Raw genomic sequence first — 144179 nt, forward strand, 5'->3', positions numbered from 1 at the left:
TAAACGGTGGTTATGCTTAAATTAACTCCATGGTGGTGATTGTTGCAATATTTGGAATTCCCCCCTATTTTAGTTGCTCAACGAATGATCAGTCGTTAACTTATAATGATTCCCCCAACTGTAGCGGAGTCAGCGAAGAGAACAACTTTAACTATAGATGTGCGTGCTCTGTCAAACCGTTTTAGTTCAGCCTCATATTGTATGTATGTATGTAAGGAGTATGTGGAAGCACTTCATGCTCACAAATTTAAAATGCATGTGGTGATAGTTTGGTTTTTCGTTTGGCCAGCCAGGTAATTTGGTTCCGAGCATTTAAACAAAAGGTGGTCGAGCAGGTTGGTATGAAATGTGACTCACGGGTAAACTGACCAAAGAGTAATAAATCCCCAGTTTAATGCATGACTGTTTCCTTTTGTGCATAGAGTGGTGGGGGATGGAATGGTGTTAGGGCAGAGGGGGGTCGATCTATGTTACCATATGTAAACAATTGAAACGCTGCCCACCACCTCTTATGCATACTTTGCTTGCTATCTAATTCGTTGCATGGCGCACTGACCAGTATCTTAAGCATCGCATTGAAGATGGCTGTGTAGCTGGGGTACAGTGAATACCGAGAGCTTTAAGGTAAATTTAGCTACAGATTTAGTTTTACGAATACATGTTATGTATATGGTAACTGGTATATGGTAAAAATATAGCATTTAGTAGTAACGTAACTGTAATGGTTAGCTGGCTAATTTACTTCGACGGCGCTAGCTCTGCAATGTAATACGTCTCCACTGCGTGCGGTAGTAGTGGAGTCTGGGTTTGTGTTCGAACGCGCCCTCGAGTGGTGAAACATGTCAGTGCATTGTTTTACTAGTACCCGGGCACCAGCGAATTCCCATGTACGTTCATGTATGGATATGCCAATATATCGATATTTTAGCAGTAGTTCTTCTGCTTCGCTTTCATTTAGCAGCACATTTAAATGTTAAAATATTTTTCTGGTAGTTTTCAACTTCTCCACCAACATTGAGTAATTCCTCCTCCTACGAAATGTGCTTCATTTTGCATTAGCTCCTCTGTTTTGACTGTGAACAGGTTCAAAATACGTAGCAATTTGCAAGGTTTTCACCCGGTTCTGGTTGCCTGGTGAGCCATTAACAAGTCCAACGGTTTGTAGGAAGAATGCAGACAGGTGGTCTGCCACCCACCCACCCCCACTTCATAAGACTGCATTAGCATTTGACAATAGGACTCTCAAATGGCCACTTATAATCTGTTGCAGACAAATTAAATTTCAATGCCATACATTCACCTCTCAATCTAGCCTGCCACAAAAGAGGGTTCTTTCAGATTGGTGTTGCTAATCAAATCTATTTTTGAATTGGTTGGGTTGACTTCACCCCCAAAGTATTTGTCAGCTTTTACTGAAGTGTTATTTGAATGCTAATGTAAGGTATAGCCCACACATTCAGTTGCTCGTGGACCTCAAAAGCACACATCCTGTTAGACCTGTGCATGTATGCAGAGCAGTATACATTGCTGTGTGCAGGGATTAATTTTTGCAAAGTGGTTAGGTTTTCTGCATTATAATTGCGCTGATCAAATATGGCTTTGATATCTTTACATGTACCCTCAAGGTGCAGCAAATTATTCTAAATTCCTGCCATTTTGTGGCCATTAATGTTGGAACATTAAGGATTTGGGATTATTGATGCTTCCCACTGCACTAAAACATGTTAATTAATCTAAAAAGTACTTTATGGAGTGGTGAACTGTTAGCATTGTGGGGCTTGAGCAGACATGGCAAGTACAGGTGGAAGTTGCTTTTTTCCTTTTGATTTGTTGGTAAAGTGCAGTCAAGTCAATCACTGGGCCAAGACTGGTGCTGGTGCTTTGAAAATGTGTTGTAGAGAAACAGATGATGACAGTAGGAATATTTTTCCCTCACTCTTTAATGTATTCACATTTCAGAGTGATTTTTGAAGGGGACTTTTGTGCTTTTCTATATTGTGACTGTGCAGTTGTGTGGTAGCTCCCCCTGGTGGTCATTTCATCACTGATCTCTAATGCAGATTGTTGGGTAATACTGAAAGCAGTAGCTTTGCAATGGATTGTAGCCTCTTAACATCCCATTGACAAAAACATGCTGGTATTTTTGCCAAGGGTGCATGAAACAGACTGTGGGATGCATACAACTGAACAAAATCAAGCATATTCAAATATACTTTTTAAAAGTAATGCGCATAATGAACATACAGTATAAAATAGATGGGCTTGTCTCTGGTGTAAATCTTCTGTTGAAGCCTTTCATTTATTGGATCTTTTACTTTTTGGAGGGGTTTTGCAGGTTCTCTACATGCTTTCATGTATTGCCACTGTTTGTAGGAACTTGGTGAAATGATTCAAAAGCATTGAATTAAAGCATCACTTTAATTTACTGCATACACAGAAATGATAAAAGCAGACTGCTGAAGTAGCAGACTTTTCCTTTTTTGACCGAAGAATACATTAAAGAAAATTCATAGGTCATTAGCAGTTCTCAAGAGGGTTCAATAATTTGTTGTTCTGAGAGTGCTCCTGAGCCATAAAAGGTGGTATAAATCACTCTTGGGCAGATTCCAAAACTTAACGTTCCTTATTATTTTTAGGCTTGAGTGCTTGGTCCCTTTGCTGTCAAGTACAAGTCATGTTTCCTTGTAATTTGATGTTTCTTACTCAATTTTTTTTCAACACTCTCCCTACGTAAACAATGGCTGAAATGTCCATACTGTAGCACTCCCCTGAAACAAAGCTGGAGAGATGTTATGCCAGAAACAAGTCTGACTTTGAATAAGCCCAGTCTGCTTGAAGACTAACTATTATACCCATGAAACGTATGTTAATACCAAGTCAAAGGGAATGCTCCTTAGTGAGTCCTTTTGCCTACAAAACAATTCCTGTAATGTTTAACGCATACTTTCTCATAACCGCTTCATCCTTTAGATAATGTTATAGAACAAGAAAAAAAAACTGGCCAATTGTAGTACTTTTGCCATGTCCTTTAGATTGTTTCCCGACATTTCACATCCTTATCTCATTTATGGAACTAAGACAACCAGGATCACCCTTGCCCATTTTATCAGATCTTTTTTCTGTACATGCCCAAAAGGCAGTTTTAGATGTATTAAAATGCTAAATGCCAGTAATGTAAAATTGTGGGAAATTCAAAGTCAAATGAATTCAATAGCTGTATCCTTTTTTTTTAACAACTGGGGTTTTATAGATTGACAGAGCTTTAATAGATATTCATTATCCTGAAATGTTCTGTTCTGATATTATTGTACAAAAGCCTGGAAAACTAAAGGTTCGTATACAGTGGCTAAAGGGCAAAATGATTTGGGTATATTGGAACTGGATACAAGTATGATATTTGTGGCCATCATCCACCTGGAGCTACCGATTCAGATGGGTCGTAATTCTTTTTTCATATTGTTGAATTGCGGTTTGACATGCCTTTGAAATGTTAGTGCTAACTTGGTTGTGTTTTAAATGGAAGCGCTAAGACTGACTTGCCCTGTCTGTGCTCCTCATCACAGGTGCTCTGCAGGATGGCCCGACGGAAGAGGACGGGATCAAGGTGAAGAGGAGCCGAATGGAGGAGACTCAGGTGTGCGACAAGTGCTGCGCCGAGTTCTTCGACCCCGCGGAGTTCCTCGAACACCAGCGAAACTGCACTAAAAGCCAGCAGGTGCTCATTATGAAAGACTGCGACGGAGCGATGGTGCCTTGCGAGTCTGCGCAGGGCTCCCCCGATGGTTTCCCGAGTTCCCACAGCAACGGCCAGTCCGGTGGCGACCCGCAGTCCAAGGGCAGCCCCGGCCTGACGGACAGGATGGAGGAGGAGCCGCAACTGAACAATGAAGAACCCCCAAAGCCGGCGGATGCCGAGATGTCCACTGGGCTTGAGTCAAACTATCTGCCAGCGCCCAAAATGCAAGACACTAATGTGACATTGGAGTCCATGCCTGCCACCAAAGTGGCCGTCACCCAGCATTCGTCCAGCCACAAGTCCCCGCCTTCACAGGCTAACCTGCATGCCATCCCCATGATCCTGGAGCAGCTGGTTAGCTTGCAGCAGCAGCAGCTTCAGCAGATCCAGCTGACGGAGCAGATTCGGATTCAGGTTGCCATGATGGCGCCCCAGAGCCTGCACTCTGCCGTGGGTGCTGCTGTTGACCCGCTGAAGGCCCTGGGAGCCCATCTGTCCCAGCAGCTCTCGGCTGCTGCAGCCTTAATCGGAAAAAGGACTGGCACTCAGAGCTTGTCACTAGAGACTCTCAAACAAGCAGGCCACCTACCTCACTCCAGCAGTGGTCCCATGTCACTCGCAGGTGCCATGCCCTCCAAATCAGATTTGTCAAAAGGGCTCCCAGATCTGGCCAATCGGCTTCCAGCGCTGCTTCCTCAGTCTCCAGGGGCACTGGCTTTCCAAAGCCCGTTTGCAGCCATGTCGGCCGGACTGGAAGCCTCCAAAAAAGGGAAGGGCAAACTCCCTAACATGGTCATGGAACCCAAGGCTGGCTCTGAGCATCAGTTCAAGCACAAGTGTAAGTTCTGTGGGAAGACCTTTGGAAATGACAGCGCCCTCCAGATCCACTTGCGCTCTCACACAGGCGAAAGACCCTACAAGTGCAACATATGCGGGAACCGCTTCACCACCAAAGGAAACCTCAAGGTGCATTTCCAGAGGCACAAGGAGAAGTACCCTTATATTCGGATGAACCCACACCCTGTGCCAGAGCACCTGGACAACATTCCCACCAGCAGCGGCATTCCTTATGGCATGTCCATGCCTATAGAGGAATCCAACCTCGTGGATGGCAAGTCCACTCTGGGGCTTCCCTCAGCCGGCTTTCACCCTTCGGTGCTGCAGGGTCTCAAGCCCTCCTTTGATGTTCAGCTTGGCGGTGACATGTACTCCCAGAGGCCTTCCTCTTCTGGGAGCGACGGAGCCTCCATTTCCTCCAGCATGTTCAATCAGGAGATGGGAGGCGATCAGTCCCAGGAGCCCCCAGAAGGCCTGGCCAGTTTGCACCATCTCAATGGCAACGGCATGTCAGGGGAGCACGGCTCGGGCACTGCCAAGCTGCAGCAGATGGTAGACGGCCTGGAGAAGAAGACCAATGACCCCAACGAGTGCGTGATTTGCCATCGGGTGCTGAGCTGCCAGAGCTCCCTCAAGATGCATTACCGCACGCACACCGGGGAAAGGCCGTACAAGTGCAAGATCTGCGGCCGGGCCTTCTCCACCAAGGGCAACCTGAAGGCCCACTACGGTGTCCACAGGGCCAACACGCCCCTGAAGATGCAGCATTCCTGCCCTATCTGCCAGAAGAAGTTCACCAACGCCGTGGTTCTCCAACAGCATATCCGCATGCACATGGGTGGCCAGATTCCCAACACCCCCCTGCCAGAGAGCCAGTTTGATGGCCCAGAGATGATGGATCCGGCCCTGCCTGAGGATAAGGCTGTGGATATGAGTGGCTTCAATGATGAGAGTCTGGAAGAGCCAGAAATGGAGGCGGAGTCTAAGGAGAAGCCCAGCAACTTCTCAGAACCCCTGCCACCCCCCTCCACTCAGCAGGAAGAGCAGTCCCCCCAGCCCCCTTCTGTGTTCTCCAGCATTGCCGCCCTGGAGAACCACATGAAGAACCTCACCTCCGCCCTGAATCTCCAGCGGCAGACGAGCACCAACTCCGAGAGCGACGGCGCAGCCAAAGATTCGCCCTCCATGGCGGGAGATCAGGAGTACCAGAATGGCAGGAGCCCCACCGTCTCTGACTCGGTCTCTTTCCAGTCATCCTCTCCTGTGGACAGTCAGCTGGGGAGCAACCAGTCAAAGTCCCCGGATTCGGGCAACCCAGAAGACTGCAGCAGGGCGGTCTCCAGACCAGATTCAGACAGCGGCACCGCTGATGCAGAATCCAACGGCGCTCTGGACTTAACATCATCGAGTTTTACCTCCAAGCCAATCAAGGAGGAGCCTGGCCTGTCCTTCCCAAATGGTGAATATGGTAAGTTCCCCCTTCATCTGGAGTCTGTTTTGTTGCTATTTTCCCACAATGATTTTTTTTTTTTTAATGCTGGAGATTATTCATAAAATCTGAGACATGCAGGAAGTGTGTGTGAGGATGGTTGAGATGATATGTCATTGCATTGAATACAGATGCATTGATTTGGTTACGCTGGACTGACTGGCTTTCTTTATATTTTAAATAGGTGCAAGCCATATGCCTTACATGCGAGTCCCCCCGAGTCTGGTAAAGCTGGAGATGCAGACTCCTCCAGAGAACCCTATGGGTGCCCACAACCTGTTCGGCCATCAGATGCCCCTGGGGACAGGCGTGCAGCCAACCACCACCTCCGCTCCCCGCCGCTCCGCGAAGCAGCATCTGTGCAATGCCTGCGGCAAGAACTTCTCCTCCGCCAGCGCCCTGCAGATCCACGAGCGCACGCATACGGGAGAGAAGCCCTTCGCCTGCACCATCTGTGGCAGAGCCTTCACCACCAAGGGCAACCTCAAGGTGGGCTGGTTTATCAAACTCGGCCCAAATTGTGGGACATGGCTTATCACACAGGGTGTAACTACAGCCAGCATTTTTGTATCATTTGTATCATCTTGAGTTCTGCTTAAGATGGGGATTATTATTTTTTTTAAATTTATTTATTCTCCCTCCTCCCTTTGCCTTTAGGTGCACGTTGGGACTCACATGTGGAATAACTCGACGAGGCGGGGCCAGAGGCTGTCTTTGGACAACCCGATGGCTCTGATGGGCCTGGGCCCAGAGGCCAAGATGGTGCCTGAGATGATGCCGCCTCCCAAGGACATGGCTCCTCCCCCGATGAACTTTGACCCCACTGTGTGGAACCAGTACGCTGCCGCGTTCACGAACGGGCTCACCATGAAGACCAATGAAATCTCAGTCATCCAGAACGGGGGCATCCCCATGCCGGGGGGCCTTGCTGGGGGTGCCCTAGTGGGCTCCACGGGTGGCCTGATGAAGATGGATGGCTCTCAGGCTGGCCTCCCCGCCTCCGTCGCCGAAATGGAGAAGAACGGGACGGAAGGTGTGGCAAAGCCCCAGTTCCCGCATTTCATGGAAGAGAGCAAAATTGCGGTGAATTGATTTGACAACGCATACGAGACTTCATCATTCTTTTGTTTCTTGGTTCTTTATACAGACATGACAAACCTCACATTTTTCCTACTGAAATGTATAGATTATGGCTTTTATGGTAGCTGTGTTTTCTATTTAACACTTGCTCACAAATGAGTACAATCACTTTTTTGCGCTTTGCAACAATTTAGAAAGGCAGGTGGGATCTCCTTGTTGAACAAATTTGTGGGCCATGCAAAGCCCTCTTTACCTTTCCCAATAACTTGAAGTGTGCAGCTCCCTCCTTCCCTTTTCCCCCCTCACCATTTGAACAGTTTACCTCATTAAATGCTAGAATTTCTTTTAGTAGAACTCAAATTTAACTACTGTAGAGGTCTCTGTTGTATTAACTGTTGTATGTTTGAATAAGATATGCGGGTAACCTTTTTGTAAGGCTGTCATCTTTTTTAGTCTCTCCTCCCTCCAGAAGTTGAATGTATTCGTCTTACTTGAAATGGCTTTAATCCAAATGGGTCTCTCTAACGTCAAGAGTAGATACTTTGACAACAGTGATGTGATGTTTATTTCCTGACTTGTTCCATCTTACTACGGTTTGCTTCGTCTTGGAATGTCACCACATGAACACTTGAGCACCAGTTGCTTGCCATCAGTTTTATGGTCGATCTTTTCCCATGCTTTGGGCATGTGCTTCAGGTGTATTTGGTGCATTGATACAAAACCTGTGTTCAGACTATATTTGGCTTTAGGAGACTCCTTTTGTGGAATTTATCTTCCACCAATGTGGACAATTGCTGGAAACCCTTTTGAAATTAAATTATTTTTAAAGTTGTTGACAATTAGAGTAGTGTATTTTGTTTTTTTTTTTTTTTTTTCTCTTCAGCTTTCAAAACCAAAAACACTTTTTGCCAAGTGCCTGGCTGAAACTGATCAAACTTATGTACTTTCTTTTAAAGCACCACAAGATTGTAATGGTCTGTATACCACATGTCTCTTATGTGTTTGACAAATATACTCCATTATGTTTCTGTTGCATTAGATTTCTGTGGAAATGTTTTGCCCTCTGTAATTTCCTGGGATCAGATTGATCTAACAATGTTTTCGCTCCAGTTTACACCATGTTTACTTTTTTAAATGCTGGTATACCTTCTGAAGCCTTTGAGTCTTGTCCTGAAGGCTATTATAACACTGAATACCGTCAACCAGGGCTGCACTTTACTTCATCTCCCTTTTCAAATGCACCAGGTTTATTTCCCCCCTATTTTGGTTCCACTCAGTGAATTGGATTAAAGGACTTGTACCAGCTGTTGTAAAGCTGTACAGCCCCTTTCCAGCCCTTTTTGTATATTAAATCATCCAGTTTTCTTGACTTGTATCAAGGAGCATAATTTCTTAGATCGGGGGTAGGGGGAGTCTGAACATACAGTATTTATAGAGGGCTTTTCCTCCTCATCATGTGTCCTTTATAATCTCAATTCAGTCCTGAAAATGTCAACCAAATTTATCAAATCAAAATTGTTCAGTACTATTACTTTATAGTTCTGTTCCATGTATGTTCCTAGAAATACCGCGGGTACATATCCGCCAGGTCGCGAGCTGCAGGACAACTCGATCTGTTATCCCGGGGGTATTATTATTATTTTTGGTCTCCTTTTTGAGGGGTGGGGGTGGGGCAAACCTTTCTACCTCATTTTCAGGTGCATTAACTGGAGTAGCTCATTTTAGTTCAAAAATAGCTGTTCAGATGAACTTTTTGGCTCTGTCTGCAATTAGTTTGCTATGATGTGTGTTCGGAGTAATCATTTTCTACCATAACCTGCTGAATTTTTTTTTGTTATTGAATGTATTGCCAGACACTTTGCACGTCTTTTGCTCAGAACAGATTTTGACTGTGTTCTCAAATCTTGTCTCCTGATATATGCATTTACCAAGTTGTGCCTTTTTAAGAATCTGCATCCAGACTGGGTTGGAGGGGTTTTGGTCAACAATTCACAAAATATGGAGCCTTTGTTACTTTGTTGCCAGTTTTTGGCATGTTTACAGTGTAGACTTTGTAAATCTGATCTTGTTGTTTGCAACTCTTTTCTCCTTATTCAAGCATCTCGATGCATAATGTTATTTTCTGGTCTTTTGAAAATAAAATCAGGGTGACTTTTCCAAATGGTTTCCTCCACTTTACTTTAACAATTTTTCCCTGATTTACTGCACACAAACTCCAACTATGCACTCGGTGATTAGATAGGTCCAGTGAAAAGATTCATGCATGTGTGGTCTTGGTTTGAACACGTACACATTCTCTGAGTGTCTCTTTTGAAAAGTTGTAATTGGAGATGTTGGATGGTAATTGCATAAGACTGATTCTTAACAACCCAGGCTGCCTTTAAAGCAGCTGTCTCTCTTTTTTGTTTTTTTACCACATTTAGCTTTTTCAAAAGCTCTCCAAAGCCGCGCTCATAGAACTTAAGCTATAGTTTGCATGTCACATGGGTTCCCCTTAACCTTCAGCCCTGAGTTTGGGTCAAAGGTTTTGTACCGTACATTCTGTGACACCCCAATAATTAGGCTACTTAAGATGCTGGCAACCCCTGAAATTTGATGATGCCAATTTGTTTTCATCACAACAAACCTGGTGTGGCATGAGGTCTTGTGATACTAGCCCACAGCCATGCATAGGCATATCTGCCAGAATCAGTTCTATGAAACTGTTTCATACATACAACAGTTATTGCAGAGTCTTTATTTCAGAAAAATTGACTGCATTTTTTCAATTCCTCACAAATCTCTTCTGGACTGGATTTGCATGAAGAAACAATTGTTCTGTTTTCTGGAATGATCTATTAACAGTAAGATAAGAAGACTCCCACTATAGCTTTGATTAAATCCAGGGCAAAGCTGCCCTTCCCACCCACTGAAATGTTATCTGGCTTTAGTCTGTCACTTGTCCTCAGGTCATTGCATACTTTGTATGTGGATAACCATGCTGGTTTTACATGGCTCAGGTCCAGCTGAGTTGGCTGGATTTGCATAGTGCTTTACATCCAGGTACATATCAGATCTTTATTTCCATCTCGGTGTGTCCGATTGGATTTTTACCCTTCAGCTGACCTCTGTGGCTCAATTTGTGTATAGAGCGTTTTTGCATACAGAATTACTGTAGCTCTGGTAAACTAGTTGTACGTCAAGTCATAAAATAATACTGCTATTGCTCATCTGTACACACCAAATTCAGTTTTTCTTCACAGGTCTGCATATAATAATTTTAAACTGCATAAATACATTTTTAATATCTATATATTTTTCTCTTTTAGATCTAGACATTTTAGGATTTGTCAGAAATGACATACAACCGTTACAAGTGACTAATTATCCATTTCAGATTGTTTAAAGTCTAAACATAATTATACATTACATGATGAGAGGGTATGATCATGAGATTTCTTAATGCTCACATTAATTGGCCGCCATATTGTCTTCAACTTAAAAAGACATTTTTGTAACAATTTCATAGAATATTTGTAAACTGTAATGTGATTGTTTGTGTGGTTTCCTTGTGACGTGAGCTTGTAGCATTTTATTGTTAGTTGTAAAGTCTGGGATTTGAACATGCTGTCCTTGCTGGATTCCAAGGCATGTCAAAGGCTGAAAGTGGTTTAATCTTGCAAGCCCCATTAATTTGGTTGGTAAGAATGTGCCTTATGCAGGGGCTATTAGCCATACCAGGGCTAATCCAATAGCCTACAGATCAAACTTGGCCAGGGTCACAAGGGGGAATTAGCGTTCCAGTGGCCCAAGAGTGGACACTGCTCTGAATGACAAAGAGCGCCGCATAATTGGACAGAGGGCATCCAATCAGCTGTCTCCTCTGCAATCGGGGACTCTGGGAATAAATAGCAGGGGGTTGTGTAGGTCAAGCCCTCAGGTCAGGTGGTGCATCTCTGCGATGGGAAAACTTTTCCTGCACCTGCCTGCCCTTCGTACACAACAGTGGCCATATTTCATGAATAATAATTCATCTTATTCAGATGCAGCTGGGGCTAAGAGCCATTTTGCTTCACAGATGGCACTGGCTAGCCAATGACCCTGCCCCTCCAAGAGAGGATTTACCCAGACCCACCTTGAACAATGGTTAGTGAGAGTAAAGAATATCATCCTGTGGTAACAAAGTCTCATACATGTATGTCTTTTATGGTGCGATTTGAGCTGAGACTCCCATTATTGCCATTATATTATTTGATGAAATCTAGATCAATAGTTACGACTACAGGAAACTGTATATATCTTAGGTTTAAGAATAATATTTTACAGTCACACTTCTTGATTCAACCCATACTTATCATCCTCCTTATTCATTACATTAACTAAGTGAGCTAGAGAGGTTAGAGAATGTGTTCCCAGTAGAAGGCTTCTTTATGTTCTCAATAGAAAAAAAAAAAAAAAAAAAAAAAGATTTTTAAAATAGCCCAAAGTCTAGTAACCAGGTTCAACTTTGTGTTGGGAAAAGCTAACTGAGAATATCTGAATTTTAGTTTTGTTGTTGTTGTTGTTACTTTCATTTGAATATTCTTCACTGAGCCATGTTGACCAAATCTTACAATAAATGGCCAGATTGGATTTGTGAAGTGAAGTATTTTTCCCCCAGCTACATTCCTCTACATTCGCAATATTGGGAAGTTTTAAAGTAAGAGGATTCAACAATGTATGGCCTTGGAGGTCTCCAAGTTTAAACCACTTACCCTATCTAAATCACTAAAAAATCCCAGAACTGGGGAGAAAAGCTAAACTGGATCACTCCAGATGATGACTGATTGAATCAGGTGATTAAGGCCTACCTAAAATACAGGCCTGCAGTTTGTTGCCCACCAGTAGCTGTGCCTCAAAGAGAAGGTTACAACATGAGCAAAACAAAAAAGTCAAACCATATCATGACTAACTTTACAGTGCTTACATTAATCCTGAACAGAGCAAGCTATCTCCCTCTGCTCTTACCAAATATAGTCAGTTTGGTGTGACATATACCTTTCAATACAGCACATAGCACTGCATGTTTTAGCTGTAGCAGGATAACAATCCTCAGCCTTTTGCTTAGTGCTGTATACATGTCAAGACATGGAATTCTACACACATTTTCATATGATTTGATTTCTGGGATGTAACAATTGCCTTAATCTATTTATTAAAATAAAATAAAATAAAATCTATTTATTATTATATTTATTTATTATTATTACTTTAAGAACATAGACTGTACCAATGAAGCATTGTCTTTTGCTCCTTTTAAACTTTTTTTATTAGTGAACAGAAGAAATTTTGGAAAACACCCAACAAACATTTTCCCCATTTTGTGTTTTTCCAAACATGGAGTTAATTTTTTTTTTTTTTGAAAGGCACAGTATAATGTTAACATACACAAAATTGCTGTATGTAATGCATCTTGCCATCAAAGTCCATGATTGCTGCATTTAAATCTGTTGCACTGTTCAGTCAAATGTTGATATTTCTGGGTTTTGTACTTGTCTGTTTTTATATGTGTGACCTTCATCCTTCATTCCTTAATTAATGCATGCATGAAGTTATCACTGAGCTCAGCATCTTCCACTCTTACTGTGCCTTCCTCTCAGCCCAAAAGACTCACACATGGGAAAAAAATGATAGGTCAAACTGTCACCCACAGGATGCTCCTCTGCAAAGCACTAGGGTCGACCGCATTGTCCATGACTGACTGTTATGGATTTTGACTACAAAATGAATTGTAAATTGTAGGTGTCTATTCTGCAATTGTATTTTACATTGAATGTCGTGCATAAAGTGTTTCTTCCATCTCCTTTCCCCTCAGCAAAACACTACTTGAAATCAGTCACACCCTCTCTGCTAATTGTCTGCTGTTATTGTTATTCTCTTCACCTAAACTGAACTAGTTCCCCTTTTTAATAGCTCATATGCCATGTACCAAATGACACCACCATGTTTTTAACCTTATTGTAATATTACTAATGGTGACAGAAATATTGTACTTGATAGTTATAATAATAATAATAATAATAATTATTATTATTATTATTATTATTTGTTACGGTAGGCAATACAAAACCTCATCTAATCTGTCAATAAGTGACTACATATAACAATAATACTATATATTTTTCTCACTCCCTCTCTCTTTTTCTTCGGCTTCCTTTCAACCTGTTACTGTTATTCCCACATTTCTGTCGTTCCGGATCTGACTGGACGAACGTGGGCTGATTGAGTCAAGCGAGAGTCGCCGAGCCAAGCCTGTCCCTTTTAGACCAACAAACAGAGCCTCCGCCCAGCACCGAGAACAGGCGAGAGGAATTTCACCCGCATAAACGGGGGCTGCAGGAATGACGGATAATATTCCACTCCAGCCCGTGAGACACAAAAAAAGACACGACAATAAAAACAAAAACGGGTAAGAACGCGGACAGGGTTTTTGTGATCCCCTGTTGTGTGTCATGTTCATCACAGCTTAATTTGTACGGTTGATATGTAGCTAGCTGGCGCGCTAGCTAGCTAGCCAGTGTAGCTTGCTAGCTGTATGTCAACAAGAATGAATGCATGAGTGTGGAGACGATGTCTTCATTTTGTCATTCCCTTGTACCACTGATGTAACTTGTCACCAGTGTATACCAACCTTATATATTCGTATTTTGAATGTAGACAGTTGGTTAGGTGGATAGCGACCAACATTTACGCATTATCAAGATTTTTTTACAATCGCCTACTCCCTAGCTTGCTAGCCACTTTTTACGGATGGTGCTTGGCAGACTTCAGTTTTCAGCGGGCTAGCTAGGTAGCTAGCGTGCTAGCAAAGCTAAGGATATCCTTGTTCCGGGTCCAGGCAATGCAGGTTAGAAATACCATTATCCATTATGCACTATCAAACGTTTTTAGCTAGTTCAACATTAATAGGCTGGGAAAGGGACGATCTGTCCTATTCAGAATGTGCCCACCCAGCTAGCTTGCTCAGTATTCTTTGTTTTAACAGGACAGAACCAAATAGGCCCTTGGCTTATTCAGCGAAAGCATCAATTTGTATAACAAATTAGATAATTTATTCGCCTCTGTGGCCAGGATTCAGTATTCGTTTTAGCCGTCGGCATCATATTTAATATCGCCCAATTTTAATGTAGTTAGCCTGTGCTATTTTAAGCAATCTTTAAAAAAAAATAAAGATACCAAAACAGCTTGCTTTTTGCCCCTTTCACCTGTACAATGACGCAGTACAGGTTCTGAAACGTGGAATCAAATGATGACAGGGCTGTCCATGTCGAACAGGGCTGGCTCCAGAGCTACTACTGAAGGAGAAACAGGGTGGGGGCAAGTTGATCACGATGGTGCTGGACCTGTCGCTGTTAGGATCCCTCTTTACCTTTGTTGGCTATTGTTTTGCAGAATAATATGGCGAGTTGTCATTATTTTCTCAAAAAAAAATAAAATAAATAAATAACAATCACGTTCAGCACAGGTATGCATTAGGTGCCTGCGTAATTAGCCTCAACACATGTCAACGGTATGTGTTGAGGCTAATTGATAAAACTGATAACCTTACACAGAGGTAGGTGTCTATTCTGCATAAACATCTCCATTTTCAGGTCGAGCTCGCAACTGCGCTAGGAAGGCCCACAGCTTGAATTCTTCATTTTATTAATTGCGTGCAGTAGAGTCAATTTTGTCTGCACTATTCAATCACATTTAAGAACACATCATTTCAAATAACGTCATGATTTATGTTTGGAAGTGATTGTAAAATCATAGGAAAGCGCCAAGTAATAAGAAGTTCACTGCTGACACCTGCTTAAACGTTTATGTAATGTATTAAATGCATTGTGTTTTATAATATTTTTGACGTTTTATAATATTTTTGATATTTGTGAATATTTATACAGGCCATGTGGCTGGAACATTGATAAATTTGTTGTTGTTTTTAACGACCACATGTCATTTATAACACAGTCTTTTTTCACTGTGTTAAGATCTCCATTTGTAAACTAGTTGTTGCTTCCCTGACAACAAACCCATGTCTGTATAGTGAATTATTAAACAAAATCAATCCGTGTGTGGTAGGGGATACATTCTTTGGCTCCTAATTGGACCATGTCTGATAACACATTTCCATTGATAAGAAGTGCATTATGTTTGATTGATGCTTTGGCATTTGACAAGAAATGAAACCCTGAATAGTTTCACAGCCATTTTGATTGGCCAAGACCACTGACAGCTGCAGTCGATTAAAGACACCGGCTTTTTTTTTATAAAATAACACTTTCTAAAATTTTATTTTGCAACTACGTGCAACTATGTGTACATGTGAACTGTATTAACCGCAGCACATCTAACCGTGGAAAATGTTAACATGTATGCCTTGGAAAAATCTTCTGGTGTTCAATATAAATGAGACCCTTGTGTGGTGGTGGTATCTGCTATTTGCAAGGATAATTCCATATCTGTTATGGGTTAGGCCCATGGTCTTGAAGATCAAGGGCTTTCTGTATGAAATTCATTCTGTATGAAACCAGCAATTTCAGCTGGCAGGGGGACCACAATGGAAACATGTCTATCTTGTTGGAATTTTAAGGGAAGGGCTGACCTATCTTGGTCACCATGCTGATAATATTATTTTTGCTTATTGATTTGTTTGTTTGGCAAACACTGTGGTCCAGACAAGCTTGCAAAGCTGCTGTGGTGTGATACAGGCTAATTACATGCATGTCACAGCAAAAACAGCAACAACACATGCAGCCATGAGTAGCCAGAATCACACAGAAAAGGGTACAAACAGATAAAGTGGAAAACATAATAAAAAAATGAAACATCACCTAAAATCAAAATGTTATACAACATGGACCGTTTGTCTGACTTTTTTTCAGATTGCTTATTCATGACAGTTCGGTCTGAATGACAGTCATCCAGGGCACTAGTTAAATGGAGGCCTGTCAGTCTAAACTGCCACAAGTTTTCTTTTTGATAGATAGACAGATAGATAGACAACAGGCAATGAAATAATAACTGTCTGTCATAGAAATGTGTTCTGTGTCGTGCAACTTTCCATTCCAAAATGACAAAGATAAAAAGTTTTAACCAATAAGCATGTAAGAATATTAAAAATTTGTGGTTGGTTGCATTATGGATTAAGCATATTTAAACTCTTCAATAGACAAGAGTGATCTAAGACTAATTTTAAAACATTGGTACAAACTGAATAAATGAATGTCTTAAATGTTCACAGTTGCATTGAAGTTAACAAGTATTCTGCATTCAGTAAAATAGAATTTGGAGAATGTTTACTGTTACTAAAGCCACTTTTTTATTATGTTTCATTGGCGTTTGAGCTCATTTGGTGTTAGAAACAAAAATGTAAAATTTGTTTGAATTTGTTATTCAAAGAACATGGGGAAATGTGGCCAACTAAAATTACATCCAGAGTTTTCTTGCTCCCCTGACACAGTTGTTTATCACGTAAACTGGAAGAAAAATAAAACCAACATTTTCATTCTCACACGTTTATTGCAAAGGGCATTTTTTACACATATTAATAAATGGTAAAATATTAAAAATTATTTCAGAAGTTCAGTTTGGGAGTCCAGCATTGTGAACACAAAATGATGCCTGTGACTTCATAAAAGTATAATTTAATTTGCAGCTTTAGCACACCACGCCTGGTTACTTGGCCTAGTTGTGCAAATGACAAACGTGTTTGTTTGAGCAAGGTGTGCAAAGGTTGCAGTCAGTGGATAAGTGAATATTTACAGGGAGGTAAATTCAAAAATAAACACACACACGCACCTGCACACATATTTATACATGCAAAAATACTAGCCATTGACTATTTATCAGTGGATTTTTGTTTCTTCCCATGGTAAGAGTTTGCTGAATGAAATATAATAGTTTGCTGTGCCAGCCTCCAGTAGCCCCCAATGCAGGGTCAGTCCTTAGCGTTCTCCTCCTAGAAGTGGCTGGGTGTGATGTTTGAACTGTACCAGAGCCACAGAGGAAGGGGGAGCAGGCCGAGTGCTGGTGACGTGGGGTCTCATCCTGCTGTTTTGGGGTTTGCAGATGCTGCCCGTGGTCGAGATGCTGCGGCATGGGCGACTTCCGCCCGCGCACCGTGTGGCTGGGCCACCCGGAGAAGCGCGAGCAGCGCTACCCGAGGAATGTCATCAACAACCAGAAGTACAACTTCTTCACCTTCCTCCCCGGGGTGAGTCTCCCACAGGGTGCGCCTCCGCATGCCCGAACGCTCCACCTCGCCCGCCCCTCTCGCCCACATCACCCAGCGCTGCCTTGCGTAGTGTGGCATGGCAATCAGGGAACCTGATTTGGAACCTGAATTTACCAGTATGGTGTAGTAATGCTAACGAGCAGGGCCTGTAAAACAGAGATTGCCAGTTCAGTTCCCAGGTGGGTTGCTGTTATTGTATCCCTGGGCAAGGTGCTTACCCTGAATTGCAGTAAATATCCAGCTGTATAACTGAGTAACAGCTAAAAATTGTAAGTAGTATCTAAAATCACAAATATATTGGCTGCCTGTCTAATGAGTTTGATAATGTGGTCAGCATTTATTCTTAAATGGAAACAGAACTGAAGTCCTACACCTCAACCCCCCACCCAAGCATGACCTTTTGTCACTCGTATGCACAATTATATATGTGGAAGTTTATTTCAGGGTTGTATGTAATTGGGTATGTGGATGTTTACTTGCGCTGTCTATCGTGTCAATCTAGGCACGCACTTATGGTCTTAGTGCTATATTTGGTACTGATGCTTGTTCATGTGTGGTTAGGGGTGTCCAACTTTTCGTGTCACTTTATTAGATGCACTGTGTAAGTCACTCTGGATACGAGCATCTGTTAAACGACAATGATGTAATGTGTAATAATGTAATTAGGGCTGCCCCCGACCAAAAATTTTCCTAGTCGACTAGTAGTCGTTAGTTGAAATTCAATAATTGTTATTGTAGAGGGGCGAAAGAAACAACTGTTACAATCGTCCCGACAATGACTCCTGACAGTTAAACCTGACTTGCTTCTAAACTGAGAAACTCTGACATGGCAAACTTCAGGATGTGTTCAAGTACTAATTAATCTGTCAAATGATCATGGCTATGACACATGAAACAACAGACACAACTTGTCATTCAAAAAAAAATTACCGCTTGAGTGAATTTACTTTCCGTGATCGAAAACAGCTTCTCGGGTATAATTCTGCAAAACTATGATGTATCCACACAATTTTTCAGGGGTTTTGGTAAGTGTTGCATGCTGTACATGCTGACGCAGTCAGGCATATCAGACTTGTATGGGCTCGGAGAAAATCGCCGTGTTACTTTCACCCCGTGTTAGTTTTGTATCGGCTCTCCCCTACGTGTTTCAGATGATAAGTCATGTTTGAGGTCGACGAATGATAGGTGAATCTTTGCATGCAGAGTTTGCATGTCACCTTGGGTTCATCCTTTACACACTCAAAATGATCCCACACTTTGGGTGATTTCCTGTCCGACATAGTCTAATAACTTTTTAACGACAAGGTGCAGCTCCTGAATGGAGTTTGAAGGTTTTTTTTCTGCGACTAACCGACTACTGAAAACTTGGTAGACTAAGACTCTTCTCATCGACTAACGTTTAGTCGACTATTAGGGCGCAGCCCTGAATGTAATCTAATATATAATATACAATACAGTAATACGATGCAATAATAATATCATACCATTAATGTAGTACGCAATAATGTAATAATGTAAAAAATTTAATGACGAGAACAGGCCACTCAGTCAAAACAGACTTATCAGTCTGCCTGTTCTCTACAGTGTTCCTACCCACGCAGAAATGAAATATATTGTAATATACTGAAAAATATGTTGTTCAGCGCAAGAATACAGGTCTTGTTTGCTCTAAGGGTCTCCTCTATGAGCACTAGTAAGCTATTCGATGCCTTCATCAACTCTCAGAGTGAAAAAATACTTTGTAGTGTCAGTGTGAAATTTACCTTTAACTAATTTCCATCTTGTTTCACAGAAAAAAAAAACATCTTGAACATGAACACCCATCTTGATCTGGATACATATCCCAGCTTTTATCTGTTCCCCTGTGAACTCGCATGTCTGATATAGCCTGCATTTCTGTTTACAAAACAAACAAACGGGGCCTCTGGGTTTATGCCATTCACAGACATCGCCTCGGGGAGTTGGTGCTTGAGTAGCTTATGTAGACTGTGGGTGTGTCATGTGGATGAGAGGACGCAAACTCAGCACTGGGTGACGTGTCTTAAAATGACAGCACCAGGAGTGCTGCTCGTCTCCCTTTCAATGGGGAACAGCTCACTTAAAAGATCTCCGCGCTGGCTTTCCTTCTTGCAAGTCATTACCTGTTTCAGTGTAGAGAATGCAGTTCCCAGTGATCTGTTTTCATACATTTTTCAAAGCAGCTACTCATATTCTTTGTATGCTTCCAAATATTGAAATAAAGGGTCTTGTTTGTATATTAGCTTGCTTGCTAGAATCCAGATGGGTTTGCTTTGAAAAGCAAAACTTGGAGATTTAAGCAAATGCAGATGTATTTATTCAGTTAACCAAAGTGTTGTTTTGTTATCAGCTTTTGTGGCAGTGTGTTTTTTTTATTGCATTTTCAGATTGACTATTTTCATCTCCATGAATGCTTGCACCACTTTGGCCAAATGGCGGCAAACACTATATGCAGCAATATTAGAGAACTGGAAAAATGCATCCGCTCCATCTGTTGCCGTCTCATAGCATGGTGCTAATGAAATTCAGTAGGAGGATAGCAGAGAGCAGCGTGACTGTGAAGTCAGTCTGTTTACCCCTCTTTTGTGGGTGGCTTAGTACAACCCTAAGAACGAGCATCACTGACGTCTGTGTGAACACACAGACACATCTAAAGATAGTAAAAGTTGGTAGCAGCTGGGCTGCAACAGAAAAAACCAACGGCTTAGAATGTGTATGGAAAAAAAAAAAAAGAAAAATAACAGTTATTCCGCTCCTCTAGGTTCAGAAAGCTGGTGTTTGATTGGCTTGTGGTAGCTGTCCTGGCTTAAACCTTTGTTTTAGAAGTGACTACACACATTCCAGAAGAAGAGACCTGAAGATGAAGGCAGGGATTTAGGCTGTGACAAATGTCCAGATCTCTTCACCAAAGTCTTTCATACTTTAAAGGTGGTGCTTAAAAGCTTTCAGATTGTTTTTGATGAAGGGCACTATTCACAGTTCATGTGTAGAGTGCCATAAATACACACTCATTTGAGGAGACTGGCTATTTAATGGATTGGAATTTTAGATGTTTGTTCTGGTGTTGTACTCAGCTGTACCTACTTGAACCTAAACGCATGTCTTCATTGAGAACTCTTCATACTCTGATTTTTAAGTACTGAATTTAATTCACTCCTGAATGAGTGTATATATGTTTTCCATATCGCCAAGCTGCTCAAAGCCTTCTTGGCATTATTTCTGCTAATTCACATCCATTTTCCAATGCCTCAGAACAAGTAATGACAAACTATTGCCATGGCGGTGTGTACGTGCGGTGGGCGGCTGTACCAGGAACAGTCATGAGCAGTAACACTGGTGTAAGACTCGCTGTTTTGACTCATGGTTCATTGCCTTTGTGGGTGTTTTGCTTTTGAATGTTAACCCATCCTCTGTTTTGTGTTGCCAGGTGCTGTTTAATCAGTTCAAGTACTTCTTCAACCTGTACTTTCTGCTCCTGGCCTGCTCCCAGTTTGTGCCAGAGCTCAGGCTTGGAGCCCTCTACACCTATTGGGTTCCCTTGGTAAGTCACCTGGCCTGACTTAACACCTCACCTACAAATGCACACGTTAGGTGTTAACCTCTGGGTTTTTCCCTCTAGCAGGCCTCGCTGACCTTGCGCTGTCTTTGCAACCAGTAATGCCAATAGTGTCTGTCCTACACTGGATTGCATATGATACACTTTCCTGCTGATTTACACCCTCACGCTGTATCCTAACCTCTGTGAATCCTCTGTCCAACATCAAAGCACTTGCAGATGAAGACGAATGTGAAAAGGTTCAAATGACTGCATGAATTAAGATGACATTTGTCAGGTGTGAAACAGCAGTGGGAAAGTCTGATGCAGGGGAAACTCCCAAAATAAAAACTACATCCTTGCTGGGGAAAGGGAACATTTATAACTGATTGTGTGTGATAGTCAACTAAAAGTGGAACAATGCATAATGCATTCAATAAATTAAACTTCTGTTTATTTGGATTCAGTTTGTAGAGTCGACTCACTTGTCTCAGTAGACCAGTATTACTTAATTGATCTGGATGGTGTTGGAGAACATCAGTGAACCCCCTTTACTTCTCGTGAACCAACCAGTAGTCCGGCACTTCATTTTTAATAAATTTTTCTTTGCCACAGACTAGGGCTGTGACGATAACCTCATTACTGCAATACCGCGGTCACGTGATGTCTACCTCGGGGTTGAGCTCATCACCGCAAAATCTTTTTTTTTTTTTTTTGTATTTCTTTTTTTTTGCTGGTGAAAGTTACAGGATTGCGTGGTGTGTGATATGAAATATAAACACAATAATCATTGTTTAGTTATCATCATTGACTGTCTTCCACCCTATGTTCAAGGGCTTCTGGAGAAACAAAAGTTTTCGCTTGCTGGTTACTTCAGCTTCGCGCGCGAGGGGGAGGGACAGCCCATTAAACATATGGGGGGTTTCTTTTGTGTGTGTCCGATTATTATTAATTATTTCTAGGCTTAAGTACTTGTGATACCTACAGATAACGTTCAGTTGAATATATACACATAATACACTGACATAAAAGGCAGAAGCATAACATAACCCGGAAGTGCTTATAGCGGTAATGCCCATACAGTTGACGCTAGCTGGTTGACATTATTCGATGGCCACGAAGATAGTTCCTAAGCCAAATGTTATGACACCAATTTAGGCACATTTTGGCTTTGAGCCAGACGACAAGGGGCAGCTGGCAAATTTGGACGAGGCAATATGCCACATTTGTAGGAAAAAAGTATCCGTCTCACGAGGAAATATGTCTAATCTAAGATCACATTTTAGAGTTAACCATCCTGCAGCATTTGCAATACTGTCACTCCATTGAGATCCTTATTTAAACTGGACAAAGTGAACAGGTTGGTTTTCCTGGCAAGAAACATGAAGACCAAAAAAATAAACCAGCAGGATATGCCAATTCACTTTAGCGGCCCAGTGAGTAGTTGTACAACGAACACTTATTGACTCATAAGCTAGCCTACTTACCGACAGTTACTTATATATATGTTCCCTTTTTATGTTGCACTTTGAAAAAGCCAAATGAGGCTATAGCCTAATTATTATTATTATTATTATTATTATTATTATTATTATTATTATAGCTGTAATTTTGACTAAAGCATATCTTTTTCTGTTTGAAGACTGTTTTATTACTTATCCATGTTCATTTACAAGCTGCATGTGTTCTTGACCTTTAGTTTAGTTTTTGAAGAGACCATTTTTTTGGGGGGGGGGGGGGGGGGGGGCATTGGCGCTAAACCGCCAAACTGCAGGGATACGTTGCTTTATCACCACAGTTAGAAAAAATCCATACCATCACAGCCCTACCACAGACCATCAGAAAGGAATTTAAAGGGATAGACTGGCTGCCTTTCACAAATGGATTGCGGCTCTTGTACTGTAAAGACCGTAATAAAGAGACATGGCTTTGGAATGTCAGATTCCTTTTCCCATGGCTGTGAAGTCTTTGCAGATCATTCACTCTCTCTCTCTGCTTGACGTCCAGGGTTTTGTTCTGATCATCACTATCATGCGGGAGGCGGTTGAAGAGATGCGATGTTTTCTTCGGGACAAGGAGGTGAACTCGCAGATCTACAGCAAGCTTTCAACCAGAGGTGAGAGTTCATTTTTAAAGAGGAGAAGTCTTGAGTGCTTTACTATACTATGGCAACTGGAAAAAGTTGTATAGTTGTATAGTGCCATATAGTTATTTCTTTCTGTGTTTCTTTTTTACCCTTAACTTTTGGAATCGCTCTGTGTATCAGGCATTTTCTCTCCATGACATCTGCAACATCTTCACACAGCAGCACTGAGGTGTAGTGAATGCAGTTCTTCAATATACACACAGACCAACCATACCATCGCCTGTCTTTCACACTACAAATTGTACAATGCACCAGAAGAGCAAACCCCAGACGGAGGATAGGTCCATCTGCCTGATATCATCTTAGTGACTCATAGGCACCTGACAAACTGCAGGGTGCTGACACAGGTGCGAGAAAGGAACCCTGGCTGATGAAACCCACCCTTTCTGGGCAGAACAAAGCCAGTGTTATTGCTCCTGACTCATTTTATTATGCAATTGTATCTGTATAGCTTTATATAGTTAGGTCCTGATCCTGAAAGTGTCATAATGTGTGGTGCAATCAGTCTGTTCACAGAGCAGAAAGCTCTTAAAAATTAGTAATGTAGTGTCACGTTTTCCTCCTTTTTCCTACTTTATCCTAGTGAACACGACATACTATATTTCTATGTGAAGCAGAAAGTATGTTAGGCATTACAAATCTACCTCTGGTCCATTATTGATTTGTAAGGACCTTGGCCTCAATTGAATTGGCACTGTACATCAAATCAACTCATTACAGACAAAACATGACTGTTCTGCAGTTTGAAATGAACGATTTGCAGTCTTTTTCCTGTAATCATTTGAAAAAGTGGGGCTTTCTCATAATGAGTAAACAGGGAAGGGGTTTCAGGTCATGGTAGGGGGTCCTGGGAGCTGAAGGAGGTGGGGAGGTGGGGCGCTTGGTGGGTATTTTGGTTAATTTGAAGCAGGAACGTAAAAGTGTATCATTTGAGTGCTGGAAATGTTGTGCTGCCAGCAATAAAAAAGGAAAAAAGTTGCTGACCTTTTGTGGTTGCCATCAATTTTCTCCCTTTGAACTGGCAGCTTGCTTTGCACATAAACGCAGATCCCGGGAGCCCTCGTCCATGCAGATCCTGGGCCTGGAGCTTGGCCTATCCAAAATGCCACCATATCCAAGTCAAAGGGACAATGCTGTGCAACAGTGGCGTTTAATCTAACTACTCGCAGTGTGCTTTGACCTTAACATTTAGTTAGGAACCTAAGTGAATGTTACACTTCTTTCTTTTTCCACACACATTTCGTATTGCGCTCACCCACCAGGAAAGTCAACACATTGTGGTAACATTCAAAAGAAAAGTGATGTTCGCTTCAGGTTTTTTTTTGCGCAATGCTAAGAACAAAAATCCTTTGTGGTTAGATTGAACAAAGCCCTGTTTTCTATCCGGCAGCGTTCCAAGGCATGGTGTGTGAAGAGTAGGCAGCAAAATAGCAAGATAGGCTTTCCTTATATCTTTATGTGTTATGTCTTGTGAAAGTTTGAGAGTGATTTTTCATGTCTGTATGTTTTTCATTAATTGAAGTGTATAATGTGAATACCCTGAGTTTGTGGTATTCATTTTTGTTGTGTTGGCAGTATTCATTTTTATTTTGAAATTTTAGTCTTGTTTATGTTTTGTGTAGTTAGGATATATATTTCAGGAAAAGTTCACCAGATTATCCACAAACAGAACCTCATGGTTTTGGACACTGGTTTTGGAATCAAAATGTATCCCCATTAGCATAATGATTTGTGCTGTGGTCAAAAAGAAAGCAAGTCTAGAGTTAAGTACCCTTCTAAGTAAATAAGCAGCAAAACTGAGTGTAAAAAGAGCAAAATTTACTCCAGTAAACGATCTGTTTACACTAGCTTCGATGCATGGAATTTGACCTCAGAAGTCATGGCCCGGGGAAAATGTAGGAAATCAGTACTGAGGCTGACGAAAGCCGGGTTACTCTCAGACATTGTTGAACTCCTCCAATCAGAATGTGAGTTTAAACATTACAGTAAACTCCTAAATGTTTTTTCTAAGGAGCACTGCTTGCTTTATGTATAAAGGCTACAGTCTGCAAAGCAGATTCTCCATTGTACTGTTTTATTGGAAAGGTACCAGTGAACTCAGTGCCCCGTGATATTAACGTGCCTTAATTCTTTACATATGCAAAAAGCCAGAGGTCACAGCAGAGGTCAAAGGTCAGCACTCTGCTCCACACAAGGTCTCCTGTTCTTTCTGAATGGGCTTCAAGGAATGTCTCTGAGCCCTATCCCTGCAAGAAACCACTGCTCAGAACTGAGCAAGAAGTGAAAACGGGTAGAGCTGCAAATGGCACGGGTCTTCGGAGGGCAGCCTGGGCCAGTGTGGTGAAAGGTTACCCATTGGCTGTTTCTGTAAGAACAGGGGAGCCTGAAAAGCAAGTTTTTTGGCAGGGGTCTGGGGGTTCAAGAACTGGTGCCAGGCAGTTTCTTGGCTGTAAATCCCTCTAATCCATCCTCCGTCTGGGCCTTCACAAAGCATACATGCATAGCTCAGGTTTGGGAAAGGTTTTGCTTTGCTTTACTGGCATTTTATGCTTTCACGTTAAAAAAATATATAGGAGGGTCAAATTGAATAAATAAGGCAACAAATTGAGGGTCTCTTGCCTCACAGGTCACATGGGGGTTTGATGTCATAAAATGTTATTTTAATGTTATTATAACGTTACCCTATGATTATATAGTAGAAGTATGACACAAGTTTTCTGAAAATATATCCCAAGGTTTAGTGTAATTGGATGCATCAGTTACACATCAAGGTAGTGACTCCTGTAAGGCAGATTTCAGAATGTTTGGTGGGTACTGCTAAACACTTCGCTCCCTGGGATTTACCCTTGTATCTAGGTAGTGTTTACTGACTGAATGCTGAAATATGCTCTCAGTGTGCCAGCCGCCTCCAGTGACTGCACTGCAATTCTCACTTCCTGTCTGAGCGCTCCCAATAAATACAATGGAATTCAGTTGAAAGAGATTGATCTCTCTCGCTCTGTGTGAACGAGAGCTGTGGAAGCTTTATGATTTCCACAGCTGAAAACAAGTATGTCACATACCCACAGATTTGCCTTTGTAAGATGTGTTTCTTTTTCAGTTAGTGTTTTCATCTAACACTGAATTACTTGCCTTTTTTCTCACATCATCAAATAGTGAGTCTTACTCTCTCCCCTTTTTCATCTATGCCACAAGTGTCAGGGGCATAGAAGTCTCAGTGAATGGGTACACATTTCATTCTCTTGTGGTCAGTTAAAAAGTTTTACGTGTTTCTTTCTTTTTATTCCTTCTGAATGCCAGCTTTTCGTTTTTCATGTAACCTTGGCACAATCGGTTTCTTTTCTCCTTCTCCGCAGGGACAGTGAAAGTGAAAAGCAGCGGAATTCAAGTGGGGGACCTTATCATCGTTGAAAAGGTTTGCACTTTTATTCTGTAAGTGGGTGTGAGAGCGCCTCAGATGTGCTTCCTGACCAATCGTCTCACGTGTAGCATCAGACAGTACGCGCTCACGCTGAAAGGCGGTGTTGTGCAGTGCTGCCTCGTAGGGCCTCTTTAGCTGTGTGCCTGGACGCACCAACTTTTGGACTAGTGAAAGATGGGTTGGGCCGAGCTCAGACCTCAGCTTTTACAAGTGGAACAATACTTTTAAAAAGTCCTTTTAAATATAGTTTTCCTTCTGGCTTGGCCTTTGTAGTTCACTATACCTGTGGTTCTGTTGTCTTCCTCCATGGTGGAGACAGGCCACAGTGGAAGTAATGGGCCATTCATCATTTTGCGTCTCAAAGTTAATACTGTTCATACTTTTGTAGAATTTCATTTAATTTCCCTTATTTTTTGGTCCTTCTAGGGAAGGTTGTTTTTTCCAGCCATAGCTTTTTGTGGGGAAATAAATTTGCATGTCTGTTGGAATTATATGCTTTGCTGTGTGGGCTTTTATGACACACTTTGTCAGACTTTTAAAGGTGTATTTAAAGGTGTACCTTTGGTTCAGGAAAATGACTAAGCTTTCCAAAAGAATCGCAGTTTACATGTACATAATTACATATACAATGTTTATGTAATTTCTGCTGGTCACGTCCTGACTTACAAAACAAAATAGATTTTGTAAAGGTGTAACTACTGAGGACTCTTACACCAATGCTGCATCTACTGGAAGCAATGTTGAGCACGTGTTTAAGTTTGGTCATGTTTAGCTTCAGTACCAGCACTTCTGAATTGAAATGTGGGAGGGGGGAGGTTAACCTTTGTTGACAGTGGCACAGAGATGTTTAGAAATACCTGTCAGTCAATGGGAAATACCTTAAGCCTTCATGTGGCCCTCAGGTCTTTATCTGTTGTTTGGCAATTGGTAATCCTGCATAATTCCTCTCTGGCATTTCTCGCTTTTGTTCAGCTGTTGCTGTCTCACTGCCTGGTTGAGGTGGGAGGTGGGGGGTGGAGGTGAGGGGGGGCGGGGTACCCCATGTAAAGTCTTGGCCCGTGAAATGCGAGAAGGGACGCAGCGGTCATCTTATCCAAACCCACCCCTCCTTCCCCCCTGCCTTTTTAGTGAAGCAGTCGGGTTAAGAAAGCGCGGAGGAGCTGACATAACTCTCACAGGAACACTGAAACTGATGCCAGTGAAATGTCACTGTGACTCAGTGAAAAAGCGAAAGGTTTCTGGATGTCACCCTCCCACCTCCAGAGAGAAATGAAACGACCGTGCTGCCTCCATAGCACCGCAGTGCATACTGTATTTAGGGCCTCATTTTTGAAATTTGAATACCTAGACTTATGCACAGAAAATCATTATGCAGAATAGTGGTGGCCAATTTCCCAGCTTTATTTTTGGCATGATGTATAGCTTTCCAGTGAGATTGTTGCAGATTCATTTGGCAGTGCAATGGGGCTGATAAAGGATGAGTTTTGAACCCTTTTAGCAAATTACTTTTAGAGGCCGAGTGCTCCATATTTGCAGCTAGCAAGATTGTCTGTGGCAGTGAATTAACTGGCTTGTGCTATATCGTGTCTGTCCTGGCTTTGTGACTGAAATCTATCTGGACATTATTATGGCATTTAAGATTAAGAACCTTAGTACTAAAGAGCATGACCGAGGTCGTGGATAGTTTTGGATTCTTAAATCCACGGACAGCCCAGCAAAAGCAAACCAGGTTGAAAACATCTGCCAGCTAGACTTTCTTTTGGACCCCGTCTGACAATAACTACAGAGGGGTTAATTCTGTATCATGGGTCAAACAGCGGGTACAGCCAGGCGCGGGTCCCATTAGGAGCAAGGCAGGCTGATATACAGGAAATCTTATTATTTTGACTGGCCCAGTGCAGGTAATGGGGCAAGATTAAGGCAAGGTCTGTTATACAGTTAACCTGAGGAAGGGGGGCGGAGGGCGGGAGACCAAGGGGGCCGAAAGCAGCCTATCTGGAGTCATGTTTTTCTTTCTTCTTCGTAGAACCAGCGTGTCCCAGCCGACATGATCTTCCTGCGCACCTCTGAAAGAAACGGTAAACATCTGCAATTCATTTTCCCCTCAACCCCCAAAACAGGATTGCAGGGGGGTGGGGTTGTGGTTGCATATTTAAAATCTGATGGGGTGAAGGGATTAGCCTAGAGGTGGGTCAGGACGTGTAACAGCGTCCAAACAGTAATTGAGTGCAGTAAGCTGTTAGAGAATTTGTCCCTTGTTCTCGCTTTGCCCCTTCGAGTGAACGTTAACTGAGGATAGAGGTTGGAAAGGGGTCCTGTAAATACAGCTTCAGGGAATGGGAAAGCCATAGTGTAGATTTATCACTCCCCATCTTCAGTCTGTGTGTAACTCTTCACTAAACGTTGAGAGAAGAGCTTTTTCTGCGCTCAAACATAAACAAGAAAACAGACATGCAAAACAGACCAAGAATCTAAACAGAAAGAATAACCAAATTCTAACCAAATTAAAGGTGAGTCCGGGACACAAAGATGCTCAATCTGAATAAGCAAATAAAGAATTGAGCAAGGTGGGGGCAAGATAGGAAAACGCATTGACTATGCTTGCCTACAAATTGCCGCCAGGCAAATGATCGTTTCTGGAGACTGACGTTATAAGTTTGTAGAAATGTGGTTAACCAGGCAAAATCTGGGAACACCAGAAACATGATCCAATATATGTTAAATTTCCCGTAAAAGGAAAAAAAAAAGAACAGTTGATATTACGGGAAGGGGTACTTACTTTTGCACACAGACGGAGTCCATTAGTCATTTTGAGAGGTGTGGGCTGTGGAGGGCAACTTCTCCCCGACTTCACAAGCTTCCAGCAATATGACTGTGCAAATCGGGACTTGGTTCATCAGCATTACCTGATGATTACTTGATAGGACCCCTGTTCAGTAATAGTCTAGGTACCTTTTTAGTAAAATCACCTAAAGAGTTGCACTGGGACCAGGGTATTCATTACCAAGGAACAGGCTAGTTGTTTTACAGCATTTACTCCTCGAAAGCCCATGTGATGCCCACACTTTGGGCTCAAAAGATAACTCAGGAAGTTGGGTGTGACCCTGTAAGATCTATCAGCAGGCAGTAGGAAGGTCCCACAGGAAGAGGAAGCTTGTTGCTGCGTGTTTGGAGACTTTACACCCAGTTCCTGGGTTTTTAAGATAAGACGTTTAGGGTGTGGCCTTGATTCGCGGTTTTGGTTTGCACTGGCTGCCATTTCCACGCAAAAAACAAGGTGGTCATCATGAGGTAGCTGGATATGCAGCTACCAATGTCTGATAATGAAAGACCAGCCTCCCTTAGACAGGCAGAATACATACCTTTTCCACATTAAAAGTATCATGTGTGCAGTTTAGTTAAAGTGCCATCTTTATTTTCACATGCTGTGGATAGAGATGCTGTCTGCTTTTACAAAGATCTCCTTGTTCAATTTTGGATGTTGCATGCATAGTCCTCCACTCTGAATGAAGATGAGAACCAGGAACCAAATACAGTCACCCTGGGTAACAGTGCCCCCTGGAGGTCACTCTGAATTCCTATGTAATAACTGGTCATTCTAGTGCCTTGAAGAGCCTGTGGAGCCTTGCAGATTTTACTGTTGCGTTTCAGTTAGCCACTGATTTGCTCGTGAATCACCAGCGAGTTTGACTTCCTACTCAAATTATGACTTCATTCCCATCCTGGCCCTGGACACCGCATGACGCTCTTTGACTAAACTGGACACTGAGGGCCAGCCTGTCACCAGTGTGAAAGGTTTACCCTGCGGTCGCTGTCCTGTCTCGCTGCCCCGGCGTGTGACGTGACCTCGGTCGGCCTTCTCCCCTGGCAGGGTCCTGCTTCCTCCGGACCGACCAGCTGGACGGCGAGACGGACTGGAAACTGCGTCTGCCTGTGGCCTGCACCCAGAGGCTGCCCACTGCTGCGGTCAGCCTCCCTGACGTCCGCCTTCACTCCGGACACCGCACTCACAGAGGGAGAGGGCCAGCGGAGCACCAGGGTTTCGCGCAGGGACAAAGTCACTGTGTGTTGTCTGCGCACTGATTAGGCCAAGACAGTCCTGCGCAAGCCAGTCACAGTCAGGCATTTGGTTTCCTGTGTCTGTGTCAGTGCTTCTGTGTAAACAATCAACGTAATTGTTCAGCACACAAGTGCTTCAGTACAGAAACATGTACGCCCACTTTAATTCTGTTAATTCCATTTTAATTTAAAATTTATGTGAGAAATACATTTTTATTTAAAATGTGTACACTATTGGCATTGCAGTATTGGTATATTGCTGTATATTTCAGGCTTACATTAAGATGTTTTATTAGTACTTGCAATATATTCTTGGGCTGGACATATATCTCAATTGATTTCAATATATTTCATTTCCATATGGGTTAGCATGACACGCAGGGCTGGAAATACATGTAAATGTGTAAATATCATCACTCCACACAAACAGTGTTTCAAAAGTCGTTCTCCTTTTTCCCATCTTAATCAAAGCAGTCATGTAGAGAATGTCACTGGTCAGGGCCCTCTGACCCTATGCTTGTCCCTTGCCCCCCCTGCAGGACCTTCTCCAGATCCGCTCGTATGTGTACGCGGAGGAGCCGAACATCGACATCCACAACTTCATCGGGACTTTCACCCGGGTGAGTGCGGCGGGCAGGCTAGCAGGCGGCTTGGGGCTGCGGTATCCGGCGAACCTGCCCTGACTTTCAGAGACGTGCTGTGGTCGCACGCGTCGAAAAAGCTGAGCTTTGTGAAACGTTTTTTTCTTACAACATTAATGCTGTTAAGCAAGAGCAACAAAAAAAACACAATGTGGATCAGTAAACTGCTTGAATGGCGCTATAAGTTATAAGGCTGCCAGGGCTCTCTGTAGTCTTATCGTTATTATTCTCTCAGAAAGAGCAAGAGGTGCTTTTAAAAACATGGCAACAGCATTTCTTTTGGGAAATTCTATTTGGTTGTTGTTTACTAAAATGTCTGAAAGTCCAGCTATTTGCCTGATTTTTTTGGTCATGCTGTTCTTTCCATTCTTTGCTGTTAATTTATTGTAACAGGGTGTGGTCTTACATCTCAGGGAGCCAGGAACCAGTTTACCCATCACCTTGCTTAAATGTGTCACTTTGTCAACTGAGGGACACAGTGTACCGCAGTCAAACTGAATCAGGGCCCGTTTCCTGTTTCTTTAAGGCCACGATTTTTATTTCCCCACAGTCTGTACAACGTGTCCTTTGGTTTTATACTGCTCGTATTTTAGAACGGGGATGCTCCTGAACAGGAATAACAAACTCCAGAAGCACAGTGCCAAAAGAATTTCCATTTCACCCACAAGTGACATTTCACTGATAAATTTACTTAAGAAAATCTAGTCCCCCCATGCATTCTGCATGGAAAGACGTTTGTTGTCAACCGTGCAAGTGTCCACAAGATGTCCATATATGACAGAAGATTTTGGGGTACCCCATGTCACAGTTTTGTTTATGAAACAAAATATGATCAAAAATTGTAACACCTGATTAAAATTTGTTATTGTAAGGACAAATTGCATTGTGATTAAATTGAATAGAGGCCACAGTGGATGACAAAGGCAGTCTGTAATCAGGATGAAAGTCGCGTTTTTTTACCTTTCCTACTCTGAAGTAATGTGCTTGGGCTTGTAAAGATGTAAAACTGATTATAAATAAAGTCACGTGTCTTCTTTTTGGGGGGAAGTGTCTTGACAGAGGCATGTTTTATCCCCATTTCCAGGAGGATGGGGATCCTCCAGTCAATGAAAGCCTGAGTATTGAGAACACCCTGTGGGCCAGCACCGTCATCGCTTCAGGTGAGAGACGCCGAGCCCCCCCTCACTCAGTAATGAAACCTGCTGTGTGCCCACCCGTGGCTTTCTCAGGACTCAGCTTCCTTACAGCGTGAATGTCATGGAAGGGTGGCTGGCTGGCTCCTGTTCCCCTCCCACCCTCCCCACAAGACTAGAACCATACATTCACTCAGCTGTAAATGGATCACATACCGTTTACCTCAGAGTGGCAAAGAGCTAAATTGTAGGTAAAGTGGCAAAGACTTAGCAACAGTTTCCATAAAGATGTAAAGATAACAACCTTCAAAGACTTAATTTCCTACAAAAAGGGGTTTTTTTTGTTTGTTTTTTACCGTTAATTTCACAACGACCAGGCAGGCAGATCTGTGAGAGATCCTAATACAAGGCTCAGCATTTTCCCCTCCTACACATCAGTCAGTACTTAAATTACGATAATTACGATGATTTTTTTTTCCCAGTTTTTCCATCTTTCCCTGAAATGCTGTTACGAGGACAGTGATTATAGGTTGGGCTCTTAAAAGGGGACTGTGGGTAGCGCACGCCTGGCTCAAGGCCCAGTGCCCTCTTTCGGAGAGCGTTCAGGTACGGTTGCCACGTGAAACGCGTCGACTCACAGAGCTCTTTTTCCGTTGTCTTGCCCCAGGTACTGTGATAGGGGTGGTGATTTACACTGGCAAGGAGCTACGCAGTGTCATGAACACCTCCAACCCGAAGCACAAGGCACGTTTCCGAGGGAGTCCCTCCACTCCCCCTCTGAAAAGGGTTTGACCTCGTGGCACAGGATACCAGTATTTTAGCACTGATGTGCTTTTATCTACCAAGTGACTCCCTTCACACGTATAATAAAATGGTCATGATGATATTCTGTATGGATTGTACTTACTTTATTGGATATGGTGTTATTGGGATTCAAACAGCAGACATGTAACAGATATTCAAAAAAATTGATGAGAAAAGTGCTTATATAGCGCAGGAATAAGTGTGTTCCTGGAGTCCTGGGCATCAGTTGGATCAATTATGAGCTGTAATTAAGGCAGATGGCCCTTTCCCCATTTAGCCTATGTGACTATACACAAGCTTTATGCCTTGATTTGCAGAATTGTTTATTTAAATGTTTAACTTTACATTTAAAAAATGTTCAAGATTGTACTCACTCTTTGATTTGCTGGGGCAGGTGGGCCTGTTTGACCTGGAAGTGAACTGCCTGACTAAGATCCTGTTCGGGGCGCTGGTGGTGGTGTCCCTCGTCATGGTGGCACTGCAGCACTTTGCGGGGCGCTGGTACCTCCAGATATTCCGCTTCCTGCTTCTCTTCTCCAACATCGTTCCCATCAGGTGAGAGCTGAAACCCCGGCCCCTCTGTCCCGCAGAGTCTGCCACATCCGAGACACCCCACTCTGCATGGGCCTTCCTCAGTAACTGTGAACGGGCAAGATTTATGAGCCTAGCCATTGACCCCAGCCGCCCAAGTGGGTGGTCGGCCCCAGGGCTGGTTGCAGCACGGCACCATGGGTCGTGTATCTGCATGGGCCACTGTTGTTTGCTGACGAGCCCCCCCCCCCCCCCCCCCAATAAACCGCCAAGACATTTATGAACTTCACCTTGGAGTATTTTTGAGTCACATTAAATATTTAGAGGTGAGGTGACATCTTCTGTCAGTCTCAGGACTCAGGATTTTTCCCACAAGTCTCCTTCTCCAGCCAGTGTTATTAGCACACCTAGCCACTGTGAATTTGTGACATCATCCTGCCCTCTGTGGTCCAGCCTGCGTGTGAACCTGGACATGGGCAAGATGGTTTTCAGCTGGATGATCCGGAAGGACTCCAAGATCCCTGGGACCGTGGTCCGGGCCAGCACCATCCCTGAGCAGCTGGGTCGGATCTCCTACCTTCTGACAGACAAGACAGGTGAGTGCAGCTCGTGACCTAGCAGTGGAGCTGCTGGGGAAAATGAGAAAGGAGGTGAACCCAGTGCCTGTTAGTAACAATATCAGCAATATTCAATATTCTAAGATGTAGCCCCTCCTTCCCTCTCTTTTCCCGAAAGTCCATTGGCACCTTTGAAGAAAGTTAAAGGCTATGAATTACGCTGGTAGCGTTGTAAGTAGTAGCTGGTTGAGTATGGAAACTTGTGGTTGGTAAAAGGATTTTCAGTGAACTCATCGATGAACTTTGATTAGCAGACAATATGTTTGTATGTATGTCAGTGTGTGTAATAATGTGTGTTGTAACTGGAATAGAAGCTGAAGGTAATATAAGCAATGATCAGAAATAAGGAGTCCGCCTTGCCTCACGGCAAGATAACTGGAACAAACAACTAAGTAAGCTTTTCCTTTGAATTGGAGAGTGTGGGAAGCAGAGCTTCAGACCTCCATGACGGTGCAAAAAGTCAACCTCTGCAAAAAAATGTCACCTTTGTATGCTTCGCCTCATGTCTCTCGCCTTCGGTGTCCCTGAGTTAAACCCCCAGGGGTGTTGCGGTCAGTGCACCACACAGACACTCTGAAAGCTCAATATCGGCTTGTGAGACCTTCAGAAAGTGGAGCTCGGAGATGAGCAGTGGTGTGTTTGATCAGACAAAGTTTTTCCCACAATCCCTTCAAAGCCGTACGACTGTCAGTGTATCCGCTGTCGATTTGAATTATGATATTGTCCATTATGTGCTGAGACTATGTGTGAATTGCCCCTAAAGAACCTAAAAGAGGGTTTGTGATGAGTTCAGCAAGTGGTGGTGATGCTTGAAATACCATCAAAGGCAGAGCCGCTTAATTTCATTCTCAAGGTGCACAGGTTCGGTTCTTTGATTCATTTGCTTCCATTATTGTTAGCTTACAGATTTGCAGTACGCAGAAAGTCTAGGACAGAGTTAAGCAACCATGGTCCTGGAGAGCCAGAGATGTGTCTGATTTTAGTTTCATCTGAGCTCTTAATCCCATAATTGGGTCAACTGTTGGTGACAGAGTGCTGGAGGTGTTTCACATTTCACTGAACATGGCACACAGTCACATACATTAATTTAGTGTAATGGTTGACGTAGTTTTGCAATCCAGAGCTCGGGTGGAATAAAAGCCAGAAACATCTCTGGCGCTGCAGGACCAGGCTTGCCTACCTCTGCTCCAGGAGCAGGTCACATGCTTTTCTGACTTCGGCGCTCCGGCACTGACTTCCACTTTGGCAGCCTGATTGATTGAAATGAGAATCTCACAAAAGGCGGAGAGACATGGACTCTCAGAAAGGTCACATGTAGCAGCTGGAGTGAAATTGTAGTTGTTTTTGTCTTCTGTTTTTTTTTTTCAGTAAAATACTATCTAGTGTCACTGGCTATTTGATTTAGGCTGCTGAGGATGTGTCCAGTAATTGAGTGCGGGGCGAAGAAGAGAGGAGAGCAGTAATATGGCCTTGGGTGCTCAAATATAAGAAACCAAATCTGTCTGCTCCCCTCGGCCTGCGGTGATTTGTGTCGGCGTGATGGGGCGGTGGGGCGCACTCTATCACCGATTTTTCCCGCGGTGCTCCTCCAACGGACGGAGGAAGGGGCCGGGACCCGTCTTTCAGACAGCCGGCGGGAAACGATAGCGTTGAAGATTCGTCAAGGTTACGGGCGGTCGCACCCCGCTGGGCGCGCCGCTCCCCGGGGGGGATTTCGGGCTCTGTGTCCCATTCAGGGACAAGCTCCGTAATGGACCTTTAAATCAAAAAGTGAAGGGTGCAGGCCCTTGTCGAGCTGCTTTCTCCTGTTTTCATACAGAAAAACACCTTTCGTGGACACATCACTGGAAATCACGTCGGGTAAAGTTTATAATCCTTGTCCCCCTGTAAAATTATGGATATTTCTTTCCCACAACCCGTGGATTAGAAGTGTCACCATCTTGTGCCTGCACGTGATAAAGGCAGGTTCTCCCAGTTTGTTCTGAAAGCACCCAAATATATGAGCGGAGAGCTTCTGAAGAGAGTGGGATACAGGGGACCGGATAGCGGAGTGGAGAAGGCGCCACTGAACTTTGAGTGTCCCCGTCATTAAAACACCATTGGTCACGACGCCTGCCGAATATCTGCGGCCCCTCCGCCCGGGGGCTCTAACCTCCCTTTGCCATGGCCCCTGTCCTGTAAAAGCTGGACTATCTCTCCTCGCAATTCACCACCCGTTTCTTCAATTAAAGCCTCCCATAAAAACCAGTTTACGAGACGCAGCTACCGTTAAGTAGGAGGTGTTTTTCGGAACGACCATCATTCTTACAGCTTTATGGGATATTTATGTCAGGTTGTGAGTGGACATTACTGAATCTAGTTAGACCCGGACTGTGTGCTTAAGCTCATAAGCCTCCAGTGCTCGGCCGTCTGCTGATCACAGAACAGTGGTGTTCTCTGAATGAGGGCTGTATTCTAAACGGCAAGGTCTCCTTAGTCGTGAGAAGCACAGACAGTCTCACTTATGCTCCTGACAGAATCTGTGGACATGAGCATGTCTCGTAAGGCATTTCCCATTCAGAGAGCCTGAACTCCAAAGTGAGGGTCCTGCAGTCATAACCAGTCATTACATTCTGAGATCCCCACATGCATCCAGTGAAGACCGTTATTTATTTATGTAGCGAAGGGCGAGAGCAGTCACCCCACCCGGCCTTGAACCCGGGTCTACGGGGTACCAAACATGCGACTTTGACCGCGACGCCAAAGAGCCAGGCTCGTTGGTATGGCAGTCAGAGCGCATACTCAACCGTAGTGACGGCACTCCGTCACAATTTACTTGCCCTGCTGAGCTTGCATAGTAACATCAACTGGACATTTCACTTCAGCCATTTTGCTCAGCAGTCTAACAAGCACAATGGTAATGCCCCACCAGGGATTTGAATCTATAGCTTCTTGTTAGAAGCCCAGTGTTGTAATATTGTTTTAGGGGAAAGGGGCCTCGGTAAGCCTGTAGTGGTATCACATCTGTACATGTGTTTGATGCTCCTTAGGCACTCTCACGCAGAACGAGATGGTCTTCAGACGTCTCCACCTGGGCACTGTGGCCTACGGCATGGACTCCATGGACGAGGTGCAAAGCCATGTCTTCAGCGCCTACACTCAGGTAGGAGCCTGCCCTCCTCCCCTGTCTGGGTTGCCTTCTCCACACAGAATCCTGATTTAATGTTGATGATTGACAGCCTCCCAGTGGTCTGCATAGGGTGCAAATCCGCAGAGTGGGTGAATTTTCTCAGTTGCAATCACCTCACACCCATGCATTTCCGTCATTGCCCACGAGGTGTGCTGTCCTCCAGACCCCCTTCCCATCCAGCAGCCTTCTCCTAAACCAGGGGAGAAAACAGGAATGGAGAGCTCAGTTAGACAGGAGTGATGTGAAAGGCAGAAGTCAAAAAGCGCTGTAGGCATTGTTGTACAAACCAATTGGCCCATAATCATTCTTCAGGCGGATGCCCTCTGACTCACACTGACAACTTTTGTCCCCCTGACACCAGAGGTCAGCGGAGCAGGAAACAGGATTACCCAGCAGCCCTGGGCTGACTGAACGGCTTTAATAATGGCACAATTATCCCAGGAAGCACGGGCCTAAAAATAGCCAGGCCTAAATGCTAATGCTAATTGTTCATATTTTTCACACATCTGTTTGTGTTTACAGGCCACTGACAGTGTAAGAGTCGGGAGAGGGCAAAATTAGCTCAGAGTTTATCAGAGCATTTTTGTTTCTGAAACATGTCCAAACAAGCTCTGTTGCTGAAGTACGAGGAATCAGCTCTGAGGAAGCAGTGGGTGTTGATCATGTTCAGAATCAAACCGCGTCAGCCTTGAGCTGGGTGTATATGGCTGATGGGAAGTGACAGTGCAGAGCCAGAAGTTATTGTTTTGCAGCGGGAGGATGACGGCTCATTGATCCGGTGTGACAGGAAATCGAAACTGGGAGGGCAGGACTGAACTCCTGCCGAAGTTAAATTCCTTTCAACTTTCACCACTGGCCGCTGTCGCGTCCATTACCCGATACCACAACAGCTGTTATTTCAGAACGAACAAGTGTTTGGTTACCTACAAACCCGGCAAAGCCCACCCACGTTCTTCCACTGTTCGCTCCCACCCAAAAGAAGTTCTGGGCCAGCACTGTGCTGTCCTTTGGGAGGGGGTTTTTTGTCCTTGAAAACTGTAGGAACTCTGCTCCCATCATGGGGTGACCCAGGTGACCCCAAAGAGCTGCATTCAGCAAACAGAGGGAGAATACAGGCCAAGACCAGGGTGAAGGCACACACTGAAGACTGCTCTGTGAAACAGCGGAGATGCGGTTTGCCTGCGAGAGCTTTTGCGCTCGCGTGTTGAGGAGCAAAGTGGCCAGTCTCCTCCAGCCCTGTGGCCGCGCTGCTGTGCAGCAGTCTGCCACAAAGCTTACAGTGGGTTGCGCAGTCTTTGAATTCGCCTGACTCTGAGTCAAATCCCCTATTACTTTCTCTGCGGCAGACCAATCAAGCCATGGTTTTTAAGCATCACGCCAACCACAGGGAGGCGATCGAATAAAATTTTCCCCAATACCACAAGCCAGAGATGTCTAGTGAAATTACATTAAGAAGCATTATATTGCAGAGCCTAAAACCTGCATGCTAGGATTTATTATGATACCTTAAATCTCTCTGTAAATCAGCTGGCAATTCTGAAAAGTAGGACATGCATGCTTACTATTGATATCAGAACATTTAAAATCTGACGTTTTGTAGTTACAGTTCATTCTCTGATATTTGCCTGTATATATTTCAGCTGTTGGGAAAGTTGGGAAGACTCATAGCTGTTGCTGAGGTCTGCATGATCACCCCCGCCCTTCTCTCTCTCACCTCCGCAGCCCTCCCACGACCTCCCAGCCTCCAGAGCTCCGCCCACCACCAAGGTGCGCAAGACCATCAGCAGCCGTGTGCACGAGGCGGTCAAGGCCATCGCGCTGGTGCACAATGTGACGCCCGTCTACGAGTCCAACGGCGTAACCGACCAGGCTGAGGCGGAGCAGCACTACGAGGATGCCTGCCGTGTCTACCAGGCGTCGAGCCCGGATGAGGTACCGCCCCGCCCCGGTTTAGCTTCCCAATCAGAGTACACACAGGCCTCGCTGACGTGGCAGCATTCTCCGGCCGGCTCAGCACACCATTGGATCTGAGGTCTGATTGTTGCACACTGTACACTGTACACTGGCTCGCTCTGTTAGTGGACATGTCAGGAGGTGCTTTGAAATATTTTATGTGATCTGGAACAATGTACTGAGTATTAGAATGTAAAGCTTTGGGAAAGCATTTAGCTGGATCTAGTAAACACTGAGTTTAAGTAAATGCCCTTTATAAGTCTGATCTGTAAACGTTTGGTACAGCCATCAAAATATTCCAAGAGAAGTACCTTGTTGTCTCACATTTGTATTGTTTGCATTTTGTATTGTGCATACAGTGTGTTTATGCAAGCATACATGTTCTCTACAGCTCCCAGAGCAGTATTAGTAGCTCATACTAATATTTAAACAGGACAGAATAGCAGAATCTAAACAGTGAATTTTGAGCACTTCACTTGGACATGTCTTTTGTGTTGGCCTCTCTTGCAGGGTTAAAGGTCATGGGATCGGGGTTTGTGTTTGATGATTTAAAGTCGAGAGCTAAGCATTTACAGGGGAAAAAAAAACAACTGGGCACATGACATTATTGTTATATATGAAGAACAGCTGGCGGTCGTGTGCATTAACTTGAATCCCGATGATAATTTGGAGGGTGAAGCCCATAGCACCACCCCATGTAGGATCAAGTTTCAAAAGAAACATCTTAGATATACAATTCCTAAGTTTTCTGCTCTGCGTATTAATGTGAAGCAGGCAGGGCTGTAATGTGTGTGTTTTTGAAATATAACAAATACATTTGCAAGTGTTCATAGAGGCATACCCTTCCTGTCTGGAACACACCGCACAGCCATTATAGTTTTGACGTGTACTTCAATGAAGCTGATGGCACTCTGTGATTTAAATGTATTATGGTAGCATTACCCTGTAAGTCCTTTTAATTTATGTATGTGGTTGAGGAACCTTCATTTTAAATAAGGACACAACAATTTATTTTTATTTGACATCACTGTGCCTTGAAATGTTACCACAGCCTCTTTGGTGAAAGCTGGACTTAAAAGAGCATTTATGCTAAAGACATTTCACCGTTAAGTTGCCAAGAAGGACAAGGTGCAGCCCTCCAAGTACTCCTTTGAGAAAAAAACCCCTAATGACAGCAAGCCTGTGATCCAGGGAGGATGAGTTGTGTTAGCAGGTTGTAGTTGGGAGTGCTCCAGTGACCGGAGCAGAGGAAGGTGTTTCGTGTCAGCGTTTGTTTGAAGTCTGTATCTCCAGCACCCTTCGGAGACCCCTGGAGGAAACGGCGAAAAAGCCCTCTCGTAAACTACAGGCCGCGTGCTCGCCCTTGATCAGACGCAGGCCTTTCAACTGCAGGAAGGAGGCCGGGGCACGAAGCTCCATTCACTTCCCCCGGCTAAATCACGGATTTCCTTAATGTGCTCTGTGTCCACTGCAGCCCGCAATCCCACAATTATTAACAAGTATTTATTATCGCCAGGATCTCCAGGATCGCTGAAGCGCGTTTTTTCCGGCTTAACTGGCTCATTATAACAGGATGGGATGCGGGCTTCTTGCAGAGGGTGTCCCCTAAGTCTCTGAGTGGGACTTAAATTTGTTAGGGGTTTGAGGAAGCCAGGCTATGTGATGATTTCACAGAAAAACAAGCCATGAGCAGGTGCTGTTCAGTGGTTGTGACTAACTCGCTACTTAGCTTACCTTAGTGGTAAACCCTCAGTCATTGACTCAGTCATTCAGCGAGTCAGTCAAACAGTGATTCAGTCAGTTAGTTGAACAGTGACTCAGACAATCAGACAATGAATAACTGTTTCTGGGACTGCTTTCTCCATTTGCAGGCATAATAATGTCTTCTGATGTATGGGGGTTGTGTGAACAGAAGCCATGAGATTCTTTAGTTCTGTTTTGCAATAAATGTTTTGTAGTAAGTTTGTTGGAACCAAAGTTCTGCAAAGACTGCAAGATTGTGGCACTACAGGAACAATAGCTTGTTCATGCTCAGTAGCTTGTGCCAATCCTCTCCCATGAAGGGGCAACCTAGCACTTAAACACAGCAGTTCCTGAAACCAGCATTTATATAAATGAATACAGGCCTCAGTTTACCCTGTGTGTTAATAGTGTTTTTCAAGCTATATGTTTGGTCCAGTTTCAGTACCCAGATATGGTCTGTGCCCTTGCTCTGTTCTTTTGAACTGCTACACAGGAATTCTTATTATAACTGCAGCACAGTCTGCCAGCGTGAGCGGTCACGGTGACAGAAACAGTTGGCTCAATGGTTTCTGTGAGAAGCCAGTGTTTAAGAGATGGCAATCTGATCGTTCCGGTCGCCGCTGCAGCGTGTGAAGCCAGGTTGCCCGGCACAAACAGCCGCCCGGCAATCACGCACAGAAACACAGCGCTTTTGTTTGCCCCAGCATCCACTGAGGGCACAGGATGTCGCTGAGGCACGCTTCTGTGTTTACAAACTCCGCCACTCTCTCAAATTGCGGAGTGCGGGTTGCCAGGAGACCGGCCATGTTCTCTGGCAGGCCAATTTAAGCATCCTGATTTTTTAAATTACAAGGAAGGTCCCCTCAGAGAAACTTCAATGTATTTATTTTTTTTTTTCCAACTCCAAAACACTGTCAGCCTTTAAGCGTCAGTGAGAGAAAGATTAAAGTCCCGCTCGGAGACAGAATGTCAACTGTTAAATGGTGAAGAAAGCGGTCGGCAGGCTGAGGAGGAATGGCTGTTTTCCTTTGGCTGGGAGCATGGTGCTGGTTGTAAAACAGTGATATGGAGAGTGTCGTGTTTCTGCCGGGTTGGCGCTGATGAGACGACACATTGCACGGATGAGCTCAGAGCCCCCTGGCTGCTGCCCTGTTAATCATTCCAGCCTGTGGGAGAATCCAGGGGTGGTGGGGGGGTGGTGGTGGGGTCTTTTGTGATGTGACGCAATTCGCGAAGAATGGGGTCAAGCGCGGCCCGCGGGGGCGCGACCGGACAGGGGGCTCCTCTCTCGGCCTGTGCCAGCGCCCGCTGACGACTTTGCGGGATGCCCCACGTCAGCGAACGCCCCCTGACTGAGCGCACTCAGACACTGAGCGTGACTCAGCTTCCAGTGGCCCCTCCGGGCCTCATTGCTGAGACAGACCTGAGTGTACCTAGATTCCAGCCGGCCGCTTTACGCCTGACGCGTCCTCACCGGGTCCCGGGACCGCCCGGGGGTCCGTCCAAAAGAGGGGCAAAGGTCAAAAGAGTAAGCAAAAATGGAGCGACGCTGTTAACTGAAGCAGCCAAGGCCTCAGACTGAAACTTTACTGGTGGATGCTGCTGTAGTGTAGCCCAGGCAGAGGGGGGCTTCAAATTCTGCACCCCCTCTTTCCCCACAATCCAGCTGCATATTCTAGGAAATGTCATTAAAAGGCAGGCCAAGGAAGCATAAGGGAATCGTGTTTTTGATCTCCAGCTAACCTCTGGTCTGGAAGTTATTGGGCAATAATTCGCCTCCCACAAATGCCCTCCCCCCCGAACATTATATTAATGGACGTCATCTGCTTCGCTTTATCTTCAAAAAAGGCTATTTGTATTTTGTACTCCACACATTCAAAACATGCGGGTTACTTTTTATAAATCTATACTCTGTGTTTAAGTAACTACTCTCTACTTAAACTTTTAAGTGATGTCTTTGGGGTTAAGTCATGTTGCCCCAGTGTTAACTGTCTTACCTTATTATGTTATATGACTTAATTTAAACTACATATTCTCACTGCAATGGTGTATTTAGTGTAAGTTCAATCAATGCACTCACAGTAATCTTCTATATTTGTACATCTGTGGCAATTTCATGTTTCAGAATAGGTTTAAAGAGGGTCATTTCTCATATTCCCGTCAGTGAAGACCATTTATTGTAAAAATAAATCTCCTGTTTTGCTTTGATCTTACCTCCTGTTTACAATAGATAAAAGTGTAGAACTCACATTTTAGTGTTAAATTCAGTAAATTATGTAACACCTCTCTGTTGAGCAGCTAAGCAGCACTTATTGCAGCAGCTTTGTAACCCAAACCTTCTCTTTTTGAATTATGAACACAATTTATATTTTCAAATGATCTGAGGCGCAGCAAAAAAGTGTGACAAAAACTGACCCCACGGCTTGATTTACAACCCCACCTCCAAACCCCTGGACGCTCACAATTGGTTGGCTCATTCCTCCTCCCGCTCCCAGCTGTTCATTCTTCCATTTGATGTAATTACAGTGTCAGCTTCCTGTGAGGTACCAGCTTTGTATTGAGACCCATGGGTCTGGACCTCTCATTGGAAGTGGCCACGTTCATTAGGAGGAAAATGATTGGCTCACTGCTAATTCTTACTATTCATTATGTCACCACTGACCTTTCCCAAAACTGCATTTTTTCTTTAAAAAATTGTTAATTGAGGATATTTGCTCTGTAGTGTTGTTGCTCTTCAGTACAGAAATGTCAGATTTTACTCATGATGTAAGTGTGAGGCATCATAAACAACTGATTGTGTGGAGCCCTTGTGACTCAGTGATTTGGACCAATCAAAGTATTTTGCCATGGAAAACAAAGCATTGCGATTAGGTCCAATCAGTTATTGATTGAGAGCATATGTTGGCTCAACCCATCAAATGGACCATGAAACCTGACTTGCTCATCAGTACATACCAACATTACATACGTTAGAATGATTAAAAAATAGACAAAATGTTTGGTTTTTTACTTCAAAATTGCATGAAGAATGTTTTTTTCATACCAGTTTAAATATTCTATGTGTGGTAATTTCATAAACCAGTAAAGGCCTGGTTTCCTCTGATATGTTCAAGGTATAAAACTTTACAACCCCTGGAACTCATTGCAGGATGACTTGATTGTCTAAACAGCTCCTCTGTCCGCAGTGAACCAGTGTCAGTTCCCTTTACGCCTCAGGGCCTGCAGTGGTGATGCCCTGTCTAACTTGTGTCTGTAGGTGTCGCTGGTGCAGTGGACTGAGAGTGTGGGGCTGACACTAGTCGGCAGGGACCAGTCCTCCATGCAGCTGAGGACCCCTAGTGGACAGATTCTGAACTTCACCATCTTGCAGATTTTCCCTTTCACCTATGAGAGCAAACGCATGGGGATCATTGTCCGGGTAAGTGCTGTCTGACAGGAAGTAGTTGTGTGTGTGCGTGTGTGCGTGTGTGAGTGTGTGTGTGTGTGTGCGTACGTGCGTTACATTAATATTGTTATGCCTTGATAGGCAATTGTTTTGTTAAAGATCAAGTAGTTTCTTGAAGTTCTCATTTATTCACATAAATAATGAACTGAAAATCAGCTTCTGTAGTATTTTAAAGCTGCAAGTTATGTGATTGCTTTGCTAATCAAATAGGCCGACACATGAAAGTTTATTTTTGCTGGAGTCTTCTAGTAAATTATTTTTTAGGTAAATACTGTTGTACAAAAAAAGGCAATACGACACGTAAAAGAAAGTATGTGTGAAACAAATTTTTACAAGCTCTCTACAGCAATTTAATTTAAAGTGTGAGGGTTTGGTTGTTATGAAAACCCTCAGCCTGAAACCATAGTAATGCCCTCCTTCACCCAGCTGCTTCAGTGCGGATGTTGTCCCATGCATTAAATATACGCATCATATTGAAATAATTTGGTTGTCATGAGCAAGATTTGCAAAGCTTGCGTCTCATTAAAAACCACCAGCTGCAATGTGTCATCGCAGGCAGTGCAAGCATTCAGGCAAACCCTCCATCCCAGCGACAGAGGGGAGTAAAGCGGATGTCTACCACGATAGTCACCTTCCCTTCCCAATACTGCCCGGCCCATTGGGTGCAGAAGGTGAAGTTTTTCACAGAGTCATGCAGTTCAGCCCCTGTTCAGTCAGAGTGAGCTCTTCTGGAGAGTTTACAGACAGCTTCTCACTGAAGAAGTGATGTTGTCTCCCTCATATAGATGCAGTGACATTGTCTAAGACTACAGTGGGATGCTTTCACTGTAGATTATGACAAGTTACTTTCCTTATGGGGTGCTCGGCTGTTCTGTGCTTGATTTTAATGCAACTAAAAATATGTAAACCTTAGAAAAATTACCCTTAGAAAGCTGTCCCCTGGCTTAGGTTAAAATGTCTGTCCCTGGCCATCTTTGACTTAAGTGCTTTATCACTTACTAGTTCTAGCCAGCATGTAGCTTCTTCTCTAGCAGTCCAGTAGAAGTGATTTTTGCAGGCCTCATCTTATGTAAGTAATCTCCAGACAAGACTATAATTTACCAGTTTTTGCCATTGTTGTTAGGTTTCTTCATGACAGCTGACATTTTGATGATTTGACTAGACAATGGATTTTGCTTTGAAATGTTACCTCATGCCACTCTGGTTTTTTATGTACAGGAAATTGCTTGCAGTTAGACATTTCCACTTTTATTGGTAAAACATGTGTGCTGACTCTTGCATTTCTGTTTAATTTGGCTAGTCACATTTCAGCAATCAGATGTCCTCCATTGATATTCAGCATGGCTATGTGCTTTATTTCAACTAGGGGACTGTAGAACTATTGTAATGGATGTGTTTGACTGTGAAGCAAACATATTGAGTAAAATAAACAGTGATGAATAAATGAATAAATGTGGTGAAGCAATGTGTAAAATGTTTTTCTTGTAAAATGTACTTCATTTAGTGGTCATATTTATATAAAGGTTATGTGTATATTGTTATTGTTGTTTTACTTTGAGCACAGTTTTGTTTTACCCTAGAGTACCCCAGTACTATTCATGCTTAAAATCACCATCCATGCCATTTCCCTCCCCTGAGAGCACATCTCTTTCAGATCACATAATTGTCCACTGTGTCCAGCTAATCGAAGCATTGCGGGTGATATCTGAGAAAGAGCTAGCCCCACTCTGAACTCCACGCGGAGGAAATGACTAACTCCGAGGCCCCAGATGACAAACTGTTATCATTGGCCATGCTGGAGCTGGTATCGCTCAGCCTCAGGAAGCTGAAGTTTGCACTTGGCTTCCCCGAGAAAACCCTTTCAAACACCTTCTGAGGTCCCCTGTGTATTCCGCAAGCAAGCCAGCATTTCTGTGCACACACCAAAAAAAAAAAAAAACAAAAAAAAACAAAAGAAAATCAAGTGCGTGTTTCCCACAGGTGCCTGAAAATAGATTATCCTTGAATGCGCACAGCTCAGAGTGCGCCGAGTTCAGGTCAGCCTGTTACATGCAGCGGGCCAGCAATTAACCCTGAGTGGTTACTAATGAAAGTGATTTTTTTTTTTTTTCTTTCCTTGTTGAAACTGTGGACGTCTAACAAACGATTACTCGGAGCAGCCCTTCCCAGACATTTCCGGCAATTGACTCAGTTTCAACACCGAAAACATTTGATCTGCGTGAATGCATCCTGATGAGTAAAGCCCAAATCATGCACAGAACTCTGAAAAACATGGTGGAATGCACCAGCCATTTATCAGTGACTGTGCCCTGGCAAGGGCCATCCAACTGCTATGTGCTCTGCATCCCCACCCCACCCACACTTTCCCTGAATTTGATATATTTATACGCTGTATTGAAAGCTGTATATGTTTCCTTTTTATGTTTTTGAATATGTTGAACTAGCCACACCCAAAATAAGGGAGAAAAGGAGGAGTAAATTATTAAATGCCTTAAATTTATTGGATTTATGTGTATATCCATACAACCCAGGTGTTTGGTTAAAAAAAGACTAAGAAGTAATGTTTCTCTGACCCCATTGTACAAAGGCTACTGGTGCTTATAATCCTTAAAAGGTTTAGTCTACTCCACGATGTCCTATGGTAATGACTTCCTTTTTTTCAGGTTTCCGGACATCTTTGGTTTCTGTGTTTCTAACACAATCCTGATGTTTTTTTAGGATGAATCCACTGGAGAAATCACTTTCTACATGAAGGGTGCTGATGTGGTCATGGCAGGCATAGTCCAGTACAATGATTGGCTGGAAGAGGAGGTAACTCCCCTTACATTCACCAACAACGAAAACTTATAGCTGTACTTATACTAGAATAAATTACAAAGTAGGTTAGTAGGTTGCTGTTGATGTTTTACACAACAAATGACAATGCCATTACCTTTTATGGTACACAAACTGGATGAGTCATTGTTGCTAATACTACTGTATTAATAAAAAATAAAATATGACTTTATATTAGTGCTGTAATTGTTGGTTGTAGTTGAGGATGTAGATGTTTTTCTTTGCTTCTCCAGGTCAAGTTACACAGCTAGCACATTTACACAGCTGGATATTTGTTAAATGACAAGTAGTAGCTAAGTAGTGACTTGCTCACAGGAGCAATGGCATCTTTCCATCCCACAGCACGTTAAGGGTTTGGATCATTTCAAACAGTCAGTTCCTTAATAAGAGCTTTTATATGATTGTCCCATGAACAGATAGACCTATTTCTTACTGAAGTATAGATACTTTGAATGACTCTAAGAAGCAGATGTTGCTCATAACATTGTTTCGAACAGCATCATTTTAAAACAGAATTATGTCATACTGTTTTTTACTCCTTGATGTTGCTATTTGCTTTTGGAAGTGGAACTTGAATGTATTCAAGTTTTTATCACCGTATTGAAATCAGAGGCTTTATGAAAACACCATGTAGAGGTCTGGACTCAGCCGTCAAACACTCTCTGATAATTATTACCATATAACAGCACGCTCATGCCTTTGTGCTGAAGATGTGTTGGTCTTGAGTGTTTTTTTGGTTTTTTTGATGTTGTGTCTTCATTGGTGTTGCTCTTTCAGTGTGGAAATATGGCCAGGGAAGGTCTAAGAGTCCTTGTGGTCTCTAAGAAGTCCTTAACGGAAGAACAGTACCAGGATTTTGAGGTGAGATGGCAACCTTGGGGTGGAAAAAGATGTTCACCCAACGCCCATTGTCGAGTGTGTCATGCGGTCGACTCACTGCTTTGTCCATGAGGCAAATCATTTAAAAAAAGGGGTAAATGTGAAGAGGGGCACGGAAACTGTAAATGATTTGTCCGTCAGGAACAAAATGGATCCAAAGAACGGACACACAGAAGAAGAATGACACTGACAGAGCAGGTCAGAGTCCGGTTCGGGAGCGGGGTACTCGGCCTGTTTCCGTTTAGAAGCTGGCATCCCGCCGGCCTGGACCCGAAGGCAGGGTCCTGTCCCAAACGGGACGCCATCAACGGAAGAGCACGGCCCGGGCGGGGAGTCAGGGCGGGAGGTGTTTGTGTTGAGTCAGTAATAAAAACATTCCAAATGGCTGGGTTAATCAGCAGAGCTTGAGGCGGCTCCAGGTGACTGTGTCATAGAGTGTCACCTGGGGGTTCTGCCAGGCCCCTTTCCGCACCCAGCCCTGGGCATCTTGCTCGGTGTGTGCACAGACTCTGAGAGAGCGTGTCCTGAAGTGACACGACCCTAAAAAATGCCTCCCAGAATTAACTCTGCCACCCAGCATACAAGGTCAGATTCACCAAACAGCCTTGTGCTTTGGTCCGCCTTGAGGGGGACGCAAATGACGAGGAGGTCTAGACTGATTGCTCTAAAAGATAAACAAAAGTCGATACTTCACGCCCTCAACGTTGCTGGAATTACCCTGCATCACCTGCCAACAGTCACAGCAGCAGCCACCAACACATCGACAAATAACCAGCGTGACAACCAGCAAACCACAGGATTTGAGAAGTAAAAGTCACAACAAGCGACAACACAACCAGCGAGCAAAACAACAAACAAGTGAAACGTTCAATAACTAACACTTGACACAACAAATAGAAACTAGTACAGCAATCAACAGCTCCAACTTTCAGCAAAGTACAGTCATAACAGCCAACAGCAACAACAACTAGCAAGTAAGGACAGCAACCAGCACAACTGAGAGCACATCAAAACAATCTGTCAATTTGTTGTTAAATGCCACAGTGCTCAGCTTTCCCACAGTCTGTCCATGCTGGGCTGGGCTGCATGTCCCTGTGCAGCCCCCAGACAATCGATAAAGTGCATAATTGTGTGAGAGGGTGGGCGTTGGGTGAGTCACAGCATGAGTCACGGCGTGTGTGCCTGAGTGACTCACTCAAATTGTTTTGGTTTAATCTCACTTTTTATTTTTGGGCCGCGCACTCCAGAAGCAGGCTCGAGCATTAACCAGCTGACTGCTGCAATCCTTCCCTTAACTAGGCCCTGTTGAGATCATTTCGTTTTGCTGCAGTTATAGTTCATGTTAAATAATGTGTGTCCTTAGTATATCAATTATGTCAGTGCGACAGCCTCCCCCCCTTTTGATGCTGAGCGTATCTCTGTACCAGCTGTTCCAAAAGGAAAGCCTTTAGATTTAGGAGTCTGTCCAGTATAAGTGATATTACAGAGGGAGAGTTTGTAGTTCTAGGGTTGCAGGCCAATATCCACAACTTTGACAAGATCAGACAGCCAGTTCCTCAGTTCTGGCTTGAATGGTGTTGTTTCTTTTTTTATATTACGAAATGCGATACAACTACGGTTACTATTAGCACGAAATAGCTGCCATTTCCCTGTTTATGTTCTTTTTATACTATTCAGCAGTATAAAAAGTACAAGAAAGTACAAAAATAAATGAGTGATGCATCTTGTGTGTCTGCTTTGTCGTGATAGGCCCGATACGTCCAGGCCAAACTGAGCGTCCACGACCGCTCGCTGAAGGTTGCCACGGTGATTGAGAGTTTGGAGATGGAGATGGAGCTGTTGTGTCTGACCGGGGTGGAGGACCAGCTGCAGGCCGACGTGAGACCGACTCTGGAAATCCTCCGCAACGCGGGCATCAAGGTCAGGAGAGGGCCCCCCTCTCTCCCCCCTCTCTCTCTCTCTCTCTCTCTCTCTCTCTGTCTGTCTTTCTCTGTATGATCTTTGACCCCTCCGTGGACCTCCGCCCTGTCCTCACTGGCACTGTCCTCTTCCCAAGGTGTGGATGCTGACGGGGGACAAGCTGGAAACGGCCACATGCACGGCCAAGAACGCGCACCTGGTGACTCGCAGTCAGGACATCCACGTCTTCAGACCTGTGAGTGCACGCAAGGCCACGTCCTTCCTGGTTCTGTTCCGCTGCAAAACTGCAGAGCAGAAAACTGAATAGAACAGAAACTTCCCTTTGCTGTGGATGATATATGCCAGTGAGTGTCTACAGGAACGCACTGAAAGCTAATGCAGTGGAGTTGGGCCAAATTACAGGTGGTTTAAAGAAGGTTATGCATTTTTCCCCTATGTAAATCATTTCATTGTTTAATGGAGAAAACAAATACTCTGCAATTGGATGAGTTGGAATAGCTTCAGCTGGAAGTGGGGGCGGTGGTGAGGGTCATTCTCTGTAGCAGCCTTCTGCTAAAATTCAGTGACAATCCCTCTGAACATCCTCTGTGGTGGAAATGCAAAAGCTGTGTCACTCATCGGGGTCTGGTTCTGCTGAACTGCAAATACTGCTCGCTGGCCGATAACTCACCTTCTGCAAGAATGGGCGCAAGAGCTTCCAAGTTGCTAAACATAGCGGTGGGCGATTTCAAACAGCGACTGGATTGGACCCGAAGGGGGAGGGGGCGGGGGGTTAAAGAGTGTAGCTTCCTAATCTTTTTTGCAGGTTCCTACCTGCACAATTGCTTTGATAGCTGCCCCAACTTCCTTTCTGGCTGTTTTCCATAGCCAAGGGAGAGTCCGCCGCAGAAGGTTACGGCTTGCGTAGGACAGCTCCATAGTTCCTGGAAAAGAGCAACAATGGCTGGCACGGCGTTAAAACAGTGACCTTCTCCCAGAGGGCAAGGGCGGTGCCGGCCCCGCTGGACGAGAGTGTCATCTGGACCGCTCTCCCCGGTCGGGAAACTTTGTGCTGGTTGGACGCTGCCCTGCTACTCCCCCGCGAGCCAGCATCCACGGAATGTTCTGTAGCCTCCTCTGAAGGAGGAAGTCAGCGCAGTCGAACACGTCACTTATTAGGCAATAGTGTGGTGTGGTAGTTAAGGAGTTGGGCTTGTAACCCAGAGATCCCCTGGCTTCAGTTCGCTTCATTAGATATCCAGCTGTTCAAGTGGGTAACATGTAAGTAGCCCTAGATAAGGCACATCTGCTTAGCAATATGTAATCGAGTCAGACTGAGATTATGATTGATTGACATTTACGCCCAATCTAAGGATGCACCCTCAAGATGCGTTAGTTGACCTGCAGTTGTACTTTCCCATGAGAGGACGAGTTTTCCAGCTCATTGCTGAAGTACTGTCACAGCCATGGCTTGACCGCACCCCCAGAGTATACAGTTATCCCTATGTGCAGCCATAGAGCAGGAGAGACAGTTGAAGTGTGGTGCAGTGGTTTTTGGTTTTAATCAGGGCCCCTGACAGCTCCCCAGCCTTACAGGTGATTACCATCCCCGCACAGGTGACCACGCGAGGAGAGGCCCACCTGGAGCTGAACGCCTTCAGGAGAAAGCACGACTGTGCGCTGGTGATATCGGGGGACTCGTTGGAGGTAAGCGCGCGCCCCCCCGCCCTACCACCCCCCACCCCCCACCCCCCAGGAACAGACAGCTTTCGGTGGCAGCTGCCGAGCAGAGCGAGCGGGGTTTGTTAGTGAAGGAGCGCAGAGCGGCGGCTGTGAAGTGGTTAGCCTCCACCGCTGTGTTTTCCCTGCTCTGTTTAATTTGATTCAAATGCGGGGTGGCACGGTAGAGTAGCGGTTAGCGGCTGAGCGCTCGTGATGCAAATCGCGCTTGCCAGGGCTTCAGAGTGAGGTTTTCTACCCAGAGTTCCATGTGAGAGCGCAGGGCTTTCTAATCCATCGAGGCCCGTATCACCCCATCAATAGGTAATGTCTTGAGTTTGTTTTGAAACTTTTGTGCAGTAATGATTAACGTTGATTGCTTACAGTCTACACATGCCGTTGGGCTACTGTAGTGATATGGTGTGAAGCTGTCCTGTGAGAATAATTCAAATCAATTATATTAGATGCATTTTAATTCAACACAGTGTAATATATCAAGATTTTTTCATTGCAATTATTCCCGATCATTGTTATTACTGTTCTTATTACTGGAACTGAAGTGAATCAAATGAATGTGAATTGGTTAGTGGATGGGTAGATTGGATGAGTTGTTACATCCCGGTCCCTCATCTCTCCCTCTCTCGCGGGCCTGCTTTCAGGTGTGCCTGAAGTTCTACGAGTATGAGTTCATGGAGCTGGCCTGCCAGTGCCCTGCAGTGGTGTGCTGCCGCTGCGCTCCCACGCAGAAGGCCCAGATCGTCCGGCTGCTGCAGGAGCGCACGGGCAAGCTCACCTGCGCTGTCGGTGAGTGCCCGCCACATCCACCCGCCGCTCCCCACCCCGGGAGCACCTGCCACACCCACATGCAGAGAGCAGGACACACCAGGGTTCCGCTTAGTTTACCCTCAGGCAGTCCGACAGCTCTCAGCGTTAGAAGGTCTCAGTGTAGGGATATTACAGCAGGGGGACCTGAGGTGGCTCTGCTAGAACAGAAAACCCAGAGAAAGTGCTTTGTTGAATCTGCTTTTCCAGGACCTTTTATGTGCCTTGTTGATGTATCCCATTGAACACTTTCGCTGGAGTATACTTTCAAATGCTTTGCACTGACATTTTAATTAAAAATACATGATACGCGTTAGCTACGTGGTCAGCTTTAGGTATTTTTAGAGTCCTTGGAGCCCCTTGCATGATATTGAGTGGTAGCTTGTGTTGTGTGCATTTGATTTTATTCCCAGCTCTTGATTATATCATAGTATGCATCAGGGTTGCATATACGGTTTGTGAGTGATGTTTGTTTTGAGGCTTTTGGTGTGACTTTTTCCACTTTTCCTCAGAAGTCTTTGGCATTCTGACTGCAGCCCAGCGGAAGCGTCCAGTGCGGCCTGGTCAGGTTTATCCAATGCCATAAAAATGTTCAGAGCTCTTACCAGCTGTGGTGTTCTCACAGGGGACGGAGGAAATGATGTCAGCATGATCCAGGAAGCGGACTGTGGCGTGGGAGTGGAGGGAAAAGTAAGAGCTGCCTTATCTCTCAGCCGTTTGTCTGTTTCCTGAGAATCAGGGCCATCTGCAAGAAGTGCCTCTGCCTTGTAGAGGGGCAACCGGCCACATGGACCTCTAAAATCTGAATTTTTTTTGCTTTTCCTTTGTTAAGAATTTACTGTCCTACTTACTGTCTTATGGGAAACAAAATATTTTCTGGTTGACTTGTGGCCCAGTGTCATGAACATTCTAACAGCCAGACAGGGACTCATGTACCCATTTCCGGTTAGCCATCAACATTAATGGCCATAGTATTAACAGCAGTCAGTGACAGGGTGAATGTGTTTTGATTGTGATATTCTTTGAAGGGGCAGGTAGTATATATATTGGCTTGTATCATAATAATAAATTGCATTTATATTTGGTTTTTAAAGCATCTCATCTCTTAAAGCATGCCAATGTGTAGCCTCTACTTAGAGGTTGCATGGCAGCCATTTTGCACCAGAACATTCACCCCACATCATCTGAGGCATAGAGGGAGGGACTTATTTAGCCAGTTGAAGTAAGGGGTTATTAGATGGCCAGATTTAATGATCCTGGTTGTGAATTTGCCTTTTGAGTATTGTGGAGGGTTTCAATACTCAGCAGTGCATTTGAACTGTGTATTATGGCCCCATTCATGAAGCTCAGTAAAACGGTAGTAGTGATGTGGGAATGCACTGTGTTTTTGGAACGTGGTAGCTGGGGCTTTGAGTGTTCCGGCAGAGCCGTTCAGCTGTGGCGGCTTTGCCTTCAAACTACTGACCTTCTCTTTACAGGCTTCCCCCTTTCATTAAAAAAAATTGCTTCTCTTTATCCCCCTCAAAGAAAATAGGTTCCCAACCAGACCAAAATATTTTGATACCCTTGTTTTCTTTCCCATTTCGTCTAGGAAGGGAAGCAGGCCTCTCTGGCCGCCGATTTCTCCGTGACTCAGTTCAAGCACTTGGGCCGGCTGCTGATGGTCCACGGGCGGAACAGCTACAAGCGGTCGGCCGCCCTCAGCCAGTTCGTCATCCACAGGAGCCTGTGCATCAGCACCATGCAGGTACGCGGGGTGGGGAGGGGCAGGGTCAGAGGCAGGGGGTGGGGTCAGAGGCGGGGGGGGGGGGGGCTGGGGAGGCGTGAATCAGTTCGGCGGGTCTTTGGTGAGCTGGCAGTGGTAGCCAGGCGTTGACTCACCAGGCCGGCGCTTTGCCGAACACTCGCGGCGTCTGCAACCCCCCCCCCCGCCCCCCCCTCCACGCAGTGGATCAGAACCAGTCTTCTGCCTCTCTCTTGCCATACAGCGCCGCTGCCGGAGCGAGAGGTTTGCCAGACCGCAGTGATTCACACACACTGCGTAACATTATGAATACACTGGTGACAGCGCTGGTGATTTGCCTGTAACCAAAACAGCAGGCCTTAGTTAACCCTTTCCACACCCTTTTGGCATAGGTCACTGCAGTGTTCAACAGTCCTGGGGCTGGAGTAACCTTATTTGTGTTAACGGTAGTCATCTCTCAAACATATCAGATTTAATATAATTCAGTTACAGTCAGAATCAATTGGTTGTTGTAGGTGTAACTAGTAACTAGTAACCATTGTGATGTTCAGCACTAATTTAGCTGTCTTATAGTATGACAGTGTTACATATTAGCAAAAGCACATCAATGAAAAGCTTAGACTCTTATCTTAAGGCATCTGTAAGACATCTTCATCACTACAGTCTTTAATTCGGGGGCTTAAAGCAGATACTCTAGAGACCGACTCACAACAGCTTGATCAAACCTGATTCATTACTGTTGGAAGCAGAACAAGCACACAGAGTACTACAGAAACAGGATTGTGAAACACTGTTCTGCTGTATTTTTTATTGCCTTGGAGTGCTAGCATTTCAGAGATTCAGACTCAGACTTCAGTCAGAGGTTAATTTGGTTACCCAGGGTATCTTGTAATACCTTGTTGTTGCTACTAACTAGTATTTGGGGATACATTAGTTTACTGGTGTGTTTATAGTAAACTAATGACTTTGCAAGACACCTGAGCTGGTCACATTGGGGGAAAAATCTTGTTTTGGTTTGGGTTTGGTTTGGTTTGGTGTAGTTAGGTTTGTACATGCTAAGCCTTTCTAATTTAAGTCTAATCAGTCCCATTAATAAGGGTGAATTTAACACCATATGAATGAAATCATTCAGTACCCTACTGAACACCTAACACTTAACACCCTTCTGAAAAGAATGCATTGGTGTCAAGCTCCAGTTAGAGCTCTTATGTTAAGTGATAAATGACAGTGATGTCCATTAATCTGGCTGTGTGAGCAGGTTTGGCCTCCCCCTCGCGCGAGAGAGAGGCAGATTTCGCGCAGGTGCTGGGTGTGCTCTCCTCACGCGTCGCTTCCTCTCTCCCCCAGGCCGTCTTCTCCTCGGTGTTCTACTTCGCCTCCGTGCCACTCTATCAAGGATTCCTCATTATCGGGTGAGCAGCGCTTTGGCCGGGCCGCCCGTGACTCATCCTGATGGCTTTCAGACCGCACTCGAGCGCACTCTGTCCCCCGGCGTTCAGCCCGTGCAGCGGTGCTGCTAGCACACAGTCACGTGCCAACCGCAGTGCTGAAAGCTGAAAGTGGCACTCGAGCGCAGAAAAACCGGACTTTTTCTTGAAACTGAAGGAATGTAAGAGGGTCATAAACCCTTTTAGGGCCTGCAAGTGCTCCAGCACTGCTGAACCTTGAGGGCTGCTTCATTCTACTGTGTAGCAGAAATAGAAGCGAGACAATAAGGTTACGAAAACTGATTTCACATTTCCCCTCTGGAAACATGGTCGTTTGCGCATGTTGGCTGTTTTCATTTGCATAATCCCGTTCAGAATACCATTTTGTAGTTCAGCAGTCTGAAATGGGTCTCTTCAGAAATGCTTTCCTGCTAGCTATTGTTAGTCATTATGTTCATGGACGCATGTGCAATATTTGTCAGGGAGGAAATATGCCTGCGTAAATGTTTTTTCTTTTTCCTATCTCCCCCCGTTGGAGTCGGGGCAGTCATGGCTCTTAGTCAGATTTTTAACACACTTTTTTTTTGTTTCAGAAAAGCTCTGTTCCTTTATTTTCAGCTGCTGTGGTGTGGAGACACATGCGAAGCGATAGATATCTGTCCTCTACATGTGCTGTTGATTTGGGGGGAAAAAAGCTCAAATTTCCAGCCTTTTACCAGCTCTCACAGAAAAAAAGCCTTTAATTCAAACCTTTTGAATTATGCTCATATTACTTGATGAGGACAAAAGCAGGGACTGAAATAAAAATGCAAAACACACATTTCACAATGTCGGAAAACAAGCCTGCAGAAAACAAGGCTGTCTCACACTTACAGTAATGCTGTACTGTTGCACTGTACTGCACTATAGTACTATAGATTACAGTACATTTGTGACTGTTTTGTTCGTTTTGCTTGGTGTTTTGGCTGCATTTACTGCGTCCTGTCTTCTGTCAGCACTGAATGCCTTGAGTTACTCAAACGTGAAACAATGGGGTCTTGGTGCTAAACTTGCAACGGTGTTTCATTTCAGTTACTCCACCCTCTACACAATGTTCCCCGTCTTCTCCCTGGTCCTGGACAAGGATGTCAAGTCGGAAGTGGCCATGCTGTATCCTGAGCTTTACAAGGATCTCCTGAAGGTGTGTGCCTGTGTGTGCATTTTCCTGTTCGCTTAGCATTCTAATGGCCACTGATTTTGGATCTGAAGAGTCCAGTATTGTTATATTTGATTAAAGAGCAATTACCTGTTCTAAATTTATCATTCACCACACAAGATAAAGAGGTAAGAGTAAATAGCATGTACACTTAAAAAATGTGTGCATTGTTTATGCACATATACATGCTACTTATAGGTTTTTGTAAATAGGAAGTGGGAAATGTTTGGCCTGCTTCCACTGTTTGTTTTTCTTTGGACTGAATGAAAAAGTGTGCATGCATTATCCTGTGCTTACCAAGTACTTCCCTGTTATCCTGGAGGTGAAGGTTCAAGCTCCCTCAATGCCACTTTATAAATGATTTTAAAACATTATTTCACGATCCTTTAGCTTAAGCTCGAAAGTCCCTATGATTTTTTTTTTTCCCCCTCTCAGGGTCGGCCTTTGTCCTTCAAGACATTTCTGATATGGGTGCTGATAAGTATTTACCAAGGTAAGTTATTTGGAAATTAGTTATTAATTCTAAACCTGTTTTTCCCACAATTCGACAGCACATTCACGCGAAACGTACCAACTCTGGAGCGTGCAAAATGGAACAGCAAGGTCATGGGGGTTGTGAATACGGAGGCAGGGTTGTTGTCAAAAAATCACCCGCTCGTCAGTGAATGGTGCCACGTATTAGGCCGTGATGCACAAAGAAGACTGAGCCATCTTGTGTCACCCCACCCCATATCTCAAACAGAATGCAAATCCAGACAGCGGGCACTCCCACTCCCGCTCCTGCAGAAGCATCCACATGCCAGGCCTTTTCGCTGCGTAAACTTTCCAAACCACTTTCACAAACGCTGTTTATGTCCTCTTAGAAAGGAACCCAACAGCCATGCCTGTGTATGTAGGTGAAAATAGCTCCAAGACAAAGAATGCACTTTGCCACACCCACCCACACATACACACACACACACACAGTCACACACACAGTTACACGTACAACGCTGGTGCATGGTGAGAACTATTCTCCCACACACTTTTTTTTCTTTTAATTATGGGAGTAGATTTTTTTTTTTTGTGTGTGTGTGGCAGAAAATGTTGAAAAACCTGAGGTGGTTTTCCACGCTTGGGTTTTGGTATTATTTCAAGGCGTTGCCAGAGGAGTCCCAAATTACGCCCAGGGCCTTTGTGTATCGCTTGCTTTCCACCTCACTCCTCCTCAGTGCTGTTTATTTGTCAGTAGATCCAGTTCGCTCTTGATTTCTGTCCCACTTGGATTTGAGTGGGCATTCTATGACTAAATGCCTCAGGGACTCCCCGATGGCTTGTTTTATATACACATGCACCCACGCGCCCGCACACACATGCACAGGCAGACACACACATTTACACGCATACACTTGTTGAATATAATAATTATATTGTGTATTCTACACTTTTCACAGGTGTGTGTGTTAATTTGTTATCTAATTGGGTATCCATTTGCTACCTTTGGAGTTATTTGAGGAAAATAAGTGAGTCATAATTGTGTAACGTATTGCATTCGTTTTGCAAGACCGAAGTTAATGTAAATATCTTCTACAGCTCTCAGCTTTCAGCTCTCTGTATTAAGCTCTGTTTTTCAATTGCAGGAAGTGTTTTTTTGTTACGTCCAGTCTCTGAGGTCACAATAACACCATGGGAGGAAGTTATGGAAAAGTGTGAAATGATGGAAAAATAGGGCTCTCTTCCACTTTCCATCGGCGATGTTTTGAAAAACTTTGACTTATCTCAAACACGTAGGCCTCTCTTTTTGAAATGAACAATACCCAGTTATCTCAGACCTGTCACCGTTTCAGGGTAACCTGATAGTCTGCCAGCATCATTGGGGTAATAACATAACCCCTCAGACCTTATACAAGGCAGGGAGTCAGAGGCTGTCCTTCACAGCAGTGTCCTGAACCACAGGCTGGTGTGTCCTGTGTCCTAGGTGTGTCCCATATGAAATTCGAAAGGGGTGTGTGAATGGTGATGTTCACATGGTGGCGTTTGTGGTCCACAGGCAGTATCATCATGTACGGGGCCCTGCTGCTGTTCGAGTCGGAGTTCGTGCACATCGTGGCCATCTCGTTCACATCGCTCATCCTGACCGAGCTGCTGATGGTGGCCCTGACCGTGCAGACCTGGCACTGGCTGATGATAGTGGCCGGGCTGCTCAGCCTGGCCTGCTACATCGCCTCGCTTGTCTTCCTGCACGAGTTCATTGGTGAGTAACCCCCCCCCCCCCCCCCCCTCACTGATCCAGGATTGGCGATCACAGAGGGAGCCCGTCAAATGACAAGCTCAGCGCTGATCAGAGATCAGCAATGGACGGGAAGTGAGGAAACTGGTTTCTTTTTCCACTTAGGTGAGATTCAGTTGTCGGTGCAGCAAAAGGGAATCCAGACACATATGTTCTTATTAATGTGAACTTCCTGGCACATAGATTTTCTTGGCATTCTCTACATTGAATTCTGCTTGCCTTGCATTTTTGCTCTGAGAAATTCCACGTCAGCACTGAAGGCTGTCCATCTGTTCCACCGATTCCAAGCCTTTGAGAGTCCAGTTGCCACCGCTTCCCCAACCTCGCCTGGAATGTAGAGCCATTAGGAAGTTTGGAGGTGAATGTGTGACGGACGGCGTGGAGGGGGGAAACACAACACCAGCGTTCCTAAAGTATCGAAGAGGAAATTCCTCAGCCTTGCGTTAATTTCCTGCTCTGGCAACCGCTGACTGCCAAGGCCTTTGTGTTTATCAAAGAGGCAAGCACTGCTTCCGGAAAATACCATTCATTCAGAATCACTCCATTGACATTTTGCACTCGTTGCCTTATGGTTTGAAATGTAGACCTTTTTTCATGCCCGCGTCCTTTGAGTCGAATGGCCCGCTCTCGACGACTACAGTGAGTCTTTCTTCGCGTTCCCATGAGCTAAAAACGTCTGCTTTGGCTGCCAAGGCCCCTAAATAAGAAGACTGCTGGGTCCCTGTTCTGCCCCGGTTTGCATCAGGCATTTTATTCAGCACGTTAATGTAATCAAGGTCTTCAGTGCTGCACGGTGGAGCTAATCAGAGTCCTCCACGCACGCCCAAGTGAGTCAGCTGCAGCCCGCTTCACTGAAGCGGGAGACCACACCAATCATATTCACAAAGATCAAATTGTTTTTTACTCTGCAGAGGCTGTTCCCCATTAAAAAGTTCAGTGCACACGGAAATAGACCTGAATGGCTGTTTTGTTGATGTGAACAAGATGTAGATTTATTCCGGATGGCCGGGCTCGAGGAAAGGCTGAAGTTTTGCTTTGGAGGCGAGAGCGTCGCTTCGGTGCCGCCGAGTTTGACCTAAAATCACCGGTCTGTGATTTCCGGTGGGTTTTCCCCTCGGTTCGTAGTACACAGCGATTAAACGCTGTTGAACGCAAAACATGGCAGGCATCCATTTTCTTCAGTCTCTGCCTGTTGCTGAATATATGCATTAAGAACTCTGCCGGCGTTTGGGACTTGTGTGGTTCGCATCCTTGCAGAACCATCCGGAAGGCTACAAAAGTTGGCGTGATGATGTTTCCATCGTATCGTTCAGCTCTTAACAGGGAGCTTTCACCTGTACCCCTTTGTTGAGGTCCCAAGCTCAGCATTTCTTGTTAGTTCAGTTTATTTGGTCACGTGGCCCTTCCTTTGGGATTGGCTGTTCATGAGCACGGCCCATGGATCACTCCCATCTCACAGTGTCACTCTACCAGAACGGGCCCTGGAGTCAGCTCCTATTCTGACAAGAAGTACCTCCCACTGAGTTGAATGCTGGCCCTGTATTGTTGTAATGATACCAACAGTAACAACAGAAAGTAGATGAGAAGAATGTGCATGTGTGTAAGAGAGAGAGAGAGAAAATGAGGGTGCCGTCATTGTGTCATTTGGTGCTAAAGAAACAGAGGCCCTCAGCAATATGAGCAGCCAACAGCACTGAGCTGAAACTGGGGGGGCCAACATCACATTTAAGATGGAAGGATCATTTTACCTAGCAGATTAACACCCAGGGTAGCTGAATGCATCAAAGCAGGTTCATCGCAGCTTACACACAGACTGCTCTCCAGCACTGTGCGTTAGAACACAGACACACCATTTCATAGGCGTGACAGATGTAGCACTATAACCAGTGTTACAGCAAGTGTGAAACCAACCCATTGGCTCCTGTAAACCTCCATCCTTTTAGGGTCTCCGGATATATTTCTGTCCCTTTTCAAATAGTAAAAGCATATTCCACATGGTTGGGTGTGGAAGTGTTCCTGTCGATAGGCGTATATCGGTCAGTAGCATTTTGTAATGACGATAAGATAAGATAAGGTAAAACTTTATTGATCCCGAAGGAAATTATAAATGATGGGTATGCTGTTTACAAAAAAGGTAAAAATCACACAGCAAAGGCATGTATACCTAACAAGCTTAAACAAATAATGACGTGAATGACATGTACCGAAAAATATGCAAATGCCGGAGCTGTAACCCGAGATGGGAATGTGTGTCCTGTAAGGTCAAGTGCTAAGGCTGGGAAATCATACTTCGCTGTCATCAGGGAGAGTAGCACAGATACGTGCAGTGCACAGCTGATAATACAGCCAGGCCAGACACGCACAGCCCACTGTCCCTGTTTACAAAGAAGACCTCCGTACTGAAATGCAGTTCATAACAACAGTAAAGCCAATGTAGCACACAGAAACATGTAGATGAACATTACTTATTAATACTTATTTACATCATGTCCAGTCCGCATTATGCATAGATAATTTATTGAAGTGGAAAAGAACATACTGAACATGGAAAATGTTATTGGTACATACATTAACGTAGTATTCATTATTGTCAGCACTGTTTTACACTTTAAAGTTGTCTGTGTAACATACAGTGGTCTGAATAAAAGCTTTCATTGTGTTTCATTATAGGCTTGTTAACAATAACAGGTTTAGGCAAATTTCAATTTAGAATGTGAACTTTTTCCTCCTTGACCCATCTGACAGCAGTGCGTTCATCAGACGCGTATTAAAACAGGCCTAATGCGTGCATCAACACTTGTGTGGTGTCCTCAGCTGAAAACAGCGCTTTACTGCACAACCCAATGCCACTGGTTTATGGGCAGCAATAATCTCCTACATGATGGCCACATTAAATGCAGAGCGGTCGGTGACCACTGCTTTATTGCGCAGCGTGACAAATACTCTCTGTGTCCATTTCCATAATTCCCCGTTTCGCCTAAATTAGAGCTCTCCCAGACCCTATTTTTGGGACACTGTTATTCCCTTCGTCAGCCAGCGTGTGTGCCGTTCCATTTTCGGCCGAGCGTGCCTGAGAAAGTTTGACGGCTCGACTCGACAGCAACGCCTCTGTGGTGCTTTCCACCAGTGTGAAAAATAAAGCCTCCTCATCACTTCGAACGAAAGTGCGCCTCGTTCAACCGGAACGCATCAGTTCGGGCGGGGGGGATGGGAAAGCTGTAAATGTGGGCCTGGTGGGCCGGGCAGTGGCGCATGAGTTAGCCGTGGGCTACGGCGAGTGCGCAGACGAGGGAGAGACCAAACACAACAGTCTGGAATGAGGACTTGAAGACGGTCGCAGACGGCGTTTAGCGTGATGAGAAAACCAAACCAGGGAAAAGTGTGTTGGCCGCACCAGCCATTTATAACTGAGCCAAATGTGGGCTTTGTGCTCAGTGCGTCCGGCTAAACAGCTTACCCAAGCTTCATTTTCATGCTTTTAATGACTTTCCACAACACTTTAACTGAATTTCATGGTCCAGTAAAAAATATATGTCAAATGATGAATATAGGATAAATTACTGATAATAAAACCCAATAAAGGTTGTCCAGTAACTGAGGTGTTTTTAGGTGATTGGGTCTTGGGTGATCTCCCCCAAGAGATCATGAATGGGTGTCTCCCATTGGAGATCCCTCAGATCAGTGACACGCCTGTTTCTCTATTGTCCCCTTGTCACAGATGTGTACTTCATCGCCACGCTGTCATTCCTGTGGAAGGTGACGGCCATCACCCTGGTCAGCTGCCTGCCGCTGTACATACTCAAGTACCTCCGCCGAAGGTTCTCCCCGCCCAACTACTCCAAGCTGACCTCCTAAAGCTGCAGTCACCTGTCCACCTGTCCACCTGTCACACCCCTCTCCAGCCCTTGCCACAGCCGCCGTCTCCGACCAGGAGGCGGGGGGTTTCAGCCCGAGCCCGCGCTCGGACCGCAAAACCCGACACCCCGCTTTCGGCGATCGCCCCTCCCCTTTTTTTTAACCAATCAGAACTCTGGGTGAGAAAAGTCCCCGTGGAGAGAATTCGCTACGTTGTGCACGCCGCCTGTCTACGTCCCTGAGGTCATTTGTGCGATTTTAGAAGCGTTTCTTGAGTGTGCTGGGGTGTTTCTTTGAGTGTTTGGTCTTGGTTTTGGTTGGAGAGGGTTGAGCGAGCTTAACTGTGTGTCTGTCAGTGACGCCACACCATATAGCGCCAAAATGCAGTCTGTCTGCTGTACTCATAGCCTTGCCAAAACCCGTGAATAAGGATCACCACTTTATGTTACAGGGAAAAAAAGTGAACTATATTTGATAGCCTAGTACCTTGGGGCATATTCATTTGTACAATACATAGGAATACACTGGGCAGAAATATACAGATTTCTCAGGCTGCACTGATGTCATTTAGTCTGCTGTATTAGAAACACTTTGACAACATCGCACCTCATAGCAGTAGGAAAGTGAAAAAGGGCGCTTTGCGTACCTCATTACAGTACATTATTGAATTGTTTTATGCGTTTCTGGCCATTTTTGTCCTTTTGCATTATGGGAGGACTATCTGGTGACTCATTGTTAGCGGTAAGATATCTCAGACTTGGCTTCTGAAGGTTTTGGTATTTATTCACAAGGCCCCAAGGTTATTTAAGAATGGAAATTGGGCCTCGTTGACCCCCACCAACATTTATCATTCTGTATATGCTTGTCAGTCAGTATGCACTGGAATTAGTCATTGACTCTGAATGTCTTGTGGTTTTGAGAAATATTTATTGTTAGCGAACATGCACATAGTTGTAGTACCATTTTGCACAGTGGGAATGGTGGTCACATACACTGGAATTGATGAAATTGCCAGATACCTTTTATTGAGAGATTTTTACGTGGACTTGACTTAATCAGAATTAGAATATTGTGTCCTTTGCAACTATTACTGGAAGTGTTTGACTTTTTTGCAGGTGAGCTTAAGACTTGCTTTTGCGAAAGCACAGATGAGTTTCAAAATGAAAAACTAGAGGACAGGTACTGCTTTGTACATTGTGTGTATGTGTGGGTGTGTTTGCATGAATTGTGTGCTCATGCATGTGCACTGTGTGTGGGTCTGTGTCTCGTTCTCCACGTGTGTCCATGTATGTGTGTGTATGCACGTGTGGTGTGTGTGTTTGTGTGAGAATGTATCTGGCTGTGTGTGCGTGTATGTCTGTCTCTGTGGTTGTTCATGTGTATTTATCTGTGTGTGTTTGTGTGTGTCTCTCTGTGAGTCCATGTGTGCATACGTGTCTGCATCTCCATGTGTTTGTGTGGATATGATAGCGTGTGTGTGTGTGTATGTGTGTGTGAGTGAGTACACTTTTGTATGTCTGTGTGTGTGTGTCAGTCAGTCACAGTAACCAGGCAGACCAGAGGTGGGTTGTTTATTTATACAGAATGACTCACAGTCCCAGACATTAAAATGGTCACTTTTCTGTGTCACTTAGAGGCTCCTGAATGGTAAGGCCAGTTGTGTCTGAAGAGCATGGTCAACACTGAGCCACAAACGAGATGCTATTAGTCCCTCCAGCGTCTCGCCGTGCCGTGTGCCTGCTTGGCAGTGTGTCCCAGCGCCTTGCGGCGACCTGTGACGCTAGCGTTTAGCCGCACTGTATCACGCAGCATGACTCAGCCGCGGCATGTGGTCACCGCTGCAATTACCCCTCCCACGGGCACGGCCCACATCCGGCTACCGCTACCTTTCAGCGGGCCCGTCGGAGAACAGGCCAGCCGTTCTAGAGCCGCGTCTTTGAAACGCGAACAGCCCACCACGCTGCAGACGGCACTAGCATGCGCGTGCAATGGGCCGCCGAACCCGGCCGCATTTCATACAAAAAAAGGGATTTTTATTCCTCAGTTATCTAAATATACATGTCTTAAAGAATTCTAAAGAACAAATTTGTCTCTATGACCTTGGCTTCACATACTGCATATGTACTCACATACAGATTGATGTTAAAATAATAATTTAATTGGTTACTGTAACTGTAAACACACTGAGGCACATAGTGGGTGTAAATAACTCGAGGATGGCGTGATTTATGTACTTAATTTTTGTTACTTTGTACTGTGTGGATCGTAGATGATACATACTGCTCTAGCCTAACACTACATTAAGCGGGACTCAGAAGGGTTACATTACATGTACAAGTACATGTAAAGAGTGCCATCAATACATGCTCGCTACTTTGAGGAATTCATACTTACTTAACTGGAATTTCACAAGTTTGTTGTAGTATTTTTCTCTGTTTGATTCCTAGCCCATGTGTCGATTAAAGGCTATTGGTGCCATTCGGGGTTTTATTGCTTTTTGCACGGAAATGATTTTTTTTTTTTGAGCTAGTGACATATCCCCGCTGTCATAATGTGGATGTAGTCTGTAGATTGTGGCAGAATACCCCCTGATCGTTGACTTTGTCCAGAGTTTACAGCACATTCATTGCGACTACTTTTTTGTTATTGTCGTTGTTGTCATTTTGTATCTCAATATGTTGCAACCTTGACCAAATGTACATAATTAACGGTCCTTTTATTTATTGTTTTTACGTCGGTAATTGCACACAAAAGGCACGAGAACAAAAAAAAAAAAGAAGGGATGATTTGTGTTAATGAGTGTCAACGGGAATAAATGCATTTTATGTTGTTTCTTATCTTTTGTGGCTGTGTTTTCATTTCTTTCAATTTCACATGTTTCACTTACACAAATGTCAGCTCAGCTCTTCAGAAAACAGTAAGCAATACATCAGAGGTACAGAACAGTGTCAGAATTTGCTGGTAGCACTGTGTCAGCATGAACAGAGGCACATCACTGTATGTTGACACACTTACACAGAAAGGCAATGTGGGTTGATGAATTTACTCTCAGTGAATGCAGAGGCTGCTCTGAAAATAAGAGGCCTTTAAATACCTGGCTGTCCCAGCCGTCTGCTTCTTCACGGAGCACGCCCAGGCTAACAGGGGAGAGGGGGGTGGGGGGTGGGGGGGTGTGCTGTTTGCTGGATGAGCGCTGATCCGAATCTCGGGCATCGCCCTGTTACTGTAGCCGTGGCAAACAGAGCGCACCATTAATGACAAACCGCCGAGGATTCAGGTACCCTCTCTAGGCGTGGTGAAAGCCGGAGGTGTGGATCCGCTGGGCGAGACCGATTCAACTGCCGCCAGAACAAATAAACCCTGTCACTCGCGGCCTGCGTGAAAACAAGGGAGGCAAGCAAAGCTTCCTGCGTCGGGTAACGGCGGTCTGAGGAGCGACTCTCCTACAGTGTGGCCTTTTCATGTGGACCCTGAAAATCGTTGCTTCTGCTCTACAGTTTAACTTAACAGCGCACTTGAGAGACTTCCAAGAGAGGGGGCCTTGACCCGGTATAGGAGGACTGCAGCATCTGCTGGCTTCTGTTCTTCCCAGGCACTCCACAACCTGATGCAATTCTGCACTGTTCTGCTTTAACCAGTTCAGGTCCCTTCCCCACTCCTGAGCCTGTTTGTGCTGTATACAGAGCCAGGGAAAACAACTGGACGGTGTTTGTACAGGGTCAGGGTTGAGTAGCGCAGTGCCTGCTTCAGCAGCATTTGTAGGCCACCTTCAATCTCTGCGGTGATCTTCAAACAATGCACAAGATGCACAGCAGCAAAGTCATACAGTAAGTACAAAGCACTCATGCGCCAGGGGGACAGCGCGACAGAGCTGGGAGCTCGTGGTGTACGGATGCCCACTGTGTCATTGAACCATGCAGGGATTCAGAGCGCTGTTTTGTAGGCGAGTCTGTAGTTTGTTTGCGAGTTCATTTTTGGAAAGAGGTCATCCAGGCCTCTAAGGGACAGATATCTTCTGTGATTTTTCATGGACTTTGGGGGCACATTGGGGACAGGTATTGTTTTAATGTGTTTTTAAAACATGAAAATATACTATTCACTGACTGCTATGGCACTCCTGTCACTGAGCACCATTTTCGACCAGAAGAGGGTGCCAAAATGCTAATCTCGTTCTCCACCGGTTTCCATTGGCCTGCCACTTCAGGAGAAAGAATTCAAGCTCTCCACTTTCTTTTGGGGTACATCTGTCCAAATAGACATTAATTTAGAATTAAAAGGTAGATGTCATGATAATTAATGCCAAGATATTATCTTCAAGTCTATTTTGGATGTAATTGATGTAAACAGATGTATGTTGCAAAAGTTCAATATGTTCGACTTGTCTTTTTGCATGTTCATGAATCGCAATGCCTGGAGGGTGAACTTTTCCACCTGATCAATTACACACAAGTCAATATTCAACATTTTAGTACTATACTTAATTCAAGAGAGCTGTCAGTGGATGTTTACTTTCTACCTGGCTCAAAAACTGTTTTAGTTACATAACAAGCCTTATATAACAATAATACAGAAATGCCATTTTCTACAACCAGGTCTAATTTCATATTAACATGTACGTAATTACTTCTTTATGAGTATCTCATTAATGTAACTTGACAATGCAAAACATTTCAATAAAGACAGATTTTCCTTCGCTATGCACTTCTCCCACTCAATATTTCAACTGGAATCGAAAAGCTGGCCTCTTTAAAAGATCCAATAAATGAATAAATGTGAGCACTATACAATACTAATGTGAAAATTCTGTTGTTCTCTCCAAAACTTTTTTTTCTTCTTATTAGTCCTTCCATGGTACAAATGAGTAGCTTTATACCATTAAAGAAACATTTTCTTTATGTTTGCCCTGGAGTTAATTCTTAATCTGTCCCATAAAAGTTGTAATTCCATCCCCAAATTATAGCAATGCACATAAATCATTTTAATTCTACCCCACGGGTTTTAGGCTGAGCAGCCTGGTGGAACTTCAGCATTACTGTATATTACACCGTGCCTGTGATGGCAGAATTATGATCGTGTAATACGAGGTTCGTTTGTAACCCAGGAGCCTTCTGCAAAAGTGTCTGCTTCATCATCCTCTTTTTTTGAGGGGAGTGGGGGGTTGGTTAAATGGCGCTTCATGTTGAAACTTGCAGACGGAGAAGATGCATAATTGCAATCTGTTTAATTTGCCCCCTCTCTACGATATATTTCTGTGGCACCGCAGTTGATCTACACCGGAAAAAAAAAGTTTTGGCGAGAAAACTTTTTACGTGCAATTCCGCTGGTACTCGTTGTTGAGCCCTACAACTCATAAAGCTGTCCACCTCTGCTCCGAGCTGGAACGGCTCAACAAGGAGCTGAGCCTACAAATTCTGTTCTTTGTTTGTTATAGCTGAGCACTGAGGAGCACACAGTCGGCCATCATGGTTGGAAAAATGGATTACTATCGCTGACATCTTTTCTGTGTTTGCTGGCCTTTGGACTGATGAGCTGTCCTCTTTGGGAGTGCTCCTTGGATGTATGTTGCAGTGTGTAAGATGAAAGTAGATTACGGTATTGTCAACGGAGGGTCATCCAACAGGTGGATGTGAAACTAGCTGGAACGGCCTGCGCCCTCCTTTGTCTTCAAAATTCCACAACAAAGTACTGAAGTGACACGCTCCTTATTTCTGAGCAACATTTTCTATGCCGTATTATATACACAGAGTAGCCAAGCTAGCATATGGAACAAGCTGGTCACAGTCCAACCACTGTTTAGAGGGAGTTATGGGCGAGTGAGTATCCTAGAAATGCAGTGTACAAAAGAACCAGAAAGGTAAATGGAGAGACTAGCCCAGCCATGTCCAGAAAGCATGGAATCATATCCAAGCATCCACCTCAGCAGTATCTGGAGGAAAAAGAACAGTGGGTGTTGTGGGTATCTCAGCAGTACAACGGAGCAGAATGGTGCTTTTACTCATCACTGGACTACACTGAAGCAAGAAGAGGCCCCTAGAGACTATCTGAATGATCCAAAAGGAGCAGAAAGGTGACTATTTTCGCATTAACCAGAAGGAGCAGAAAAGACACTCTAGTGACTATCTCAGGACTATCCAGGCAGAGCAGAAAGATGAGCTTCATGACTATCCCAGCACCACAATGGAGCAGAACGGTGGTTTCAGTGACTATCCTAACACTGATAGTAGGAAATAAATGGTGACCTTTGTGACTATCACAACAGTCTGTCAACAGAAGGGGATAGGTGGACTCCCAGCACCTGCTTCGCCATTGGCTCAGGTCTGACCCCACCTGCTCCCAGTGACACTGAACGCTTGTGAGCCTGCAGCCAGGGAGAGGGGTTGTGACCAAGGTCAGCCACAGTAAAGTGACACGCCTTTTCGATTAGCTGACACATGGGTTGTCTCGGCCAGAGACAACATGAGTCAAACGGCATGTGTCAAAGTGATGGGGTGGCCTCTGAGGAGCCGCAGGCTAAAGGCTAATGACAACCAAAAGATCAGAACTCTTGAGTCACTGGCCTTGAAGCTCAGTAAACAACACCCTCTCTGTCATTTCAAAAAAGTACGAACCCCTGAAAATCATTCATGCAACATCACTGCAAAATGTATATAAAATAACCATACACAAAGAAACTCTGCAGCATAAATGTTCAAGATCTGCACACGTGGAACCATACACAGAAATGAAAACAGGCTCAACAACTCAGTGGTTCCTCAGTTGCAGATAATACATCAAAACCATGCTGAAAAAGTGAAATTTTTAATCCTATGTTGATTTTTGCATCAAACAAAATGATATGTGCGACTCTCATGTATTTTATTTATTGCAAACTTGTTCTGTTTCATATTTATTTAGTTAACCTTGATTATAAATCCATTTTACTGGTTTGTGCAGAGTCTGCAAGTTTTACAGTGATGAGTGACACTAGACTGTGTGTGATAGTGGCAATAACAACTAAGATGTCAATGATGATTTTGATAATGATGATGATGACAGTATCAATAAAGGTGATGACAATGATGAAGGTGATATAATGCGCCCTCTTCCTTTGCTTCAGTTTTATACCTAAGACTAGTCATCTTCAGCTAATGACCCTGATTTCACTGTCCTCTCCCTCCCTGGCCCCAAGCTTACACTATAGAGGCAAAAGAAAAGGTTTGTTTTTTCATAGCCATGCAAAATTAAAGACAGTAAAAATGACTTGCATTGATGTCATGCCATGACATAAATAGAAAGCAGACACACATCATATATCACTGTTAGCAGCTGGGCAAAAGACAAAAAACAAGAAACCAAAAAGCCTTGTGGGTGTTCTGGGGAACTTAAGTACAGTGAAGAGGCATTTACTTTCTTAATGATTTGACACTATCCAATACACTCAATATGAGCTTTGACAGTCTGATTGCCAAGTGCTGAAAACCTTGTTTGTCTTTCACTCAAATACAGATACCGTCGCTGGGCTATTAAACAGCCCAAATTAAGCAAAAAAACAACCCAGGCGAAGTTGTCTTTTGGAATAGCCCTCCTCCCACGTAAGTCTTTTGTGCACACATACAAACAAAGGGTTTGGGTGATGACAGGCGGCTCAGAGAAACATGCGCTGTGTGTGTACTCACACCCTCTTCAGGAGCTATTTTTAGCCGGGCAAGGCTGGTCTGCTTTGATTAGGCTTATTGTAGCAACACACCGCTGCGACTTTTTCCTATTGTAATCTTTAAATAACACCTCGCTCATACCTTGCGGGCAGGGTGGCGGAAGTGTTCCGCGGTATAGGTATAGCGAGCGGCTTGGTTTTTTTCCGTGCTAATGAGCACACAGGTCCCCCTCTGTCCCGGGCGCAAGTCTGAGCAAAGCCAGGAGAGGCATTAATGAAGCGTCTGTTGTTGACCTGGAGTTTCTCCCCAGTGTTAAGAATGTCTCGGAAAATACACAGGTTGGCATTCAGGGTCTCCCTCTCTCCCACACACCCACAATACACAACTCACACGAATGCACTATAGCTCAACAAATAACCCCCCCCCCACCCCCCCAAAATAATGATATATTGAGAATTAAGTGTAGAGAATATATTTTTAGCTTAATCAATATATTGAAAATGTACTGAAATATAAACAGTCCCAGGCAAAAGTTTGGACACACCTGATAATAATAATGGGAAACATGCATTCAAAGCCATTTTGATGTAAAGACTTTAATTATTGAAATTTGTTTCTTAGACAAATGAAGTGAACTTGATGCCCATGTGTGAATGTCTTTCCAGATTTTTTTTAATTAAAAAATATTTTTGCCTACTTTGAAGAATCCAAAATATAAGATTTGTTTGACACTTTTTTGGTCACTGCATAATTCCATTTGAGTTATTTTTGATGTCTTCACTGTTATTCTAAAATGTAAAAAATAGTAAAAATGAGAAAAACCCTTCTATGGTGTGTCCAAACTTTTTACTGGTCCTGTATATGTATAATTTATTGCTACTTTGGTATATTGCAATACATTTCTGCTGCATTAATATATTTTAAATGTATGTGCAATATATTCTCGGGTTGAAAAGCATATTTCTCAGTATGTTACAATATATTTCATTTTTGTATGGGAAAGATGGCAAGCCACTGCTGTGAGGCCTGATTCACTGTAAAGTGTCTGTTGTGAGTTTAAATCCATGTGGATTCACACAGGGCCCGCCATGAAAATACTAGAGCAAAAGCAGAACTATAAAAAGCGGCGTACACATGAACATCACAGCAAAGACGTGATGATTTGACCTCGGTACGCAATGGAAACATGCAGAAGATGATAAATTCAGAGACCCTAAAAACAATCAATGAAATGTATCTTTGTTGGCGTTGCTGTTTTTGTGTTGCGCCTTTCACAATAGGACTGTCGCCGGAACTGTTGCCAAGAACAATGCAGAGATGTGATGTCATGAAATTAGATCCAGCTTTGATTACTAGACATTACATTGTGGCACAGAGGAACAGAAGGATATCATCAAAATCTGAGTGATAGACAGATGTAACACTACTGCAGCCGAATAAACAACTGTATGAGAAAGCATAAACAAGTGATAAAATAACAGAATGAGAAAACATTAAATAAATGAAATATTTTACATCTGGGATTGGGGGGCGTTTCCGGTAACTACAATGGTAATTTGTTTTGTTTTGGCAATTTTTTTTACCAACATTTTATGTAATTACAAGCTCACTGGTCTCTGAATTTATGACAAGTACTCTGTGACAACTGAAAAATATCACACAACTCAAAGTTATTGACAAACCCTTAATCATACTAAATCTTTCAGGAAATGAGATACATGTTTTCAACCAGATGATCACTCACTGGAATTCATTTCCATATACAGGATTACAAAAGCACATCCGGCCTTCTGCATAATATTCTCTCATTTAACTCTGTGAGCTGTTTGGTTTTATGCTCTTTAATTTTGTTAAGGTTTAATTGCCGAGAGTCCAATTTGAGCTATCAAATTCAGCAGGTGATTTGCTCAAAGGGACAACAGACTGTCCTATTGGTGGACACCTGAAACCAGTGGGAGGGGTTAATAAGGACCCCTCTTTTTCAGACTAATGATTGCTCAGCTCCATTTGTTTTAGTGAAAACTGCTCAGGGAGGCTTTTCTGGGGGTGGGGTGACACGCTGGAGGGAGAGGACCAGGGTGGCGTGCAAGAGCGCCTGAAACTCGCACTGTTGCTTCTCTGTTTCGTCTCAGCTGCAGACACTCTCTCAATGTGGAAAAGTTTAGCGGTTTATGTAGATTCATCTCTCTGTCCCTCCCCACCCCACCCCACCCCTCTCCAGCCCTCCCTCACTCTTGTTTTTCACCAAAGGCTCCATGACAATAAAAAGAAGCTGTAAACTCTTATTTTCTGCCTCAGGCTGAGGTACGGGGGTGGGATTAGAGAAAATCCAGGTCTTTTAGCATGAGCGTCAGCGCTCGGGCGCGACCTCCAAGCCCCAGAGACCGAGCCGTAGCCCGGGCCTTTCAACTCCCGGGCGTCCCTCCTGCGCCACGATTTATTAGCCCGGATCAAAGCCCAGTGACGCCCCAACGCTGTGCCTCTGGCTCGGTCGAACACTGTGCCTGGAGAATTCTGGGTAGCCTTGGAATTCCTTCCGGCTTGTGCGGGAGAGCTGGCTGGGGCCAGTGTCCTTGTTGCACTGTGACTGGCCATGGAAGGAGCAGTGCAGTGAACCGCTGTGAGAACAGCACAGCACCAGCGCCTTCAGCTGATCGTGAAGCCAGCGGGAGGGGCACTTTTGCGCAACATGTTCGACCCAAACACATTTCAATAAAAAGGGGCCATATTTAAGCCTTTGGTAGCTCCATGGGGTCTGGAGCTTTTTACACAGCCTTAACACAACGACCACCGCCTGCAGTGCCAATATCGCAAACCGCCTCCTTAACGATTAATACCAAGCTGAGAGAAAGTGGGCGTTGCCTTTCCAAATGTTGGACAGGAAGTGATTGGGGCACTAAATGTCTGTCTTATGATGTAATGGCAGACACTGTGACTACTAGGTCAGCCTGGTTCTGCCTCACCGTTCTGTGTCAGAGAGGGTGATGTCATTCATTAAAGCGGTGATGCCATGCTATTAAATGAAACCGAAGACGTCCGAAAATAGCCATGGAAAAGACTGACTTAGTCAGCTGAAAGCCTTTGATGTCGCCGACGATATGCCAGCAAAGGAAAGTGCATAAAATGTTTAGGAGCAAAGCAAGTGTTTATTTCTGAGAGGAACTTGCCTGTCTGAGAACATGTTTGCATGGTTCACGTTGCGAAGGTACCCAGCTAAGAACAGAGGTTGTTTACAAAACTGTTGCTTGGCAATAACATTTGCCCCCACCTTGAAATTACCGCTGGCTCCAAAAAGTGAAATCTAGAGGTGTTATACTCGAAACTCTCCCCTCCCAGTATGACTCCCCACTCTCATGCCATGCCAGCTCGTCTTATCTGATGAAAGCCCAGTCAGCGTGTCTCTCCATGTGACACCTTCCACAACAACTGTTTAGGTGTGACTTCAGCCGCCGTTTCGATCTGCCAAAAAGATGCACCTTTACCCCACAAGCAACAGCGGGGGAGGAAAGGAGGTGGGCGAGGAACGTCACATGGTAGTTAGCCGGGCTCCTCAAGGTGAGTCCTGTCCACAACTGGGAGGGGTGCAGGGGGTTCGTCACGGGAATCTCCGCTGGAGGTACATTCCGCTGGGTGTGGACGTGGAACATCGTGGAGGGCCGATCCGCAGCAATGGTTTATGCCAGGGTGAGCGCGGGATTCTCGCCGCTGATCCCTCCCCTCCCCGCTTCTGTGCAAACAAGCTCTCTTCCCGCCTTTGTGCGGCACTAATCCTGCCTCATGTGTGGGTGATGGAGCCCTGTCAGAATTAAATTAGGAGTTACATACGTGGGACGGTTTTGTTTATATTCTTCTTCTTTTTTTTTTACTACTCGGGCAAATCGTTTGAAAAGCTCACATCGTACTGAAGATGGAACATTCCAACTATTGATTAGCTTGTGTAGGTGGACTGAAAGGATGCATTCCCCATACACATGAGAGTTTCGGCGGAACTTGCGTTACATAAGCTGGCTGCTGCATTCCATGTATGCAGCATACATACACTGTGTGATGCGCACTTTCTGTAATTATGGAGAAAGTTTTGACAGAGGTCGTGAACCGAAAAGGGAGTGCCCTTGGTGTTATTTTCTCCAGAGGACGCCTTGCTCGTGTGATAGAGGGCTGCTGACATGCCTTTGGTGTCACCTCAGTTCCGGGTCCCTCGAGACAGTGCAGTAATAGCCCTCAACTAGCAGGCCCGTTCCCATGGACATGTGACCCAGCTGACGTTCTGCAAAGGCAAATTCATGTGGTCAGGGGAGGAAGTGTACAGTATACTAGTTTTTAGAATGAGAAGATAAATAACCTTGCATGGGATGGCAGCCGTCTGTGACTCAGAGCATAAATTATGAAACATTTTTATAGCTGAGTGGGAAGGGGTGTGGATGTGGCACATAACACATTGTTGATGGACATGCACATTGGTACATGGAATGAGAATGACAGTCTGAAGTGGCTAATCAACGGAAACAGTTCCTTATTACTATCCAATTTAAACACAAAGGGCTTTGCCCTTAACTTTGGGGAACATGTTTAAGCAATGTGCAGTGTCTTAGTTTCTTATTTCACTATTCTTATTTCTTATTTTCATTCATTGGTTCACCAGGGACTGGTGAACAACAGAGGGAAAAACTCTGTGCTAAATTTGGTACCAAGAGTAAAAGACAAAGCGCATTTCAATTTGATTGAATAGGGGCACAGTGTGGCCCCCCCTGGTACCTGACCCATCAGTGCTACCAAACAGGACTGTAGGGCATCGTATGTTTATCCATCCATCACTGGCTTTGCCAAATACTTCTGCAACGATGTTTGTTCAGTTGTGTCAGCGACAGATTCCATAAGCCAAGCAATTCTGAGAACGATAGTGGAAGGAACATTACATATATTAATAATGTCATTTTCTGAATTTGTCAAAAATGTAGCCCATGTCCACTTTTCCCCTTCCTTCCCCGAGCAACCCGAAGAAAAGCTTTCCATGAGACGTGATATAATACGGCATTTCCATATCAAAGTTCCACTGCTCCGTCCGAAAAGCTCAAACACACATGTTGCCTGTGGGAAAAAATGGGGTAATGCTTAAACCTAGACAGCGTTGTCTAAATGCACTGTTTTACAGTGATGGAAAACCCTGCCTGGACTTGGAAAAAGAGGGCTCCTCGAGCAAAAACGGAAGTGCAAACTCGGCTGTCTGGACGGGCGCAGCTTTCCCCCCTGAAACCCTTGCTGCACTAATTTGCCCATTCATAATTTGGGTTGCATAAGGGTTCCGTAAGAGCGTTGGAATGCAGGCTGCATCTGGTGGACGAGGCTTTCGACGGGTAGCCCGGGACGTATGTTCTGAATTCTGCGGTTTACTGTCATTACAGGCAGCTAACTAACCCAATACTCCTCCAGAACCCCTTCATCGCGTCATCCCCATGTCAGAATTCAAAGAGGAGCGCTGATTAGACTGCACTGTAAAGACTTTCCAATACGTCATTCCGGTCTGCATGTCACTAGTACAAATTGCTGCGCCATTTTAAATAGAGGGTACAGTATAGGAGGTCATCCACAGTTGCTGTCATGCATAAAGATCCAAACTCCTCAAGGACATTTCAGTTTCCTTGTTTTGTTCTACCATTTATTTTACATCTCCTAAGAGCTGCAATTATTCAGCGTGGGATTGATTATAATGAGTGGCATGCCAAACGCTGAAAAAGTATTTCCAGGAGCTCCACTGCTGGATGAAGAAAGTTAACCTTAAGGTTGGAGATGTAGATGAAGCCACTTGCCAAGTGAAAATGAGAACATGCATTAACTGGCAAGAAGTGGATGCATAAAAGTTAGGAATTTGCAAGATTTGTGGGAGCAGGTGCACATATTTCTTAATTAAAGTAATATAAAGATTTGTAATTTTTTGTGTGATCTATAAGTGGTTTTTGACTTTGTTTCTGAGTAAATTTGGTCATTGTAGTTCAATATTGTATTGGTACAGGTTTCTGGAATCATATGCCATGCATGTATTTCACCTTTATAGAATCTGCTAATCTTTGCCCCAAGCAATTATATATTTGCCAAGCCCATAAAAATGTTCTCTTAGAATTTAATTTGAAAGTGCATTAAGTACAAAACAATGTTATTAGCTAGTAGATTTACCCTTAACCTTTGTTGTGTGATACTTTCCTTGAGACCACATTTGGACGTGTGACAAAAGACCCAGCTATTGTTTAATTAGGCACAATGTGGAGAGTTAATGTATACACTGCGAAGTGTCACTCTTGTGGTATATCAATGTAATGCCATTACCCAGTTCCCCAGAGCTGCTCAGAGTAAATGCTTAATCCCAAAAGCAATACAAAATGGGGCTATTATCCGACTCCATGCTTAAAGCTGGAGTAGACTGCCATTCTGGATGCAGTTGTAATTGTGAAGCCTGATTGAGTTTTCCTTGGCTCCTATCGATGCCCCAGAATTTCACAACTTCCTGAAATGGGCAGCAAAACCTCGGTGCAGAGTCAAGCTGTTAACGTGCTAAATTACATTTTCTTGAAACATTTATAGCCAGGGCTTACCACCTCTCATTTATCTGAACTGGCCTGGCTATTTCCAAGGTTATATATTTCAGGACGGCTGTTTCTGTGGATGATGTTCCATGTGTGACACACAAAATGATTTGGAAAAACTCCACTGAAAGTGTGTTGAGAGGATGTGTGTAAAGGGGAGGGGGTCATCTGGATCAGAGCTGGAGCAGAGGACGTTGCTGTGGCTGGAAGGAAGGCCTCTAGAATCTGTGTAGAAGCAGATATGAAGCTACTGTGCGCCATTGTTTTGTGGGGTATATCGCTGGTCCATTTTTAAAGTGCTACATTAGCGCTTTGTTGATACTGTGTCAGATTCTGGCAGACACTGAGCACACCACGAGGATAGCTCTAAGATTTAGCTTATGCTCTGTGCTTCCAGAGCTGATAGCATTTGCGACTTCCTGGCTTCATGTGACACACAGATTGCTGAGTATCACAAGGTGCAATATGTTTATGCAGGAAGTGGATTTATAGTAAGTACCAGTATCTCCCCTGGCAGAATAATTCTACCAGATAACAAGAGTAATGTCTACTTCTTTTAAATATATATACATAAATGGATGTGCAATCTGTATGCAATCAAGTTCTCTTCTCCAAGCAGTGACATTAGTATGTCTGTACTTTAGAGCTTTTCTGATTTCATATATCTGCATATTTTGGTTCGTTTAAACTGCAAAATGATTATAAATCATGATTAATGTTCAATAGGTAACACATGTGTTTAAAATCAACAGCCCTTTTTATAAAGTGTTAGAACAGGACTGCAGTGTTTTGTGGCAAACTATGAAAAAATGAAGAATGATTTAAAATACTTGTGATACAAGTAAATTAAATTACACTAGTAAAATAGTTATTTACCCAAGTAGAAAGATGCACACATACATACATACAACTCATATAAAACTCATGTTCTGTAGAGCACTTGAATGTCTGAAGGCAAGCTAGGTTAATAGGTTCAAAACTAATAACAAGCAAAATAAGAAAAACGGGAGACTGTCCATTTCAAAGAATGGAATATAGGTCACATGTAATCTCATGTGAAAATGGGCACATTTTTAATTTTTAAAAGCCTTCTGTAGGTTCAATTTACGTTGGAGTCGGCTTTATTTAGGACATTTTTTCCGTTCACTTTAGGTCATCGCCCCATTTGTGAAGTCAGGCTGACCAGACGCACGGACGATTACACTAGAACAGAGATATTCCATTAGAAAATGGATAATATTGGTGGAAACTCTGAAGTCCACAAAATATTCCATGTGCGAAAAGGCGAGTATAATGTTACTGAATCAATGTATTTTTTCCTCGACCTGCTTAAAACCATAAGATTATGAAAGATGCTCTTATGTTATTCAGGTTAACAAGCCAAGGTGGTTTAGTACCTGTAAACATTCAAATGCGGCAGTTGCCTACTTTTATGTATATATTTAAACATTAGTCCTGTTTTCACTTTTCTCCCCCTTCAGTAATTTTTCATCCCTACAATGAAGTTCTTGTGTGCCACTGTCTGAGCGAAGCCGCAGAATGCCTTGGCGTAGAGGCTGGAGACGTCATGGATTCCAGAGTGTGGGCTTTGCAGGAAAGCCCTGAGTCTCCGAGATGGATCCGCTCCAGGTTGCCACGGCGACGCGCATAAACAGGAGGAAACACTGAGGGAATCCCGTTATTTTACAGCATTCGACCATTATAAACATTCAGAGCAGGGAAGGAAGCTGCTCTTGAAACTAGTAATCCTCAGCGCGAGGAAAGAGTTCATACCATTACCATAGCTAGCTGTTCTATTTTAGCTCCTGCCTTTTTTGCATTTAAAGGAGTATTTGCCGTCTATTCCGAACTTTATTTTCACTTCATTCAAAGTAACTTTTTCTACAATGTTTAGGTGAAGACTTATTTTTTTGCTAATTTTTATAATTGATTTCATTTCATTTTTCAAATGTTTAGAGAATCGTGGAGACTGGCGCAGTATCACACCATGAGGTCGATGGATCAAGGTATGGATGGCGCGTGATGAAGTTTTGTGATCTGATAATCTGGTAATCAACCCATTTGATTTTAACGATTTTTTTCAAATGTACATGTTCTTATGAATGTCATATTTTATGTAGGCTAGGTGGCTAGCTTCCAAGTCGACATGTGGCTAATATGTTTATGAGCATGAATGTATTAATTTTAAAATAGTTATGATAAATAGTTATGTTCAGTTGTGCAAACTGTGCGATGATATCGATGTGGCTGTTCTGAAACATAGTCATGCTCCACTTAGACAGATACGCCTTTTAACAATTTAAAATCGCCCTCTGGGTAATCGAGGTACGCGAGAGAGAACACCAGCATCCTTTGTAAGGTCATGTTTTACGTCATCGACAGCATATAAATGTGGTGTTTCTAGCACCTTGAACATTTCAAGGGTTCAGGGGTGCGCGTAGCCCATTAAAATTGCACTGTAGTAACAAAACCGTTAAAACGACCCCTTAAATAAAACGCCTTTTCGGAGCTCCTTGATTTCTGGACTCGGGCCTGAAAATAAGTAATTTACAACGATATGGACTTGATGGATTTAGAGTCTTTTTAGTAATTCACAAGCGTAGTGTGGTTGGAGCTGAGAGATTTTTTTAACATTTAATGTCCTAGTAGAGAGTCAGTTACCTAACTGTGAGCATGAATCTGGATTTTCAGAAAATATAGTGTTGTAAGGCATATCTGCACTTTCATATGCAGACCAAAATTCTGCTCAGAGACGCCCCACACATTATCCCTCTAAACCTTACACGACTGCGGAACGGATTTATGCCGTTCATTGAGGAGGACTGTAAAGTGCGCGTGTTATTTTATGTAGTCCACGCCTACTGTTCACTGATCTGGACAGACAGTCGCTTGAGTCCACGCTTAACACAGGCGTGTCTGTGATTTTAGCCAAGCCATATAAAATCAGGTCCTTTTGATTTTAAGATAATTTCGGTTGGGACTGTTCAGCAGACGCATATATCAAAACACAAATAGATAAAACTCTTTCTGCTGGAAAAGATTAAGCAATTATAAGGTAGAGAATGCTCGAATTTCCATGAACAGGGAAGATTAATATCCAAGTGTGTCTGATTACAGTGCCACGTGGGATTCATTTCACTACAGCATTAATGGAATATTACAACTTAGACCCTACTAAGATATATACTTTACAGACCTCAACAGTTACCATATTTTTCTCTGTTTATGCGTCCACTTTATGTGTAGATCAAATAACAGGAGAACGCGAACACGTATATTCGCTTGATTCATGACTTGCAAACCCTTTTTCTAAAGAGGTGTTGCGTAATGATCTTGGTTTAATTCTGTACTGTTAACATTTTTGTCTAAAATGGTATTTTAAAATGAGTCGTCATAATGGGAAAGTCTCTCTCCTCGCTCTGCCTCATTAGGAACGTGGCGCAATAACGTGCCAACTTTGAGGATGCGCGGTCTGTTGCAGCTCTCCGATTCATTTTAATACCGTTTGCCTGCCAACCTGGAGATTGTTAACAAACATTCTGCACAACAGGAGGCAAAGTTTCTCTGGGCAGATGTTAAAGGATTTGTCCTAACGTTATTATCCCACGAGGGCTCTGTTCCTGGTTGTAGGGGCAGGGTTGTTTCAGTCAACGAGGATCCAGAACCCATCTCCCTACATTAAAATATTTACTCCAAACAACTCGTGTGTTTCCTCAATGTAACAGGAACTCTACAAGTACTCCCCTCCTATCCCACGGTGTATTATGATTTAATCTCTAAATGTTTTAGACATAGTCTGTAGTATTGCTGTTTTACACATACATACACGTACATTGAAACGCTTGCTACACCACGTGTTACGGTTTGTCCAGTGTTTTCGGTTCAAACACCCAGGGGGCAGTCGCGCATAACAGTTTAACTCCTTCCCGACTTCAGAATACCAAATGATGTCTAACAAAACACATATAAAACAATAATAATAATAAAAAAAAAAACATCTAATTTAACGTGTACGGACAGCTTACAGTTATGATTATAGCAGCAGCCGTTCTCCAACTGATCATTAGGAGGCGTGTGCACTCCGCTTTTGTCACCTTGGTGTATTTATTTACTTTATGAACAAAGACACGCCTTATCTACATGTGGTTAAGTTGAAGTAGGAAGCTGCCATTGTGCCGCTTGTCAGTTTCGCAGCTTTTTGATGCAGCGCGGGCGCTAGTTCAAACGTTGCGTTCGAACAAGTCATTCCCCCCTAAATCTGCTCCACCAAGGGAACGCCTTCGTGTTACTGTGCAGACAGATTTGAACTGCTTTGAATGAAGATCAGCGCGACTTATATCGGACCCCAATTTATGTCGTTTTATATCATATTGTGATTCGATCGTAAACCTTTAAGGAGAAAAAAGAGACAGATGACCTCGATTTACGAAGACAAGGACCCTAGCGCTTTAGAGTTAGCAGAGGAGCTCAGCCAAGTAAACTGCCAGGATGAGCTGGACTTCAGTTACCTGTTCGAGTACGACCCACCTTGCGGCGATTTTCCGGGGGAAGATCAAGGTTCGTATAGCCCAGAAGAACTTGGTTAGAGTGGAGTTTCAGACGTTTTTTTTAAATGATTTTTTAAAAACCTGTCAATCTGCGTATGCATTACCTGATTATAGATGGAAATACTATAATAGCAGCCTATTCAAATAGTAGTTTTATTCAAATAGCACAGTTATCTTTATGTTACCGGTTGCGTCCAACCAGTTTTTGTTTGGTATTCTGGCGTTTTCCCATGTCTGTTGCGAAGAGATGTTCTGTAATGTAATAAATTCTTCTATATTCACTTGGACATTTTGCGTTGCAGTGACTTGGTTCAACAAAGAGCTTCGATGTTAAACTCAGTCACATGTGATCTTAGCCCTACTAGCACAGGGACACGCGCCGACTTCCGCTACATCCACCTGTCCAAGCCCATTAATTGAACATCATCATATATGTACTTACAATACGAACCAAGTAATTATTTATTATCATCAAATTATCATTTATTTGATGCACGCCAAATTATTTTCAGAGTAGTTTTTATTGAATGTAATGTGTGGTGGTAAAGACAATGGTAATGTAGAATGAAAATTATGAAATGGTTATTGTGACCTCTGCATACTGTGTGAAACTGGCCATTGCGTTCACCTAGTTTGGCTTAGTGCTGCACAAGATAACCCAGATCACTGTAATATAAGATGAAATTTGAGTCAGTCTGTTACTTTGTTTACTGTATAAGTGTCCCTGGTTGTCAAAAGTATGCATAGACCTGAAAGAATGAACAGAATCTAGACACCGAATAGACCATATAGTAATTTGAGGCTGCAGAGCACAGACGATAATGGATATTGCTAATCTCTCAATCAGAAAAAGTAACAAAATTGAGTCATACAGATGATAGTTCATCTGTCCTGCAATGTAAATGTAAAGTATTTCATGTTAAGTAAATCATATGGATCAATACATGGATTGATGAGCTATTTACATAAAAGGCTGACATCAAAAGAGCAAATTAAAATAACATGTAGTCTTAATCTGTAAAAATGAATCTGCCTATTTTAACATCTGTGATATTTTTTGAAGAGAATTTGTTTGCCTCAAGCCTTCATCATGTCTTGGCTTGTAGAAGTTGCCTTTATTGATCATTTTTCCTCTGTGCTCTGTTTCTCTGCAGATGAGCCCAATCTCTCCTCACACAAAATCCTCAGTCCTCCCTCGGGTTTGGGCTACCCTCTTGAGGAGGCCTACGACATCAAGTCTCCTTACAACAGCCAGCCTCCCCCCGAGGCCCTCGCAGGTTACGAGCAGCATTCAGACAGCAAGAACTACCAGGAAAACCCCAGGACGGTCGGGCTTGCCGTGAGTCCGCGGATTGAGATCACGCCCGTGCCCCTGTACCACCACAGCAGCGGCTCCCTCCAAGCCCATCCACTGAATATCAACCCCAGGCCCACCCTCACTGTCCCCGGCCACGATATCCTGGCCCACCGCGAGCCTCCTTGCCTTAGCCCCGCGAGCAGCAACTCCTCCACCAGCTGGCAGTCCGAGAGCTTCTCCCCCTGGACGTCGCCCTGCGTCTCCCCCAGCAACGGCCAGGCAGTGGGGGAACTCTGCCCCCGCTTCCAGAGCATCCACACCGGCTCCCCCCGCACCTCCCCGGGCACCTCCCCCCGCACCAGTGTGACGGAGGAGAGCTGCCTGGCCCCACGCTCGCCGTCGCCCAGGCCCGGATCCCGCTCCACCTCCCCGCAGGGCAAGCGCACCTACGACATGTACAAGAACCCGGGCCTGGCTGCCATGCACCGGTCCCGCAGCCCCTCCCCCCACAGGGCCCCTGAGGAGCCCCAGGCGGGGCATTACACCCACCCAGCCGGCCTGCCCGACGCCACCAACGGCTTCAACAGCGGACCGCACGGTTCCATCCCCACCAAGATAGTCAGAACGACCAACCCCGCCTACTCCCTCTACCTGGACAATCAGCCAGAGAGCTACCTGGTGCCCTGTGGTGACCAAGACGTGAAGAGCAAGCCTGGGGCGGAGTCCTTCTTCGTCATCCCACCCATCTGGTCTAAACCGCTGGTCTGCAGGTAATGGGAGGGCCAGGCCTTGTGGCTGTGTGTTTGTGTGTACCTTGTGCCCTTCCTCTGAATGGCAGAGTCCCTGGCCTAGATTTATGGGGTTCCACCAGAGGTTCTGCTGCAGATGATGTCAATAGCAGGAACTATGTTAGTGAAGCTGTCAAGAGGTGGCGGCGGCCGCATGCTGTACCTGTGGGAACAGGATGCACAGTCTTCATACAACCATAGTGTTTTAGCAGCTTGTCTTCCTTAGGCCATTTCTCTATTACCTTCTGCATATACAGATGTTTCCTGAGCTGACTTGGTAACGATAAACAGTGTGACCACAGATCCCTCAGATTGGTTTTAGCTTTGAAGAAAAGTGTTGCTGACAGCTATTTCTCATGAAAGAAAATGCTGCAGACATTAAGTCTTAGCTTGTTTGTCAGTAGTGAGTCTAGTGACCCTTTACTGAATATTGGGCCTGCTGGGCAATTACCTGAGAGAGAATCGGTGGCAATAGGTGACAGGTCATGCATTCTCATTTTGAATCCACTTTTAAAACATTGAACGATCTTTGAATCTGGCCTTTATATTGCATGTACTGGATATGAACTTTGTGTTTATTTGAAAAGAATATACTAACAGACTGGAAAGCTGAGAACCCAAGATTTCTTTGTCAATGTGTACAAATACACTCCCAGGCTGAAAGGAAATAGCATCTCTTCTGATGTCTGGGATTGGAAACAAATAAAGACAGTGATGCTGTGCAATGTGATGAGCAACAAAGCATAGAATTACATCTGACTTTTTAGGTAATACTGCATTGAAGGCTAACCACAGAATGATGCAGGCAGAATCTCCGTCTTTAAATGAAAAGGATCTCGTGTTACATCAAGATGGAGAAATCAGGGCAAGATAAAAAGAGCCTTTCAACATTTCAAGTCTGAACTACTAATTTGATGTCATTACAAATAAGACATCATTTTAGATGTCTTTTTAGGGCAATCCAAACCTAATGCACTTCAGCCTTAAGTATCAGTGAGAAATTTAAGGTGGTTTTGAGTGATATTTTGCCAAAAGAATAAAACAAAGTGCATAAGAAAGGAACTTCCTCAAAATGGCCATTGAAAGTCAAGCCCAAACCGCAATGCAGTTCAGAATGAATTGATCCCTTAATTCACCACTGAACATATGTGATTCATCTGTGGGTGGCTTCTGAACAAAATGAAAGTCAAAGTAATTTGCCTGGCATCCCAAGCTTAAAAGACGCACACAATAGAGCAATCATAAGCCCAGACGCAACGTTTTTCCCGTCTGTGGAAGTTCAGATGGTGCGGCACGTTTCTAGCCAGTTGCTTGCATGCAATCAGACCTGCAGTTGCTCATTGTAATATCAGTTAGAATGATGATGTGCAAAATGAAGATTCGCCAAAGAAAACATCTGAAAAATATTGCACTTTTTTAGCCAGCTTTTTTTGCACCACTTTGCATGAGTGCTCGCTTAATGCGAAAAACTGTTCCGCTTTCAAAGTGATGAACAGTGTGATTTGGACTTATATTTTGTCTCTTTCCACATAACAGTATGCTTTAAGTGTAGAACTGCACCAAAAAAAGAGAGGATGTTCTGCATAGAAACACACTAAAAAAACAGCAACATACCTCTTGTCCTACAATAGTCATTAGACAAAGTTATGGACAAAGCACAATACAGTTACATTGAACAGGGGCCTGTTGTTACCATTAGTAGTTGCTTTCTGGTGTGGTGGTAGTATTGGATGATAGCGACCTGCTGGCTGTTTTTTGTTCCTCAGCTTTCCTGTGACGGTGCCGCCCCTCGAGTGGCCTCTCCCCAGCCGCAATGACCAATACGAGCTCCGCATCGAGGTGCAGCCCAAGCCTCACCACCGCGCCCACTATGAGACCGAGGGCAGCAGGGGCGCGGTCAAGGCCCCCACCGGCGGCCACCCGGTGATCCAGGTAAGCCAGCCGCTGCATAGTGATGTGCGTGTGGCCACGCTTCCTAGTCATGGCGTGCCGTGCACCTCTGTGGCCCTGGGGCGAGGTTTATGAAAATGACTATCTCCACGCTCTCCGCCCTGTCAGCGTTCACCCCCCCCCCCCCCACACTCCCCCCAGTTGTGCTCCCTGGAAACGCCCCCAGTTGACCATTCCAAGGCATCGGGCACCATGGCATGGAAAGAGAGCGGGATTTAGCTCAGAGGGTACCCCTCTGCCTGCTGGCAAGGAAACACAAAGCCTAGAAGAGTTTAAGAGCTACGGAAAATGGAAGCTTAAACCATTATGCAGATTTAGAAGCAATGAGAGTTTATTTCAATTCAGCAATGCCTCCTGCTCATGTCCCACTTTGCGTTGCAGTTGCACAGTGCACTGCTCAAAATGATATTAGGATTATGATGAGATTGACTGGTAGCTGTCCGTTTCTTAAGGGGCACTTGCAGTTGTTAAAAAAATGCCTGAAAAGATTAAGAGAAAGCATTTCAATTCATATAAGGAAATTTTTGATATAGTTTACTGCAAGACTTCACCAAACTGCTTTAGCTGGTAGTCATGAGGTGGAATGTTTTTTCAAAATGTATATTTTGAAAAATAACATTTCCTGGCATTTATTTGTTTCTTTTATGTCACAGTTAAAAGCTTAGCTTGCGTTGACGTGTCTATTTTTGCAGTAAATGCTCTGTGTTTGAGTTTGTGTAATTGTGGATGGAAAACCTGACTGCTGATAATGGAAATGGGTTGGAAATTAGCCAAACAGGAACAGTCTGAACATAAATCTGCAGCAATACACCAGAAACAATGCATACATCCATTCACGTCAGTATATGATGTTACAGGACATATGCCTTTGGGTTTTTATCCTGACATGTCCAGTCTGACTCCTTTGAATTTCTGGATTGTTCTCTCAGTCTTGGTTATTGACATTTATTTACATGTGAGACACCTGTATCCATAGCAACTTGCAGTATTGCAACACACTACATTTCTGCATATTATCCATTTATACTACCGGATATTTACTGAAGTGGTACATACAAGGGCAGAAGGAAATCCTGAGAAAGGAATTGAAACTGTAACCTTGTTACAAGCCCAGATCATTAACAGCTACTCCACACTTGTAAATCTTGACCCCACACATAAGCAGTTGGTAAAGGCCACTAATTAATGTGACAGTACATTTCCTCACACACTCTATGAAATTAGTAGACTGCAGTTTGCCATCAAAACATGCTTACCCACAATGCATTGGAATATTCATTTTTCATACCAGTAATAGGCAACCGAAGCCTTGCCAGTGTTGTTGAGTCAGGCTGTTGGGGGGGGGTTGGGGGGAAGACTGGAGGCTGGGGGCTGAGTGAGATCATACTTGGGGGGCATGGCCGTCAATACGGAGTTTATGAGTTTTATCTGGATTGAACCCTTCCAATGCGTTTAAAACTAACGCCCTACTTTTCTCTCTCAACCATATGTTTTCCACTGGGTTTGTAGGCTCCAGCCCAGAGCAGCCATTGGCAGTTGGACTGCTTGACTTCATTCTGTTTTGATTGCTTCAGGTCCCCCTGTGTATGTGTGCGTGTGTGTGTGTAACCAGGTCGGAAATGTTGTGCATGGTAGCCATCGCTAAGTCCTCCTCCCAGAGAGAGCCTGCCAGCTTTTAAAAATAGCTGAACGCACTGGCTGTCTGTCCGAGTACCAGAGCTGGGGGCTGGAGCGATGGAGCGAGCGCCTGTTGTTAATGATTAGAGAGCGGACGTCATTTCACCGAGGTCACGGCCTCCTGCTGGAAAGACACCATCGCGGAGTACCGATGCATCGAACGAAGCCGCTGCTGTCGTATCCGCCAACTTTCGCCTCGGTATTTTGAAGTTCAGTTCTGTTTTGAAGAGACACGAGGATAGGGAACTTGACCTCCACATGTCCTCATCTGGTGACACCATTTAGGCAGGGAAATTGTAAAATGTGGAACCATCTATGGTGACAAAAGAGAGGGTAGGGCTGCCATATGCAGCAAGACTCAATAAACAAAGGTTTTGCATGCTACTCAAGTATGCATCATTCACTAAAATAGCAGCAGGTATCCAATTGAGTACACTGAGTGTACATTTTCAACACAAATGGTGTCTGTGTCAAAAAGACAATTTTATCAGTTGATACACCAAAACCTTAATTACACATCATTAAACAAAATGAAGGATTAAGTTGGCATACATTTTACCTGCTCACTCATCTAAATCCTTAATTACAATATCTTAAACATTTCAGATGATTTCCCAAAATCATTTTTAAAGGGTCGTCATTTCACAATGTAAGGTTTTGGGTAGTTGTTGTAGTGCAAACAACAAAGTGAAAACTATAGTTTAGTCTCATCCTGGTCAATTGTTCATAAGTATTATACTTTTCAGACCATGCATATCTGTCTGTATTCACAAAGTGACAGCTCCAAGGCTTTGTATTTGTTGCCACCTTGATTCAGGACGTTTTTTCTGGAGGTGCAGCTTGAATGAGACAGGACCTGGCAGGACTGTAGTCTGTCTCACTTTCCATTGGTTAGCTTTCCCTGTGGGCAGTCCTGTTCATGCCCAGTGAGACGGCCAGGACTGGATGCCACCAAGTTCTCTCTGCACATCCCTGGTTTGCTTTTCCCAAAATCTGAATTACTGCGGTGCCATAGCAACCAGCTTCACAGGTGGCGCATGGGAAGGGGAGCGGTTTGCTGTGTAGTTCAGTCCCTCCTTTTCCTCAGTGTGTAGGCTACATGCTCACTGCGCCTGAACTAAGGGCCTCTGTCACCACACTTCTGAAGAACAAAAAGGCTGTTGCTGTGAAGCCTGCTCCAGGTTCAGATACCTAGCGATTTTGTGACACTTCCTTGACATTTTGCAAGAGGAGAAGAGCTCACGACTGGCTCTGCTGGTGCTGAAAAATGGCAAAACATGCCCCCGTCTTCCCCGCCCTGGTCCTCCTAGCTGTGAACGTGTTCACCCCCCACCCAACCCATGTCCTCCCATCACCTTGATCAGACCCAGTGCCGTCTCGCTGTCTGGGCAACGAGGAAACAGTCAGGGAGATGTGATCTCTGCCCAGCCGTGCCAGGCAGCCAGCCCATATGGCAGTGGCTCAGCCCTTTTGCCTGTCTGTCCCACAGTAACCAACACAGCGCTGGTATATTTATGCAGTGTGTCCAGACCCACAGATGGAGTAACTCAGTGGTGGACTCACAGGCAAGACCAAGCACACATTCAGCAGTTTGCTGGCTTTTTAGCTGTGCATCATCACCTTGCCTGGCAAGCATGATACGGACAAGGTTGGTCCTTTTTCCACGTCAAATTAAATTTGATTGATAAAAATCTGGTCCAGAAATTATGAAAGAATCATTTGACAAACTTTTTCTCATCTCTGAAATGACACAGATGTCTGTCTGGGTCTTGCTTTCTGTCATAAAAATTTGGAGAGCCAGATGAGTTTCTAAATGAATCTTTAAGCACTTTTTAATGAACTCATCACAGGTTGCATGAAAAATGGTGAACCTGTCAAACTTACCATAGACACATACCATAAACAGTATATCACTTCCTGACAAATACCACAGGATTATGGTACAGTGATGAGTAAGCAGCAGTAATAACACTTATCTCTGATGTTAGGGTAGAAATCTTTATGTCATAGGAAATAGTTCTTCATAAAGTATTACTGCAGTTTCCTAGATTCAATTTTTACAGCGATGAGCCAGTGTCTTGTGTAAATTCAGATTTAATTGCTTCTGCAAATTAGTAAATACTGTTACTTGTGCTTTGTTAAACACAAATTGTAGGTGTTTATTAATGTTGTCTTGATTGCTGGAGGCTTTCCCCATTTGAATAAAAAGTGACAGCTTAGTTTGACTTACACAGTGCGTCATGACTCAGAAGTCTGTACTGTTGCATAACATGGAAGGTTAGTTAATATTGCAATGCTTGACAGCTGCTGATCAGCTGATCAGCAGAGTGTATATGGATCAGGCTCCTAAACAACCTGTTCTCATTATTTCATGCGTTTCATTGCAAAAGAAAATAAATTTGTAGTTTTATTTTCACCTTCAAGGGACTGCATGAATAATTCAACCATGATCCTTTGCAGTTTTACTTTACTGTCTGTTTTCTTAGTTACTCATTTTTACATAAGACCCATGCATGTGTGAGCTTTTAAGTGACAATGTTTCTTCAACTATGGATTGAACCATTAAACAAAATTGAGGTGGACAGAAGAACGTCTTGATATTAAGAGTGAATGTAACTTGATTCACAGTAAAGCTCTGAGGCCAATTTTCACACGATAGACTCCACACACTGTCTAACTTTCTGGTCTAAATTTGTAGTCGTTACTTAAATTCTTCAACTAGTAAGGCCTAGTCTTAAGGAGTTTTCATGATTAAATTAACAGTAAAGGGGCAGAACTTTAAGTTTAAAGCACAGGAAGTCCCTAACCATGGTATCTGTATAGTATCTTTACATCATTTTCTTGAAATGTTCACATGTTCCAAACATTGGGGGTGTTTACTGCAGTCAGCTAAGCCTGAACTTTCTCAACATAAAATAGGTGATAAAAATAAATCACCTATTTTCCGTAAAAGGTGATTAAAAGGTTTAATCTCACGAGAAACCTTCTCCTCCACAAAAATATGTGTCTCTGTGGAGACGACCGCTAAAGGTAGAACAAACCAGTTACACCCACACAAATCCCCCGTGGTTGGCCTCAACAGGGCTGCATTGAATTCGTGACTTATTTTAACGGACTTGGAGGACTCCTGAGCCGAGTCAGTGGCAAATGAAAGTGAAAACACCTGATGGAAAAACTCCCACATTTTCACGACATTGAGTTTGATGGCCCAGTTTTTAATTTTTTTTTTTTTTGTCCTGTTGTTTGTGAGCCACACACTCAAGCACACTTCTGTTGCAGATTCATGCCTTGTGGTTTCTGCATACTTCCTTCCGATGGAGGCTTTGGCTGAAGTCCCTTGAGTGCTCTGCAAACGGTGTGTGCGTGCTCGCGTGTGCGCGCATGTTTGCATGTGCATGTATGTGCTTTTGTGATGCACATGCTTTTTTGTTAGATTGCTGCCGGTGTTGCAGACTGCCTTGCACTTTTCCTCTCAGTAATGTCAGATTTACTTGGCATCCGGAACTGGATTGTCAAGTAAATTGGCAATCCAGAAAAAAAAAACCAACAGCGATTGCACGGTTTGCCGTTGTTGAAAATGCTAAACTTGCAGAGTAAACGACAGGAAATGACACGTTGATCATTTATATCTACCTCACTAGCGGGTTTAACTGAGTTAGTTTAAGCAAAGATGCTACCTTTTGAAATGACACAAATGAGATATTGTTTTTCCTGCTCTATTATTGCAAAAGGTCTACTGGACACAAATAGATAGCTCAAAAAAAACTGTTCCCAGATCAGTGTCTGAAATGTTGACTACACCATTTATGCTTGTGGTTCTTGCACTTTCTGTTCCACTTTAGTTCTTCCCAAGGGGTTTGTGACAGTTGAATGCAGCAGTGTCTGTACTTGTAACTTGCACATGCAATTAAAAATAAACACACTTTTTCAAGATAAGATACGCCTATTCTACAAAAGTGTAGTGGCTCCCACCTTTCAAAAGTACCATGCAGGGCAATGATCGGTTTAAATGCTTACTCCTTTATCTGTATACCCAAAAAATACAAAAAATAGGAAATATTTGTTGTTTGTATTCCTGCGATATATATAAAACTGGATAGAAAACCCCCACAATGATCCAGTTAGAAAGTGACTGAAATACTTCAGAAATTTGAGAAATTTGGTTTGTGGACTCACTTGTTCTTCTTGTAGCAAATGTCATGATTTTTACCTACCCGTCAGCAGAAGACATGACCAGAACAGAAACCTAGGGCCCATTTCAATCTTATCACATGGCGGTACGTCATTGATGTTGAATAACATATTTAAGCACGTGTTACTTGTTTTTATATCTACTGTGCACAGCATCATGAGCTTGGATGAAAAAACAGCACGAGTAATGTTAGAAGCACTCGTTTAAATTTGCTATCTGTTGAGCTCATCTGTAGACAGCTGCAAAGAAACAGTTGTGCTCGGAAGCCTACTGTGCTTCAACTGTATCTCTCAAGATCTCCACCGACCGACTCTCAAGGTTACAGAGGGTTGCTAATGCTTTCCACAGTCCGTCTGCTGGTGTAGCCCACCAGGAGACTCGCCTCCTGGACAGACCTTGCTGTGGGCCACAGACTGGCTGCCACTCTTCGAAAGCATGATTGTAATACAGTGGAAAACAGAACCATTCCTTCCACAGGGTCTCTGTGTCACCTAGGTAATAAAACAATATAAGTTGGGGACCAAAATACAACAGCACTTGAGTGAGTGGGCAATGGCGTAACCCGAAGACGTCGTGATGTTTCCCATTTCACTGACTGTGGGAGGTTACCATGCACAATACCCTGTTTATTTGACTATGCCAGCTGCTGCAGCAAGGCTTTTTGCATAACAGTGAATGGGCCCTTTTCTGTCGCACCCCAGCTGCACGGTTACACAGGCAAAGACCCGCTGGGCCTGCAGATCTTCATTGGCACCGCCGACGAGAGGATCCTCAAGCCTCACGCCTTCTACCAGGTCCACCGCATCACCGGCAAGACTGTCACCACCACCAGCTATGAGAAGATTGTCAACAGCACCAAAGTCCTGGAGATCCCGCTGGAGCCCAAAAACAACATGAGAGCTGTGTAAGACAGCAGGGAGAAAGCCCTTGCCTTATAAACACTCATTGTACGCTTCCTTGACTGAGGCAACTGCTACCTACAATGCATTTGTCTCATTCAGTAAAGAGGCCCTATGGCTAGCGGACAAATTTTGTATTCAGTTGATTCAGTGGGGCCTACATTGCACTGCAAGTCTAATTAAATGTTTCCTTGTTGTTTTAAAGTGGAATCTGGCTTTTAAAGATATAATATTTATATGTTTCTGTATAATGTATATCCTGTTATTTTTATCAGTATTGACACCATTTATTATTTGTCAAGTTTATAGGAATCCTGGGCCATTTCAATACATTGTTCTTTACCAGAGATTGCTGTGTGAGCCTCTGAATATAAAAGGAAGCATTATTATGGACCAAGAGAATGAATATATTAGCCAGTTATGACAGTCATGCCCTAGTGAAATGTTAATTGTTGGAGGCTTTGTCTGTGGGTGGTCCTGCAGGATTGACTGTGCCGGGATTCTGAAACTGAGGAACGCGGACATCGAGCTGAGGAAAGGCGAGACGGACATCGGGCGGAAGAACACTCGCGTGCGTTTGGTGTTCCGAGTACACATACCCCAGTCCGGGACGCAGCACGTGTCTCTGCAGGTGGCCTCCCATCCCATCGAATGCTGTAAGTTGCCACCCCTTGAAAGTGTTTTGTGTGCAAAGACTACTGCACAGCCTCTAACTCTGTAGATCCTGGCACACACCTAAAATTGTTAATCTCTGAACTTGCTCTTACCTGTTCTGTAGGTTGCTGTATACCATGAGTCTTGTTACTATATGTTCTCATTGTATCTGCTCTACAGCAACATTTCCCTATTGCCTTTGAAGTGTTTGTAATGAATCTCCATTTCCCCCTGCTTTAAATGGCTGTTTAAAAAATGATCGGTAGTATACTTCCCAGTCATAATGTGTGGTTTCTGTATCTAATAGGAATTCAACATTATTTTTAAGGTTCCTAGAAAAAGTCATGTATAAACAACATGCACAAGTAAAAATGAGGGATGCCAGCACCACCCTTAGACCCTAAGTGGCTTGGTTTATCCAACCAAAGATTTTTCCAGGAATTTCTTGTGTCATAAAACCATCTAAAGGTGCCTTGTATCTTCTGCCCAGGTTATTGTCCTAATTAAGGGTGAGTAAGCATAAAAACACGAGTCATTAAATAACAGTGTCCCATCAGAGTGAGTTTCCTTTGTAGCAGATTAGATGCAGTGAGGAAACACATTCGCCATTTGGCTTACAGGTCCCCCTGGATGTATTTTATTAGCTTACGCTTCAACTGTTTGTTGTCTTGCTGCCGTCACTCGCAAGGTAAACATCATAAAAAGCAGAAGAACATTCCAATTCCGTGTGGAGCGCAGACAGGACCACAGTACAGGCCGACCTCTCAGATCGAAACAGACCCACCTTTATGTTTGTGCTGGTTGCCAAAGCCTGCCAAAGCTGCCTGATCTCTTGTGAGGTGTATGTGTTTTCAGGCCTTGACTTTGCGCCTGATGAACATAATACAGTTAAGACTGAGCCCAATTTTACAAACATGGAATGTCATAGTAATATAATGACTGCCCCGCCATCTTCACACATTTACATTACATTTACATTTATTCGTTTGGTAGTCACTTTTATCCAAAGCGACTTACAAGTGAGTTAGAGTATAACACAAGAAAAAAACCATACGGAGTCAAGAATATTAGAAGCGATGCATGACCAGGTTTCGATGGTTGGCCAGGCAAAGTACTAGCAGGTAAAGCTAACGAGTTCACACATCGTGTGGTGCAAACATAGAGTAAAATCTTGCTGTAACGGATATGCGTATGTCACGTATGATTCTGAGTAGTGGTCCCTCTGCTCACAGCTGCTGTCTCGGCCATGGTTTTACTTTCTGCGGTTTGAGTGTGGTCCTCTAAGCCGCCCATAATCACAGCGGCAGCCCTTCCCTCCAGTTGACTCTCAGCGATGGTCATGAATGCAGCCTGTGTTTGAGTAATCTCACTGTATCATCTGGAGTACAGTGCACTGAAATGGCAGATAAGCAGGGGCGAGCGCAGCCTGTATTCAGTGCTGTGTTTTAAGAGGCTGGATGCCGGATAGAATCCACTTTGTTGACTCAAATTATCATGGGCTTCAAAACCTGCGCAAAGGTCACATTTGTTTTGCCTACGTTTTGTACGCCAGGCAGAGATGAAATTGCCACTGTAATGTGGATGACTTCAGAGATGTTGCCTGTTCATGGACATTTTTACTCGTACATGCTCCCTTTCGGACTGTTTGATGTTCCAGTACATGGCTGCAAATGACATCCTTTCATTTCATGATGATGTGACATTTTAGTCATTTTCATCATTTCATCATTTTACTCTTAGAACATAAAGAGGAAAGTTTTTACACATGACCTCAAATACTTTCAGACATGCTGTTCACTTGAAAAGCCCTGAAGGGCTAAAGCATAAAGCAGAGCTATGTGGTCGAAATGCTGCACAGGGCAGACCGTATGACATTTGTTGTCTCTAGTCTCGTCAGTGTCCAAACACAGCTACCCTTCCAGCAGGTTCCTGATCAGCGTATCTGTTCAGGAAATCTGGTGCGTGGAGAATACGGCGGTGTCTACTTCATGGAGAGGTCACAAAGTTCGCTTTAATGTATGCTGTGCCCCTTTGCGTAATCAGCCAGCCACTTGTTCCTTCTTCTTAGTGCTGCAAAGGACTGTTTCACTGGGAAAAGTTTTGCTTTGTAGTTTTCCCCAGTGAACACATACTCCAGTGCACAAATGCATCCTCAGGGATCTGCTGAAGCTGTCATGCTCATGAATGCTGAATAAAGTGATATTGAATTAGGATACAACAGCATGACGCTAGTTACACTAGTTTCCTTAAATTTATATGACCAGTTGTGACATTTTAATGACTGTTATGTATAATCAGATGTTTTCAAAATGTTTTTAACCTCTGAAGTCATTTGTATCTTTATCTCTTCATGCTTATAATCCATAAATTGGTATTAATTTATCCACATTGTTAAGACAAGCCACAAAACCACAATGTTTTACACATTGTGTACACTATTTATTGGCGTTTGTCAATTTGTGTGAGGTGGTGTACCAAAAGGCTTAATTCTCTACTCTTAAAAAAGCGATGAATGTTTTTTCAGGATGGGAATGATTAGTGCAAACTATATACAAGCTCCATTGCTCCAAAAAGTCCATTGTCCTGAAAGTGTTTGTGGGCCTGGGTTTCACAAAAGGGTGTCATGCAGATGACTTGTCCCCTCAGGGCAACTGTCATTGACTGTTAGGCTCTGTAATTTTAAGGGGTGGAGCTACAGGTGTTAGGTACCAGGGAATATATTCAGTACACCTTACAAATTAATTTTCACCCACCATTTCCCAGTTTGAGCAAGGCTAAATCTGGTCTGGAGATCAGGATGGTGAGGTCCAGCAAATAATGATCGCAGATCACAGAGCAACAGTTTGACAGGTTTGTGAAAGTACCCAATTTGGAAAGAATTTTCGGTAGAGTTTGGTAGTCTGTAAGTGGAAAAAGTACAGAGGTACAGTAGTCCCTAGCATAGGGTAAAAAAGTAACGTTTCTTTAATGGCCACCCTCACTTAATTGCAGTACTTATCCAGATTCAAATGTGGTTCCATAAATCTGATTCTGTCAATCAATATGACTGACTAGGTTATTTACCTGGAATACAGGCCTTAACATGTTCATCCATCACTAATTAGATGTTAGTAAAACTGCCGATTTCACAGAGAGAACATTCTGCACAGTAAGATTTAAAAAAGTCACGACGATGATGAAACGTCAGTGAAAGCATCTTCACAAACCCTGCAGTCACAGAAAGAATAGTTCTAGCTAACAGGGAAATACCACACAGTTATAGAATGATTTCATATGTTAAACCTGGTCATCAACCTGGCATGCACTTCACACCGTCTACAAGACCAGGTGTGTGGTTGCCTCTGAGAAATCATTAGCAGTTTACTAGACAATTGTCAATTAAACATTATATGTAATTTGAATGTTAAATGGCTTTGAACCTGTGTGCAAAAATGTCACTAATTACATGGGAATGAGCCTCAGAGAAAGAGTTTAATTGGATGTGTTATGTACACCCTGTTTCAGTGGCCGTTACAAGGCTGAATTGACATCCCTGGTAGGTCCGACCAAGCACTTTCCCTGGGTTATTTTTCCTCACACTGAACCATGTGTAGTTAAATCGCGTTTTAGTGATTGGACATTTCATGGTTCCTGATCCACAGCACAGAGATCGGCCCATGAGCTCCCCATGGTGGAGAAGCAGGACATGGACAGCTGCTCTGTGCTGGGGGGCCAGCAGATGATCCTGACCGGGCAGAACTTCACCTCTGACTCCAAGGTCGTCTTCACCGAGAAGACACACGGTGAGTGTCCCCTCCTCATTCCAAGACTGTGGTGCTTTGTGTGGATGACAAAATGGCCGGGAGGGAGAGGTTGGGGTCTACAATGCCCACATGCTTTTGTACTGCTTGGTGGTGCAGTGATTATGTTAGCATTTACACACACTTTCTCTCATCTACGCCCACAGAGTAGTCAATCCTCAATATACAGATGCAACCACCATTTACAAAAACAGAGGACACCACTTCCTATTCAGGGAAATAGATGCTCTGAATATAGGAAGTCTCTGAAGCTATTACAAGACTTGTTTTATATTTGTTTTCCCCAGAGGTTTCCTGACAAGAGAGAAGTGAGATTAAACAAGCAGTTTTAGTTGCTGAAACTGACAGCGTGCACGCCATAAAGCTTGTTGTAATAGAACAGTAAAGTATGAAACTTGGCAGCTGTCGGTAACAGTAATGCAAACCAGCCCTGATGTGTTACTGGTTTTAAGCCTCCATCATTGTGGTAAAGCTTCTCTTGAATAACTTCTGAATGTGTGTGGATACTCCTGAGCTCAGTTGTACACAGGTTCTCAGTTTCAGAAACATGATGTATCTTGGCTTTAGTGGCTGCTGTGGCCACTGAGGATGAAAAGCACTATCACTTTAAAAACTCTATGCAAAACAGGTGTAGGAAGTCAGTGAGTCCGATGTTGTTCCTATACATCCTGATCTAATCTGCCATCTCATTTTTTTTTTCTTTTCTTTTCTCTAAAGCCATGATTACAGCACTGTAAGTGTGTAATGGGATTGGAAAGGCTTTGAATTTCCAGTCACAATAAGAACTAGAAAATAAATATAGGCCCCGACATCCAGTTTTCCTGTGATCACTTTGCATGAGCTATCAGATAAGATGCGTGTTTCACTGCCTCACTGTCCTTTGCCCTTTCTCTCTGGCTTTTATCCATCGGTGATCATTGAGTGGTTGTTTTCTGTCTTGTTCAGTGCATGCTTTTTTCTCTCTCTTTCATGTGTCTTGATAACCTCAATATGTAAATGAACTGCAGCTAACATCGGCAATACAAATGCTGTGGCTGCACCAGCACGCAAAATATCCGTCGATGGTGTCCAGCTAATCCAAGAGCACTGCATATGCTGTGCACGTTTAGCCAATTTGAAGGTTCCTATTGTGGGATCTGGTATAAGCTAATGGTAACTTCTGAGAGGAGTCACACCTGTGGATTCATCTTGAGTACATTTTCCTAATCAGAGGGCATATCTCTGATGTGGCATCAATTAAAAAAATGGCTACACTAAAACCCTATTGGAAATTATGTTAGCATAGCCCAGCCTCTTTAGTCCAGCAGCAGAGCCCTTTGTTCCTAACTATGACAAATAAATGTGACATTACAAGTTCAGCAGTCACTGATCAAAATAGGTACCAGCACAGAAAGATGAAAGGCTAAAATTAAAGCTGGAAAGTTGGAAGGATGAAAGTCAAGGCGTAATCTCTCTCCAGTTAGTGTTTCATCAGGTGTTTGACTGTCCATTCACTTATTTTCACATTAAGGATCTCTAATGTGTTAGACCCACACTTGGGCCATCTGGCTGGGACTATGGTGAGGTCATGCCTGTCTGCATGTGGTCGGCTCTTCTGTCAGCCTCGGGCCACGTGAAAAGAGTGAGTCATATCTGCAATTGTGATACTCTACTAGGAGCAGCCGAAAATGCAGAAAGGAGAGAAAGTAGACAGGCGGTTTGAGTAGCGGTAAAGCACATCTTTCTATTTTGTGCCCTCCAACCTTGGGGCAAGTCCCCAGGGGGCAGCCCCTGAACCCCTCTTCCCAGCAGGCTTCCTGTTCAATTCCTGGGGTGCAGTTTTCCCCAATATGAAGCTTTTTCTTAAAACAAATGTAATAGCGTAACCACATCTCAGATTCCAAGGCAATGGTAATTGGGAAATTATATAAAAGCCTTTGTGTCATGGACCAGAAAGAATTCTTTAATTTGTTGCATTTGAGTTTTATTCTGTGGGCATTTTGTTTGATTGAATTGAAATGGAGCTGAAGTTGCCTTGAATTAAAAGGCATTGTAAAACATTTGCGTTAATGAGCTGGGAATTTAATGTCACTGAGGCATCAGCATCTTAAAACTCTTCTTAAAACAATTCAGTTTCCAACCACATCTCTTTCTGCTCTGCCACCTCATTTGTTACAATGCTGTCTATCACTCAGTCTATCTTCTGTTTTTAGGGATTTTTTAAAAATTGATTACAGGATATACCACTCATCCAGTGTGGGCCTTAAAAGCCTGCTTGGTTAATGCTGGGAGCTGCTCCCCCAACATTTCCTCTTGGGTTTTTATTTTTCTCACAGAGCAACTCTGTGTGCCCTTCAAGTTGTGTTGTGACCATGTGTGATCTAAGAGTGTTTTGCAGGGCCTGTCATTTGAGACATCAGTGCAGTGTGCACTGACAGGTGTTCTGCAGCTTTCACAGTCCGACATGCATGACTTCAGCTCTATCTACCCCTGGCCAGATGGGCCACGTCCAGCCACAAAACAAGCCTCCCGGCCTGTCGCATCAGACCAGCTTGATGACAGCCGGTTGCAGTGGTTACATTGCTTTTGTTTGGCAAAAAAACTCAATGAGCCACTTTCTCATTCGCTTTAGTACCAGGTGACTCTGAATGCTATGGATCTGTCCAGCCTCGCTTTCACGCTGCATCTAAACACAAGGGACATTCTTGAGGAAAATGTGCTCATATGAAAGTCCAGAGATCCAGAAAAGAAAAGCAAGACCAGAAAATTACTGAACAAAAGAGTCAACTGAGTTAGCTGTCAACTTGTAGTTAGCAACCATGCGGATGTCAATTCTAGTTCAAGTCCCTACCAATGTAGAAGAACAAGGGTTTCATAACCAAACCAAGGTGTTCTTAGCTCATTGCAAAAAAAGTTCTCCTTTGTGGGTGTTAAGTCCTGTTTTTCATTTCTAGAGTTCTCAGGCAAGCCACAAGAGACAAGGCTCTCATGAGGAGACTGAAACAAGCCACTTAATATGTGGGAAGAGTTGTGCTAATTACTTTTTCTTTCACACCTACCCCTGTCTCCTGTTTCATAGGGGATGGTTCACTCCTCAGTTCACAAATGTGAAAGTGGTTTATCATTTCTGCTGGAGAGCCAGCAATGACAGGCCTATAATATGTTAGATGGTTGTCAGTTCCTCGCTTTTAAAGACCTGAAAATACCTCACATGGAAACACTCTATCAAAACCGTTGTCCTGGTCCTTGTAATAAAAATATAGTACAGATAGTTCACCGCAAGCGCTCCGAGTCGAGCACCGATTTCAGGAGAAGTGTTCCCATAGTTGACTCACTGAATTGTTCCACAAGTCGCATAGTGTTCCCATTTGTCGGGAACAAAGTGGTGATTTATAGGTCCTATAAATCTTGCTGGAGCAGCACTCTCCAGGATCAGGTTTGGAGCATTTTTGTTGATTTTTTTGTGTGTTACTCTGAGTGAACTGTGATCATGTGATTGCATTTCTGCTTTCTCAGGTGTCACCTCCTGGCTCTAAAGGTCCTGGAGGGAATCGGGTATGGGCGTAAACATGTGTTACCTTAGCATCATTTGTTTGCGGTCGATCCATAGTTTCACCGCCACGACCTCCGTAGGCTCAGGTAGCTCGGACAGCTGTTGTTTCGGTTGCTCTGCAAGCGAACAGCTTTGCCTCGCAGCCCTGCATTTGCAGTGGAATAGAGATGCTTCAGGGGGCCGCTTTGGTGACCCCGGGCTCACGTCCAGGCCCAGTCAGGCTCACACGTGTCTGCATCTGGGGTTCCCTCCTGTTGCGTTATGGCACTGGGTAATTAGGGGCCGTGTCGGAAACAAAAATAAGAGAAGGGATTTCCATTGTTTTGGAAGGTTTCCCTGAATGACACAGAGTTCTGGAACGGCAAGACTGTGAAATCCTCTGAATGGGACACAGCTGCCTTTGGCCAGAGTCCTTTGGCTCCTCTGGAAGTCACCGTACGAGAGCCGGAGCCAACCCCGGGCTTCAGGCCCTCGCTGCCCCGGTGCCTAATTAGAAAAAAAGAGGTTCCTCTGGATCTGTTTCGGAACAAAACGCAAACAGACGCGGGTGCCAAGAAAGCAGCGGCCACCTGTCGGCACTGAAACGGAGCGAGTTGATCATAAAGTAATCGTCAAAAAAAAGAGAGAAAAAAATCCTGGCCATGGTTATGGAATCCCCCCTTCTTAGCTGACTCATTTCAACCATATGCACTGTTTTCAGCCTGACAAGGGGTTTCCCACAGGCTGTAGTGATCAAAAAATAAAAACAAAAAAAAGTACTGCCTCACGATTAATCCAACTGGGGTTTTTAATATCCTCAAGTGAACATCAGGACTGGGTGTGTTAAAAGGCAGAGGGGCATTAATGCAGGTTCTCCCATATTAGCAAAAGAAAACCAGCTCTTGTGTGGAGCTCTTTCTCAGTAGCATTAGCATTAGCAGATTTTATGTGAAACTCTCCCACAGATTAAACAGCTATTAAATGCTTGGTGCACTGCTCAAGTAATTGCATTAAACTGCTTCGAAAATTACCCTGGAAAACAATGTGTATTTGATAAACGATCACAGTGGCTGCAGTATCCTTTAAGAGCACGATAAGGAGACTACACGCAGAGTTAAAGGACACGTAGGGTTTTAGAGTAGGTGTACATTGGCTGATGGTGGCAGGTGGTCACTCGGCAGAGCAGTATTACAGACTTTTTGGCTCCAGCTCCGGAATGGCTCCAAGAGGTCAGCTCCAGCTCTAAGCAGGCCCTGGAGCTGAGAGAAGCCCCCTTGCCACTGTTTCTTCTATATTGTAAGTGATCTATTCAGTTATTCACTGGACAAATGATATGTAAGAATGTAAGAAATATGGAAACTTCTTTTTATCCATGCTTTGGCCGCCAGTGAACACAATGTTTTATTATTCTATTCTTCAGCAAAAGGAGCCATCAGCAAGTGACTCTCAACAGGTTCACTAGGTGTACTTACAAAACAGATGTGCGTGACTTGCAGAACATTGCTAAAAATTTTGTCATCTGCATTGGGTGATGCAGGAAGCTCGTCGCACTTTTTGGCGGAAATCTTCCGTGCTGTTCCGTCACCCCCCCCCCCTCCGTTGTCACAGAGCTAGTAAGGCAGCTTCTTCTGTGGCCCTTGAGAAGTGCTCGGGTGTTGTATTCCAAACCCACACAGAACACTGCCCTCGAAACGCTAAACCCTCAAGCCAGACACCTTGTTGTTTGCTGTCGAAACATGGACTCCCTGTGTTGTGTCTGTGCACTCTCTGCCTAAACGTTGTGATGGAAAAATAAGAAGCGCGTGGTTGTGTCATTATTTTTAGATGCTGTCTTTTTTTTTCTCAAACGTGTGAAAAGATATGGGTAAATGTATTGCATGCTGATGATATCTCGCTTCACAATCTCTGACTGTATAAACCATTATTCACGAGAATTGAAGTTGAAAAGAAAAGCTGAAACAAAGCTGCTCCTTGCCACATGGGTACACAATTAGTGTGCTGTAGAGCTGCTGTGTATGTAAACATTGTACGCACTCACTCCCACAGAGATAGCAGCTACCACCATCTGCAGTGTCCTGCGTATTAACTGTGTGAATCCAAAAATGCTTCCTTATTTATGAGCCGACATTAATCTTCACAGTAAATTAGATTACAGAATGCTCAAGATGGCCAGTTACACTCACCAGTGTTAGGATAAAGCAAGGTCTGTCTTTTTTCCTTTTTTTAAATAAAATATAAACATTTATGATGTAGAAATACAGCAGTGTAGAAGCGGTTATGCGGGGGTAGTTGCGTTTTCTGAGCTTCTTGAGGGAGAGGAGGGAATTCCTTCGCACTGCATTTCAGCGGCTCCCAGCTCTGCAGTTGTTGAAACTGGACTTGCACCAAGAGACAAATTAATGAGCAGACCCTGTTTGCTTCTGTCAACAGTGGGCACACTGGCCCAATTCAGGCAGAGCTGCGTGCCGTGGTGCTGTAAACACTACGCGCTGATGGATTATGCTGACCCCCCACCAAAAAAAAATTAGACTGTTGCAGGTCCTCGTTTTGAAATGTATAAATACTCCCCAGAGCTGCCATGACAGCTTTTCAAAATGACTTCTCCACAAGCTAGTCAGAAAGACCATTGTTACAGCATGTAATGACCACACTCATGATTATGTACAATTATATTTTTATTAATCCACCCACATGTATAGGACACATATATGGCTTATTCAGCTTGTACACCTGTTTTTACAACTACTTCAATGGCATAAAATTAATTACTGACCACAGTTAGTTTGGTAGTGCGTGGGGTCTGTTTCTACTTTCCACCAGTTATGGTATAAGGAAGCAAAGGATTGACTGGTGTGAAGCACTCTCTGCTGGGGGGTTGACAAGTTTAACTCAGCAAGGGGAAAGCTCTTTGATTAGGTGTGCTGAGCAGTGTAAGAGGATGTGGTCTCGCAGCAGAGATACAATCTTCAGGCAGGGACAGGCTCAGAATGCAAGCTGCAGGCGGGAGAAGCATTAGGCCACGTTCTGAGCCCTAATGACAGCACACCCCCAGCATGGCCGCCCACAGACAAACTGCGCCAGGAAGACGCAGGCTAATGTAAACCAGCGGAGTGCAGTGCTTTGGGTGCAACACCAAAATATTATTAGACCATGTTTTTTTAAGAGGAGGTCTGGAGATATTGAGCCAAAACAGGGAAAAGAGGGTGAAGGCAAGAGTGGTGTCTCTGACATGTGTTCAGCCGTCACTTGCCAGCTGTTTTTGGCCATCTCTGTGCCTGACACAATTGACGGAAATCAAGTCCGGTCGCGTCAACTTCTGTCATTTCCAACGACCTTGTTTTCCCTTTCTGAAATGGCAAAATAATAACAAACAGTACTTAAATCACTGGCTGCAATTTGTTGGTTCCAAGGCAGAATTTGGTTGCCAGCCATAAAAATTATACATTCTTGCCCACAGGAAAATATGAATTTCATCGCCCAATTTAATCCTTACATTTATAAAAAATAAATGAATAAATAAATAAACAGCACTGCTAACTTTTAATCACCAACGAGCCCCACAGCAAGAAAGGCTGGGCTCACATTGGAATGAACCTTGTCACGGACCGCGCCCATGGCAACAACCCGAAAGTGAATTAGGGCTTTTGGTCACTGCCTTTTCTCAAAAAGCCCAGTCATTTTCAGTCAAACAAGGTGCTACACATGATTCCAGTGTTTAAGTAGAGATCAGGGTAATTTTTCTTGTCAGCTTCTTTTCCATTTCAATTTGCCATCACCAGATATGAGCCAGACAGATATCAGAAAAGAAGACTGATTATGTCTGAGCTAAGCATGCTTTTGAATATGTATATTAAAGTTTATTAAGCAATGAGTTGTTGATTTGATACAGAATAGACAAACCCTTGATTTGATCCCCAATCCACAGTGTGATTTTATTTTCTAATTCACATGTATAATGGCATTGTTTCATTGTCATGGGAATATGCTGGAATTACATAATTATAGCCACTACAGCTAGATTGAATTAGGTTAATGATGATTTTTGGTTCCATTATCCTCTGAAGCACGGCATGTAAAGGATTGGACATGTGCATAATTATGGAAATGTTATGGATGCACTCTACTTTCAACATTTTAATGTAAATCAGAATAAAAACATTATTCTGGGCAGCCTTGGACATGCATAAAATATGGCAGACAGCAGCTTTCTGTAAGCCTTGACCTGCAATGCTCCTTTGATAAAGTTCTGGGCTTCTGTTCATAAAAACCTTAAGTAAGGACTATTCAGAGAATTGTGGAATTGTGTTTCTTCTTAAGTTTGACAATCTGACGTAACATGATTCATTTAGGACTCAGAATAAAACTCTCACTGTGCCTCCGTGAACAGTATAGTAGCTTTCTTGCCAACTTTCTTAGGCACACAAAGTGTTAAAGCTCAAAGCAGCTCTTTTGATTTCTGCTCTTTGGGCTGCAGTGAATACATGTCTAAGTGCCAATATTAGTCCATGCTTACTTAAAACTATGTTTGCTGGATATGCAAAGGTGGTTCTCAATGCCGGACCACCAAGTTGTATGTATAAGGGCCACCACAATACCAGCCTCTTACTCACAAAGTACTTAGATTAACATGTTAGTGAAAGTGATGTGCACTAATATAGAATAAATGCTGCATGCATACGCCAGATGTTTTGACCAGTACAACATCATATGTTACCTCGGGAAACTGGAAAACTGTTGCCCAACTTCGGTGCAGAGGCTAACCGGATAGTGCTACTCACTAAAGTAAGAACTGTCGTTTTGTAAAAGTGTATACATAAATTAAGACTGTGTTTACATTAATAAGCTTTCGGTTTTGCTTTTTTTTTTCTGCCGGCTGGCTGTTAAAGCTGAACTGTGCCTCCTATTGCACCTGCTGCCTAGCAACCAGAACTCATTAGCACTCAGATGGGGAGAAAGACGGAGGCAGACAGCAGAAGAAGTGACAGTGCAAGTGCCACATATAAACAGCTGCAAACTTAACAATGAATTAGTAAAAATAAAAACCAGAAATTATAAATACAGCGTGGGCTGCTGTCCTGAACTCCTAACAGCCCGCTGGCTCCCAAGCCACGCTTCAGTGTCCTGTCACAACACTAACAAGAGAGACGGGAAATGGATACCCACGCACATATCTGTGCCTGAAAACAAAACAGCTGCCATTTGGAAATAAACTTTACAAAAGACAGAGCCCGTTTATTGTTATAACTGAGCAAAAAAAAAAAAAAAAAAGCTGTATGAAAAAGTCACACAGTTGGAAACTTCCTCTTACACAAGAGTACATTCTGAAAAAAGGAGCCTGAAGTGCTAGGTTTCTCTACAATCTACTTTCTCCTTATATATTCGCCTTATTTGACACACTTTGTTCCCTTAGCGGCTGGTAGTTCCTCTCACAGCAGCTATTCAACACAACATGAGGATCTGTAGCTGCTCTGTGAGAGAGGGGGGAAACCCACTGACAGACATCGTCATCTGATGAATAATTAACCCTTATCTGAAGCCAGCCTTTCTCTGTGTGTTTACAGATGGACAGCAGATCTGGGAGGTGGAGGCTACAGTAGACAAAGACAAAAGCCAGGCTGTAAGTCCTGCTGTGGTCTTCTGAGTCCTTTCACCTTGAAGGAAGCCACCAGATGAACTATACTATCCATTGTATTGATTGCAGTGAATTTATTGCATTGTTTATTGTACTAGGTTTGTTTTTTTATATAACTTTATATTCCTCTTTTTTACTTTATATAAGTAAATAAATCAGATTTTTCATACCTAACATTTTACATATAAATAACATTGTAAACATATACTGTAACTAGCATTTCCTTGGAATGTAATTATTTTTTCCTCAGTTTTTTCCCAGTTTAAGTAATATGAAGTCAGATAGTAATGTTAGGTGATACTTGTGGAGCAAAATATTGACAGTAATTAAGACAGCAGTCTTCATTACCCATTAGCTGTATAAAGATGAATTGTAGTTGCATTATTTGTGCTTAATGAGTTGAATCATTGAATGAATATCGTAAAACTTCCTCTTGAGTCATGTTATTAAACTCCCCGGTTAGCCTTTGCATCGGGCTGCTGGGAAACAGGAGAAGCGCCCTTATGAAGACCCATGCTTACTCTTATGGAGACCCATGCTTCCTCTTATGGAGACCCATGCTTACTCTTATGGAGACCCATGCTTACTCTTATGGAGACCCATGCTTACTCTTATGGAGATCCGTACTTCCTCTGATGGAGACCTGTGCTTACCGATTTCAGAGCATGCTGTTTGTGGAGATCCCGTCGTACCGGGACCCGGCCATTTGCCACTCGGTCAAGGTGAACTTCTATGTGATCAATGGCAAGAGGAAGCGCAGCCAGCCCCAGCACTTCACCTACACCCCGCTGGCAGGTGAGGGTGACCGAGGACCGTCCCTTCGCACCACCACTCCTCCCCTCTGCTGATGGTCACTCATGTACAGTATGTGCACCTCAGGGATCAATTAAATATGAACATCAGTGGGACACCACATTATTTTGGTCCTGGATATATGTGTGTCCGATCCAAAAAGCAAAAGCCTGAAAAAATGTTTGTGATCACAGCAATAACAATTCAATGCAATTACACTGGATTTACAGACAAAGTGCCTGATTTGTGTATTCCCTTCCAAGGCAACATACAATGCACACATCTTACATATTATCTAATGATGAAATTGGATATGTGTAGTAACTAGGCAGAACAGGTTAAGCACCGTGCTCATGGAGTTTCATACCTACAAGTCTGTGGTTGCAAGCCCACTTCCCATAACTTTACGTCATATTTGTAATCTGTGTATGGGATTTTTTTCCCCCTCCCGTTCTCTCCAGTTCCTTCCATTAAAACGGAGCCCGTGGATGATTACGAGGCCAGCCAGATGGGCTTCCAGATCTTGGGGGTGTCGCCCCAGTCGTACTACCACGCCCCCCGCGGGCTTGTCAACCCCGACGGCTGCCTGGTGGCAGGCATGGCTCCCTGCCAGCAGGTGCACTCGGGCTACCAGCAGCAGAGCCCGGCCATCGTGTACCCCCGCGGGACCCGGAGCCTAAGCAGCAGCCCCGTGCTCTACCAGCAGCCAGGCGTGGCCGCGCCCGACCCCCACCGCTCCGTCCTGGTGCACACCGGCTCCCCGGCCCACCAGCAGCAGCAGCAACACTCCACCTCCCCCGGCCAGCACCCCTCCATCATCCAGTTCTCCCCCACCAACCACCTCCTCCGAGGGGGCGCCCCGCCGCCTGAGCACCAGCACGCCCTCTACTGCGACGGCTACCCCCAGGGGGCGGTGGCAGCGCGCTCCCCGGCGCCCGCCCAGGTCGCCCAGCACTACCCTACCGTCATCCAGCAGCAGCCCTACGTCCAGAAGATGCCCAAGAGCAGGTCCCCCCCAGGCCACATCGACCCCCAGAGGTGCCCTGCTGCGGAGGACCAGAGGCCCGGCCTTCCCGGGCGGGTCACCGTCAAGCAGGAGAACCTGGACCAGGCTTACCTGGATGATGGTGAGCAAACGTTTCCCCACCTCCTCACAGCCACACTCATACAGCTCTGAACACCTGGCACACATTCATTTAAAAGCTACCCTATTCTATTAGAAAATAATATGCAGGGAAAAAACTGGACAAATTTATAAACCTGTTTATAAACAGTTTGATTTGAGCTTCTCTAAAGGGTAGCTCCTAAAGTTCCTAGTTTTTTATTAGTAATCTCTTTTTTATGTCAAACCACAGAGGAGACTTTAAATAAACATATGGAATAAGTCTTTTCAAATCTAAAGAACAGATTGTCACTTTGGCATGAAAAAGAGCATACATTTTCTCTGAAAAATGATATAACATCTCTCTCAAAAACAAACAGGTGGGAGAACAAGAAAATTGCAGTCTAGACAGAAAATTGCTCTCCACAGCGTAAAATTGCCTCTGGAGGACTTTGTTTAATATTTTTAAGTAAACAAATATTCATATAAAATGTCATTCTTTAATGTTGTTTTTAAGGTATTTTCTCAGTGCTGTGCACAAAAAACCCCACCCAGCCTAGTGGGCTAGGCAGGCACTCTTCCGTTCTCCTTCGTCACTCTGTGTTACTGTCAAATTCTCTACGGTTGATTGGTGCAGCGCAGTACATGTGGCCGGTTTCATCACCTGCTGTAAGAGAAAGGAAACTGTTTAAACTGTAACTGTGAACTCCTTTTTCTAGAGACTTTTTTTCTCTCTTCAGGTTTTTAAGATTTTAACAAAACTTCCATTTTGCTGTGGGGTGTTAGTAGAAGCCATACAGTGATATGGCACTGAAGCTTAAACAGCTAAAATTACTACCCTGTATTCCTCTTTACATGACTGGCCACTATAGTTTGTTGTTCCTCTGGATGGTGTTTCATCCTTTAGCCCCTGTAACTGCGGATTGATCAGCCTAACCTAAGCCTTTTGCTTTTGCTGAGAGTATAGGTTATGCATTACTGTCCCTCATCTGACTTCAGTGACCTGCTAAAAAATAATATAATGAAAGAAGATACATGTTACAGTAGTGCTTTTACTGTATGGACAAACTCACTCCCCTTGAGGATCCCTATACATTTGGTACAAAGCCCTCAGGTGAATTCTTAGAAGGCTACCTTCTTCTTTAACGTTAAGAATAGTCTCCTTTGCTTTCTTCGGCGGAGGTGCAATATAATGCCCTTAATAAGTGGCCACTCACAGCCGCCACTCTGCGGAAACCCTGTGCGCAAAGGATGGAGATTCTGCCCGGCTGCAACCACTCCTCGAACAATACCAGGAAGCCCACAAGCTCTCCCTGCGCCGACCAGGACCGGGCAGGACACGTGAAAGCAGGCCCCCGAAGAGCGGCGCGGGCCAGATCGGGGCAGGGTGCGTGTGCAGGGTACGCGCTACCTCTCAAGGTGTAAACACTGCGGGAAATGAGTCAGTCCCGGAGCTGTTTACACTCCGTGCCCGGCTTTCCGCCGCTAATGTCACGTTGGGGCTGTGGCCGTGAGCCCCGGTGTTATTCTCCTTCCCTATCCTGTGCCCATTGCGGAGCCTGTTGTCATGAGAGGATGCCCTTTCCTGATAACATTGTCCAGTGGCACCTTTGGCTGTCATCGAGCAAGCCTCTGTCCCACCCCTCCCCCTAAACCAGCTTGCGATTTGGGGCCTGCGATTTGGGGACCACCTCCTTGGTGTGCCCAGATGGGAGGTGGGGGGGGGGTCTCCTTGGCCTGGCGACAGAGCAGGAAATGAGACTTTCTTGTCTGCAGAAGGCAGCAGCTCTCCCGACTGCCTGGATATGTTGACAATGTTATGGTCTCAAAACAAGTTCTATGGCAACCATTGTCAAACAGTGGAACAGTCTGCCTGGGAGCGCTGGGGAAAGCCTCTTTGTTTGTTATACTTGGCCGGGATCTCCCTCTGGCCTTGCGCCCCTCAATTCTGTGGGGGGACCCACGAGAGAATTTGTTTTTCCATACCAGAAATTCTGCCAATCTGGCTGGAGAAATTCCTTCTCAATGGCAGCTGTTCTCCTCCAAAACCCTGTCTGATCTCCTGTAGATAGCGGCAGGGGTGGAGGATAGCAGGAAGGGAGCTGGAGGGAGAGGCGGCCAGTGGAAAAAATGAAACTCGGGCTAAGAAATTGGATTTGAGATGGAATTCTCTTGGACCGGCTAATGGGGTTTCCCTCCGTAAACAGCAACGGCGTTGCCTTTAACGAGTTACCGTCAGGTTACTGGGGGAACCGTGCTGCGAGGGGCTCCTTTCATCTCCTCGCTGAGCTGCGAGGTGCGTGAGGCGCCCCCGCCAGGGCCCCTCCACGCTACCTTTCCTTCTGACTGCTCAGCTTTTTCGTTCCGTTCCTGCTTTATTTTTGCAGCACTCCAATTACATTTTAATGCACCTCTGGAAATCCAATAAAGATTTTTAATTGGGGAATTCCCTTTGTCCATGTTGACTTCAGAGGCAAAGTCAAGGGGTTCTTGTGTTTCCGTTGGGGAACACTGGAATTGCAGCTTATTTAATGTAGAATAAGAAGCATTAAGCTGTTAAGAATACTAAGTTATAACCACAATTTGTACAAATCTCATAAGGTATCTTATCATACAATATGTCAATCATTGCCAGTTGCTTTTGGTATCAACACCCAAGGTAGACCCATGTCTACCTTGGGTGTTGATACCAATGTCCGTCAAGTTAATTTACCTGAATTTAACAATTAAATATCTATTTTATATTCTCAGAAGTTCATGGATTGTATGGACGGATGGCATGGATTTTTCTCACATACACAGTACAGTACAACTGAATGGAGGCATGGTTCCTACTTCCCAATTCCCACTTATGCTATAACATATGAACATATATTATCTTTATCAAGGTCATTCATTTTCTTGTGGATCCATTTATCTTTGGATAGAGTACCGGTGACATTAAATCTCTCATGGAACCTCTTTCAGCCCTGCAGCGTTTCCATAGAGTCTGGTCTACTAAAAACCGGGGCAATTTCTTGTCTGTCAGACGGCAGTTGATCTGGTGCCAGACTCATCGTTGCAGATTCTGCTGAGGTTTGTAAACAGCAGCCATGACTTCATTACTGTCAGAACTGATAAGCACACTGACCGCTGGGACTATTTTAAGAAATGATTGCATGCAAATCAATCTGTAGGTTGCATATTTCTGTGGCGGCATTTCACTGTAATTTGGCTGTTTAGGGACGACCCCAGCTTCAAAGATTTTTCGTTAATGTGAACGTAGGAAGAACAAGGATTTTTAAAAAGTCCCGGTTTCTTTTTCTTTAGCAAAAGAGTAAAAGGTACGGCTGCACCCACAAACAGCGGCTGAAAGTGCGCAGAAAGGAGAGTTTTCGCAGAAATGCGATTCAGTTGAGTAATTACGAAATGCTTTCGGGCCTTGCTCATCTCGAAAGAGGCAAGATTTCGAGCGGCGCGATTTTTTTTTCACGCCGGCTTCGGAGATGCTTCGGTGATAACTGTGTCACCTTGGTTAAAGGTTTCTTAAAGTGAAGAATCGATTGATCTCAGGGAAACAGCAACGGGTGCAAGCTAACCCCTGAACAAAAAACAAAGGGCCCCAATTCTCTGCGGTGCACCAGTTTGTTCGTGCTCTGACAGAGCTTGAATCAAACCCGGGGGCTATGTAGACGGCGAGATTATTCCAGCCGGTAAGTGAGGGAGCAGATGAGATAGGGCACGCAGGAGCAACAGGGAAACAGAATAGGGGACGCATTAGTCGCGGGTCACTTGTTTTTTTTTCTGCTGGGCCAGTAGATCACATTACACTACATTTGCTTAGCAGACGCTCATATCCAGAGCGACTTTCATAGCTAACGATTTTTACATGTTAACATTTGTACAGCTGGATATTTACTGAGGCGATTTGAGCACCTTACCCAAGGGTACGATAGCGATGGCTCATCTGGGAATCAAACCAGCAAACCATCTTTGAGTTGCAGAGTCTGCTCCTTACCACTGCGCCTCACATCTGGCACAAAACAGCAGTGCATCCAGCACTCAGACTGGCAGAGTGTTTTTGTTAAGCGGATGTACAATGAGGTCTTGTTGCCCCACGATCGGAGAGGTTCCACATGAGGCCCTGTCAGTGAATGCGTTGTGCAGAAAAAAAAAAAAACAAGCAGGAGAGCTAATAAAAGGTGCTGCGTTGTGGTTTCCCTTGTTTTTGTGTTGAGTGTTTCCCTCGCCTGGTGTTGTCTGAGGGGAGGGCTGAGAACCCCCCTCCCCAGACTGGCGTTCAGCCTCATCGCTTCCTGTGTGACACAGCTCACTGTGGGTTTATTCTTCCTCGACTGCCAAAGGGGGGCACGCTTCCAGGGCCCGCCGAGGACTGAGTCAGACGCCGAGCGCCCACCCCCCACCCCACCGCACCCCACACCCCACACCCCACCCCCAGTCCGACACCATGCCGCTTGTAAACAAACACAGACTCGCTGGTGCAGGACGAGAGAGCGAAACACACGTCTATTGTGCAGTCGCACGGAGCGCTTTCTGGGCCGACGGCAAAAACGCCGACTCCGTGCCAACCCTTCATCGGCCAGGCACAGCGGCGACGACAGCAGCCCTGATGTTCCGCAGCCATTAAGGCCCCGATTCAACTTTCACCACAGCGCTGCTTGTCCCAAACTCTGAATAACGAACAGAAGCAAGTGACTCATTTTTGTTACCTAAGCGGCATTTTGTCATCCTTACAGCGACCACTTAACTTATAACATTGTGAAAGCCACAAAAAAGTAGCATGCCCTTAAGCATGCTTACATTGAGTGCAATTATTTCTGACCTTTTTTATCTCTGAGGAAAACCCTTGGGCCTTGACAACCGACTGAACATTAATTTGAGGGCAAGCAGCCTCCTAAATGATCCCTTTGTAGATTAAAATGGACGAGTCTTTAATCATTTAATTCTGATGTTAGCGGACTCCTATTTTTTTAGCGTGTCTGAAAACGGTCTGTTGTGTTTACGTGCCTTTCCTCTCAGAAAGCCCACTCAATTGATGGCAGGGCACAGCATGGCGGGTTGTACCTCACGCACATCTAACGCTGATTGGGTTCGAAGATGAGGCAGATGGTGCGCCTGTCATGTCTCGTGCCACAGGCATAGAGCTCATACTCCCATTCGATCCGCGTTTTTTAATTAGCCTTTGGAAGGATGCTTCAGTGCTTCTTCCCTGCAATATCTTGTTCTCGTTCTGTAAGAATCATCTTGCTGGATATTTATACCAGGGATACTACGACTGAAAATAACTGAGGTCTAGATTGAGAGTCTTTACCACTGAGCAAGGCCTCCACAGCCATTTTCCGAAAGAAGAATGAAAATTGAATTGCGGTTGAAAGGTACGCCAACGCTCCATTATAAAGTACTGAACAGATTTGCATAAACAAGACTACCACACATTTATGAATAGGAAACATAGACTTTCTACCAAACATACCGTATGTGACTTGGTGCTATTTCAGTGCACTTCAGCATTTACAAGGCCTGCTAACACAACAAAATAAAACCATCTTGGGTCCGTTGATGTGGAGTCTAATGCACTGTTGCCATTCATCTGGGCCAGACGTTGTGTCACATATCCGATGCTGATGTTGTGTCACCGAGACCCAGATCACAAGCCATCCCTCACACTTCTGGCTTTGTTTATTCTGAGATGAGAGAGAGGGGCTCGATACAGGTCATGTGTGCGTTGGTGTCTGTTTTCGCTTAACTTGCCTTTTTTTAATGATTGCACCCTTTCCCTTGTCACACTATGTAGGTCATAGCTTTAAATAGTCTCTCTGAAAGTCTGTTGAACATTGAGTTCACCCACCTGAAAAAACACTACAAAGCTTCACAGAAGTTCAAAGATGAGAGCATGGTTATATTTAAGACAGGAAATATCTATGTAAGAAATTACACTGATTGTTTAGGCTGTATATATTTTCTTAAATTTTCTTCACAAAGCAATTTGTCAAGAAATACTCAGAAATTACAAACATACACAGGAGCATCCTATTTAACATGTAGAGCATTATTATCCAGACTGAGAAATGGATTCAACCATCTGAACACATTATAGTTCAACCATCATATTGTAATATGTCAACATAATAACAAGACCATTCTTATTTCTCTGCCACTTCAGAGATCAAATTAAATGTCACTGAAGCCCCACCCTTGCCTAACAATGAATGACTTTACTAGGCTTACTAGGCCTTTTCTTCCCAGAGACATACCAGGAGAATAAATCAGACATGAAATTATGAATTAACTGTCAGTGTATGTGCTGGAGTGATGTTTGTGCTGGCACACACAAAGATCCTTTTCCATGTGAGCTGGCAGGGCAGGACTCGGTGCCACCGGGTCACGGGGATCTCCGTTTTCCCAAGCCTGAAAGCGTGTCGTCGGGTCAGGCAGGTCCACCGCCTTTCGCGTTTTGGGAGGCGCTTCCCCTCCCAGCGAAGGCGCTGGCGGCGCCAGCGAGCTCTCGCGTCCGAGTGCCAGTGTACACTGGGAGCGTCCGGGCCGGAGCGGGCCCGGAGGAAGCCGCGAGGAGGATGCCCACATTCCACATGCTGCACATTCCTTTCTGCTGAGATCCCCGCTCCCTCCCGGAGTGCGTTGGGACTGGGCGTTATCGCCCCGCGGTCCGCTGGCGAGCTCGGGCGTGGCATCGCGTAGCGCGTCTAAAACATTCTTCATTTCTCACCACTTCTGACGAACAAGCAAACAAACCAACAAACAGAATGCGCTGCCATGGGGGTTGGCCCTCTAGGGGTTTCCTGGCTCGGTGTGGGGCAGTCGTGCACGTGTGAGTGTGTTCTGGGATCAGTCCCGTTGCAGACGTTCAGCACCCTGTACGTGAAGAAATTAAAGTTGAACAATGTGGGCCATTGATGCCCCCTTGGAAGTCAGTCACAACATGCTAGGTTTGGGTCAGGACAACCATTGAGTTACAGCACTTTCAATATGTTAAATGAGGGAGGAGGAACTGCAATGCAATATCAAAGTTCAACTGAACAACTGTCAAAAAGTGAAACTGCAGGCAGTAGGCCAGCAGTAGCAGTCTTAGTTAGTGACAGAATCCAGTTAGCATTGTTAATGTTTTTGGCCAATTAGAAGTCCCTGAGTAGCTCAGTGGTTAAGGCTCTTGTGTGCTACAGTGCAGGTTTGATCCCAGCTGTGTCATTAGCCAATGATGACAGGGAGCCGACAGCAGCAGAACTAACTGGCTTTATTCTGGCGGGGACTGCGGTGGGTATTTCAGCAAGTCTGTATCTCAGGATTGCTCATCTGACCACTCTCAGTCACCCTACAATTCATCAGGCACCTATCCTGCAATGAGAGTGTGACTTTCAGTGCAAAAATAGCCATTGGTTATGTGCAAGTGTATCGGAGGATTGCATTCGTCTCGCCTCAGCACTCTTGCACGAGTGCAGAACTTGTTGCGGTGAGATGAGCCTGGTGTACAATTGGTGATTCAAGAATAGGGCTGCATAATGGGGGAAAAGAAACTAAAAGATGTCCTGATGGATTAGGATGGAACCTATACAGGGCAACACTTTAGAATGAAAAAAATGATATGACTTTGGTATGATATGACATGATATGAGTTTGGTATTTTTGAGAAGATCATAATTTTAAAATGCAGAGTTTGTCTTCATCCATCCTCACATCGCAGAAGATTTGAACAGCAGTTACTGGTCTCCGTGAACCTCAATATCTGTTTAATCAGACTGTCTTCATTTTTCCACTTCAAAAGGGTGTCTCAATGAGTATGAGTGGAAAGAAAGAAAAGCATTTTTTGAAAATAATGATTATTTTCCTATTTATGTTTGAAATAGGGTAGAATCCTTTAAAACAGCCTCGGTGGAGGAAAAGTCTATCAGCAGTGTTGTCTGCCAACAGTCTGTTAAGGGCTAGTATTTGTGAAATAAGACAAATTCATACATTTAATGCAAAATCTGCAAAAAATATTGCTTCCATGCCCCAGTAGCATCTGGCCACTTTTGTTTCAGTTCCCCTCTGAGAAGTTTAAGAGATGAAATGATTTCATGTTGACTCTGGTCTATTGATTCATCGGTTGGACGGAGGTCTGAGACCTCTCTTTATCGAAACGCGTTCGAAGCGTGTTCCCCCTTCCCACCATCCAGATGAAAAAAAACGCCCCATGCACGCTGCTTCTATTTTTAGAACGATGTGGTCGTAAAAGTTTCCATTTATACCCGCCTGTCACTCCTCTCAACGGAACAACAGGAAGTAGTACCCAGTAAATGAGGTGGCGATGACAAGCAAACAAAGCAACGGCTCTCCACCCCCTGGTGGACAAGTCATGTCAGTGCAGGGTCACCGCTACCATTTAGTTAACAATCATTCAGTCGCTTGCCAACTGGAAACAAAGGAACCCAACCTGGACACAGAGCAGGAATTTATTCCTTGACAATGTCCTAAAATCTCAAACAAAAGTGTAATAGTTTCATGTCACCTTGAAGCACTACTGGTGATTTTCTTGATACATTTGACCTACTTACGCATTTCTGTTGAAGCAAATGTTGATTTAAAAATGTGTTTAAATTAATTTCTCAGGTAAGGAAAAGCAGACCTGCTTAGTTGCTCGCACTAAACACAGTTCCCTATTAAAACATATCAATCAATCTTCAGCTGAAACAGAAGCCACAGAGTGAAAGGCACAGCTGGCAGTGGAGTTTAACTGAGGGCACTTTGGATTAAAGTTCAAATAAACACGCAGGCAGAAGGGACGAGAAAGAGCAGACTAGAAGAAGGGAGTGAAACTCTCAAATGAACTTCACACTGTACTCAGACCTGCTGGCAGAAGTAACGGCCACTGAGACTGTAAACGTACTGTAGTCCTTCAACGTTTTGAAAAATGAGTGGTACAGCGTATGTAAACAAGATGGATGAAGAAAATGATGATGTGCTCTTTCCATGTTCTGATGTCTTTTGTGTCCTCTTTTCATTCTGCAGTTAACGAAATCATAAGGCAAGACCTGACTGGAGTCCACGGAGGTCACAGAAGTCAGACATAGAGGAAGGAGCCAAGTGGACCCCTGGGGCTTCTCCGTGGTGTCGCCTCGGAGACCCTCACCCGCCACCCCTCCTCCCACACCACCCGTCCACCCGCCGCCTGCCCCCCTAAATTCCAGCTGCACTTGGCTTGACTCGAACTTTCGCCTTTAGGACCAAAGATCGGCGAGATCCTCCGCCCAGCTCTGCTTCGTTTTTGCTGCAACCTCCGCCTCGATGCCTCCTGGACAAAAGGAAAACAAAGAAAAACAAGCAGGACCATGCCTTATTCTGTGAGGCCACAGGTCTCTAGGTCACAGACAAAACTGTGCGTCATTTTCACGTGTTCAATGGAGTGCCATGTTGACAAGTAGGCTGTGAAAGAGATTCAATCAATTTGTCAAAAGTAGCCGATGCTTCAACATTTGCGCTGCTGGGTTTTCCATGACATCTAGGATTGACAGGAATGTGCATTTACGACTTCAGTTTACGACTTCAGTTAACACATTTCAAAAAACATAATCTGATGGCCTAATAAACTTGGTAGTAAATGAAGACAGAGGAAAGAAGAGATAAGTAGGGAGCAAGACAAAAAAATTCCCACATGTCACATGGTTACTCTCTCAGAAGCTCAGAACCAGTGTGTTTGAGATGGAATGTAACTTGCAATTGCACATTGGAAGCATTGAATATGTTAGTCACTTAGTTCCATTTGCATTAACACTGCCATGATCCATCCTTTCCCTACATAATAGCTACCAGTGTAAAAAAGAAGTGAAATTCTGAATATCTGTGGTGGGGTCCTTTGTTTTTTGTATGGGATATATCCATCCCAAAACTTTAGCATGGAATTAATGTGGTTTAGTATTATATTTAGTATGGTTTTGTGTGTGTTCAAGCTTTGCAAATACTCCTCAAAATGGTTGGTGTGGGAAGTCATCTTCATTTTAGCATGTGCTGTGCTCTGCTGAGCAGAAACAAAGCAGGATTGCTTGGTGTTTGTCATGAGCTTCATAGAGATTTCCTGGAGAAAATCGCCCCTGTCATGCTTCAGTAATGCCAAGAAGGGTAGCTGGAGTTAACCTTTGCTTTGCAAGTCTGTTTACATTTTAAATGATTAAAATACTTTGGGCCCGAATAGTGACAGAGTGGTTTATTGCCATGAGAACGTCTTTATGAGATTACCACAGTATTGGCTCCCATAATGACAGGTAGATCAGAAATGAAACATGGGATTGTAATGTGATGATGGGACCTTTTTTCAATGTTTCAGGGTCCACACAGGCATTTGGGCTTGGATATACATTTGATTGTTGGGTAAAGTAAACATCCAATCTGATTGGATTATCCATGTTGCCTTAAAGCACTTATTCTTTACGTTGTAGACATTCTGATTGTAACTCCCGCCCCCTGCTCCATGGCTAATTCCCTGGCTAAGTTTCTTTAACATTTGTCATGCTGTCATATTGTTTCAATGTTGTGCCAATGTGGAGAGAACGTTCTGTGTTAGCAGGGTGCAAATTTTCCACCTTAGTTCAACTGATCCTTCTGTTCAGTGACCTACCTTTCCATGTGAACTGGAGAGATATGAGTAAATCACAGGGATTAGTTTACCAATCATTCAATTTTTGTTCCATGTTCCTCTTTCCATCAGCAATAATATCACCTGTTAATGGATTGTTGTTAAATATGCTGTTTAATTGTACAGTAATCACCAGCAAGGACCCTTCATTATAGTTTGCTTATTTCACGTAGTAATAATTAACTTACATGTAACCCTGAAATTGTATATCAGGTTTCAACAAGTGCAACATTAATACCAAAAGATTCTGACAGTGCTATAACAAAATAAATTAAGATTGTAATAAATTGCTTTATGCTAAACTTCTAACATCAAGGGTTTGAACTCTTGAATAGCTATTGCCTTTTTTTCTTATTGTGCATTGAATGCATTACCCTCAGTGGTCTAAAGTACCTTTAAAAGTAGTATTTCAAGATTAGCTTTAGGGGAGAACCAAAGATTGTAATACATTTTATAAAAATAGTAATTTATTTTTGAATATTGTTTTAAACATCGCTCCTGAAAGATGTTCAAAATTTCTATGCATGGCTATTTGGTTATTGTAACTGGAGTGTTGTATATCCCAAATGTCATGTACTGTTGTTGTGAAGTCAGGCTTGCTGAAGCTTGCTTATCAATGTTTGTCCACTTTATTTGTCTTTTGCTTTTATACAGAGATTGTAACATTTTTAAAAGACCAAACTGTGGCATTTTTTATTTCAAATCCAAATCCAAATATGTTTTTTTACATAATATGGGTATTGGTCTTTCTTGCACTTGCACAAGCCAAAATGTTCTTTCCTTTTTCAAAATTGTCCTGATATACAGGTCGACTCAAGTCCATGGGTTGGGGGTTGGGGGTGGGAGGTTGCTATCCAAAGGTTTTACAGAACTCTTAAAACCACTAGAAGGGGAAACAACATTAATTCAGTGAAAACAATGATTGGGTGAATCAAGGAATAAAGTGACTAGTTAGAACAAAACCCAAAAATCCAATCATTGCAGCTCACAAGAACCAGGTTTGAGTAGCTCTGGTTTAGTATTGCAATAGCTTTACACCCACAGTTTCAATGATGGATCGAGGCCTCTTCTCTAAAGCCTGCAGTGCAATGTTTGATATTATAACGGGGACTACCCTGGTCATCCACAAATTGAAAATGATATGTTCAATCATATGTTAATCACAATGACAGGGAGAACTGAAACACAAGGCACTAAGCAGCCTAGCTTCCTTTGACAATCCTTATTGGTGATTATAACCAATGAAACATCTTTTGGTCAATTATAACTATAAACGGTATCTAATGTTACTTGTATGCTTAGTGCAACTTTCCATGCTAATACCTTCACCCTTTGCTGTGTGAGTTAGCTTGTCGCCAAAACCCTTGCTATTTCCAGTTAACGTTGTGATGTCTTTTTGCACTGTCAGATTTAGATATATGGATACATTTGAAACTATGTCCAGATGTGAATAAAGCCTTAAATATATAGATCAGGGGCCTTCAGTCTCAATAGGTAGGGTGTACATGTGTAAAGCAATCCTTTCATATCTGAAAACAAATTAAATAGTCTGAAAGTGGTTATTTTATTATTTTCTGAGAAACAGACTAAAACAATTGCCAACAGAAAGAGAAAACTACACGTCAGTTTTTTGTTTTGTTTTAAATGTAGTCAGGTATAGCATTGTTTGTTGAATTTGAGGCGTTTATTATGAAGCTCTTGCCTATATCTTGAGAGTAACGTCTTATGTTTAATATATATAATTCCATGTCTTTGTTGTCCTGCATTAATTTTTTTTTTACATATTTCTTCAGAAGTGTTATCTAAAGTGACGCCTTGAAAAACATGCATGTGCGATTCAAAATCCTCAAGAATAAGAAGTTCAATATTTGTTTCTCTTGCCATGCAGTAAATGTCTCAATGTACAGCATAGACTTTAATATTTCAATTGTACGCTGAATGTAGACTTTTTTCAAAAATGGAATTTTTTCCCTGACTGTAAATAGACAACTGCTTAACTTTGTATAAAACGTTCTTGATATCCATTTTTTTAGAAGTGTGTAGTCAATAGTAGAAGAGATATTTTTTATGAACTGCATCAGTTGTTGTTTGGCATTCTTTTGATAATCCAAGGCCTTATTAATATATTAAAAGCCAAAGTTATAAAGGTGTAGAAACATTGTATTCTACTACTGTAATATTAATATAATACAATATTATAAAAGTATTAGTAATGTGTTGCGCAGATGAAACAGATCTTAAATTTGTTTCAGAGTTTTCAAGAAGAATGGATACCAAATATCCTGAAAGATTTCTTAAAAAAAAATTTTCCTCAAAGCCTTTATCTTGCTTTTTGATCTGTTAAGTTCCCAACATTGTTATTATATTTCTATGTTGCTGTTTTTATTCAGAAACAAAACCTGTATCTATCAAATTTAGCAATAAATTGGGAATATTAAAAAAACTGGCATGTTGTTGTCATTTTTTTGGTCACTAAGCAAGACTGCTACATTATAAACAAAGCCTTTACTTAACGTGAAGACGTCGAGGTTAACAGGTTTCCCCTGTGCTTTTCTTTTTGTTTTGTTTTGTTTTTTACAGATGCGTAGACACTGTGGATGATCCACCTTGTCTGAGTTTTGGTGCAAACTCTAGATCCAAGCATTTTCTTTTTTATGCTTTTCCCTCTGACACAACCCTGTTTTGGATTCACTAATTGTGTATTAGGCTTATCTCACCATGACAACCTCTGCACTCCTGCAGTGGGGGACTACACCAAGATGAATGCAATCCTCCGGTACGCTCACACACAGTCAGTGGCTTTTTTTGTGTTACAAGTCACACAGTGAGGTGTGCATTCACTGGAGGATAGACACTACTCCACTGATGTCATCTAACCAACTAACAAGTACCTGACAATTCACAGGGTGCCTGAGAGCAGCGAAACAAGGAAACTCTGGTGAACCTACCCACCCCTATCCCTAGTGGAACAAAGCCAATTTGTTCCACCACTGTGGTCTCCGGTCACTGGCGGAAGATGACACAACTAGTTTCAAACCACTGCACTGTAGGGAAGTATTTTCGTTGTGGTTGGATATTGCACTTAGAGACAAATTTTACTTTCTTATCATCCCAAAAGAAAATGCACCGGTCAGCCCTAATTGATGGCAATCCTGTGGTGATTTCTCGCATGCTACAGCCCTACACACATAACTCACATTACAAGTAATAAAAAATATCTCCTTACAAATAGATTTTTGGCCCCATTCCATATATTTTCCTTAAAATGAAAGGAAAGATGTTCGATGTAAATGAGCTTTGCAATAGTCCATGAACCAGCTCCCCTTGGGAAATGACACAGTAATGCTGCTTAAAAGCATTACTGATGTGCCCTTAGCTGCGTGTGCCACGTTTCCGTAGCAACCACTGTTTGTGATGGTCAGACTCGGAGGATGTGACATGCCTTATTGACCTGTATTGGCATGCGGGCTATCGGCGGAATACGTTTGCTCTTCGGACCGCGCGTGGCGTTTGTGTTTAGGAAAACAGGCCCAGGCAGACGTCAGTGATCAGTGAGTCATTGCTCTCCCCAGTGCCTTGATTCAAGGGAAGGGGTGGGGGAGTGGTTACAGATAAAGAGACATTTGCTTTCTATCTCTTTCTTTTTGTGGTTTGCATAAGAACTGATAGAAAGCAAATGTCACCGGTCTTTGCCAAAGCCAGAGGCACTTTACACCCCCCCCAAACAAATAACAACAAGGAGGTTGTAGTGAATCCCAGTTGCTAGGAGATGGCTTGTTTGGGGCCTAACTTTAGTGGCTGGAGGAGGACTTTGTGAATGAGCGCTGTGTTCAGGAAGTCTCTTGGTATTACATCATTGTTTATGAAAAAAAGCCAGTCGTAAGAACATTTTTGCTCCTTGCATGTACAGATAGACTGTGAGTCATGTGGCCTTTATTCCTGGTTGGATAATAAAACTGGATGGTACACGATGCACGGGTTGCTCTTCAAAGCTCAAGAACAAAAATAGCAATGTGAAAGTTAAGATGCTATCTGGAATTTTATTCAGCACTTTGCAAAGTGTCTTTGACTTTTTAGATGTAAAACATGTATATTCCAAAGTTTGTACTTGTTGTATGTACCCACAAACAAGTAGTTAATAGGATTAGAATAAATATGGCATGTTGTTACATAAGCCATATCAAGCTACTAATGAGATAAAGATGAGATCAAATATGTATTAACTGCTGATTTTTATAAAGCTGGCTTAAATGTCAGCATAAAAATAATTAATGCAAGTCCTCTCACAGGTCCTGCTTCTTACATTTTTGTTGACATTGGTTCACAGCACAAACTGAAATATTAAGACAGTTCTGTTACATACTGCAATAGCCAGTGCATTTGGTAAGTTGTGCATTGTTCATTCTGCCCATTATTAATTAAAATGTAATGTAAATACTGTATTAAACGGTATCCACACAAAATCCACAAAAAATGCTGCTTTTGGTTGAAAAAAAAAGTTAGTTTTGAATAGTTAGTGTTACATTTATAATGCTAGAAGATTCTGTCACCAAAGAGTAGGGTCCTGCAACACAGCAGGTCAGTCCACACGGCAAAAAAGCAAAAACTGACACTGCATTCCGTTTAGTCAGTGATGTCAGGGTAACAGTGCTGCGGTTTAACCGTCTGATACGGTTAATATAGCAACTTTTCAGTAGGAAGACGGACTTCGTTCTGAAATTTAAAAAAAAAAAAGTTATAAGTTATACGTGCATTTGTCCATGAGCTACTACATGTGTTGGCCATGGCTTTCAATGAAATGATTACCAAGGGGAATTACAGTTCGTAAATGCTCAGCCGGTGAATGTGTTCAAGAAAAGAGGCTTTTGAGGTCGTAGCACTGCGGAGTCAGACATAAATGACACGGTTGTGTATCCTATCCATTTTCCACAGTAGGATGTCTGGAGGAAAGTTTACACTGAGGTAAAAATAGCACGTTACAGAGGAGATAGTTAAACCGTCATTTTTCAAGCCCCAAACCTTGAAAATTAAAATGCCATGGAAATTTGCTTAGGCATTCGATTCAGTGTCCGAAACTCAACCTATAATGCCGGCCCCTCCTGGAGGTGGCCGCAGGTCTCTCGTGAAAGCACCAGCGGAAAAATATGGCACTGACTTCAGGTTTTTAGCAACAGTAATGGCTTGTTGGTGTTGAATAACGTTGCGATTGTCTGGGAGCAGACGCGCCGTCGAAAGCACAACACCGATTTCTCGGAGACGTTCGTCAGTTTCCTGAGCTTAAGACGGGCAGGGGCCGCATTTTACAGCGTGAGGCGGCAAGGCGCACGTCTCTGTAGAGAAGCGTGCATTTACGGTTGTTTATGAGAACTGTGAACAAAGTCAACAGTGTTTCGCCTTGTTTCACCGAGCTATTTATCTACTCTTGGTGGATTTTGATACTGTTGCGTTTATTCACAGTAGTAACTTTTTAAAGTATTGTTATTAATTATAATAAAATGTTGTTATTAATTATTAAGAATTTATAAAGTAAATTGTCTGATTTGTTAATGGAAAAAAATATGTTTTTCTTCCTCAAAAAAAGAGGAAAGATTGACAAAATGTCACTTCTGGAACTTGCCCTCCTTGAAGCACTCTCTTAAGGAGAGTGATAATTGTTGTTTTGTTTTTGAAGCGATGTCCAAAGTGTTTTGGTCTAATCAAAGTTGTCCATATCCTCTGGAGGTGGCGTGGCAAGAAAACAGAAAACTCCCAAGATTTAAAACAGAAGCAGATGCTATTTAATGGACGGCAGAAGTGAAATTCAGTTTAAACCAAAAGAGTAAATGGCGTGATTTAAACTTCTGCACTCATTTTCAGCTGAAACAAGTATGAGGTTCCAAACCATGTGTCCTCAGCCGCTGTGGAAGAGTCCTATGAGTCATTCTGGAGTGTTGGATGCAAATCCGACCTTTCATTTATACACGTGCTACCAAATATGCATGTGTGTATGCTGGTGTATCCTTGACAACTGAGTTTGGGTATGGAAGTATAAAGAGTGGTATGTCATAGGACAAGACTAATCCTATTCATGGCCAGCTGGCCAGATGTCATGGCTATTTCATTCATTGTCCACTGCATATTAATGAATAGGAGCTGTTGTATAGATGTTTGAATAAAATTTAATAGTTGACAACTGACAAAAAACCTGCACTGTGCTCGTTTCTTCCAAAATTCATTGACATGCTAAACAAGAAATGACATTTACAAAGCAGATTTAATGTAAAGTCCTAATTTATTTCTGTGAACAATGTCTTTATTTCAACACAAAGAAATGATATTAATTTCCTATGTCCAAGACTGAAATGAACAGACTATTGTAGCTCCTCATGGGTTACACCTGAAACTATAAGCAGAGTTTCAACTCTTACATCAAAGTTTGAAAGAATTGTTATATCGTGGTAACCATGTAGTGATATTTAGGGGGTGGTCATTTGGTGCAGTTAGGATACAGAGGTATGGCACTTAGGATTGCCTTATTTCCCTGTATACTGAACACAGGGCATATACACACTCTGTAATACAGTTCCAACAATACATTGGTCAACAGCTATGCTTTTTTACTGATACTAGGCTTATTGACTGATTTTGTTCTTTTTGGTTCTCATTTAACTGTAAAATGAGGTTAATGTCATATTTGTTCATCAGTTGTGATTGAACCCGCTAAAATGACAGGAAAATAGAGGCAGCTTTGACTGGCTTTCAAATGGACTGATCACATTAGTTGCTGCTACTGGTAACTGATGAGAGTCTGTTTTTGCTGATAACACTGTTACAGTGTGCCATCTACAGGTCATATGTTGTAAAATTCAATTCTGATTAAAGCAAGATTCCAGTTTTGCCCTCATTTTTTGGTGGCCTTCAAAGCCATAAGGTTTCTGCTCCAATCCTGCTATAGATTTTATTCATATGATTGTTTAGTTAATCTAAAAAGACTATAACATCCTCAAGTTGATCTCTGAAAATTTAAACTGTTTCAAACTAATTTTGCATATAACAATGTACCCAAGTAATGTTAATATTGTAACAACTTCACTTTGTCCAATATTTGAATGAAATGCAGTCCCTTAACCTGCCAAGATTGAAGATGTGTTAAAATGTCAGTCAGAAGATTTTCCGGATCTCAACAAAAACATTTGCAGGTCACATGGCATGATTTTACGAGAGATAAGGAGGAGCATAATTGGTTTGAGATGTCTCCTGGACATGCCTGTCTGTTTATTGACTAGAAAAAAAGAAATGAAATCTTGATGAAGAAAGGGACTGAAGAAGTACACCTTTTTCCATGGTCATGGTGAAGCTGTCTCTCTCAGTTTATTTGAGCAATTTATGCCATTTTAAAACTACATTAGAAACAAGCAGACTCTGCATTTGTCATTTTGACAGCTGGCATGCAGTCATTACACAGTAAAAGTATTTGCATTAGCTGAGACATTTGCTATCTGAGAAGGCACAGATTCTCCAGCAAATCCCTTGTCATCTCTCATGTCATCACTACCACAAACACCAGCTGAAACAGGCTGCTTAGAACCCAGTCTCTCTGTTACTTTGCTAACTGGGGACAACGTGATCTGTACCTTGTTTATCAAAGACAGAACAGGGAGTGCGGCTTTTGTTGTTGAAAAAGCAGGAGGGGGCACCATGCCCGAAAGCTGAACGTCCAAGTTAACACACTGTGGCATCTCAGAGACCTGGCTCGTTCTTAGCGAGTGAAGCTGAAAGCCTCTTTTTCTCACCCAGTCCTGAATCATAGCTGCTGCTGGCAGCATTGCTCATTTAGACATCAGTGTGAGCGTAGTGTTCTCTGTGGGAGTCGTTTGGTCAAACTCCACACCTAGCTGGATAAGATCTGAGAGACAAGCATACTTTGCGAAAGATCTTTTATATTGTTTTATACAGTATGAGACTAAACTGGAATATCTGGGTCTATTCATAATTAGGATGTTGCCTCGTCTATTCCTTTTTCATGAATATGGCTTCTTGACATATGACACCTTGCATTGAAATATTCCTCAGTAAATATTCCTGGAGTTTTGTGTGCAAATGTACTGATCTCCTGCAAGATTTTTCTTTTGTGTCATCCTGAGTTTGGACTGGCGTTTTGAACAACAAGCCAGTCAGCTGTGTGAAATCTAACACATTCACATCTAAACTTATTACTGTTTTATGTGTTAACATTAATGATCAAAAGTACATCACAGCATGTACCCGCACACACACACACACACACTGCCCATGTCTGGTGCCCATGAGATGCTCAGACGACATCAGTAAGGGATGCGCCTATCCTCGGTTCGTTCTTTCTCTCCTGTGGTGAGCACTGTGAGACTTTAAAAAAAAAAACAGCCATTGGCCGCATTTCCAGCCTAGCAAAAGATTGCGTTTCTGGTGCTTCAGCGTCTCTGCGTAAGTGCACAGGATGTTGCATTGAGACCGGTTCCGTGTCATTCCAAAAGGTCACGGTGAAAAGGGTGAGAAGCAGAAAAAATTTCAAATTTTCATCTTGTGATTACTTATTCTGTTCAAAGTTACTCCCGCAGGTGCACAACAAAGAGGAAAGCATTGCGTTTGCCTGATCCCCAACGTAAACCAAACCAAAGACCAGGAACTGCCAGAAAACGAACTGTCAGACAAAAGCAACAAAGAATTCTACCCCTCGGTTTGGCGGGAAGGTTTAGTTTTGGCGGAATCTGCGACTGTTAGTCGGCAAAGACGGTAATTAGCAGGAACGTTCACTACCGGTTCCTTTCATTGACAGACGACTCAGAAAGAGTCAGTGTATTCCGCTGAACGCATCAACGTCGGTTTGCCATTTTACAATAAATTGTAGCCTATTGGTATGCAGATTGCAGGAAACACGAAAACTGTTAGCAACAGCTAGCGAGATTCCTCGATCAGTCACCATTTTTATATAGTTCGATTCTTGTATAATTCCAATTTGGAGTTTGTTATAGTAATGTCTCTTCCAAAATATATACCCCCTGCAGCACAGTGTCCCTGTAACTATCTTTTTTTTTTTTTTTTTTTTTTTTTACTTTTTCCAGAGAGGACTTCCCATTACTGACAAGCCAAAAGCTCATCTAGCAGTTCTGCAGTAACCCCATCCCAGGCCAGCCACAGTTAGCTTCAGGGGGTAAGCTGTCACTCCCAAATCAAAACTTCAGCACTGTCTTTCAGCTTGCTGCTCAGTCACTCTGTTTCTGGCTGTTCTGTATCTATCCTCTTGTTACCCCCGCTGTGAGCATGATATGACATCTTACCACACATATACAAAAAATAGTGTTCAGCACACATATTCAAAGTAAGTCGGTAACTAGTATATTATAATAGAATAGTAGTAATAGGAAATTATTACCAGTAATAATTGTAGTGGTTGTAACATTGCCCTTAAACCACTGCAGACCATGTCATGGCAGTTGCCAATAGAATATAGTCATGATAGAAATATTCATGATTAGGTTTTATTCTGTTAGATGTAAATGCAATATAAAGTTGGATATAACTGCCTTCCGATGCACTGTATCCCTTTGCTCGCATGATTAACAGCCGTCTGAGAACCAATCTAATCTAGTGTAACGGCATCAAGAAAAGCCCGCTGAAATAGCGAACCTATAAATGTCCACTAGAGGGAGATGGTGTCAAGTGAAGTTACACGGAATACTAGTAAGGTGGTATGCATTTGGGACCACAGAAAAGGCACCGCGCACACACACCAGAGTACAGCACAATAGTTTAATTACAATATTAATGTATTACATGACATGTCTGAGGAAGGTTACACAGAAAAATCAGTAATAATAACAGACTTCAACGGGGATGGTTTCAAACTGATATTTAATCTCTTCATCTGCATTGCGTGCATGGTTAATAATGATAAGACTGTGTGTATACACAAGCCAACGTGAAATACACTTGTCGCATCCAGTTGGGCCAGTCCGTTCTGTTCTGGGAAACAACACATGCCTATTAGTCCTAACATATGTCTGCTTAAATGCGGACCAGTTCATTACTATGGCTATTAAATGAAGTCCCATTTCCTGTGAGGTGAAAGTTCGCCCCTGCTTTTGAAGTTGCTCCCACTCTCCCCCGTGCTTCGCTCGTAATGGGAGTTCGAGTACGGAACTCCCACTGAAATGTTCCAGCCGCCCACCTTGCCGTGTTTCCAGCCGTATGCATCCTTCAGTTTTTACATAATGCCTAAACGCTGCAGTCTGCTCTCACCATTTGAATAATAATGTGGTTAGGCAATGCTGTCAGATGACCTTTCGCTTCTCACACACAGACTGATATTCTCATTCGCGCCGGGCTCCAGTGCAGCAGTTTTGCCAAGATGGCAGTGAGGAAGGGCAGCTATGCCTTGCTCAGATTCGCCTTGAATTTATGCAACGTGTTTTAGCTAACAACGCCACAGAGAACATACAGTAATAATCATAACAATATGAATAATCATTATCAAAATAATCATTATAATAAGCTTTACTTGTAAAGTTCTATAGGCTCTGTAATTCATTGATGGACACCATACCATACTGATGCCAGTATAACATGATACCATTGCCAGTCAGTACCATAGCAAATCAGTACAGTTAATTAGCATAATAAAGGTTTAGTAAAACCTTTTGAAGCCAGCACAAAACCACTGGTTCATACAGCTTGCTTTACAAACAATTTGTGGTAGATACTATGGATGTTATCCTAATAAATGGATGAGAATTCAGGGCAATGAGTTCAGGTTGTGTAAGATTAGGCCTACACACCAACTTCCAGTAAGGTACCAGCACTAGAGTGAGACCATCCTTGTACATATTGTGACATCTCTCAGCTTGGTGTTCCGGGGCCCTCATAGAGACACTGTGAAACACACTAAAGTACCATTGGAATTGATTGAGTGGCATTTCAAACTAAACAGCAGTGGAGTCTTCTCACAGATGCCTGACACTCATGCAGGAAAAGAAGGAAGAAGAAGCAGCACCAGCTGTTGCTGAGTGGCAGGCGAAGTGATCTGTGTTTCCCTGTGATGCTTACTGCTATTCGCAGAGTCTTTGCTCATGTTGTTGTTCTTCTTTTTAATTGATCCGCAGGTGTTGTCAGGAGTAAGCCAGATGTTTCTTGTGTTTATTTTGCTTGCCAGAGGATAGCTACCTTCCTCTTCTGAGAAATCACGGCACACGGTCAAGTGGTGTTAACAGCGCAGTGCGACAAGAACTGGGTGTGTTAAACAAGATGAGGTAGCATCCAGGCACCCTCACGAATTTCAGATGCACTTAGCCCAAGGGAGGGCTTCATTGCTGGCAGATGGAACCAACAAGGAGGCCCGCACTCCTCTGTCTCTGACATTTTATTCACATAATCCGCTCAAACTTCCCGGCTGTCATGAGTTAGCACCAGTTGCTCCTTTGCTGTTAGTAACAGTCAGCCTTTGGTGAAAGCTCATGCTGTAAACATGTCCGATGGCACTCTCCCTCGCTCACACGGTCGAACACACGGTCAAGTGCTACAGCGAGAAGACAGACCAGATAGAAGCTTTAAAAAATCTAGGGAATTCTGCCATCGTTATAGCCGCATGGGTGTGTAGCTATAAAGATGTGAAATGAAGGGGAGATGGACATAAAGGCAAAGTTGCTGTGTTGGAATATATCCATCTAATACATGGAAAGTTTTCATGTCTTCAATGGCACTGCCTCAGCTTGGAAAAAAAACCCAGTTAGCTGCAGTGGCTAGTCACTTTTGACTCCTGAAAGTGATTATTGAACAGAACATTGTAAAACAGTGCTGTCTCCACTCTGATGAGCCAGAGTCACTACTGTGCATGGCACTGTAACCTTCTGCATCAACAATGTATAAAAGAGGGAGCGTGAAAGTTTGGCAAAGTACCGGCATTCGAATACTAGTTTGCTAATTACATTCAGAATTTGTCTGGGAGTGGAGGAACTGCAGCTCTACGCCTCCGCTGTTCCTGGTTGTGTTATGAATATATAAATGAGACCTATCATTTGTCACATTATACACTGTGACACATTTATGCCCAGAGAAGGACTAGGCACAAACTGTTATGATCTGAAATCGCAACATCATAGTTTATGAGCTGAAACTAATATGACGCTTAGGATTACAGTGATAAGATGATATTATTAGCAAATATGCAGCTCTTAGTCAATTACAGCCAATTAACCACATCACCAGACTTTATCACAAAACCGTCCTGGGGAGTTCAGTGTTTCCATTTCCAATTCACTCCTTGCCCATTCTCACATGTTCTATATTTAGCATCCTTAGCTATGTCTCCTTAAGTAGGCATAGTAGGCAAGTAGGAGTCAGGTTTACAATCTGTGGGAGTGTCACAGGGTTAATATTATAGTTGTAGGTTAATCAGCAGGCCTGCGCAAATTAATTTAATTTTCAATTAGTGATCATCCGCAAAAAATAAATAAATAAATAAATAAATCCTAAAACTTAATTAATCTGCTGCTACCTGAGCTGCTGAATTGTCCAAAAGACAATTCCTTGCTCTGTGATTAGCGCTCGCCTTTTTTAGCAGCACCGTACTTTATGAAAATGCCACACATGAGTGAACGTATTTCCCATTTTCAATTTTCAAATGCAGAGAAGCCCAGCCGTGGTCGTGAATGACAACAGCCGAGCAAAACACAGTCTTACACCCTACATGGACAAACAGAACAGAGATGAAGAAATGTGTGGGAGTCTCAACACATTCTTTTTCCTTGAAAAAAAGAGAAAAAAGATAGCCCTTTGCTTTGAAGTATCTGGATTAACTCCAGGGGTCTTAATGATGAGCAAAACGGAGTGGCTGCAGACAAACATCTGTTTTTAGTGGGTTTGATAAAACAGACTGGAGTTGCCTGGATACATGCTAATGAAAACTTTCAAAGAGACAGTATCGAATAGATAACTTTTTTTATCTTTCTGTCCTCTGCTGAGAAGGAATGAGGGGAGTTATATCCATTGCAATCATGGAAATAATGGTGCCTAGTAAGTTTGCTCAGACAGAGCTGAAGAACAGGGGGGCCCACACACACAAAGGGCATAAATCCCTGGCCATCAGTCCCTGACCATCAATTCTGGCGATCAAGTTCCTGGCATAGTGTGTCAATCCCAGGGAATCAATCACAGGCGCTGTTCACACCTGGCATTAACATGCGTCTTGGGTGATCCAATCACAAGTGGACAGCTCTAAGTAGGCTACAGGTGTGATTGCACCCAAGACGCATTGAGGACGCATTGAGATCCGATCACTCGGACCACATTCGGAGGTGGTCTGGGCCGCATATGGCCACATTCTTTTAGCAGAGTGTACGCAAATGTGTCCTGGGCCACACTGAAGGACCACCTACTCTCACAGGGATTAAAGTTCTCGGTCGCTACGACGCGAGAGAGAATGGGTACGCGTCTGACAGTAGCGCAAACTCACGGTGTCCCGTAGGCTGTACAGCCGTCTGACTCACGGTGTCCGGGACAACAATATTTTAATCCCTCAGATCACTGTCAGGTCAGCAAAGATTTGTGTATGTAGATAAAACTTAGTATTGTGTCTTTTCAATGAAGTTACACCTTGGATTTACTGACAGTGATTAATCTTCTCTGAAGCAATGCTCTATTCGTGGCACTGTCATGCGAAAGAAGTTGAAAACACATTATTATACTAACAAAAACACAAAGTTCAAATATCCATATAAGACCTGCCTTAAATGAACCTTGTACCGATTTTCAAAATTAAATGCACATAGTACATGACTTTTTTTTTCATTTAAAAATATAAGCATCACTTTGACGCACTCCCATGGTAATCCACCGATTAACTTCGCCGCGGCTCTAGTGTTAAAGTAGGCTATTGGTGTGAGCACTGTGCTCACTGACACTGTGAGCCTGGCGCCTGTATGAAAATGTGAGATGTGGAATGTAGGCTATTTGAAAGGTAAACAGACAATTAACAAAAATAACAAAAATGAATTGATCCAAATGCAAATATTAATGTAGGCTAAGGGCGTGTACACCCTGCTTTTTTTTTTTTAGAAAAAGCGGTGGCTAGACCAGACGACAATGGTCAGACATCAGTTCAGTGCAGCGACTGATATTACCGTCATTGTTATTATTTTGTCAACCTTTTTGTTGCCAAAAAAAAAAATAGGCATGGCAAAAATTAAGAAATGATTAAATCATAAATCCTCTTTAAAATATGATTTTAACTTTAGAGGACAAAACTCAGAACCAGCTTCCTAGCATGTAATCCATCTATTCGTCGTGATTGGTCATTTGATACGTGTACGTGTTTATTTGCATATAGAGCGGGGAAGTGAGATCCGATCACAAGTCACTCGAGACGCATGTGGAGACGCATTCTAATGCCAGGTGTGAACTGACGTTCTTAGAGCTGCCCACTTGTGATTCTAATGCCAGGTGTGAACAGGGCCACAGAGTGATAAGATGACCACTATGGTTATAAAGATGGCCCTTTTAAATTTATTTTTAAGTGTTTAAGTGTTTGCTTTGCTGGTGTGTGTGTGTGTGTGTTTCTAAATATGCCTATGAATTTACAATGATTGTCATTATTATTACGACCTTGTTTTAACTGATTTTTGCATTCTGTATAAAAAGCAGATGTGATACAATGGCCATTTTAACATCTAGCACTTATTCAGCAGTGAATACTCCAGTTTAGTTTCTAAGCACATCCCCCTGAAGATAAAAGAAGCATTCATACTTTTTAAATCACTGTAAAAGTATTTCATTGCCTTTTGAAAGGCAGATGCTATATCAATTGATGGAGGAACTGATGTTTGCTCAAGAAGCTCAAGCAAAGCAGGATGGTAATTAATACTATAGAGCAGATTTCTTTTTGTGCCATCTGATCTTAATTCCAGCATTTCAGGTTGTGAATACCTGCAAAGAATTTTATCCATTTTTTTTACCTGTGACCTAAACCAGGTAAAATCTCCAAGAGATAAGGAAGTTTAATACCTCATTTCTGGGGATCAGCGATTTAACAGAGGTTATCAACACATAAGCTATTCTTTTAGAAACAAATGAGACTTTGCCTTACTTTCCTGTATGTGTTACTTTTTTGAAGTACAAGCACAAACACTTTTCATAAATTTTTCTGACCACTGAATTCGTTCACTATTTTTAACGTGCAAAAGTTACACTTGCTTTTATCAGAGCTACCTTTTCCCTTAAATAGCATGGTGGTTTTTGACTGAATCCAGAGATAAATACCAAGAGAAACCATTCAGTGGGGTTAATAACCCAGACAGACTCCTGCAATTTGAACACCTGAGACTGAAATATTACACCACAATTAGCTGATATTTTTTACTCAAATCCAAGTAGAAATGCAAAAGAAAAGGGGGAATGTTTGTAGAAACTTGCTGTAGGCAAATGAGGACAGAAGAAGAAAAAGAAGGGCCATTCCAAATAAGGTGGAAACATTATTATGAACACCATTTAGATTCACATTTCATATATATCATTTTCTCTAACCTCCCATCCTGACAGTGACTACCACAAGTGTTCCCTTGACTCTATTCTCTACACAACTGCACCAGTTATGCCACAGGAAGAGGAGCTATCAAAACTTAGAGAGGGAAATTTCATCTGATGAGATACCACAGGCAACACAATACCTGACAGGATGGAAAAGTCGTGGGATTGGTTTCCCTAATGAATTTTATAAATGCTGTGTCGGAAAATGACTGTATCCTTTCCTGTCCTTGATGAGAACCACGTTAATGGAATCCTACCTCCCAGACTTGACCCAGGCTGTGGCATATGTTTTCATTTCAGTATTTACAAAAAAGAAGAGCTCTACTGTCAATTACTTCCTGGGCATTCATCATCAGTTGTAGTGTCATCGCTCAGGTTTTAAGCCTTTGATTGGAGGCATCTATCCAGAAGCTGATACACCAATCAGGTTTCACTAAAAGTCTTATCTTTTTTTTTTGTTAGCATTAGTCATTACCATGTGCAGCTCTCCAAATGTGATGGAAGCACCGTTCAAGTGGTCCTTAGTTAAGGTAGCTGGATCAAAAAAGAAAAACCATCACTAATTCTTGTCTCAGTAATCAAACCACCTGTCAGATGGTGTGCAGACATTACAGTAATTAACATTTGTATATAGATGGATATTGTGATATACATCTCCAAAAATGTACTTCTAGACACAATTTGGACAAGTGGCTCAATTTTGGATTTTAAAACAAATCAGAGTAATGAGGCACTGACAAGCTTAGAATTAAATTCACAGACTGTGGAAAACCTTATTTAAATGGAAATATTCATGTGGGTGCATGAAATATCTCGGAATTTCCCTAAACCAAAATCAATTTTCCTCCAGTTGTGAAAAAGTCACCTCCGACAGGGTTGACAGCTAGCAATTTCTGGCAACTTGGAAGACTTTTACATCTTTTTTACAACTTTGACAGCCTTTGATTACATTCATCCAAGTAAAAACACTCTGAATTCGATAGTCTATGGTTTTGGTATCTGTGTTTAGCAAATAAACTGTCACTAGCCTAGAAACTGTTGTATTATCATTTCATAGCATGGACCAAGCAAAAGAGGAATATTGAAATTCCTCTGGTGGAAGACATGGCTTTGACATTAGACTGAGACAATTGGCTGATCAAAAGACTGGACGCTGTTGCTTAGCGACGTAAACTTTCTCTGCGGAAGCCATGGCTTTGCTATATGTGGTGGGTCATGGACTTCTGAAAGCTTTGCTTCATTACTGTTGGACTGGCGCCTCTGTGATAGAGGTGGAGAGACGTCCTGGTTGGTGGTCACAGCTGGCCTTGGAACTTAGCGCTACGCTTCTTTAAAATAGCCATTAGGCAAGCCTTCACCCTCGCCTCAAGTTGGTATGAATATATTTCATGGCAGTTACATAATGTTATCGGGGTAGACTATAAATGAACCACATTAAAATGGATGGAATACTGTATAGGTAACTTTGCAGCCAAAACTTCAAAGCCATTACATTACAGTGTTCCATGATCAAAACCTGGCCTTTGGCATCTGTGATTGTTACAGCTGTAACAAGACCTATAATTTCTGTTTCTCGTTCAAAGAGAGGGCTAAAATCAGCTATCCTCACTAGCAAGCAGTGCAAATGCACAGGCCAGAAACAGAAACTGTATATATAACAATGCACTCAAAAATGCAATACCGTTTGTTCCCGAGTGGCTCAGCTGGCAATGTGCTAGTCTTGAGTACAGACTGAGCCCCACAGCCTGGGTCTGAAACTTCCCATGCTGTCTGCCTACAGTGAGTAGGAACCCGCAGCAACAGAATAAATTGGCTTCATTCTGGCAGGAATGGGGGTGGCCTAGGGTTTCCTAATCCGACAACTGTTAGGGCCCTTTGAGTTGCTAGAATGAAGTCACTGGAGTAGCGCCTATCCTCCAATCAGCATCCACTTCACTGTGGTGTACAGTGTATCTTGCAGTGCAAAAAAACTTGTAGTGGTAGTGTATTGGAGGATCACATTCTTATTGCTTCAAGGGTTGTCACATGATGGTGAGCACAATGTACAATTAGCTATTCCAGAAAACAGGACTGCGTGAGGGCAGACAGAGCATAAATCATAGTAAACTCTAATCATTAAATGAAGGCAACACTGTTTAATTAAAACATATTCATTATTAATATTCTGCCTTGGCAGTTGGTTCCACTGATGTCATTGGAACAGACAAATTGAGCGAGCAGTAGAGGTGCAGTAATTCTGTGCCAGAGCAAAGCAAACAGCATGCTAACAAATCTCATACAGAGCAGGGGTCAAGTCAGGATCATCTGGTCAAATGCATTTCCCAAGGGCTCATTAGCAAATAGCTTATCATTTTAGGGTGCATTTCAAACATCTAGACACAATTGTGATTCTATGCATACAGCAGCTGAGGACCTTTCTGTCTGTGAAACCCAACTGCAGGTGCAGAGCATTGGCGGTTTATGGTCCACAGATGTCACATCACGCAAGCCCTGCACAGAATCCCATAACACACAGACCCATCTGAACTTTGCACGTATCAGATTTTCATTCAGCACAGAGCTGAAGGTCACTGCAAGCTGTCCCAGGTTCTGGGAAGCCTGGGCAATGGAGAGCCCATTCCCATGGAATGGAATTGCATTGCTGATCGCGGTGGGGATTCTTGTCCCGGCGTGCTCTGGAGAATTTTCGGCCTTTGTCCGCTCCTGGGCTCCCAACAGGAGAAATCAATGAGAGGATGTGACCTGCGCTCACATCCCTCTACTCCCCTCACAATGCGGCCACCTGCACATCCATGTTAATAGGCAGAGTGGGTACAGCGGAAACCCCACACGGCCATTATCATGCTAATGATCAGACGGCTTTGAGAACTACCAGTATGTAGTCATTAGTGGCATGATGGCGTTAGCTATTAGCGAAGCCATGCAGTCATAATTATAAAGCAGGTTGTCATTTACTCAGAAGCCTCTGGATCAGGGGAAGAAGACATACACAGCACCAGCTGTGGTGAAAATGTCAAAGTGCGCAGTGTGAATCTACGGTCAGTTTCTCCAATACATATATAAGTATATATAATCATAAGACTGGACCTTTTTAAAAATTTGCTACTCCATGCAACTATTTTGTTTGTGATTTCTGACATTCATTACTTCTATTGTGTGAAACTGGAAATAACCCACCCACCATCAACCGATTACTTTACAGTGCTGTAAGCATTGCAGAGGAAATTAACACCCTGTTATGTTTTAACATACAGCAATGGCTTCATGCTTGCACTGTCTTTAAAAAGCTGTAACAATCCAGTATTGTGTTCAGTTCAAGTCGGGTTTGTCCACTCAGAGAGTTGAATGTTGTGGAAATGTAAAAATTCTGAGCCCTCGTTACTGTACTGTGTTTTTTTTTGGTGCTACTGAATTAACACTGCACCCCCATATTGCCCCCCCCCCCCCCCCCAACCCCCCTTATTGCTGCGAACCGGTAAAACTCTATTTACAAATGTACGCTCCTGCAGTCATGCTCTCTGATTGGCTTTGACAGTAGTGTGGGAACTTTAATTACACGCTGTCTGATCTTCGTTCTGATCTGGTCATTTAGAATACACAATCACCTGCATTATATTAAGGCTCAGTTCCAATCAGCTGATTTCACTAAAACGCTAAGTGTCACTATTGTTTTTCCACAATAATTTCTAAAATGAAATGGCCATGTCACTGGGCACCAAACAGTACCTTTAATATATACCCCTGGATTCAATCAATGTTTTTCTTTAATTTTGACTTAAAATTTAAATGTACACATTATGTTTATTCACAGACACATGTTTAATGAGTTCAGTCAAATCTGAATCCCTCAACCCCTGTGTGCACTGAAAAAAGGAAAATTTGCATTCATTTGCGGATTGAAAAACTAATTTTTCCACTTGTGTCTGCTACTGGGTTATCATTCTTCATAATTCCTGCTCTTGGGCATTGCCTTCAGAGCTAATTCTTCATAAATTCATAAAATGTAATGCCAGTTCTGGATTAGCATTTAGAGCCCGCGATGTCTCTGATCCTGTCATTATCCAAAAAAAATGTCATCCATCTGCCTGGTAGCATTTTACTGCCAGAGGCCTTCTGTTTCTCCAACATCCATACATATCAGGTCCAAGACACAGCGCACACCCCTGGGAACCATTTCTCTCATGGTGTCAGGGTAACAGCCCAAGGTCTATACAACCTTCCTATGTGGTGAGAAGTCAGACCTTAATGATGGGTTTTCTGATCGGGCAGGATATGCCACAGACAGAGGATAATCTTTGTCCTCCTGGGAAAAGTCTATATTATTACGTGTTATTATATACTGCATGTGGCTGTAGTGTATATGCAAAAAAAAAGTCACATCAAGGTCTCAAAAATCTATCCTCAGATTGTTTCCTCAATCCTCTTTTTAACAAAAACACTGTGCTCACAGAGACAAGCAGAGAAGAAAAGTTCTTCACTCTGATACCGTGTTTCTAATAATCCTCAGTGCATTAGACCGTCTGGGGTCTAATGAAGAAATTAAGGGAAATCAATGTACATTTTTCAGATAGACACACAAATACTGTTGGTTTTTGAAGGCACTTTGGCTCTCTGAGATGCTTTGCTGAGCTAATGATTGAGTGGAAGGAATGATCACCCAATCCCCCATGCGGGGGGAAAAAAAGACAAATTTTGAACATCACTGGCGTGAGAGTCAGATTTTTTTATTCGCAAACCAATCTGCTTAGGCCTTGGTGAAATCAACAACCGAGAAGGAACCGAAATAAGAAATGGTCACGGCAAATGAAAATCGCCTGAATCCGCGCCAAGGCAGCCGGGGACTGACTCGCACAGATTGCTTTGAGGAGAAAAATGCCATTTTGCATACTGATGATTCACAATCAGGGAGCTTCATTCTGCTGTTTCCCGCTCACTGTCTGCAAACAGGCATCTACGCTACATTTTCAGAGCTCTCCATTTTACAGGTTCAGAGAGCACATATAGCTTTGGTTAATCATTTATATTAGGATTCACCTAATACTCGCCTTACTATTTGTCATTGGATAGGCATAGTATTGGTGTAACGCTTTTATGAATCACTCCGAATCACATTATGGAATATCTACAACTCTCTGTGCTGAGGTAACAATATTCACACCCTTTTTGAAAGATATACAGCTCAAAGAGCACTTGCAGCTGTTCTGTAAGAAATTATCAGTAGTTTGCCCTGTAATCCATTTGACATGAATATTTAAGGGCTTAAAATAAAGTATTATTTCACTAGCAGTCTAGCATCCACACCAATTAACATGGTAACAGACAGAATTTTGTTTTCTTACCATTGGCTGTAAATAGATGATTGCTATAGCTATCCAATGCCATAGAGTAGGAGCTTGCGGCGTCCAGTGGTAAAGTTTGTACCAAACTGAGACTGCTCTGATGGCCTCCAATGGTTTGTTCTAATTCTGTAGGAGACCATGAAGTGATGGCTACCATGTGAATCCGCTTTTAGGCTTTACGGTCATCTGCTTCTTTTTATCCCTGGGTAATGGTAGGGACATTTGACAACCACACACTAAATTGACACTATTTTGGATTGCATAGATTCACAATGTGATAAATAGTTCACAGATATTAAGAGCACATTGTCATGTCAGTGTTCAGTGTGTCAGTAGTCATAGAGCAGGGCAGTCTATAAAGTATGTGTTTTATAGGCAATATCATCCCTCTGTGCAGCTAGTTCCTGGAGCACTTTTTATACTTCCCTTGCTCAGAGCTAAAAGACCAATTTGTGCGACAAACTGATTACAAGGACAGTTCTGTAAACATCACACCACACTGCTGTCCCAAACAGTCTCGAAAATGTATTCCTCTCTTCTCACATTGAGAAGCACCTTGATTGAGGCCCCTTGCTGACTAAATCCTCTTTGCCAGTGCTTACAGGAGCCGTGGATAGCGGCAGATGCATCCCAGCTGCCAGAGACAGGTTTCAATGTGTGAATACAGCAGGTCCACCCTGCACTCCGCCGTGTAGATGCCGTTATGGTTAATCAGTGATGGCATGGCCGCCGTCATTGACAAATGTTGCGATCTCTGATTATCCAATGAGCTGATGAGAGTACTGAGTAAACAGCCAATAAGACAACATGTAGCTTTTTCTGAAAATGATAAGAAAAGTTTGGCACTGGATATATGATGGTCAATGTGACAACTTTTGAAAAAGCATCTTGCATAATGGGTATAGTATGACTTTTATTTTTCAGAAGTTAGAGGCCTTTGCGTTTTCCTAGAGATTCCTGTTCAGGTAGTTCTGTCAAGGATAGACTGATTGAATGTTTTTTTTTTTTTTTTATTGATTTTAGCTACACAGCCAGTATGTTTGTAGCTATTGAATGATTGTTGCTTGTTTACTCGTACACACACTGCACTGTAGGTTAAGAGGTGGAAATGTCAGCATTGGATTATCTCAGTTAAATCAATGAATGGATTTGTTCATCTCATCTTTGGGCATGTTATCTTTCTGTGTTCCACAGCAGTACTGTAGGGTAGCACTGGCCTGCTTTATAACACCACCACTGTCTTATACCTGGTAGCTGTACCTATACCTATGTGCTTTATGAGAGAGCTAGAAATGTGCAGGTTTGCTTTACACTGGCGATCAAGGATTTTCCTCAGCACTAACAAGACCAATGGAAATAGGGCATAACAGTGTATTTATTGCAGTTCAATTAAGCAAAATACTAGTGTCTCTGAATTATCAGTAATGTAAACATTATGGCTTACTTACATTTACTTTACCTTTAATGTAAGCCACTTTAGCTTTAGTCTTTCAGCTTTAGTCTTTCATTTGTGTTTGTAGTTTGTTCAGTAAGTACATAGTGGATGCCTTTAGTCTTGTGTCTAAATTTAATGCAGACAATAGAACACATTCATTCTAAACTCATTATAGAAGCTAATTGTGATCTGAAAGATTGGAAAGAGACCAGAGCTTTCCCATCAGTTTACATTGTCTTTACATTAATCATCTTGTAAAAGGTTTAATTAGAATGACATGTAATTATGAGCCAGGAAACACTGTTGAAAATTCTTTATCAAGGATCTAAACTAGCTTGTCATTAGTTACATTTCGCAGATGAATAGTTGTTCAGTTCTACTGAATTGCATGTAATTTATGTAATAGATTGGATTTTTTTCTGATATAGTAAGCAGTTTTTTCTTCAGCAATGAATTGAAAATGAATAATTTTGTATGTGTGTGTGCGTGTGTGTGTGTGTGTGTGTGTGTGTGTGTGTGTGTGAGAGAGAGAGAGAGAGAGAGAGAGAGAGAGAGAGAGAGAGAGAGAGAGAGGGAGAGAGAGAGAGAGAGAGACTGCTATGCAGCCTTATGAGAAATTGAACAAGGTTCCGTGCTCTGGTGGTGAGTGATTTGCATTTATTTTTAAAAATAAAAATCACGACAGTGCCTGTTTATATGAGAAGACACATCTCAGGTTCCAGTAGGTCCTTTGAGTAAAACATCACTTTTCATTTTATTGAGCACAGAGAGCCAATGATTGATTCACTCCCAATGGTAGCAGTGGCAACAAATAAGCTGGCAGAATACAAACCTCACTGTGGCACAATTTCTGAATTTAGACCTTGCAAATCAGCTGAAGTGGGGCTGTAGTAAACATTGTACATAAAGCTACAGCGTCTTTGATTTTCCATCCCGTGGCTTGTTATTGGAGGAGGTCTTCACTGGACAGAAACAATAGCCTTCACTGAACGGAACACAGGTTCTTATTACAGGGCTGTGTGGGCAGGAGGGGCCTCTGCCTGAAAGGAAATGTAAATATTAAATCAATTAAATTGATTGGCTGAGTCCTACGTGCCAAAGCCATATCGGTTGTCAGGATTTTGATGCCGTGGAGCTCTGCAGAACCTACTGCCCTGTATTTCACATTGTCCTGCCAAATGCAGCGAACCCATATGATTCTGATCTGTCTCATTTCAAAGGTGTTGCAGGTGACATTGTGTATTCAACCTGTCTCAAAGCACAAAGGCACAACAAAAATACAAGTGAAATCACTTTTTCACTAGCTACTGATAGCCACCTACTGCATTAGATAAAGCTTTGACTAACCATCCCGGCACCATCTGATTAGCTCAAGCTTCCTTTGAACTGTTCTATAGTAAAATAGTAAGGCTGTACAAGCTGTTATGGTATTTTTTGCAAAAAAAAAAAGTGCCTTTACAGCTAAAATTGTAGCTGACTTTCTGCTGTGTTCTGTGGTGCTGTTTTCATGGGCAGGGTAATTTTGAACCTTCCTGCGGCTCGGGGTGGAGTCTCAGGTCAGATGAACCTCAGCAGCTGCATGAGGTATGCATGCCTGTGCAACGCATCCTTCACATGCAGCAGGTCCCCCCCCCCCCCCCCCCCTTAAATCCCTCCAACTGTTTCACATGGCAACAAAGCAGTGTCCATAGAAACCGATTTAAACTTAGAATTTAACTTATTTATAGCTCGGAATCGTGGATGGGCAATTCCAGTCCAGGAGGACTGCAGTGTCTGATGTTTACTAATTTTTTTTTCCCGCTTTGCGGTGACCCTTACTTGCTTAATTAAATGTCATGATTAGGAAAAGGAAGTCACCTCACCTCACCTTGTCTTCCAGGTGTAAAATGGCTTCTGAATTGAAAAGTTCTTCAACCCACAGTGCTTTCTGCCATTGGCGACTATAATCGCCACTCTGTAGATCAGATAAACTGAAAATTATACCCTAATTTGGGCATATGAAGAGTTGCTAATTATTCTGTATTCCTGTGTAAAATATTAGACAAAGGCATTAGTGTTCTACAGCTTGAATGTACCCATCCACAGCTGTGTTCAGCATGCCTTTGATGTAGTTTCCAAGGAACACTGTTTCAGATTCATAGTCTCTAATTGCAGAGAGAAACATGCAGTCATGATGAGATTTAAAGCACACATTTACTTAAAGGATAAGATCTATAAGATATTTCATGAGCTGTGGCATCGCAGGAGAATTAAATTAGTTTCACTTCACAAACCGCTAATCATTTATCTAGAGCTATTTCAGTTAACTTGCAGACTGGCATGCAACCTTTGAAGTACAGAAAATGTGTCTCTTTTCGTGTACATTGCTTGTATTAAACTGCAGCACTAAAACAGCTTTAATTTTACTTAGAGCATTTGGTTGCCCGAGGTTGTGTGGCATTTGCACCACTGGAAAAAGAAAATGGAGAATGATGGAGCTACCTCATTTATCTGTGATTAGAAGTCATCCATGGCCAAAGCCCACATCTATGGTCAAAGCCCACATCAGCCTTAAAGCTGTCAAAGCAGGCAAAAAACAACTAGCAGTAACCAACTCAGCTGGGAGAAAGGCATCTTGGGAAATTAAGACATTTTTTACATTCATTTCTGTAAGTTAATCACAGCAGCCTTTGCACCAACGTAGCACACCAGAGAAATTTCCAGCTGGAAATTGTGCTGCACTTATACCATTAAAGTTGTCGTGAATTTCTTTGCTCAACAAAGAGAATATTAAACTCCTGCATTCCTTCCATCCTCCATCTAGGAGGTTTCAGTCAGTAACAGGAGATTCCGGTGCCTTCTGTGTTCCTGTGTGTTTTTGAGGATGCTCTGTTTTAGAACACAACCTTTCAAGAATGTTCATAGCTAGCCAGAAAATCAGAAACCTCATAGCTTCAGCAATGGCAGAGGCAGAATT

General features: G+C 43.3%; 3 protein-coding genes across 3 annotated transcripts in view; all 3 read left to right on the forward strand.

The window, feature by feature from the left end:
- Nucleotides 1-7154, forward strand: part of sall4 (spalt-like transcription factor 4) — an 8289-nt gene extending 1135 nt beyond the window's left edge. Inside the window, 3 exon segments of the mRNA XM_036534042.1 lie at nucleotides 3564-6041; nucleotides 6247-6551; nucleotides 6720-7154. Of these exon segments, the coding sequence (XP_036389935.1) occupies nucleotides 3564-6041; nucleotides 6247-6551; nucleotides 6720-7154 (3218 nt within the window).
- A 6210-nt stretch (nucleotides 7155-13364) lies between these two features.
- On the forward strand, nucleotides 13365-64466 carry LOC118780562 (probable phospholipid-transporting ATPase IIA). The gene is made up of 28 exons (XM_036533134.1): nucleotides 13365-13569; nucleotides 17214-17358; nucleotides 20825-20938; nucleotides 22940-23048; nucleotides 26435-26493; nucleotides 28526-28577; nucleotides 30371-30465; nucleotides 31098-31178; nucleotides 32284-32359; nucleotides 33000-33076; nucleotides 33531-33691; nucleotides 34121-34263; nucleotides 37314-37426; nucleotides 39176-39385; nucleotides 44406-44567; nucleotides 47313-47405; nucleotides 48207-48290; nucleotides 50058-50228; nucleotides 50365-50463; nucleotides 51825-51914; nucleotides 52586-52730; nucleotides 53374-53438; nucleotides 54340-54495; nucleotides 55840-55904; nucleotides 56991-57099; nucleotides 57550-57607; nucleotides 59144-59347; nucleotides 63102-64466. Exons 1-28 carry the CDS (start codon nucleotides 13502-13504, stop codon nucleotides 63236-63238), a joined length of 3141 nt encoding a protein of 1046 aa, XP_036389027.1. The 5' UTR covers nucleotides 13365-13501; the 3' UTR covers nucleotides 63239-64466.
- A 17181-nt stretch (nucleotides 64467-81647) lies between these two features.
- On the forward strand, nucleotides 81648-118191 carry nfatc2a (nuclear factor of activated T cells 2a). The gene is made up of 10 exons (XM_036533060.1): nucleotides 81648-82007; nucleotides 83152-84064; nucleotides 85849-86014; nucleotides 92603-92805; nucleotides 93284-93456; nucleotides 97096-97236; nucleotides 106327-106382; nucleotides 107060-107192; nucleotides 107651-108316; nucleotides 117295-118191. The coding sequence occupies exons 1-10, from the start codon at nucleotides 81863-81865 to the stop codon at nucleotides 117354-117356; spliced, it is 2658 nt and encodes an 885-aa protein (XP_036388953.1). The 5' UTR covers nucleotides 81648-81862; the 3' UTR covers nucleotides 117357-118191.
- The last annotated feature ends 25988 nt before the right edge of the window (nucleotides 118192-144179 follow it).

Source organism: Megalops cyprinoides, chromosome 7 (genome assembly GCF_013368585.1).
Source record: "Megalops cyprinoides isolate fMegCyp1 chromosome 7, fMegCyp1.pri, whole genome shotgun sequence".
Taxonomy (NCBI): domain Eukaryota; kingdom Metazoa; phylum Chordata; class Actinopteri; order Elopiformes; family Megalopidae; genus Megalops; species Megalops cyprinoides.

Bases quoted from the DNA above. Each gene is read 5' to 3' on its own strand.
- LOC118780562 (XM_036533134.1), top strand. From the start codon at position 13,502: ATGACGGATAATATTCCACTCCAGCCCGTGAGACACAAAAAAAGACAC. The intron at 50,464-51,824 runs GTGAGTGCACGC...ATCCCCGCACAG, and splicing joins ACATCCACGTCTTCAGACCT to GTGACCACGCGAGGAGAGGC. The intron at 59,348-63,101 runs GTGAGTAACCCC...CCCTTGTCACAG, and splicing joins CTTCCTGCACGAGTTCATTG to ATGTGTACTTCATCGCCACG.
- nfatc2a (XM_036533060.1), top strand. From the start codon at position 81,863: ATGACCTCGATTTACGAAGACAAGGACCCTAGCGCTTTAGAGTTAGCA. The intron at 82,008-83,151 runs GTTCGTATAGCC...GTTTCTCTGCAG, and splicing joins TTTTCCGGGGGAAGATCAAG to ATGAGCCCAATCTCTCCTCA. The intron at 107,193-107,650 runs GTGAGGGTGACC...CGTTCTCTCCAG, and splicing joins CACCTACACCCCGCTGGCAG to TTCCTTCCATTAAAACGGAG.